General features: G+C 61.0%; 6 protein-coding genes across 14 annotated transcripts; 4 read left to right on the top strand and 2 right to left on the bottom strand.

The window, feature by feature from the left end:
• The first annotated feature begins 8,481 nt into the window (after window positions 1-8,481).
• SLC38A10 (solute carrier family 38 member 10) lies at window positions 8,482-39,125 on the top strand. 2 transcript variants are annotated; one of them, XM_021534169.3, is made up of 16 exons: window positions 8,482-8,697; window positions 9,527-9,644; window positions 12,688-12,733; window positions 13,790-13,883; window positions 14,960-15,103; window positions 16,025-16,149; window positions 18,797-18,899; window positions 19,568-19,750; window positions 21,397-21,508; window positions 21,687-21,793; window positions 27,230-27,383; window positions 33,727-33,894; window positions 34,185-34,646; window positions 35,175-35,258; window positions 35,860-36,039; window positions 36,292-39,125. In XM_021534169.3, the coding sequence occupies exons 1-16, from the start codon at window positions 8,596-8,598 to the stop codon at window positions 37,437-37,439; spliced, it is 3,330 nt and encodes a 1,109-aa protein (XP_021389844.2). In that variant the 5' UTR covers window positions 8,482-8,595; the 3' UTR covers window positions 37,440-39,125. The 2 variants fall into 2 exon arrangements, with proteins under 2 accessions (XP_021389844.2, XP_077643530.1); XM_077787404.1 differs by having other exon boundaries at window positions 8,482-8,661.
• NDUFAF8 (NADH:ubiquinone oxidoreductase complex assembly factor 8) lies at window positions 39,126-39,714 on the bottom strand. The gene is made up of 3 exons (XM_021534171.2): window positions 39,615-39,714; window positions 39,414-39,524; window positions 39,126-39,321 (listed from the first exon to the last, which is right to left on the bottom strand). Exons 1-3 carry the CDS (start codon window positions 39,693-39,695, stop codon window positions 39,301-39,303), a joined length of 213 nt encoding a protein of 70 aa, XP_021389846.2. The 5' UTR covers window positions 39,696-39,714; the 3' UTR covers window positions 39,126-39,300.
• Window positions 39,715-40,014: 300 nt separating this feature from the next.
• On the top strand, window positions 40,015-43,998 carry TEPSIN (TEPSIN adaptor related protein complex 4 accessory protein). The gene is made up of 13 exons (XM_021534194.3): window positions 40,015-40,080; window positions 40,320-40,392; window positions 40,656-40,747; window positions 40,841-40,934; window positions 41,072-41,139; window positions 41,247-41,325; window positions 41,435-41,506; window positions 41,685-41,885; window positions 41,979-42,141; window positions 42,384-42,500; window positions 42,636-42,714; window positions 42,790-42,924; window positions 43,185-43,998. The coding sequence occupies exons 1-13, from the start codon at window positions 40,039-40,041 to the stop codon at window positions 43,626-43,628; spliced, it is 1,659 nt and encodes a 552-aa protein (XP_021389869.2). The 5' UTR covers window positions 40,015-40,038; the 3' UTR covers window positions 43,629-43,998.
• A 673-nt stretch (window positions 43,999-44,671) lies between these two features.
• CEP131 (centrosomal protein 131) lies at window positions 44,672-57,083 on the top strand. The gene is given in 26 exon segments (XM_031506383.2): window positions 44,672-44,685; window positions 46,134-46,326; window positions 47,022-47,107; window positions 47,871-47,982; window positions 48,080-48,198; window positions 48,300-48,413; window positions 48,508-48,669; window positions 48,849-48,966; window positions 49,728-49,844; window positions 50,472-50,640; window positions 50,749-50,849; window positions 50,970-51,152; window positions 51,493-51,684; window positions 51,799-51,936; window positions 52,211-52,336; window positions 52,416-52,532; window positions 53,861-53,963; window positions 54,189-54,390; window positions 54,627-54,734; window positions 54,853-54,970; window positions 55,102-55,176; window positions 55,254-55,396; window positions 55,681-55,864; window positions 55,867-56,078; window positions 56,709-56,769; window positions 56,849-57,083. Coding segments are annotated over 25 exon segments (3,300 nt in total). The 5' UTR covers window positions 44,672-44,685; window positions 46,134-46,155; the 3' UTR covers window positions 56,918-57,083.
• Window positions 57,084-61,112: 4,029 nt separating this feature from the next.
• AATK (apoptosis associated tyrosine kinase) lies at window positions 61,113-81,494 on the top strand. Its single transcript, XM_021534193.2, has 14 exons — window positions 61,113-61,236; window positions 70,631-70,764; window positions 71,671-71,812; window positions 72,616-72,695; window positions 72,809-72,927; window positions 73,405-73,492; window positions 73,570-73,703; window positions 74,321-74,405; window positions 75,020-75,141; window positions 75,267-75,416; window positions 75,497-78,575; window positions 78,694-78,862; window positions 79,014-79,241; window positions 79,392-81,494. Exons 1-14 carry the CDS (start codon window positions 61,152-61,154, stop codon window positions 79,418-79,420), a joined length of 4,644 nt encoding a protein of 1,547 aa, XP_021389868.2. The 5' UTR covers window positions 61,113-61,151; the 3' UTR covers window positions 79,421-81,494.
• On the bottom strand, window positions 81,336-120,171 carry BAIAP2 (BAR/IMD domain containing adaptor protein 2). Of its 8 annotated transcripts, none has more exons than XM_021534104.2 (15): window positions 120,057-120,171; window positions 113,278-113,353; window positions 111,403-111,489; window positions 103,491-103,552; window positions 103,160-103,231; window positions 102,744-102,881; window positions 93,397-93,549; window positions 91,709-91,936; window positions 90,855-90,936; window positions 90,229-90,430; window positions 90,069-90,137; window positions 89,717-89,879; window positions 89,406-89,504; window positions 88,020-88,054; window positions 81,336-83,322 (listed from the first exon to the last, which is right to left on the bottom strand). In XM_021534104.2, exons 1-15 carry the CDS (start codon window positions 120,126-120,128, stop codon window positions 83,253-83,255), a joined length of 1,608 nt encoding a protein of 535 aa, XP_021389779.1. In that variant the 5' UTR covers window positions 120,129-120,171; the 3' UTR covers window positions 81,336-83,252. The 8 variants fall into 8 exon arrangements, with proteins under 8 accessions (XP_021389779.1, XP_021389776.1, XP_021389778.1 ...); XM_021534101.2 differs by having other exon boundaries at window positions 90,855-91,056; XM_077787407.1 differs by lacking the exon at window positions 81,336-83,322 and adding an exon at window positions 85,727-85,769 and having other exon boundaries at window positions 90,855-91,056.
• Window positions 120,172-126,802: the final 6,631 nt, after the last annotated feature.

Here is a 126,802-nt window from a genome sequence, read left to right on the forward strand (position 1 = left end):
AACAAAAAACCAACAAAAACAATAACCCCGGAGCGCCAGAAATTAAAATAACCCCCAAACAACAACAACAACAACAACAACAAAAAAAACCCACCCGCGGATCGCAGTTACTTACCGGAGGGGCGTTCCGCGCGCGGGGCGAGTGCGGTCCCGTGGCGGGGGTGCGCAGCGTGCTCCTGCCGGTGCCCGTGCACTGCCCATGCACCGGCTGCTCCTGCAGCAAAGGGAACCGGGGGTGTGTGGTTGGGGGGGGTGGGGGGGGAGGGAAGGGGGGGTGGGAAAAGGCGGGGGGGGGTGGGGGGACCCCGCCGCGCCTCCCGCTCACGCCGCGCGTTCTCCGCCGGGGCGGGCGCGCCCCGCATGCTAATGAGCGCGTGCCCCGCGCGCGCGCCCCCTCGCTGATTGGCCGCCGCGCGGCGCTCGCGCCCCGCCGGCCATTGATCCCCCACCCCCGCCCTCCCCCCGGCTCCATTCTTCCTCCGGCGCGCGCGCCGCGCGTCAAGAGAGCGCCGCTCCCGATTGGCCGGCGGGCCGCCGGCGCTCCCGCCAATCGGCGCGCGGCGAGCGGCGCGGAACGGCGGCGCCTAATTCAAGCCCGGCGGATGAATGGGGAGGAGGGAGCGGCGCGCAGGCGCAGTGCGCGCTCGGGGCGGAGGGGTGGGGGGGGAATTGCATCGCTGCGCGCCCCCCGCCGCAGCGCGCGGGCCCCCCCCGCGCCGCGATTGGCTGGCGGTGCGCCAGCGCGCTGTCAATCACGCAGTGTAAACAAGGCGCTGATTGGCCGGAGCCGCGGGCGGTTTCAAGGCGCCCCCTCGAAGGGGGGCGGGGGGGGACACGCGCGGCGGGGGCGGTTTCCAGGCCCCCCCGCGCACACCCCGGAGCGGCCCGGGCCGAGCGAGCGGGATCAAAGAGCGGCGGGCGGGGAGCGGGGAGCGCCGCCGCTCCGGCCGCCGGGCCCGGGCACGGGCAGCGCCGCCGCTCCGGCCGCCGGGGCCGGGCACGGGCACGGGCAGCGCCGCCGCTCCGACCGCCGGGCCCGGGCACGGGCAGCGCCGCCGCTCCGACCGCCGGGCACGGGCAGCGCCGCCGCTCCGGCCGCCGGGCCCGGGCACGGGCAGCGCCGCCGCTCCGGCCGCCGGGCCCGGGCACGGGCAGCGCCGCCGCTCCGGCCGCCGGGCACGGGCAGCGCCGCCGCTCCGACCGCCGGGCACGGGCACGGGCACGGGCAGCGCCGCCGCTCCGACCGCCGGGCCCGGGCACGGGCAGCGCCGCCGCTCCGACCGCCGGGCCGCGGGCAGCGCCGCCGCTCCGGGACTGCCGGGGCACGCCGGGCACGGAGAGAAGTGCTGGGGGGCGTGCGGCCGAAGGGAGTGGGCAACAAGGGGGTAACTGCGGGCTGCGGAGTGTGGGAGGGACAATAATGGGCTCTGTGCGATGCTGCGGGACGTGTGATGTGGGGGGGCTGTGCGGTGTGAGCGGGACAACATGGGGGGCCATGTAGGGAGGAAGGGGGGGTGTGCAGTGTTGGGGAGTGCAGTGGGGCGCTTGGAGTGGTTGGGGGCCCGGTGAGGTGGGGATGTAATGTTGGGGGATGTGCAGTGAAATGCTGGGGGGTTGTGCAATGTTGGGGGGCTGTGCAGTGGAGGGAGTCATACAGAGCAATGTGTGGGGCTGCGCGATGTGGGGGGGTATGCAGAGCAATGTGTGGGGCTCTGCAGTGTTGAGGGGCCATGTAGAGCAGTGTGTGGGGTTCTGCATTTTTGGGGGCCTGTGCAATGTTCGGGGGGCCATGCAGAGCAATGTTTGCAGTGTTGGGGGGCCATGCAGAGCAGTGTGCGGGGTTCTGCAGTGTTGGGGGGCCATGCAGAGCAGTGTGCGGGGTTCTGCAGTGTTGGGGGGCCATGCAGAGCAGTGTGCGGGGTTCTGCAGTGTTGGGGGGCCATGCAGAGCAATGTGTGGGGCTCTGCAGTGTTGGGGGGCCATGCAGAGCAATGTGTGGAGTTGTGCAGTGTTGGGGGGCTGTGCTCAATGCAGGGAGGGGCCAGAGCCAGCTGAGGGGCTGTGTGATGTGGGGGGGCTGCTCAGGCCGAGGGGAGCCTGAACGATACCAGGGACCACACAGTAGGAACGGGAGCGGGAGCAGCACCGGGGGCTACCGGCAGCAGAGGCCTGGCAGCGGCTGCCGCCGGGATTCCTGTCGGGGCACTGCAGTGTTTGGGATTGTTGTTTTGTTTTTTTTTTTTTTCCTTTTCTACAATAAAAGGGTGTAATTGATTGAAAATGCTGAAATAAATCCCGATGGCTCGTAACCGCGATTAGATTACGGCGGGCGATTCATTACGCGGGACAATCGAGTTAGCGGGGAGCGGCCGGGGGCCGCAGGGACCCTCCGGCACCGCGTGGACACAGCTGCACACGCCGGGACGCACGGACACGGCACGGGGACAGACGGACAAGGACAGCCGGGAACAGGCGGCCGCACCGCGGGGCACAGCCTGGCACGGGCGCTGGTGCGGCTGCGGCACGGAGCCGTGCCCGGGGAGACACGCCAAGGGACACGGAAGGACACGGGATGGCACCGGCAGCGCGGAGGCACCGCACACCCAGCCTCCACATCCTCCCCCACGGCTGCCCTTGGGTCCCTGTCCGCGTGGGGAAGGCCGGGAAAGGGCCCCGTTATGGATTATCCCAGCGTGTGGAATTGGTGCCAAACGGGAGCGCGGTGCAGCCCCCGGTGTCCGGGTACGGTGTGCAGCCACCGGTTGGTCTGGGAGTGCTGGGCAAGAGCTTCCTGACTGAAAAAGAGAACCAAAAAAACCTCACAAAAAGTGGGTCTCAGGCTCTTCCTTCCCGCAGTGGCGCCGGCGGGAGTGGGAAGGGGCCAGGGGAAGCCCTGGTGCCACGTGGGAAGGGGTTGAGTCCAGGGGTTGTGGAGCACCAGGGTTGTGTCCCTGGGCACAGTTGGCAGATCCCCAATGGGTAAACATCAAACCTGGGCAAGCCCCTGCTGTGGGCAACCCCCCTCCCTGGGCAGGCTGCTCCTCGTCAGTTGGCATCCCTGTGGGCAGACCCCCCCACCGTGGGCAGAGCCCCTCCTGTGGGTACATTCCCTCTGGGCAGCCCCCGACCCCCGCTGTGGGTGTCTGAACCCTGTGGGCAGCCCCCCACCCTGGGGGGATAACTGCTGTGTGAGGCTGATCAACGAAGTGAGGCCAAATGAGCACAATTAAAGTCAATTTAATGAGGATCCCCCCACATCCACCCCCCAGCCCTGCAGCTGCCTTTGTCCACTGCTGCTGCTGCTGCTCTCACGGTGCCTGTCCCCCCCTCAGCTGGGGCTGGGCCACCACAGAGCCCCCTGAGCACTGTGTCCCCCTTGGAGGGCAAGAGGGGACCCCGAGGGCAGGGTGTGGTGGCAGAGGGCACGGCCTGTCCCTGCACAGGGGACATGTTTGGGGGTGCAGCGAAGGGGCTGCAACCCTGGCAATTTTTCCCCTTCTCAGCTGTTTTCCTGTGCTTTATCCTCCCTGGAGCGGCTGAGCCCCCTCGGAAGGGAAAGGAGGCTGGAGGATCCCCTGACACTCCCGGCCCGGGAGCTGGGAACCCCTGGCTCTCCCTGGATCCCCAGCGCCGCTGTGGTGCGACCCTCGGGCTTGTCCCTGTCCCCTCTGCTGTCCTCCGCGGCTCATCCCAGGGCTCCCCGTGGCTCGGAACGGAACGGCGCAGCACGGCTCCGGGCACAGGCGCTTTTCCAGCTGGCCACGGCATTCCCGGCGCGTCTCAAGGCCGTCTGCGTCCAAGGGTCGTGTTTGCGGGCGCGGAGGGACGCGGCGGCTCCGCAGCGCTGTCCCCTCCGCCCGCAGCTCGGGGACCGCGTGCCCTGCCCGCGCCCCCCGCGGCTGGGGACAGTGCGGGGCGCGGAGCCGCGGCCGCTCGGGGGTCCGAGGAAAAAGGCAGGAACTTAACTCCCATTAACCACCCCATTGTACCGGCCGTGGGAATAATCGGGTTTGCTAATGCAATTGCTGCCGCGATGCGAAAATCCGACTGGAAAATGTATTAGAGCAATTATCCGCCTCCCTCCGCAGCCGGCGGAGCATTAATATTCAATTTTGATGTGGAAGCCCTATTATGTTAATGACTTTGGTGACAAAAGTCGTTAATGTAAGTCGGTTCCTTTATGGCGCGGCATTAGCCGGGGTGAGCGCGGCCGCGGGGCGGGATGGAACGGGGGGCACGGCGCGCGGAGCCCGGGATGGGGCGGCGTGGGGAGCCGGGATGAGCCCCCTCCCCACCCCGCACGGCCCTCACGCCTCGGGCCGAGCGGCCGCTCCCCGGCCGGGGCTGCCGGTGCTCCGGGGGCCGTGCCGGGGCGGATTAGCCGCGCTGCAGCGCATCCGGCAGCGCCGCTCCCTCCGCTGCAGCTGCCCTCCTTTGTTCTCTCCCCGGGCCCCGGGAGATGCACCGGTGCTTCCCCGCCCGCCGGCGAGCGCGGCGGGGCCCGGCCGGGCTGGCCGCTGTCCCGGCCATCGGGCGACACCGGGGCTGTGCCCGTGCCCGGTGCTCGGTGCGCTGCCGTGGTTTGGCAGCGCCGCAGGCAGGCCTGGCCGGCTGGGGGATGGAGCCAGGGCCGTGCGCTGGGGATGGGAGAGGCGGGGAGGGGGATGAGGAGCGGTCGGGGGTGTCAGCCCATGGGCGGTGTGACACTGAGCTGCGCCGTGCTGGTGTCCTGGAGCACTGGAGGGACGGGACGGACAAACATGGAGCTGGGAGCTGCCTGTGACGGAGGAAACGACCGTGACCTTCACCTTTCCAGCAGAGCTCGTCCTCCTGCCGCTGGGCTGGCAGCGCCCGGCTTTGCCATGGCACGGGCATGGGGCTGGCCTGGCGCTGGGGCCGGTTGGGAATTTCTGACAGCCAAGGAGGGAACAGCAGATCCCAGGCACAACCCAAGCACAGGATGGGATTTCCCGGTGGTCCTTTCCGGGACCCCGTGGGAGGCTCCTGCCCGGTGCAGTGCCCTCTGTGCTGGGCACAGCCCCGTCCCAGTGCACAGATGTACACGTGGCTCTCTCCCAGCCTTGGGTTTCCTGTGTGCTGCAGCTCCGTCTGCATGGGGGCTGCAGCAGCTGGGATTTGCTGCCCAGAGCCCCCAGGACGATGACCGCCACCTCAGTCCCGGCAATAACGGGCGAGTGGGGCCACAGGCAGCCAACTCCGAAATAACCCTGCTGCCACCTCTGGCTGTCAGGGCCCGCCCCGACCCACCACACACCCCGAACAGCTCTCGAGGTTAGCAGCCGGCGCTGGGGCCGCTCCACCGTGATCCCCTGGGGTCTACCGGAGCACGAAGATGCCGAGCCGTCGGTGGCATCGGGATCCGGCACTGATAGCGTACGGACAGGCACGCGTCCTTGGCACTGCGGGGACGGGGCGCCCGCTGGGGACACAGCCCGGTGGCACGGGGCCCCGCTCGGCCGTGCTGGGGTCCCCCCGGTCCCCTCGCGGTCCCCGCTCCCCGCGGAGCCGGCTCCGCGCGCACGTGGCCGGGCCGGGCCGTGCCCCGCGCTCCGCCCCGTGCCCCCCCCGCGCGCCCATTGGCCCAGCGCCCCCCATCCCGCGCTCCCATTGGCCCAGCGCCCCCCGTCCCGCGCTCCCATTGGCCCCGGAGCCCTTCACAAACAAAGGCCGGAGCCCGGTGGGGGGCCCGGCGCGCCGCTCTGATTGGCGGGGCGAAGGGGCGGGGCGAACCAGGCAAACCCCGCCTGCAGAGCGGCGCCGGATGCCCCAATATGGAGCTGGGCGGGGCCCGCCCATTCATGCGCGCAGGGAGGGGCGGGGCCAGCGGGGCTGCGCTTCCCGCCCGCGGCGCGCGCGGCTCGTTCCCACGGCGCGGGTGGGGGAATGAATGGGCGCGCGCGGGGCACCGCACCGGAGCCGCGCGGCCCGGTAAGGCCCGGTGAGGCTCCGTACGGCCCGGTAAGGCCCGGTAAGGCACCCTGTGGCTCGGAACGGCTCGGTACAGCTCGGTGCCTGTGCTGGGCGGGGGTACGTACAGGTGGGGAGCGCGAGTGTGACGGTGCCGGGGCTGGCGTGGGGCGGGCGCGATCGTGTCCTGAGTGTGCGTGGCTGCGCGTGCATCCCCCGTGCTTGTACCCCCGGTGCTGTGTCCACCTGCACGCCCCTCTGTGCCTTGCACACACCCACGCGTGCTTTGTTCTGGGGAGCGAAGGGGGCTTCCCGGCGCTCCCCACGCCCTTGGCTCTGCATCGCTCCTGCCCAGCCCCTGGGGCAGCACCAGCGTCCCAAATGCTTGGGGACCCCCATCCCAAAATCTGTCCCATGGTGAGTACCCACTGCGGTGCCCCACGGCTGGCACTGGGTGACACCATGGCGGGGACACCACGGGCTCTCACCTCCCTCCAGCACGGGCTGTGCTGTTTGTCCTACGCTGCTTTAACCCCCCAAGATGGGTTTGGCCCCTTGCCTCCATCCTCCTCATCGTGCCCATAAATTCATTCCCGATCCCGTTCCCAACCTGCCAGGCCCTCGCGGGACATGTGGCAGCTCCCAGCCCGTGCTGGTGATATGGACTGAACTTTGGTCCCTGAGCAATTAAGGTGCCTGAAACTGCACTTCATTAATGGTTGTTCCGCAATAAACTGCCATCAAACTGCCCTTATTTGCAATATAAAACTGCAATTTGTTTTAATTTATGTTTTTCAATCCCTGACGGGTGGTTCCGGGGATCTGCCAGGCATCTGTCACTGGAACCAGACATGAGGAGCAGGGTGGCCCTGGGTGCGGGGTGGGGTGTGGGTGGGCTTGCCCCAGGTCTGGAGAGGGGGTTCCCATTCCTCCCCATTCCCCGTGGACCCTGCGCCGTGTCCCCCAAGAAGGGAGGGTAGGGATGCTCCCATGGCTCCAGGGAAGAGCATCCCCATGCCATGGGAGGTTCATGAGAGCCCCCTGGCCACGGAGCTGCCACTGAGGTGAATTCCTGAACACGAGTGGGGTGGGTGGGAGCAGAGATGGACCCAGCTGTTTTCCTGGGACAGCGTCACCCGTGGGAGCTGGGAATCTGGCTCAGCTCAGCGTGTGCCAGCACACGTGTGCACATCCCTGCGGAGCAGCATCGGACCCAGCAGCGGCCCCTGGACATCCCGAGCGATTTGTACTTCCCTGCAGCAGCACAGAATCCCCGCGGGCTCAGCCAGCCCCGAGCCCCCATTTCTAATTACAGTCACTGTGGCTCTGCCATCCTCCGAGGCTGGTTGTTCTCCGTGGCTCCAGATCCGGCGGGAGGAATCTGGGCCACGGGGCAGGACTGGGGAGGGCTCTGAGCCACCGGGGATTCCCGGTGGATCCTGCCGTGGGAACGCTGCCGCTGGCTCCCAAACCGCTCAGGGCCCTCGGCCGGCTCCCGGTGTCCCCTGCCGGCGGAGCAGGGTCGGGGGCCCTGGTGCTGCCCGGCTGTTCGGAGTGGTTGGAGATTTCCAGAGAATTCTCCTTGCTCTCGGCAGGTGCTGAGGTGATGGGAAACCGCCCTGGCGCTGCTGGGACGAGTGCGGCTCCTGCCGGAGGCAGAATTTGGGATGTTCAGAGCTGCTGAGCAGCTGATGGAACCTGAGGAGCTGCAGGCAAACCCTGGAGATGGGCACGGACGAGCCCCGGGGCTGTGGCACAGGAGGGTGGCAGAGCAGGGGCAGCTCCCTTGGTGTCCTCATCCCGTGCCGCGACGACTCCTGGCTGGCTCTGCACATTTCCCAAGCCCCTGGCTCCCACTCGGACACCGAGAAGCCACCAGAGCCCTTTTCCTGACCACATTCCTGAGGGGATCCTTCATCCCAGCCCGAGGACACACACGGACACAGCCACCGCCCCGGCACAGGAGCCAGGAAAAGCAGCCGGAGCTACCGATGCCACGGCGCACCTGGAGGGAATTAGGCCGCCTGTTCACCTCCCTGCAAACCTTTTGTAGAGCGAATTCCTGCGGTTTCCCATCGCAATTGCTGCAAATTATACGAGCGCCGCGTTCCGTTCCGTGCCCTTGGCGAGTGCCGCTCGGAGCTGCCGCCACGCCTGCCCTCGGGGGACCCATCCAGAGCCCCCCCACGTCTTTCCTTCTTTTTCCCTTATCCCGCGGGATGCGGGGGGCACGGAGCTGGGGATGGCTCCGGGGTGGATGGGGATGCCGGGGGGAATGGGCTCCCTCGAGTCATGTGCACACACGCGTGAAGAGGCAGCGGCACGAGCATCTCCGTGCCGTTCCGCACACGGCTCCGCTGGATGCGTGTCCCGGTGCGCTCCCGCCGCCCCCCGGCCCTGCTCAGCCCCCCGGGGGCGCCCCCCGCCACGGGACCCCTTTGTCCTCCGGCACCATCGAGTCCGGGCCGGAGCGGTGGCCGGAGCGGCCCCGCGCGCACGCGTCACTTCCTGCGGCGGCGGCGGAAGCCGGAAGTGCCGCTGTGGCCGGTGCCGGGTCGGGGCGTGCCCGGTGGGGCCATGGCGGGCACGGCCGGCTGAGGGAGACCGGGGGCACCGGGCGCTCCGAGCCGGCCGTGGGGCCACAAACCGGGTCCTCCGCCGCGGGCCATGGCGGCGGCGGCGGCGGGTTCCAACTGGGGCCTGATCATGAACGTGGTGAACAGCATCGTGGGGGTGAGCGTGCTCACCGTGCCCTTCTGCTTCCGACAGGTGAGGGCCGCCCGCCGGGTCCCAGCGGGGTGCTGCCGGCGTCCCCCGGGCTGGGGCGTGCCCTTTGCAGCCTGAAGCCCCTGCGAGCTCCACCGCGGCCGGGCCGAATTCCGGCCCGAATCTGGGGGTGGGTCCCTGGTCGGAGAGGAAACTCAGCAAAGGAATCGCTTCAGACCCAGACCGGGCATCTCGTGTTCCAAACCCTGCTTTTTTTCCCAGCCGTGGAGTCCCCAACTCAAAACTCGTGCTCCAAACTCGGGGTTTTTCCCTGCCCTGTGGTCTCTCTGACGACTTCTGCCTGTCTTGTAAGGAGAAGGGATAAATTAAATTATCATTAAATATGATAAACAGAACTCAGAAGCTTTTCCAAACTCAGCTGTGCCCCTGCACCTCTCCCTGGCATCTGGGGCTGTGCCAAGGCACCTGCTGGGTGCCCGTGGTTGCCAGCCCTGCACACGGGGAAGGCAGCGGGGCAGGGTCTGGCTGAGGAGTGCGTGATGCCATCTGGCTGTTGGTAAATAAGTTTGCAGCAGAGGTGGCACCTCGGGGTCTGTCTGTGCTCCCTGCAGGGATGAGCCAGGATGGGAATCCTGCTCCCAGTTGGCTGCTCAGGGATTGGACTGGTGCAGCTGGGAGCTGTGAGAAGCAGGTGTGTGTTCCACGTGTCCTTGAGCCGTGGAGAGAGTGATGTGGAGCTGCTGGAAGGGGACAGAACTTCCTGAAAGAGGGAAAAGCGTGGCTGGAACACGGGAAGGAGCTGAGGGTGCTGGGGGAGGGTGGCTGGGCTGTGGTGGGGGGCTGACCCCCCGTCTCCTGCTGTGCTCTGCAGTGTGGGATCCTCCTGGGAGCCGTGCTGCTGATCTTCTGCTCGTGGATGACTCACCAGTCCTGCATGTTCCTGGTGAAGTCGGCCAACCTCAGCAAGCGCAGGACCTACCCCGGCCTCGGTGAGACCCAGCTCCGGGGCTGCTCCCCGGCCCTCCTGCTCTTCTGACAGCGCCCTGGCCTTCCTTGGCCTCCCCATTTGCATTTCCTCCGAGGTGTTGTTGGAACAACAAATGTTTCCTTGCTGCAGTGCCCAGTTTGCCTCTGGCCCGGGGCGGTGCTGGGGTGGATCCTGCTCCCACAGCCCTGTTAATGGGCGCTGAGTTGTTTTGACTCCGCGGGGCAGGGGAGGAGATGATCCAAACCCCAGCTCCCGGGAGCCATCTGGGATCAATTGTGGGGCTGGGATGAATTAATTATGGGTCTGGGCACGAGTTCCCCACCCAGCGCTGCCGGGACAGCAGGTCCTGCCAGCCTGGCACGGAGCTGGGCTGCCTGGATCTGAGCTGGGAGCTCCTGTATGGCTCAGCTGAGAGGAAACAGAGCGAGGTTCCAGTGGGCTGAGAAAATAAAAACATCTGGAGATCCCTGGGTGGGTTTTGGCAGAGCCAAAAACCTCAGAGCTCAATGCTGGCGCCGGGATTCGCCTCTGCTCAAGGCTTCTCTTGGGATTCTGACTGCCCTGGGGAGCAGGAGGTGTTTGGGTTCCAGTCCTTGCCATTGGCATATGGAGCAGTGGGAAAAGCCTCCTTTTCCTCCCTCTGCCTTACTTTTCTGTGGCAGGAGGGAGCTGCTTGGCACTGCCCTGGCACAAGGGCTCCCGCCAGCTGCTGACGGATGGGTTTGCTCCTCCCTCAGAGCGTCCAAGGTGCTGCTCCCAGGAAGCACATCCTGGCTCCTGCTGCCTTGTCTCTGCTAGGAACAGAAAGGATGGACAAGCTCTGTGGTCTGGGAGGTTGTTTTGGTGCCAGGGGGAAGGGGGAGCCCCCAGCCCAGCTGCCGGTGCCACTGCTCCCTGCCCCTCACAAAACTCCTTTGTGTGCTGCTTCCCGGAGGACAGAGAGTCCCCTCCACCTTGGAGCGTGTCCCGGGAAGGAGGGATCCTCTGCCCTCCCGGGAGCTGAGGGGCTGGAGTACAGAGAGGGCCAGTGATGCTTCCCAGCTTCCTCCTGGCAGGGGGCTGGCAGCAGCGCCGTGCCCGCTCCCGGTGCCCTGGGAGAGGTGCCACACGCTCCCGCGCCGCATCCCAATGCTGCGAGGCCGGGCAGCTCCACACAGCCGCCTTTGTCCCCACAGCCTGGGCCCGGGGACAACTGCGGGCGCTCCTGGGAGGCTTTGGCAGGAGGAAAGCTGTGCGCATTCCCTGCAGGCGGGCAGAGCCTTCCGGAGGAACTCGGGCAGCCGCGGCTCCGGCACAAAGCCTGGCCCGGGCCGGGGCTGGCGCTGCCTCCGCAGCACGGCGGGAAGGGCAGCGGCTGCAGGGAGATGTGTGGCTGAGGAGGGAAGCAGGAGGCAGTTCCCTGATGGGTTTTAACCAGGAGAGGAGCTAATCCCTCCCCTTCCAGCAGCACTCGGGATGTGCTGGGGCTGTGCTGGGCGGTTCCTCAGGGGCAGCTCAGCCCTGCAGGACAAGGGGCTGAAGCGCTGTCCCAGGAACCACACTGGGTTTGAAAGGCTTCTCCAGGTACTGAGCAAGCTCTGCCCAGTTGATCCCATTCCAAGGATTTGATTATACCATTTATTTTACAGTCATTACCTTCTGGAGAAGATAAAGAATCCCATTTTTCCGTTGTCCCCAGGTGGGGACACCTGCCCACAATGTTTTGAGGCTTTTTCTCATTCAGCATCAATTCCAAACAGCCGGGGAGATGGGCTGGTTCCAGCATCACCCAGGGCTGTGTCGGTATCCAGAGGCTGGAATGTGCTCTGGGAGGAAAGGCAGCACCATTCCTCCATTCCCCCCCACCCTGAGCTCAGCCTGTTACTGACCCATCTCCAGGAGGATGTTTTCCTCTTTCTGGCTCCTCTTTCTCCTCCCAGACCCTTCGTCTGTGGGCCTGACCCCCTCAGAGCTGTTGCCTTTTCCCTCATGGTTGTGAATTCCCAGAGGAGGCCGGAGTGGAGCGGCCGCTCCCCGTGCCTGGGCACAGTGCCTGGTGGCGGCTGTCCCAGTGCCCTGTCACTGATCCAGCAGCTATTTTGGGTGCTCCCCCACATCCCTGCTCCGGGCTGTGGGTCCCTGCCATGCCTTTTGCTCATTCTGTGGGAGAACATCTCGTTTCCTGAATTTTTAGCTCGAGTAAGAGTCCAAGGAAATCAAGAGTTGAAGCTAATGTTTAAAATAGCAGAAGAAGCTTCCAGAAAGGATTTGAGTTTGTTTTCTGGTGGCCGCTGGGAGTGTTGGGCTGTGCCTTGAGGGAAGGCAGAGGGGACTCCAGGGTGGTGGGGTCATGCTGGACCTCACTGGCAGATTTGAGCACTGTGGTCTGGGTTTGGCACCAGAGCTCCCCATTCCTGTTCTGCCCAGTAAGAGCTAAAAATAGAAGTAAAGTTTTCTTGGCATTGTCTTTTTAAGAGAAAACCCAGTGATTTGAGGACTATTGAGCATTTTCTGCTCCAACCCCAGGATGGAAAGGGGGAAAGCAAAGCCTTGGCAGCAGCCCTTTGGTGTGGGTTGGGAGGACTGGGTATTCTGGGAATGGGATTGAACGTTCTGGGCACCAGCTCAGCTCTCCCAGCCAGCCGTGTCGGGCAGCCCAGTTCGAGGGGGAAGATAAAAATAAAAAGGGGACTTGGATTGGAATTCTGCACCACTTTAACTTTCGCCACACACAATCTTGTACAGGAATATTTTCTCTCCCATTGCCTTTAATGGCTGCCATGTGTGGCTGCTGCTTCACACCACTTCTGGTTTTAAACAGAAAAAAAAGAACCTGCTTGCTGGCTTTCCCTCATCCCTGCTCCCGTCTTATGTGGTTTTCAGTTTCCAAAGGGAAAGGCTGAAAAAGAAAGTGGGAGGGTGAGGAAAATGGCCCCAAAATACCAGTGGTGGGTTCCTTCTGCACTGCCCTGTGTCACTGTTGGTGTCTAATTGTGAACTAATATCTTGCCCTGTTCTGGACCTTTCTTTGACTGACTTCCACTCTTTTTTCCCTTTTTTGCCAGCATTTCATGCCTATGGAAAAGCAGGAAAAATGTTGGTGGAAACAAGGTAAATCTGCTGCTGATTCAAAGTGTGAACAGTTTGGGTGTCTGTGGCGAGAACCTTTCTGAGCCTTGCTGTGCTCTCCTTCCTTCCTGTGCTGCCTCCTGGAATTCCACAGGAGGCTGGGTAAGATGCCCTGAGCACAGCTCCCAGGTGTCACCTCCATCCCTCCCAGGCACTGGGAGCACAGAAGGTGGGGATGAGCTCCCCTGCTGCTCTGCTGTGAAATCACAGCCGTGTCACTCGTGGCAGCTTTCCAGGGGTGACATCCCTGCTGTTGAGTTAGTGGGAGGGAGTGTTTGCTTCCTTGCATCCTGGGATCTGCTCTGCTCCTGCCCTCTGTGCTCCCTTCCCTGCGAGATGCCTTGAGGGGGAATCCTGCCTCCATCTCTGCTTCCTCCCATGACCCCAGTGCAGATGTCAGGTGATGGCACAGTCCTCACAGCCCTGCTTTTTCCAGCAGGGATTCTTTTCCAGGCACGTTGAGCCCAGGGCCGGCAGTGGTGCCAGCTCCTTTGCTCCTCCCAGCTGCAAACTTATGCTCAGCACTAAAAATACACAGAATATTCCTCAGATGTTACTTGTCCATGCAAGCAGAGGCTGTAATTGCCACAGGGATGTTCTATAATTGGAACTGGGAAGGAAAGTGGTCCAGGAGTGGGAGGAGAAGCAGTTCATGGACAATCTTTTCATTAAAGTGTGGTCCATTATGTGGAGAGACATTGGAGAGCCCACTGGATATTGAGACTCTCATGGCAGCGTCCTGCTGTGGGTGTGGGGCTCTGAGAGCCTCGTGCTGATTTCTTTTGAATTTTTCCAGGAGTTCAAGGAGTTCTTGTCATCTCCAAGATTAGTTTTCCTTGGTTTTTTCCCCGTGGCTCCCAACAGGAGTTAAACTCCTTCATGGGTTGTGGGCAGAGCTGCGTCTCCGGGTGTTTGGTGTGGATGGAGGTTCTTTGGTGGCTGTTTTATTGGCATGAGGTGCAGAAGGGCTGCCCTGCTCTTCCCAGCACTGAGGATGGGAGTGTGGCCCTCCTAACCCGTCCCTGTTTGTGTTTGCAGCATGATTGGGCTGATGCTGGGCACTTGCATCGCTTTCTACGTCGTCATCGGCGATTTGGGCTCCAACTTCTTTGCCCAGATGCTCGGATTCCAGGTGAATAAATCACTCCTGCAGTGCTCCCAGACCTTGCCCTGAGCCCTGTGTCCCCTGGCTACAGCAGAGCTCCTGCCCTGGGGTGTGCTCAGCACTCCCTGGGGTCCCAGGGGGGCTTTGTGGGGTCCCCTCACGGGGAGATCCTCGTGCACGGAGCCTCGGCTCTGGGAAGTCTGGGAAGCTCAGACATATGGCAAACAATCAGCTGTGTAAAACTCCAATAAGGCATTTCCATCAAAGGAATTCTTTTTAACTTGTTCCCTTATTAATTCTGGAGCAAATTCCCGGGAGAGATAATGCTTCCTGCCTTAATTCTGCCCCAGTGGGTAGTGACAGGCAGTTCCTCTGCCTGAGCTCTCCTCCCTGTAGTTCAGGAGGGATTTTTGTCCTGTCCCTGGCCGGTTTTGTGGGCAAAGTCTCAGTGTTCCTGCCTCCTCAGCCGTGTGATGAGCCTGCTGCTGGCTCAGGATGCTCCGAGGCAAGAGGTGCTCTGAGGAGCCGGCACGAGGGCCGTGCAGGGAAGCAAAAGGATTTTTGGTAGAGTGTTATCTGTGCTGCCTGATGCTCCTAAGCTCAGATTAAGGGACTGTGAAGTTAAAAAAGATGCGTTGAGGCTGCAGCCAAATTAGGTATTAAATATTTCCAAGCATTCCAGAGTGTTCTGCTATAATAAATACCAGTATGAGGCTTTGATTAATTTTCTGGATTGGAGTTTTCAACACTTTCAATTTCTCATCTTCCCAAGTAAATTTAGGTTTTATTTAATTGCATGAAAATACCTAAATAGCTTGTGCTGGATTAGCATTTAACCCCCCCAGCCACCCCCCAAATTCTTCCAGCTCGGACCTGTCATACACTGCAGAGCAACAGTGGCACCCAGTGACTGTCTGAGCTCAGCACAGACAGAGCCCGCAGAGCGCCGAGCTTGCAGCCTCTTCAAGCACCTCCAGACACAGAATTGCCCTGTTTAAAGTTGCCTTTCACTCTGGAAAGATGAGCCATGCCCGGGTTGGCTGCCTGGGGGGGTGTGTTGGTATCCTCCCTGCTCCAGGTGTTGATGCAGGTCTCTTCTGCAGGTGTCGGGCCCGTTCCGCATTGTCCTGCTCTTCGCAGTCTCCCTGTGCATTGTCCTTCCCCTGAGCCTCCAGAGGAACATGATGGCCTCCATCCAGTCCTTCAGTGCCATGGCTCTCATCTTCTACAGCGTCTTCATGTTTGTGGTGGGTATGGGCACCAGGCATCCCGCTTTCCTACTTCCTCTTGGTTTTTTGTTGATGAGTTTCACCTCCCAGGTGCTCTTGTGATTCCCTCCTAGAGCCCCAGCCCTGTCTCACCCAAATTTCAGGACTGGAAGGAAAGGGAGGTGTGGGAATTCTTTCCATGTAACTTTTCTAGTAGGCTGTGCAGGGTCACACCTCGGAGCTGCCTCCTCAGGGAGGTGTGCAGCCTCCTAGGAGCTGTGCCTTTAAGAAACCACAACATTCACAAGAGCTGGCTGCACTGAAACGTCTCTGGGGATTAGAAACCCCATCCAAGGATATTATAAACAGACATTCAGACATATTTACCTTCTGCTTCCTGTGCAACCCAACTCCTGCCAGTTCTTGTGTCCATGGCAAGGGAGCTCCCTGGCCTCGGCTCCTCCCTCTTTCCATAAAGTTTTTCCTTCTCTTTGGTGAGCTGGTGGTGTTAAATGGCCCTGGAGCAGCAGGTGGGATCCTGTTTTAGGACCCTTTGTCTCTCTCTGCTGAACAGGATTCTCTAAGGCCAGCAGTGCTTCCTGTTTGGATTGAAAAACACGTCTTAAAAAACACATTTTAAAAAGTGCAAAAGGGTTTGCTTTGAACAATAATTCGCACAGTTAATGTGTCGGTGGAAACTGTGTGTGCTGTGATGTCTGATGGCATCAAACAAGGGGGGAATGTCATAGATCCCTTGAAATACTCTCTGGGATCCTTGGTGGCCCTGGGAGCTGTGTGGGTGGGACATGGAGCAGGGGGATTGGGATGGGGCTGTGGTGGCAGCTCAGCCTACTCCCTGCACAGCTGTCACACGCTGCCTGTTATCCCAGCCTGGCATTGCTGCTGCCCTGGAGCTGTTTGGGGCTGGCTGCTCACCCAGGCTGTCTCTCCTGGCTGCAGGTTGTGGTGTCCTCCTTCAATCACGGGCTCTTCAGCGGGCAGTGGCTGCAGCGAGTGAGTTACATGCGCTGGGAGGGCATTTTCCGCTGCATCCCCATCTTCGGAATGTCTTTTGCCTGTCAGTCGTAAGTACCTGCCATTCCCAGCCCTGGCAGCTGTTCCTGCAGTGAGTTTGTGTGAGGGCACAGGGTCAGGAGGATCTGCAAGGGATAGATACCATCTGCTTTGGTAGCTTGTTTTCATCAGAGTACTTTACAGCTCGATGAAGTTCAGGCTCTTATTCAGTCGTGACCCTTTTGTTACCCAGACCCTTTTGTTATTCCATTTCACCTGGGAACTCTTGTAATGGAGCAACATGAGACCACTGGAGCCAAACAGCTCCTCGGGAGCTTCTGGTGCAGCTGCAGGAGGGATGAAATTCCCCTGGTTCTTGAAGGGAATGCTGGAGCACCAGGAAGGCTGTGCCACCCCACTGTGTGACCCCCTGAGTGCTGAATGCTGGGGGCTGCTCTGCTTCCCCAGATTTCCTGGAGAACACTGCAAAGATCACACAGTTGTTAGCTTTGGAGGGGTGTTCCTGCATTTCCAGTTCCCTGGGTGTAGTGGCACACGGAAAGAGGTGAGAGCAGACCAGGCTATTTCCACCTGTCCAGTTCCCTGGTTTTGCACACAGGTGGGAGAAGGTGAGGGCAGGCCAGGCTGTCCAGGTTTCCAGCAGCATTCCCTGCTGCACAAGGACAGCACGTGAGTGCTACGTGCCTGGCCAGAGCCATGACAGCTCTAACCAGTGTAAATCCAGCCCTGGACAGGGAAGGCTGGCCTGCTCTGGAAGGACCATCCTCCTCTGGAAGCCTGGCAGAGCTGGGCTTCCCCCGTGTAGTTCCAGCAAACAGGTCTCGTGCCAGCAGTAAATGAATGTGACAGATAAAATTTGCTCAGACTGCTGTGTTTACACCCACTCCAAGATCCAAATCATCATTTCCCACTTACTGGCTCTCTTGGCAGCTCAGATCCTACCCCGGCACACTCCAGGCTTGCTGTTTAATGCCTCCATTATAACTGGCAAAGGGAATTGTGTTCTCTTGCAGCTTTACCTTGTTAACAAATCCCTTTTATTGGTTTGCCTTATAGAAGCCATGAAGTACCCAGAACAATTTTCCTGGGAGTTGGGAAATGGTTTGGTCTGGACCTGTGTGTGTGCCTAAATATAGGCTCCATGGCAGTGCTTTTGTGGCAAACCCAATCTTAAACTGTGTGTTTTTTCCAAACATCAGGAAAATACACTGTCCCTAGCCCAGGCAATATTTATGTTTTTTAAAATTTCTTTTCATCTGTGTATTCTCTCTTTCTCTCTTTACCCACCCTCTATATATTCTGTTCTCTTTATGCATAGTTTATCTATATAGTCTCAGCTGGGTAGATTGAATTTTGGTAACCTTTGAATCACCTTTTTAACCATCCCACACACTGTAGAGCCTCCCTGTTTCCCTCTTTTTTCCTTCCCAAGCCTGAATGTTAGCCTGGACCCTTCCCTCGGAGGCTGAAGGCCAGAATGGAGCTGGAGGTGGCTGTGGAGAAGACAGGGAGGAATCCCAAATGGAGAGATTCCCAGAGAAGCCAATCTCCTTTCTCCAGGGAGGAATCCTAAATGGGGGGACTTTGGGAAACCAGTCTCCTGACTCCCAGGGAGAAATCCCCAAGGGAGAGATATCTAGGGAAGCCAGTCTCCCAGGAAAGCCAGCTTCCTTTTTTCAGGGAGGAATCCCAAGTGGAGGGACTTTGGGAAGCCAGTCTCCTTCTCCCAGGGAGAAATTGCAAATGGAGAGATTCCTAGGGAAGCCAGTCTCCTTTCTCCCAGGGAGAAATCCCAAATGGAGAGATTCCTAGGGAAGCCAATCTCCTCACTCCCAGGGAGAAATCCCAAATGGAGACTCCCAGGGAAGCCCTTGCTCCCTGCTGGTACCTCCAGCCCCAGAGGCAACGTGCTCGGCCTGCTTTGATGTTCAGGGATTAAGGGTTAAGGATATTTCTGCTGGGCCTCAGCCTGACACACTTCCTGGGAATGGCTTGGTGCCCACTGGAGCTGGGGATACCCCTTCCCATCTCCCTCCAGGCCCCCTCCCTTCTCCCGAGAGTTCCAGGATGTAGCTGCTAGAATTAAAGTCACAAGAGGTTAATGAGTTGCTAAAATATGCACCTGATGTCAAAAAGAACATTCCCCACGCTTTCCAAGGCTGTAAATACCCCAAATCCCAGGGAATTGGCACTTCTGGCTTTCTGTGAAGCGAGCTGAAGTAGGACAGGCTCTGCGCTGGGGTTTGTTTGTTTAATTTTCCTTCAGACAGTGGGATGCTCCAACCTTCTTCCCGCTTTTCCTCTGTAAACACTGTGTTGCTTTAATTATCAGCACGGAGAGCTCCAAGAACAATAATCTCTGGCGCTGGGGCTGGCCCGGAGCCACCCGTGGCCCCGGGAACAAACGGTCATTCATTTTGCAACCCTTTCTGAACCCGAGTGTTTACATCACACGTTTCGCTCCACGTGGTGGGGTGGGGAGAGCAGGAATATTTTTGCAACACTTAAAAGTTATGAGTGTTCTGAAATCTCTTGGCATTAGCAGTATAAATTGTGGAATAGCAGCAGGTGTTTATGCTCCAGAGGGGGAAGGTGTCAGGGATTCGTTGCTGCTGGGCTGAGGCAGAGAATGGGCTGGGATTGGGGGTTTTCTCCTGTTTCCTGCAGGTTTCCTTAAATATTTTACCCTTTTTACAGTCAGGTCTTGCCTACTTACGACAGCTTGGATGAGCCGTCTGTCAAAATCATGAGCTCCATATTTGCTTCTTCCCTAAACGTGGTCACCACCTTTTACATCATGGTAGGAACTTCCCCCTTCTCTTCCCTTGCCAGAAATCTGGAGGGGCCACAGGGATGAGGCTTTATCTACAGCTGGGGCTGCTTTCTGCTTATCTGTATTTATTCTGACAGATAAGTCGTCGTGCTGAAAGCAGAGTTAGGTGGGAGGTGATGAGCCCAAGAGCACAGGGGGCATTGGGAGAATCCAGGTTTTCAGAGTGGCATGTTTCCTTGGATGGAGGCAGAGTGAGGCCCAGCTCTTGCTGGGCCCAGCCTCGAGCAGGGGCTGCTGCCCAGAGTTTGGGAGAGCTTTTTCCAGCCTATTTTGAAGGAAGTTATGCCTCATAAGGCAGCAGTTAAATAAAACTGGGTTAATAATTCCTAAGGAGAGCCTTGGTCCGTGAGCCAGGCTGCCACAAGGAATTGTGACAGCCCCTCTGTTGGAGAGGGACAGTCCATGGGCCTGGCAGCAAGCAAAGTGTGTCCTCTAGGAAAACCCCTTGGATTTGATGAGAATCTTGCTTTTAGGCAGTTCCCACTCTTGATTAACGACCTGTCCCAAGTTTTGGGGTGCCCATGGAAGTGACCTCACGTTCTCACTTGGCTGCTCCAACGGGAGGTCACCATCCTGCCCCCTCTGTGAGGAGCAGATGTGAAGTGCTGGGAGTCCAACCCCGCTCCCCTCCCCAGGTGGGCTTCTTTGGCTACGTGAGTTACACCGAGGCCATTGCTGGGAACGTCCTGATGAACTTCCCTTCCAACGTGGTGACGGAGATGATCCGAGTGGGATTCATGATGTCGGTGGCAGTGGGGTTCCCCATGATGATCCTGCCCTGCAGACAGGCACTGAACACCCTGCTCTTTGAGCAGCAGGTAAGATCCCAGGGCTACCTCCGTGTGAAGCTTGATTTTTGAAGGGTTTTTGTGACTCTGGTTTCTGACTGGGCCCCAAACCTGCCTTGGCACCCTGAGACTCTGGTGTTAGTGGCATGTGTCAGGTACTCGCTATCCCAAGGGACAAAGCCTCAGCTCCCATAAAATCCTCAGTGCCCAGGGTGTGGTGACAGTGCAGCAGGGACCTGTGGCCATCTGTAAATCCTGCTCTGCTCAGTGGTTAATTCCTGGCACTTGGAGGTTCATGGCCGCTCTGCAGAGGAATTCCATGGGCCAAAGGACTGGAGTTCCCAGTGTAAAGCTCATGTCCTGTGGCTGCTGCTGCCTGATCCGCTCGGGATTCCAGCTCTGGCACGGACATGTTACACAGCTCAAAGCCGAGGTGGTTTCTTCCTCTCAGAAAAAAGGGAGAAATGTGCTTTGGAAGCAGCAGATCCTCCTCATTTCCTGCTGCTCCAGCTGCTGTCCTTTTGCTGGCCAACTCATTGAGCTCAAGCTCCTGTTCCCAGCCTCGGAGCCCAGCCCAGCCCCATTTCTTCTTGCTTCCTCGTGTGCCTACTCATTCCTGCTCCATTATTCTCACCCAGCACTTTTGTCAGCAGCCCTGGAGCAGCCCTTTCCTCTCTGGGTTTGGATGTCCCCTTCCTCCAGCACCTCCCGGGCTGCGGTGCCGGCCCACTGCGGGGGCAGGCAGTGGGATGTGGGATCCAGCCCTCTCCCACACGTTCCACCTTTCCCAGGGCCAGCTCCTCAGCCAGCCTTTGTGACTGAAGCTGGTCTGTCTGCTGGAGACTGTGAGTCCCTTGTGGCAGTGGCGTGTTCTCCTCTGTGCATTGTGCGCACGAAGCGCGCCGATGGGATTCAGCAAATAACAGTGAGAGATTGTGGGAATGTTCTGAGGCCTTTGTGTATCCGCATAAATAGAAACCTCTTAGGCAGGAAATAAAACTTGAGCAATTTATAGCTCTAAATCCTGCCACTTCTGCCTGTGAGAAGCCCCCTGCTCTTTTCTCACGTTGGGAGGGCCTGAGGATGGGGGCAGGCGGTCGGTGAGAGGCAGCGGGTGCAGAGGAGGAAGCGCTGGAAACACTTGGGAGCACTTTGGATCTCGCCTGGGCTCAGCTTGTGGCTGGCTGGGCTCTGAAGGTGTCGCTTTGCCTTCCTCCCCAGTGTGTGCAGCTGGGACCTGCCGGGTCTGCAGGGCACTCTGGGGCCTCTGCCTTCCACACCTCCCACTCGGGAGGTGGGATGGGAAGCAGAGGGCCTCTGGAATTCCTCCAGCAGCACCCATCCTCCCCTGCAGTTTCCCTGGGGTGTTTCCCAGTCAGAGGGGCTGCTCCTGTGGTGGAAAGCAGTGGGAATGGCCCTGCTTCCAGAGCTGTTGGGGAACACCTCTCCCTAGCACAGTCCCCTGTGACCTCTCACTCCTCCTGCACCCTGAGCTCCTTCCTCTTGCCCTTGGCCTTGGGCTGTTCTCCGAGTCCGTGCCTGGGACTGGGGCACAGCTGAGGGGATTGCAGTTGGGATGGGCTGGAGCTGCAGGGAGAATTGCTGAGGGAATCAAGGGGGGTCTGGGCACTGTGATACTGGAGCTAAACTCTCCCCCTCCATTCCTGCCCTCCCAGCAGAAGGACGGCACCTTCGCTGCCGGGGGCTACATGCCCCCGCTCCGGTTCAAAGCCCTGACGCTGGCTGTTGTGTTTGGAACCATGGTCGGAGGCATCATGATCCCGAATGGTGAGTGAGGAGCTGGGAACGAGGACTGGCTGCTTTCTCTGGTCTCTGTTATTTGTTTTCCTGGCTGGGGTGACCAGACTCACACCCCATCCTGCCCAGGGGCTCTGGCAGCTGTCCCGTGCTGCTGCTCTGGCACTCCTGGAAAAGACCTTTGCTGACTTTTCCTCTTCTTCCCCAGTGGAAACAGTCCTGGGCCTGACAGGTGCAACCATGGGAAGCCTCATTTGTTTCATCTGCCCAGCTCTTATTTACAAGAAGATCCACAAGAATGCGCTTTGTTCACAGGTCAGTGCTGATGCTGCTTGACATCCCCCTAAGCCCTCTGCAGAGCCTGGGAACGTGCTTCATTTGTTTGCAGCACAGAAACTGCTCAGCACCTCCTCCAGCCTCCCCCTCCAGTCTGCCCAGTACAGGTGGGAGCTGTTCTGGGTGGGTGTCCACCACTTAGGGATGCACAGACAGTGGTAGAGGTGCTGGCCCAAGCTGGAACACCAGCTCTTTTGTCCCTCCAGCAGCAAGTGAAGCAGTCATTTTGTGCATAAAATGCTGCTTCCAGTCCTTCTGCGGGTGGGATTCAGGTTTTGGATCCTCAGAACAGGAAATCCAGGCAGCCTGTAAAACCTTAAAGCCTCACATCCCAGCCTGCCCAGGCTGGGTAAAACAAACAGGGCTCCACGATGTGGTTTGTGCTGCCGACCCTCAGCTTTCTGCTTTCAACCAAAATAATAGTAAAAAGGAACACACACATAGAGGTGTTGCTTCAGGAATTGATTTTCTGAGGGATTGGGGTCGTTCAGAGGCTGTTAGAAGTTTAACTTTTCCTTTTGCTCCAGTTTGAATTGGCCTCCTCAGGGACCGAAACAAAGTGGCTCTTTGCTGGGCTTGATCTCTCTGCTCCTGCAAATACCGTGGGCTGAAATTAACAGCTTTTGGTGTTTTTTTCCTAACAATGATTTAATCCACTGCCTTTTTCATGGGCCTCTGTCCCAACATTCCCAGTCAGGACAGTGCTGGGCTGGGAATAAGGTTTTGGGCACAGTATGGAGTCAGCAAGGGAGAGCAGCACATTTTTGTGGGGCTCACAGAACTGGTGGCTTGTTGTCTGCTTAATGACTTGTGGCTTTGCAAACCTATGTGAATTTTTTAAGCAGGGTGTGCTTTTTTTCTTCCCTGTGCTTTCCCTGACACAAGGAAGTAGTCCAACTTTCCAGCTTTCACTCTGAATTCTGACACTTAGCTCCGAACTTCTTTGAGTGAAACCCTGAGCAGGAGTCTGAATGCCAGCCTGGGTTTTTCAGGGAAACAAAGAGCACTTTCAAGAATTGCTTTCTATTCCGGCTGAGCCAGAGTGTTTCCCTGCAGTGCCTCGAGGCTGCACTCAGGACAGGCTGAGCTCTCAGCCCGGCTGCTCGGGGTGGGACATTGGGGCCCTCACAATGCCCGACCCCAAACCCGGTCACGAGGCTGAGGGAGATGTTTGTCCTGCAGAAATCCCCACAAAGGAGGAAGGGCTTATCTAAAGCATCAGGCCCCGGGTTACTTCTCGAGGGGCTGGCAGCAAGCTGTCCAGCCTTCCCTGAGTGATCCATTGCCTGTCAGGTCTGCATTCCTGCTTGGAGCGAGAGCACACCTGCCCGCCCTGCTCAGCACCTCCCTGCCTCCACAGCCCAGCTCGGAGCCCACCCTCTCCTCCCTCCAGGTCTTTGCAAAGTCATTTATTCTTTCCCTGGAGCTCTGTCTTTGGTCTCCTCCTTCATTCCTGCACTCCTTTGATCAGGTGCTCCACTCCATCAAAGTCAGCTCCTGAAGAAGGTGGGGGGCGGGGGGAGCATGCCATCCCTGGGCTCAGCTGTCCTTCCCTTCTTGTCCCTGTCCAAACAGGGTACACGGACCTTCTCCCTCCTTCTCTGCATCAGCTTTAGCCTCCTTCAGAGCAGCAAACCTCAGCGCCAGCTTTCACACTTTTCGGGGTTATCTTGGCTCTTGTGTTGCTGAGAACTGGCTGCTTTTATCGGGCCACTTCTGGTACCCAGCAGTGTCCAGTGCGGGGCAGGTGGTGACGTGAAAGGCCAGGTTTTTACAGGAGATGGTGCAAACTGAGGCTACGAAAGAGGGATTTTGCACTGAAAGCAGTGGAGACGATTTCAGGTGGAAGAGGGAAATGGGCAGATGTTTGCTGACCGGTGTGGTATTGATGATTCGAGATTGTAGAAAGTCTCTGTCAGCCCCGCTGCCAAAGCAGAAGCCAGAATTGGTCTATACTGGTTTCCAGGTTGTTTATTCTGTTCATCTCTCACATGTTCTGCTGCCCTGCCCAGCTCTGTCCTGCAGGGCAGCGTGTGGGGCTCTGCCCTCAGTGGGATGTGACAAACATTAAATACCAGAAACTCCCTGGGCTGCATTTACAAGAACGTGCCAATATCTGTCACCTACGTTGGACAGTGTGTCCCCAGCCTGAACCAACAGAAAAATGCCAACACCACAGTGAGACATGGAGGACATGGAGAAGGAGAAAAAGGACAAGGCACACCCAATTTCCTCCATCTTGTTCCCTTTGGACCCCTCATCTATAATCCTAAAATTTTACTTTTGCACCCGTGCCACACCTAATTATTACTTATATCAAACACTCAGAGCTTGTAATTAATCCTGTAAGGTTGAAAACTCTTTTCCATGGACAGAGATCACAGACAGTGTCTCTGGGGGCTCTGTCCAGGGGGTTCCTGACCCCTGCCAGGGTCCCAGACCTGCCAGGGCAGCCAGAGGGAAGCCCCTGGATTCCCACAGACCAGCAAAGGGCTTCTGCTGAGGAGCTGGGAAGGATTGGAGCTGCTGCTCAGCTGGGCTGGGCTGGGAGTGCCCTGGTTGGAAGGGTTAGGTTGGAAAGGCAGGTCCCAGAGCAGTGAAAAAGCCCAGAGTCAGGCACACAGTGCTGTGAGTGAAGCCAGGAGAGCGTTCCCTTTCTTGTGGTTAAGCATCTGTTCCTGTGAAGGTCCGTGTCCCGCTGCTCCCCGGGAGCCCCGCTTTGGCAGAGCTGCCGCGGGGCGTGTGGGGGTCTGGGAGCAGAGTGTGCAGCTGCCAACAGGAAGGTGTTGCCTTCCCGGTGTTGACACAAGCTTGTCCGAGAGGCCCCTCCTAGGGAGGCTGGAGTTGCTGTTGTCCCAGTTGGGAAAGAAGAGCTGCTGGAGGTCAGGAAGTAACCCCTGGGCTCGCTCCTGTGTGGGTGGAAAAGAGGTTCCCTCTGCCCTTCCCTGGCAGCGCAGGGGCCAGCACGCTTTCCCCAGCAGCACGTCCAGGGGTAGAGCCCCCCAAATCCAGCACCTCTGAGGAGAGAGCCAGGAGTGACCGGGGCTCTGCATTCCTGCGCCATGACTCCGGTCCCTCGGAACGCTCGGTGTCCAGGAGGGCGGGGATGGCGTCACGCCACACAAATGCAGCGTGTTTGCTTCCCGTGGAGGGCTGAGCTAACGGCTCTGCTGTGCAGAGCTGGATCATCTTCTGGGAGGAAGGAGGGCGAAGGGAGCGCGACCGCCCGAGGAAACGGCCGCGTAAACTTCCCCTGCTGAATCCGCGTCCCAGGAGAGGGGCCCTGGCCATGCTGAGCTGCCCCAGGGCTTTCCACAGCCTCTCACTGTGTCCATGATGAGAGGGGCTTCTGCACAAAGGGCTCTGCTCTCGGTGGGATCGCTGGGTCTGGGGCAGATCGTTCCTGTGGGACCAGAGGCAGAGCTTGGCTCAGACGTGCCTTGCAGTGCTGAGCCTCCCCTTGCTGCAGGATCTCTGCATGCTCTGGGGATTGGTGGCTCCTCCACCTGGATTGGTTCTTTGAGCCCAAGTCCTTGCAGCTCTCACTCCCATTCCTTCAGTTGCTTTGGTGGTCCCCTCAGCACAAACCGCCTGCTTCTCCATGGCATAAGCATCTCTATGGAATTAAGCCAAATCATGGTCCTCTTTATTCTGGTCTTCAGCTGGGGAGGGGTCGGTGAGGAGGGGGGAGCTGGGTGAGGGCGGCTCAGGGACAGCCCAGCCTGTCTCCGACTGCCACGTGTGCCCATACCCGCTGCTCCGGGAGCTCGCAGCTGAACTCCAAATGTGCAACAATCAAAGGGGTTTCAAGCCGAGGCATTTGAGCCCCTGGTTCCCCACTAAGATAAGAAACAACAAAAATCCTTTTAAAGCATTTAATGTTTTCAGCCGTTTCCTACAGCTCCCTCCTCTCCCACGTTGCTCCTGGTTCCTGTGGCACCAGAATAGATCCTCTTTGTGGAAATGCTCTTCCTCTCCGCTGTTGTTTCTGGAAGGTGCCAGAACAACCTCCCAGGCACAAAATGCATTTGTGCCGGGGCTGTGGATTGTGGGAGGGGAGGAAGTGAGGCAGCTCGAGCCCAGGGCAGCAGTGCAGGACCTGCTGACTCGGCGTTTGCCCGGCTGGGGGTGGATGGCAGGATGTCTGCTCTTTGTGCACCCCGGGCAAGGCAGGCAGCACATTCTGCTCCTGTTTCCTCTGCAGCAGCTCTAAGGTCTGGCCTCTGCTCCCTGGACACGCTGCCCCTGATCCAGAGTTGCTCCACGTCCCGCCAGCCTTTTCCTTCCGAAGGCGTCGGGCTGTCTGCGGGGTGTGCTGGGAACGGGCCCTCCAGGGTCTCCTGGGCCCAGCTCTGACCATGCTGCTCCCTCTTTCTGGGTGTGTGAGGAAAGCGTCGGCCCCTCCTCCCTCTCTGGAAGTGCCAATGTTTTAATTCCTCCTTCCAATTTCACCTCTCCCCTTGATTTGCAGTTTTCTGGCAGCTTCCAGTGGTAAAGTGCTCCCTGTGGCCGTTCCTGGTTTTCCCCACACTGAGAAGCATCTTTTTGTTGTGCTTTTTGTGAATTGGGATGTAAATCTGCACAGTGAGGGTTGGGAGTCATGGAATCATGCAATGGTTTGGGTTGGGAGGCTTAAAGCTTATCCAGTTCCACCTCCTGCCATGGGCAGGGACACCTTCCACTAGACCAGGTTGTCCAAGTGCCACCCAACACTTCCTATGACTCACGTGGAATTAGATCCTTTTAGACCAATTTGTCATCACATAACAAGCTGTAAAAATTCCTTTGCTGCTCATCACTTTCTCCTTTTTGAGGTAGAGAAATTCCAAGAGCCCTTCCCTCCACAGGATCCAGATTCCACCCTTCTATTTTTATCCTGTTTGATCCTAGCTTTCTGGGAATCAGGGAGTCGTTTCTCAGCAGTTTCTTGAGCCCTGGGACCAGGACCCGTGTGTGGACATGTTACCCTTGCTTTCAAAACCAAGGATTTCTAAGCAGCTCCCTGGAATGGTTGGGGGCTATAACCAGGCCAGGCTCCTCTGTGCTCAGCCAGACCTGATTTCATGGAGTTCTCATGCTGGGAATACCAGGAAATGAGTCTTTGCAGTAGGACTTGTCTGCCACATGCATTTTCCTATCCCTGGGTCCTGCCCACTCACTTCACTCACTTCTGAGCTTTTCCAAAGCCTTTCCAACAGCTTCCGGCCTCCAAAACAGCTTCCATTCCCATGGCTCTGCACCCAAATATGAACCTCAGCCAGGAGCAACTGGTTTTCCTTTTTCTCTCCGACATTTCTCTCCCTAACACATGTCACTATGCTGAGCTCGGAATTCTGTGGAGGCACCGTGGGAATGCCGTGGGGAGCAGCCCCCTTGGATGTCCTGTGCTCACTGTCTCTCTGGCACTCTGTGCAGATTATCCTGTGGATTGGGCTGGGAATGCTGGTGATCAGCACCTACACCACCCTGTCTGCCACCGAGGACACCCCTGTGAGGACAGAAGCAGTGGGCTTGGAGCACCTGGACAGAGAGGAGAACAGAATTGACCAGGATTCGGTCAAACTTCCAGGTATGTGCTTGCTGGAGTTGGGTTTCCCAGCCCTGTTCCCGGGTCACCTCTTAAAAAGAAGTTTGTTTTTTTTCAAAGTGTGGCGGAAACAGGGTAATTTCCAGGCAGCTCCATGCATCTTCCCAGCTTCCTGAGGCACTTTCCCAAGAAAAGCTGCATTTTTGTCTGCTGGAAAAGCCGCTGTGACCTCCAGTAGTGCATTGAAGGAGTTGTTCTTTTGGGAAGGGAAAGGTGTGGTGCAGGCCTGGGATCCCCTGGAGGGACAGAGCAGGGATCCCCATTTGGGATGAGCACAGTGCCCACCTGGCCCATGGGCCTGTTCTCCCCCGGTGCCCGCCCAAGGACCAGCCATCCATCACCCTCGAAGGTCGGGAGATTTATGGGGACTGCCTCTTTTTTGGTGCCGAGGGTATAAATTTGGCCTCGGCTTTCGCTCTGACAAAGCCTGTGATTATGCCTCAGCTTTGTTTACTGGTTCTTGTTATTTATTATTTGTTTGCTGGGGCTGCTGATGGAATTACGGCCGCTCCTCCCTTTCCCAGCTGCTCCGGAGCAAGGCCGTGGCGCGCAGGTGCCGCCTGACCCCGCGCTGCCCCTCGGCCCTGCCGCGTCCTGTTCCTTCGCTTCAGTTTTGTTTCCTTCTGCTCCTGTGGGGTTTTTTTTGTTCTTTGGAGGCCTTGAAATATCCTCACAGAGATTGAGAGCGGAAGGGAGAAAGGGGCTGGCTCTTCTGGAGATTATCCTCCCTCCTGGCTCTTGGCTGGGTTCCTGCCCGGCAGCTTGGAGCGACTCCCACACCGGTGCTGCTGCTGATAACATTCACTCTGGGGTTGCTCCGTGGTGAAGTTTACTTGTGGTTTACTCAAGGCTGTGTGTGCTTTGCCGGGCGTGTGGATGCCGGTGAGCTCCAAGCAAAAGATGCTCCCCATCCCTTAACGGAGCCCTCAGCAGGGCCTGGAGGAGGGATATGATTGAATTCTTCCATCTTGGTTAATTTTGGAGCAGTAATGGCCAAAGAACAGCTGCTCCTTTCAGGAGGAATCGCTAATGACACGTGTTCTGACTGGGAAAATAAAAAATCCCATAAAACACGGTGTCTGCAGGAGTTTGCTGAATCTTCTCCCCTTCTCGGCGTGAGCTGGGGCGGTGGAGCGGGATGCCAGGCTCTGATCATCCGAGCGATCCCGGGGCCTGCCGACAGCAGCTCCGAGTGCTGCTGGATTAAATAATCCCACCCGGGAGGAAGGCGGGTTTAGTGCTCCCGGGTCATAAACTTTCCCGGGAGGAGCCCTGCAGTTCCAAGGGAAAGCTGTCCCCTGAGGTCCCTTTGCCAGTGGGGGCTCCCTCCCCGGGGAGGAGGAAGAGGGGGGAGATGGAGCCGAGCAGAGAAGGGGGACAAGGACCTGCAGGGTGGACGTGGGGCTGCCCCGGGAGAGCCGCCTCTGCGATTCCTTGGATCCGTGCCTCCCTGTGCCTCTGCAGGATGTCGGCTTGACTAGCAATGAGAGGCGTTAAATGGTGCCCTTCATCCCCCGCCGCGGCTCCCCCTCGCCCTCACCCGCCTTGTTTTGCAGAGCGGGAGCTGCCGCCTGGAACGCGCCGCAGCAGCTGCATCCTGTCGTTCCAGGGGCGCAGGATGCGGGCTGGGCCGCCCCCGGCACCTGGGTGCCCTCCGGATGGGCCGGATTCCGCACCCGGGGCTGCTGCAGGATCCCACGGCTTCTCCCTGGGCAGCATCACTGGGTGCTCAGCCCCTTCCCCAGGGCACAGGGTGCCTTGTGCCCCTTCCCTGGCTGCAGGGTGCTGCTCCAGGCTCCTTTCCTGGCTGGAGGGTGCTGCTCCCAGCCCTTTTCTTGCATGGAGGGTTCTTCCAGACCCCTTCTTCCAGGTAGAATGTGCTTCTGTGCCTCTGGGTCAGAGGGTGCTCAGCCCCTTCCCTGGGCACAGGCTTACTCCGTGCCCTTTCCCATGCTGCCCCGTCCAAGGCAAACCACAGGGCCTTTCCCCAGCGCTGCCTTCCCCGTCTGCCTCCCGCCTGTCAGCGTGTGAGAGGAGTTTTATTGGCCTCTTTGATGTTGTGGAGCCCAGAACTGGAGAGACTTTCATTAAAGCCCTGCCCCGTGGGCCCGGGGATTATGAATATTAGAACATTGGCCTTTTATGTGAACACGTATTGACCAGCGGCCTCGGAATCGTGTTTTTCCTAACGACACCCAAGTGCCCATTACAGCCCCAGCCTGTGGTGCTGGAGGTTTTACTGTCAGCAGCTCTTCGGGAAAGGGATAAAACCCCTTCCAGCCCCGTCCTGCCGCTCTGCGCCGCGGCTGCGCCTCTGTTAAAAGGTTGCTAAGCTGCCTCTGAAAGCTCAGGAAGGCAATTATCCATTAAAAAAAAAAAAAAAAAAAGCTAATTAGGCAATTTCTCTCCGTATTTAAAGCACCCTCAAGGGTCTCGGGGGGGATTAAGATTTTGTAATATTTTTCAGCTCCTTACTTGCTCGTTGCTGCTTCATCTTCTCCCTGCAGTTTTGCAACGCTGGGTAACAAAGCCTTGATTCAGGCTCCTTGTGCAAGAGCCCTTTTCCCGGTGCACCGGGCACCGTGCTCCGGCCATCCCAGTGTCCTGGGGCATGGGGTGGGCTCTGGTTCTTGAAATGGGGCAAAATTTGGCGTTGTGTTTGGCGCACGACATCCCTGCACCCTCCATCCCTGCATCCGTGTGTGCTTTGCCCCCCAGAAGCAACGTGCCCGAGGCAGGCTGGGTCGCTGCCGGCATTCCCAGCCCCGGAGATGTGTGGAACGTGGCTCCTGCATCCTGCGGAGCTGCAGGAACAGCTTGGCTCCACGGAGGCTCTCCCTGGTGCTTTGTGCGAGCGAGCTTTTAATAGTGCCTGTGACACAGAAAAGGAACCAGCAGCCTCTGGTAATTTGGGTTGGTTTTTACTGCTGGTGCGTCAGGAGACAACTGTGAACTAATTTCAGGGATGCCATTCCATAACCTTGTGAAATCTGGACCCGTTTCGGGGGGAGGGAGGGCTCCTGGAGGCGCAGCTGGGCTGGGGGCTCCCCGGGGAGGGCCCGGCCCTGCCCTGCTCCCGGCGCGGGGCTACTCGGCACGTCCGAGGGCAGCGTTTGCCCCCAGCCCTCTGCCCCACTTGTTGGGCTCCGTTTTCCTTGGCACGGGCTCCTGGATCTTGCTCCATATCATGCGATGAAGGAATTTCAGCAGATCTGGAGCTGCACTGGCACAAGCAGATCCTGAACCCTGTGTCCCTGGTCAGCCCTGGGGTGATACCCTGGAGTGGGGGGGTGTGTCCTGGTGTTCCTTGTGCTGTCCCTAAGGCTTCCTCTGGACAGGGGGCGAGCACAGCAGGGTCCATCCCACTGCCTCTGCCCAGGGCAGGGGCTGTGGAAGCACATTTCGGCTCCAAGAGGCTGGAAGAACGTGTGAGGAGGGATTTAGTGCCTGCCTGGGACCATTGCAGCGATCTGAACCAGGAGCAGGGGGAGAAGGGAAGCTTTTAGGTTGCTAATCATGAAATTTTATGGCAGCCTGGAGAGGCTGTTGCCAAACCACAACACACCCAGGCACGCACACACACAAATCAGCTGCAGGACGCCCTGGCTTCCCCTCATGTGAGCAGAGCTGCTGGAAAGCCAGGGGGTCAGAGCGAAGCCTCTCGGTGCTGCCTCACACCCCGGCCTCTCCTTGGGAGCCAAAAAGCTTTTACAGCCTCTCAGACCTTGCCTGTAATGTCCAAGGCCACTCATAAAACACGACGAGGCACGGCGTTGCTGGAGGACGCTTCAAAGGGACCTGGAGGGCAAGAAGACAGGCAGAGCCCCAGCAAAACTCTTCCCTGCAAATATCCCGGAGCCCTGGATGGATTTCCAGGCAGCCTGAGAGGTTGTTAATTCACGCCCTGATGATGAACTTAATTTTGTCTCCTGCTGAGCAAATGATGGCTTCGAGGCAGCTTGGCCTTATTGCGGCGTGGAGACTTTTGGGTTTGTGTTTTGTTTGTGTTTTGGGCTTTTCCTGCATTGTTTGCAGAGCAGGGAACGTGCCTCTGCCTGATTTATGATGGAAGCTGCCAGGGACACTCCCGGAGCAGAGCGGGGCCTCCCCCGGCCCCTCGGGCTGCCCTGGGCCCGCGGGGGGTTCACCTGCTGCTCTGGGCAGGGAACTGCTGCGTTTAACTCCTCCGCTTCCTGCTGGCAAGGAAAGCTTCCCCCCATCTTCCTTCTTATTTCCTCCTCTCCTCCTTTTTATTTCCCCCTCCTTCCTTTTTATTTCCCCCTGAACATCATCTCACTGCTCAGCTCATCGCTCCCATCTGCTGTGGGAACAGCCCTGCCTGTGTTGGGGTTCTCTGGATCCTCCAGTCCTCTCTGACCGGAGCCATCTCCCGCCTCCATGAACCAATTAACAAGAAACTTTCCTCCAGTAGAGTAAATAATTTCTTGCACTGGGGCCAGGATTGAGCTGGGAACATCCGCAGCCGTGCCGAGCGCTCCCCTCCCCGGCCTCGGCCTCCCGCTTCCCAGGGCCCCTGGCCAGGGCTGGGCACTGGTTCCTGCAGCCCAGTTCTTCCTGAAAAGGAGGAGTGTCCTGCCCTGACTTGCTGAACCCTGGGAAGTCCCTCAATGGAGAGGGGGACCCTTGGGTACTAGACTGGAATTTCTCAGAAAATCCAAGTCCTTTTCCCCTCCCACCATCACTGCCGAAGCGCAGGAACGTGGAAAGCTGGCCAACCCCACACACGTCCCTCCTCTGGGTGTGGAGCTCCGGGCTGGAGTCCGGGTTTCTGGAGAGGCTCAAGGTCCTGCTGGCACAGATCCCTCTGGGCCAGGAGTTTGTACTTAATTTTTTGTGAATTTTTGTTGTTCCCCCCCTTCCCCAGCTCAGGCAAGGCCCACGCAGCTGAAGTTGTGGCAATCCCTTCTTTCCCATGAGTTCATCTCGTAATAAATCGCACCAGCCCTGCGGAGGGGGAGGAGAAAATGGAAAGATGTTTATAGAATTAATTCCCCAAAGGAAATCACACGGGGGAGGGCAAAGGGGGAAAGAGTTGGGAATTTTTTTTTTGTTACAGAAGATAGATTTTTTTTTTTTTAAGAGTTTGTTGGATGGAAAAAAATCTGCAGAACAACTTCACTGCTGGGAAACAATTCTGTTTCCTTCTCTGCTTCTCTCCAAAGGAAGAGTTCACTCCCTGTGTGGGTTTTCTGCCATGCTGGGATTGGAAGGGACCCTTCCCATCCCATGGAATGTGCAAAAGATTCCATGTGGAATATGCTGGTCATAGCAGTGCTGAACACAGTGACTGGTTTGACTGGGATGTGTCTTCCAAAAACATTCAATGTCTTTGAGGGCGAGGTGGGGCAAAACTCCCCCTTCTCCCTCAGGAGTGTTTAATTAATACTTGTTTAATCCCCCTCCTCAAAACTTCTGTGGGAAAAGGAATCCTCCCTACCCCTCCTCCGAGAGGCATCTGAAGGTCTGTGGGAACACTCGGTCACTAAAAAACAGGGAAAAAAATCAAAATAAAGGAGGTTTTAAGACGTTTCACAGCAAACAGCAGTGGCGGGGTGGGAGCTGGACTGGAGCCCAGCTCGGTTCTGCTGTTGGGGGTTCGGGGCTGGGTCGCAGCTCTGTCTCTTCCAGTGCCGGGGCATCGGCTCTGGATTCCTGCTCGATCTCTCCCGGAGCCGGGGGTCTGGGACAGCGAGCCGGGGGGATGCTACCATCTGGTGGTGCTGGCTCGCAGCAGCAGCCGGCTCCATCCCTGCTCCATCTCCGCTCCATTTGTGCTCCATCCCTGCTCCATCCCTGCTCCATCCTGGCTGCAACCCTGCTCCATCCCTGCTCCATCCCATCTCCATCCCTGCCCCATCCCAGCTCCATCCCTGCTCCATCTCCGCTCCATTTGTGCTCCATCTCTGCTCCATCCCAGCTCCATCCCTGCTCCATCCCTGCCCCATCCCAGCTCCATCCCTGCTCCATCTCCGCTCCATTTGTGCTCCATCTCTGCTCCATCCCTGTTCCATCTGCTCCATCCCCACTCCATCACAGCTCCATCTCAGCTCCATCCCGACTCTATCCATGCTCCATTCCTGCTCCATCCATGCTCCATCCCAGCCACACTTCCCTGCTGGCAGCTCTGTAAAAGCCCACAACACAGAAAACAAGCAAGTGACCCCAGAACAAAATCTCCCCCAGCCCCACCATGCTAAGTCTGGAGGGAAATCAGCGTCTGGGTTGGGTGGGTGAAGAGGATTGGGACAGGCACAGCAATTCCCAGATCCCACACCTCATCCCTGTCCCCATCCTGTGTTTGCAGAGCAGAACCCGGTGGTGGAGGAGCCCGAGGATGACCGTGACAAACCCAAAGTGCCCGAGAAGGAGGAGATGGAGCAGCCACAGATCAAGGTGCCTGTGCAGGTCCCCAAGAGGGAGGAGGAGAGAGGAAAGGTGGAAGAGCAAGTGCAGCTGGACCGTCCTGATCAAGGTAAAGGTGATCCTGGGAAAAGGAGCTGGACTGGGAGCTGGGGGTATGTGTTGTGGGACTCTGAGACAGAGATCCTGAACTCCTCTTTACTCTCCCCTCACTCCATCTGTGTGGTAGTATTGGTGGATTGAAGGTGATTTAGTGTTCGATGCTCTGGAGGCTTGTTGGGAATGTGGCCTCCAGATGAGGGAGAGAAGGCAGGGCTGGACGAGGGCAGCATGGAGCTGGGTGTATTGGGTGTACTGGGTGTACTGGGAACCTGCTGCCTCTGACCCTGCCTGTCCCCCCAGGGATTGCCCTGCCCGTGGGGGAGGCTCATCGCCACGAGCCCCCAGTCCCACATGATGAGGTGGTCGTGGACATGGGGCGGGAGCGGGAGGAATCCAGCGAGAAGAAAGCGGCTCCCGGAGGAGCCAACGACCGTCTGCTGGAGGAGCCAGCCCGGCTGAAGCCCCAGAAGGAGGCACTGGACCCAAAACAAGGGAAGGAAGTGGTTGTCGAGAACCAGCAGCGGGGAGGGACTGATGGGCCCGTCCCAAATCTGGAGAAGGTCCCAGAAGCAGCGGTGCAGCAGGGGGGAAGGCCACCCTACAAGGATCTGGAGCCAGGGGAAGCCAAGCTGGAAGCCAAGGCACAGATGGCCGTGCTGGATGGTGACCCTGCCGAGGCTGCTGAGCGGGACAAGTCACAGCTCCAGCTCCCCAGGAAAGCAGAGGAGGCTGCAAAGTTCGAGGAGAAGGAAGCAGACCCTGGTAAGCTCCTTTCAGAACAGCTCAACTGAGCAAGCTCTTCTGGGCCTGTAATGCTCCTCGAGGCGGGACAATTTGGTCATTCCCATCTCCATCCTGGTGCTTCCTTTTAACTCCACGAGTGGAGCACGTGAGTGAGCACAGCCCCTCTGGCAGCTGCTGTGGGAAGGGAGGAATCTGGTGGCTTTGACAGCTACTGCAAGAGCTGTCAAACAGTTGTTCACCACCCGCCAAAATGTCAGGTGCCGTGCTGTTCCTGCACGGCTCCCAAATCACCGGGGACACGGAGCCGGGAGATCTTGACAGGGAACACATTGCCAAGTGCCCGTCTAAAAGCCAGTTAGAGCTGTTCTTGCATGTTAATTGGCCGAGGTAGTTAGTGCTGGCTCGCTGCCACCAGGCATGGGATTGTTAAATATTGGGTTTATTACTTCCCTCGCAGCCGTTGGGTTGGATACAAACGGTGCCGGGACGGCGCGGAGGCGTTTTAGGGAACATCTGCACTGACAGCAAAGCTCTCTTGTCCTGCAGGTGAAAAGCAGGAGCTGCCCCTCCCGGGGAGAGCAGAACTGCTGGAGAACCAGAACGCTGAGGAGAAACAGGAGAAGGCAGGGGGTGAGTGTGTGTCCCCGGTGCGTGCGGGGATGGGCCAGGATCTCCCAGATCCCTCACTGTGGGAGAGGCCACGGCCCCTGCATAGCATCAGGTGGTGCCTGTGCCATCTCTGGCACACCTGGCAGGGCTGCTTGGGGACCTGAGCCATGCTGGCAGCCAGGCCTGGCTGCTCCCTGGTGTCAGAGCCCTGGGAAGAGGAAGACAGGAGTGAAACTGCTCCAGCAGCACAGTAGGAGGGCGTGGGCAGGGGCACACAGGGACACCTGAACACATCACAGGGAAAAGCTCCTTCCCCTCAAGGCCCTGGCTGCTCTGTCCCTGGGGCATCAGAGCTGGAGCTGCAAAGCCCTTCCCCAGGCTGAGCTCCTCCCTCCAACCTCTGCCTGTCAAGGGAAGGTTGGAGCCTGAGCTTGGACTTGTGTGCAGGTCCCTTGCTCTCATCCCATCCTCTTCCAGCTTCCTTCTCTCTCTCCTGGCAAGGTTTGTGGAGTTGGATCTTCCTGCCAAGGAGAGTTCTTGCAGCCCATCCAGAGCTGACATGATTTCTGAGGGCTTTGGGTCACAGGGGTTTTATTTCCTCTGTCTTTTTCCCCTTTTCCAGAAGCAGGACCAGCAAAACTGCTGGACCACAACATGCTGCTGCAGGTGATCAAGGAGCAGCAGGTGCAGCACAAGCAGCTCCTGGACCAGCAGGCAAAGCTGCTGGCAGTGATCGAGGAGCAGCACAAGGAGATCCACCAGCAGCGGCAGGAGGAGGGGGCAGAGGAGAAGCCAAAGCCAGGTAAGGATGTGGCCAGGGAGCAGGACACCTCCAGAGGGTGCTCACAGCTCAGAGGGGCTCTAAAACCAAACTGGGAGAAATCTGAGCTCCTTTGGCACGTGGCAAAGTCCACTTGCACGGCCATTTCTGTAGGGATAACCCACAGCTCTGCTCTTCCTCCCATGCGGCCTCATCTCGTGTCTCACAGAATGTGGTGGCAGGAGAAGGGAATGTCCTGGTGAAAGCCTTTTCCATGTGGGTTTTGTCCTGCAGCAGAAGCACAACCGGAGCCTGCCGTGCCCCTGTCCAGGAGCAGAGAGGACGAGGGCCTCGGAGCCAAGGGAGACACGGCCGGGAAGGCTCTGAGCAAGGAGCAGCTGGCACAGCACCCGGGCCAGCAGCCCCCCGATGCCACCAAGCAGCACAGGGACATCGTGGGGAAGCTGGAAGAGGCCGGGCAGAGGCGTGACATTCCTGTGGCTGCTCCCAAGGAGTGGAAGGTGCCACTGCAAGAGGATGACAGAGCTGTTAAGAATCCTGTGGAGAACCGGGATCCCCTCCACGGGGATGCCCAGCGTGTTCCAGCAGCCAGAAACCACCTGGAGAAAAAGGCCTTGGCGGAGGATTTGGGAGGAGAACAGGAAGCCAAAGCTGGAAGAGATGTCCACCAGAAGAAGAATTTCCTGAAAGCCGGGGAAGCAGCTACAGCTCCCATCCAAAGAGAACAGCCGGGGGCTGCCAAAGTTCAGGGAGTAGCAGGAAAGAGTTTGGAAAGAGACTCAGCAACAGCCCTTAAAGCCAAAACTCTGAGTCAGGTGGAGCCCAAGGATCTGGCAGTGGTGCCGGACTCTTCCAGTAACAGGAATGTGGCAGTGAGGGAGCAGCACCCCCGGGAGAGGGAGTGGCAGAGAGGGGCGCAGGCCGAGGGAGCGGGCGGGCAGCAGCGGGACCCGCCTGGCCTCGGGCACAGGAAGGAGGAGGATCCTCGGGAGGAGCTGGGGGGCCGGCAGGGCCGTGGGGGTGGGGGTCCCTCCAACGGTGCCGACAGGAAAGCCGGCCCTCAGGATGCTCCAGCAGGGAAGGCTGAGAACGGAGCGGCCGCCCCCAGGGAGCCGCAGCAGCCGGATCGCGACGTCAAACCCAACCGGGACCTGAAGCTGCAGGGGGGCCTGGACCTGCGCCGCAGGAGACGGGACCTGCTGCCCCCCGACCAGGAGGAGGACGGGGAGGAGGATCTGGAGGAGGAGGCAGCTGTAGCAGGAGCTGGGGGGGTCCTGATCGGCCTGAACCCCCTTCCCGATGTGAAGGTGAACGACCTGCGCAGCGTGCTGGAGACACGGCTGAGCCGGGTGGCCGAGGGCGCGCAGCACCTGGTGCGCAGCCGCCACATCCAGCAGGTGACACAGGACAGGAGCCCATGACGGGGCCGTGGCCATGCTCTGCGGGGAAGGCTCGGCCTCACCAGGCGTGGAGAGATCTAAGCCACTTTGCTGGATGCAATGCTCGGGTCCACAGGATCTCCGTGCATCCCTGAGCACCACCCTGGGGGCTCCCAGCAGCACCCCCAGCGTGTGCCTGCGGGTGGCCAAGGAGATGGCGACACTGGAAGGGACATTCCTCCTGTCCCCTGCCTTCCAGAGCTGCCATCCGCCTCGGTTCCCTGCCAGGCCGCTGCTCCAAGGACCTTTTCCAGCATCTCATTCACATCAGATTGCCTTCTCCAACCATCTCCCAGCTCCTCTCAGAACCAGGAAGGGGCTCCATGGCCCCGGCTGTGCCGAGGGGACCTGGGATCCGCACCTCGGGAAGGGCTTTACCCCAGAGAAGCCGTGAGCTGAGGACCAGCAGAGCCAGTGCTCCAGTGCTGGATTGGGAGCAGAGCCTCATTTGTTTGGGACACAGTGGTGGTTTAGGAACCTCATTTAGTAGAAACGCTGCCTTAACTGGGCACAACTCCTGTTGTGCTGCCTCTCTCCCAGGGATGGGATTGCTTGGCCACACACTGGGATCACACGGAGCTCTGCCCCCGCTACCCTCCCTGGGTGCTCCTCTCCATGCCCTCCAGCTCCACTTCCCCTCTCAAAAGTGCGTTAAGAAGCTCAACTTCCCCCCAACCCTTCCCAATCCAGCTTGATTCTTCTGCCAGAGGTGAGTAGTTTGGGAGAAAGCATAGCAGAGCCGGGTGGAGCCAGGGGCTCCACCTACCTCTTCCTGTGTTCCATGTGCTCTTCCCAGCCTGCCCGAGCCCTGTTCTGCATCCAGACAGGTCCCTGCTCCACCTCTGGGAATTTATTTGGTGAGTGAGGAAGGGAAGAACTTCCCCAAGAGCTCTGTGCTGTTTCAGGCTCCCAGTGATTCATCCCCTGGGTTTTTTTTGGGTTTTGTGTTTTTACATCCAGACCTGCGAATGTACAGAATTCAATCCCAAAGTTCTCCCTACACCGGCTGAGAATTCCCAGCCTGGAGCCCTCAGACCTCATCACTGTGGTGGGTTTTATATCCTGACCTCCAAATGTCTTTGGCGACCTCGAGTCTGTGTCCAGTGGGACCCTGCAGAGCTGGGACGGGGCGGGACTGTCGCTGCCTGGTGCTCCCGGGGTGTCACAACCCAGAGCGACAGGAAAGCGACCTCGGGAGTCCTTTGGGAAGACTGCCCGGAACACTGTGGCCTTAAACCCCCTGAACCCAACGAGCTTCTCCATTAATGCTGTCGTCAAGCACAAGCACGGAGCCCCAGAGCCGCTCCGAGAGGCAGGGATGGGCTCTGGAGCACGGCTCCGGGGCTGCCCCGGGGAGAGGGATCCGGGCTGCGGCACCCAGCAGCCTTGCCGAGGTGGCAGGGAGCCGGCTCGGCTCTTCGTGCCCTGTGCTGCCGGCCCCGCGGGGCACAGCCGCCTGTTTGCTGTTCTCTGTGTGAACGGAAGGGACCAAAGATGCTCCTGACATTCCTGCTCCTGGGAATGGCCTGGGCACCCCGAGCTGGGCTGGAAGCTGCCGGGAGCCGCCTTGTCCCGCCGGGAACGGCTCCCCCGGGGCGGGTGGAACGCTGGCACGGAGAGCCCGGAGCGCGGCTGAGCCCATCAATAAAATAAGCTGAAGCATTCTGATCTGAATTCTTACTTTAATAAATAAAAATAGATCTGTGACCTTCACGGGGCTGCACCTCCTCCGGGCCGGGCAGCGGGTGGGCAGCTCCGGGACCGGGTTCCGTCATTTGAGGACAAATCGGTGGTTTGAGGGTTTTCCTGCCACGAGCATCTCCAGGCGAGGGGGGCCCCGGGGTCACTTCGGCGTCGCCTTTGCCTGCAAAGAGCCGCGCTCAGGACGGGCCGAGGCCGCCGCCCTCCGCCAGCAGCGGGAGCGGATCTGGCACGGGGCCTGGGACGGGGCCGTACCGCCCGGGCGAAGCAGTCCCGCAGCGCCTGGAACTCCGCCAGGCACGCGTCCCGCCGCAGCTCCGCCGGCCCCGCCGCCGCCGCCGCCACGCACCGCCCGTAGGCCGCGGCCTGCGGGAATCACACGGGACGGGAGCGGGGCTGCCGGACCCGCCGGCCCCGAGCCGCCTCTGAGCCGCCCCCGGTGCCCCCCGGCCCCACCTGGTCCCCGCAGGCCGCCAGCGCCGCCGGGAAGCGCCGCAGCCGCGCCCGCGCCCGCAGCCACACTCCGCGCCCCGACATCGCCTCACCGCACGGGCGCCGCCATGCCCGGCCGGCCGCGATTGGCTGCCCGCCCCGCTCGTCACGCGCCGCGCGCTCCTATTGGGCGGGACCACGCCAAACCACGCCCCTTCTGATTGGGTATTCAGCGCGGGCGGCTTTGATTGGTGGAAATGTCGGTTGTTTACTTCCCGCCTCCTTCAGGCGTCAACTTCATGGGGCGCTTCCGCCTAGAGTCCCGCCTTCTCTCTCCGATGATTGGTTGAGCAGCAGAGCTTCGCGCTCTCATTGGTGAAAAACAACTTCCGGGGGGCGGTTCCCTGACGCCGCCGAGGGACCGGGCAGGGCCGGTGCCGGCAGTGTCATGGCGGTGCCGCTGCGGGACCGGCTGAGTTTCCTGAGCCGGGTACGGACCGGGGCTTTTGGGGGGTGGGGGGGGGACTGCCGGGGCCTGACGTCACTGCTTACCGGCGACGTCATCGCTGCACACACACACACACCCCCCCCCCCCCCCCCTCCACTCGCTTCTGCAGCGGCCTCGCACAGCCCCGGCCGGGCCGGGCCTGCCCCGGAGCCTCGGTCCAGTCCCCAGCACCGGGGGCCGGGGCGGGTCCGCCCCTCTCACGGCGCCCCCTCCTCCTCCAGCTGCCGGTGTTGCTGCGGGGCACGGCCGACGACGACACCCCGTGCCCTGGGTACCTATTCGAGGAGATCGCCAGTATCCTTCAGGGAGCCGGGGGCACGGGGCAGGGGGATTCCCGGGACAGGGAGGGGATCCCGGGACAGGGAGGGGATCCCGGGACAGGGGGAGCTCCCCGGGGCTGCTCCAGGCCCTGGTGGGCTTTGGAGGCCTGCGGGGCCGGTTGGGGGCAGCCGTGGGACTGTGGGCCCTGGCTGGGACCCTGTAGAGGGGCCGAATTCCTGTCACTCGGGGGCTGCTGCTGCCCTCCGGGCCCGGCTGGATCCCTAACCCGTCCCTAGAGATCTCCCACGAGTCCCCCGGGAGCAGCCAGTGCCTGCTGGAGCATCTCCTCACACGGCTGCAGAGCAGCTCCTGCCACGTCAAGTTGAAGGTGGGTCCGTGCTGGGAGCACTGGGGGGTGATGGGATGGAGCCCCCCTGCCCCAGGGAGGTCAGCTGTGACTTGTCCTTGTCCCCCGAGCCAGGTGCTGAAGATCTTGCTGCACACCTGCTCTCAGGGCTCCCCCCAGTTTGTCCTGCAGCTGAAGAGGAACGCCAGCTTCATCCGGGAGGCTGCGGGTAATGGCTGGGGGGACACGGCAGAGCAGCAACAGCCCCAGGGGGGGCTGAAGACCCCCTGCTGCCGGGTCTGTGCCAGGAGCAGGGTCCTACCCCGCCTGGGAGTGTCCCCCACCCTCCCCTCTGTGTGTCTGCAGTGTTCTCCGGACCCCCAGACCCTCTCCACGGCAACAGCTTGAACCAGAAGGTGCGGGCGGCCGCACAGGTGGGTGCTGGGGGGACAGGGCAGCCTCCAGCCCCTTGCTCTGGGGACTCTGGGGTTCCCAGCACTGCCACCACTCCTCTCTGTCTCTGTGTCTCTCAATCCCACAGGACCTGGCCAGCATTCTGTTCTCGGATGCGCCGCTGCCGCAGCCCCTGGCACTGCCCGCCCGGCCCCCGGCCCCCGCCGGTGAGCACAGCCCCCCCGGGCCAGACCCTCGCCAGGGGGGCAGGGACACAGCAGGAAATGGGAACCCTGAGTGCCTCTGCCCCTCCTGACATTCCCTGTGCCTCCCCAGGGATGGGCTCCAGCCCCAGCCCCTGTGGCTCCATGCAGGGATTTGGCTTCAGCAGTGACAAGAGCAGCTCCGGTGAGTCCTGGCTGGACCCTCACCGGGTCTTTTCCTGCTGGGAGCTGGGGCAGGGCCATGGGGTCACTCTGTGCCTCGTGCTCTGACCTCCCAGAGTTCCCTCACCCCCCTTTCCCAGCCTGGAGCTCGGTGTTGGGGTGATCCCTTGGGGTTCTCCCAACATCCCAGCCTCTCGCAGCGTCCACAGGAGAGGCCCTGCTGAGCAGCCTCCAGCGGGCGGCCGAGGCCGTGGCCCAGGCCGTGCTCCCGGCGCCGGGGGGGCCCCGGCGTTTCCGTGGGGACCTCCCCGAGGACACCTACGAGCCCGTCCGAGCTCCGTCCCCTGCCAGCAGCCCGGCCGTGTCGCCCCCGACTCCTCCCGCGCCGCGCGCGTCCCGAGGTGGGTCCTGCCGGAGCAGCCGGGGGAGTCTGGGGGGTCCCCAGCCGTCCTGGGGGCTGTGGGGACCTCAGCTCAGCAGCGCTGTCCCTGCAGTGAGCCACCAGCCGGGGCTGGCCGGGGGAGGCTGGGAGGAGGCAGACAGCGGGCACAGCTCCCGGGAATCCTCGCAGGGCCACGAGCGGAGCCGCACCTCGGACTCGGGCAGCAAATCTGGCAGCTCCGGGGCCAGCCGAGAGCTGAGCCACAGCGCCGACAGGTGAGAGGGGCCCAGGGGCTCCCCTGCCCTGGGACTGTCCCGGGTGTGCCGCCCTCATTTGCCACACCATGGATCCAGAGTGTCCCAGCACTGCTGGCTGGGTTCCGCCCGGGGCGTTTGTCCTGCCGGCTGCAGGTGGGCAGAGCTGCTCAGGGTGGGGGTCCCTGTCTGCCAGGGGCTGTGCAGGGAGGGACCCCAGGAGCAGTAAGCAGGTGGCTCCTGTCCCCATGGGCTGTGTCCAGCAGGGTGGACGCTGACAGCCCGGGTGACTGCCGGAGGGAGCTGAGCCTGGTGTCGGGACTGATGCGTGGGGCCAGGGTCTTCCTCACCAGGGAGGAAGCTCAGCACTTCCTCAAGGAGTAAGTGTCAGAGAGGGATGCTTCCTGGGGCTCTGAGGGCTTCTGGGGCAACCTGAGCCTTTCCCTGGCTGCCTGAGCCTGGACTTTGGGGATGGGAAGGCGCTGCAGGTGACTGTGACCCCCACCCCTGTGCAGGTGTGGGCTCCTCAACTGTGAGGTGGTGCTGGAGCTGCTGGGCCGGGCTCTGGAGGATCCCAGTGACAGCGTCCGCATGGTGAGCACAGGGGCTCCCCTGGGAGGGCTGGGGGGCGTTTGGGGGCCTGCCAGGCTCAGCTCCCCTTTCCCACAGAGGTCCATGTGTGCCATCTCTGCCCTCGGCTGCTCCGACCTGCTCTCCCCAGAGCAGATCTTTGCCGTGACCCAGCAGCGCCTGCAGCACCTCAGCCAAGGCAGCCCTGGGCCTGTGGCCAACCGAGCGACAAAGGTGACTCTGGGGACATGCCTGAGCGCAGTCCCTTGGGGGACACAAGGCGCAGGTTTGCCAGCCCTTGGGAACACACAGTCCTTGGGAATGGCTCTCTGTTTGTGCCAGAGGGGTGGTTTGGCTGCCTTCCCCAGGGCGGGGTGATGCTCCCTCTGAGCCCTGGGAGGGGACCCTGGGGACGCTCCCTGTGCCTGGGCAAAGCTACCAGGGCCAAGCCCCTTTGCCGATGCCGCTCTCACTGTGCCCACCCCCTGTCCCAGATGCTGCGGCAGTTCGAGGCCCTGTGCCGGGCCCAGCCCTCCCCGAAGGCCCCACGGCCGCCCTCGGCCCCCTCGGCGGGCTCGGCCACGGACCTGCTCATGGACATCCCGGCCGTGGCCAGCGAGAGCTTCCTGACCCCCCTGAGCCCGGCCCCGGCGCCCGCAGCCCCCGCCGAGGAGCCGGGGGTGGCGTCGGAGCCCCCCGGGCAGCCCAGGGCCGCGGTGCCAGCCTGTCCCTGCGAGCAGCACGGGGGGAGCAGGCTGGCAGGGGACACGGCGGCCCCCGGCCTGTCGCTGTTCGCCGGCATGGAGCTGGTAGCCCGACCTGGCGCGGTGCTCCGGCCGCACTCGCCGCCAGCCGAGCCACGGACGCCATCCCAGGACAGAGACACGGACACGGAGGGCACCCTGCAGCCATCAGCCTTCCCCTTCCTCAACATGTAGCTGCTGTCGGGCCCCGGGGGCTGCGGGGGCTCTGCCCCCCTCCCTGCGGGGCCTGCGCTGTCCTGGTGCCTCGGGGGATACGGTCTGAAATGGCCACAAGGGCCAGGGCTTCCAGCAGGTGACAATGTCCCTCTTGCAGTCCGTGGTGTTCCAGGGCAGGCAGAGGAGCACGGCCCCTCGCTCCTCTGAGCTGGACAGGGGCGTGGGACGCGCTGGGACTGCGCTGGGGGTGCTTTGGGACCCCAGCATGGCCATGGGTGCTCTTGGGTGGCCCCCAGCTGCAGGCTGGGCTCTGTGGGGGTGGGGTGGGAGCAGACACCATCCCCATGGGGTCGGGACCCACCAATAAACCCCCACTCGGGTCTGGGAACGTGTGACTTCTTCTGCGCCGCTGACAGAGCCTGGCCCATGGCGACTGCTGGCCCATGGCACCTCCTGGCCCGCAGCCCCACATTTTCCTATAGCCCCATGGCCTCCCAACAGCCCCACAGCTTTCCCCCTGCTGCACTGCTCTCCTCCATGCTACAGCCCCTCTAGTAGCCCCATGGTTCCTCCTCTTCCTCACAGCTCGGCCCCTGCCCCAGAACCCCCTAATAGCTCCACTCTTTCCCATGGCCCCAAATAATCCCATGTGCACCCCCGCCCCATAGTACCCCCTCCTCAACCCACCCCCCCATAGAGCTATGACGCCCCCATCTTCCTCACGGCTCCCCTCACTCATGGCTCCCCAGTAGCCCCAGTCCCCTTCTCAGGTCACCAAAATCCCCATTTTCCCCCAAAATCCCCATTTTCCCCCCCAAAAACCCGTGAAGGCCCCGCCCACGTGGGTCAAGCCCCGCCTCTTTTCCCGCCCTAAAGCCGCTCCCATCTCAACACTCTCGTCCCATTGGTTGGCTCCTGCTAAGCCCCGCCCCCGCCGCGACCCACGCATTCCTTCTTCATCCCTCCTCAATCCCACCCCTTTCCTCCGCCTCGGCCAATCGCGTCTCTTGGCCCGCCCCTCCTCCGTTCCCATTGGCCGCTGGCCGGCAGCCCCGCCCAATGGCTGTGGCCGGAGGTGAGGGGATGGGGGCGTTTAATGGCGGCTGAGGGGGTCCGGGGGGCGCAGGGGGTTCCAGGGCCGCGGGGACAGGGCCCGGGCCCGGGCCCCGCTCTCGGCATCACCCCCGGGCCGCGGGGGTCTCACCCGCCTGTGGGTGCGTGGGGCCCATTACCGAGATCATGAGGGGTTGGGGTCTGGCGGGGCTTGGAGTGTTTGGGGTCTGGGCTGGGGCTCTGCGGGGATTGCGAGCTGGGGGTCCTGGAGGGGTCTGGGTCATGAGGGCCTGGGGATATGGGCTGGGGTCAGGGGGGGCTCGGGGGCCATGGAGGGCTGGGGTTGGGTGCCCTGTGGCTCTTGGTGGGGGTCTGGGACTTGGGGGACTCGGGACCTGGGGATGGGTGTCCTGGGAGGTCCTGGGGGCATCTAGGAACTGGGAGCTTGGGCTTGGAGCTGTGGCTGGGGTCCTGCGCCTCGGGAGTGCGGGAATTTGAGGGGACTGGGTTTTGGGAGCTTAGAGGAAGGTGTGGGACCTGGGTGATCCTGAGGGGCTCAGGGATTTGGGAGTTTCAGGCCAGGGCTTGCCCCTGGGTCAGAAGGATGCTGGGGGGCTTGGGGCTATGGGGGCCTGGGGCTTCAGAGCTGGGGAGTCCGAACTTCAGGTGTTTGGGGGGCTGGGGGCTCGGGGGGCTGTGCTGGCCTGGGCTCCTGAGCCTGTTTTCCTGCCGTGAGCCCAGCGGTTTCCATGAGAGCCGTTTGTTTCCTCAGGCTGGGGAGCCCGCGGCATTGCCAAGGGCTGTGGTAGAGTCCTGAGAGGGGAAGCCAGGGCTGCCAGGGGAGAGTGTTTAGGGACGGTATGGGTAATAAATTTAGAGATAAAGTAATCTGGTCTTTTCCTGGATCAGCACTGGGGCTGGGAGGATGCAGAGGGGAAAAGGTGGGAATGTGCTGCCCTGAGCTGGGAGGGGGGCCCAGCTCTTCCTGTGACCCCTGAGAGGGCACAGACCCTTCTGAAGGAACTCTTGGCAGGGGGAGCATCCCTTGGGAGCTGCTCAGGTGGTTCTTCAGCATCCCAGCTCCATGTGGGATGTGGGGTGAGCTGAACCTCCAGCCTGCACAGATGGAGCCGTTCTGGGTCTGTGTGATCCTGTGGCAGCCATGGGCTGTGTCCAGTGAAGCAGCCTGGGATAGGGAGCAGGGCTTTTCCCTCCCCTTAGTCCTCTGCTGGAATCCTGGCCCAGAAATGTGACAGCAGCACATGGACAGCCGTAGGGTTGGGTGAAAGCAGTGAGGAGCTCTCCTGGAGCCTCTCCAGGGCTGTGCTTGGGTTGTTTCCTATGTGGGAATTCGGAGGAAGGTGTTTTGTGCTGTTGGGCAGCAGTTCCAGCTCTGAGAGACAGTGTTTGCGGAGCGCCTGGTTCCAGGCTGGCTGCTCCATGCCTTCCCTCTCCCTACTGTGCTTTCAGGGCTCCTTCCTGCTGCTCCAGCATGAAGAGCACGCGGAGCTGCTGCTCTGTCCAGAGCCCCGACGCGGCAGACCTGATCCTGACGGGGCTCCCGGCGCCGGTGTCGCGGCGCCCCGGCAGCGCCTCTCCTGCCAAGCTCATGGCGCGCTCCGTGTCCGTGGCTGCCGACGGCAAAGCCAAGCGGAACGCCCCGGTGAGCCCCTGTCCTTCCCTGTCCTGTGCCTGCCGTGTGGGATGGCTCCAGGCACAGCCCTGTCCCTCTTGCCTCGGTGAGCCCCTGTGCTATGCCTGCTATGTGGGATGGCTCCAGGCACGGCCCCGTCCCTCTCGCCGTGGTTCCCCCAGCACCAGCCCAGCTTTGTTCTGGCAGCGCCCTTGGTGATCGCTGCTCGTGGCTCTGCTGGGTGCAGAAGAGCAGGCATCAGGATTCCCTCTTTTCCCTTCCTCGCCCTTCACCTCCCTGCACCAGTTTCCATCTGGAAACTCCCGATTTCCTGGTGTCTCCTGCTGGGCGGTCAGGCCCAGCCTGCCCCTCATGGCACCCCCTGTTCCCACCGCACCGGGGGCTCCTGAGTGGGGGTTCCACAGAGGCAGCAAGCCCCAGGTGCTTGCTGGGCTCAGTCAGGATCCAGCAGCAGACAGCCTGTGCTGCGTGCTGAGTAATCCCTTGGCAGCATTCCCACGCCCTTGTTCCCGGGAGCTTGTGCTAAGGAACGTGTTCCTGCTGGCTCAGCAGCGCTCGAGCGAGGTGTCATTGCCCACTGCCTCAAGGAGAACTTGGCAGCCCTGGCGTAGTGGGAACTCCGTGTCCCACTGGCTGAGAGGGTGGGGGAGCCTGCCTGTGCTCCTCCTGAACGGGGCTGCTGGATTTATCCCTGCTCTCCACAGGAAGATGCGGGATCCCGGGCCATGAACAACCTGCGCAGGTCCAACAGCACCACCCAGGTGAACCAGCGGGTGAACAGCTCACACAGGTACAGCTCCGTGTGTCCATCTGTCCTGTGGGTGCACTGGGGGACACCCCACCCGTGTGTCCAGCCTCCCTGGTCCCGGGGGGAACAGGAGCCTTTCCAAAATACCCTGAGCTCTGTCATGCACTTCAGGAGTTAAACCTGGCCCTGAAAAGCCAAGGTCTGGCACTTGGATTATTTTTTTGAAGAGGAGGTCCCTTGTTTAGGGTTCCATAGGATCACACAACAGCCCAGCCTTAAAGTCCCATGCAGGATCACTTTGCATGAGACCAGGTTGCTCCAAGCCCCATCCAGTCTGGCCTGGGACACTTCTCTGTCAGAGTATTGCCCAGATTCTGTGGGCAACCTGTGCCAAGGCCTCTTCACCATCACAGGGAAGAATTTCTATTTGGGGAAATGGAGTATATTTCTGTGGCGGTGACAAAAGACCATTGGATTCCAACAGCCCTCATGGACTCTCCAGGCCATACCTGGGCTGTGTGAGGAGACAAAGTTCTCTGTTCCCAGTGCCCTCTGAGTTGGGATTCTCCATTTTCCCATTGGTCTGTGCCTGTCCCTATCACCCCACACCACCCTGGAACCCAAAGCTCTGTGTAAAAATGAATCATTGGTGGATTTTGTGGCCATGTAACAATTCTCCAGCCTCTTTCTCCTCTGTCACACTGAAGTTTCCAAGTGCCCTATGTAGTCAGAATCTGTTCTGTGGCTGTGAGTTATTCCAGAACCTCTGTTCTCTCCTCTCTGCCTTCCCTGGGTCTGGATGAAGCTCGGAGCAGACAGACTTCCTGGCCTTCTTTGAGGGCAATCCAGTAGGAAGGAAGAAACTGGCAGCTCTGAGCAAAACCTCCCCTGAAAAGAAAACCACGTGGAATATCTTGGTGAGGATGGCAGGCTCTGGCAGTGGGCGGCTCTGTGTTCCTGGTGGAGTTTGAGGAGGTGGGTTTGGTGTCCTTATCCCTGCTGACTCCATGGCAGGATGACCAGCCCCGAGTGTTCCCAGGCCCCTCTGGCTCCCACAGCCTCGAGCCGCCCACAGGCATGAGGAGGAAGGAAGCCACAGTGCTCCTGGCTGCCAACTTCACTGCCAACAACAGGTAGGACAGAGGGTCCTGACAGGGAGAGTGGGTGCAACTGCATGGAGAAAACACCTGGAGGGGGAAAGCTGTTTCTGACACTCCTGGTCTCCCCACACAAGGAGCAACAAGGGCGCAATGGGCAACTGCGTCACCACCATGGTGCACAACAACTACTCCACTGCTGAGAAGGGCCCTGCTCCCAAGAGCTCCAACCAGGCTCCCAGTTCCCTCAAGTGAGTGTGGGGGTGTCCTGGCTCTGCAGCTGGACTGGCCCCGGGGTCGTGTGTGGTGCAGGACAGGGCTGAGTGGCTTCATCTTCTGTCCCAGCAATGTTGTCAAAGCGGCCTCAAACGAGGACGGGGAAGGCAGCAGCAGCCTTGTGAAGTCTCAGAAGAATTTCTCCAGCAACAACATCATGACCCACAACAACAACAGCAGCAGCAGCAGCGTTCCCCGGAGGACAGAGGTGACCGAGGAGGAGGCCGAGAGGTGAGGGAAGGAGCAGAAGGACAGTGCCAGGAGGTGTGAGGAGCTCCAGGGGAGGTTGTTCTTCTGTAAATCTCACACTGGGGAAAGGCCACTTTTAGTGTCCCTGCAGGTCTTGGTGCTGTGGGGAAGCCATCTGCTGCTCCTGGGGCTGTGCTGACCCTCCCTCCCTGTCCCCACAGGTTCATCCAGCAGGTGAACCAGGCCGCTGTCACCATCCAGCGCTGGTACCGGCGGCACTCGCAGCGGCACAGGACAGCGGCCGCAGCTCTGGGGCGCCTGATGGCTGCCAAGAGAGAGGTTGGTCCTGTCCCCTGCTCTGTAGCCCAGACCACCCGACACCCATGTCCCACTGGCCACCCAGCTGGGGTCCCTTTAGTCCCCAGACCTAGGTTGTGAGAGTTGAGGGGGCTCTGGCTTCACATCCAACCAGCCCCTGCATGGTCCAGAGAACTGGAGGGGGTCCAGTTCCCTGAGCTGTGCTGGCTGTGTCCAGGGATTAGCCTGGCTGGGTTCCAGCAGGAGCTGAGGCCCAAAGGCTCAGCACCACACGGCTCCAGTTCCCCCAGCCCCCTGCCCGTGCACAGTCAGACCCTGGCAGTAGCAGCACAAGTCTCCCTGAACTGCCACACTGGTGGCCAGAGAAGGGATGCCCCATGTCGGCTCATCCTAATGAATCCCTGATAAGATGGCTTGTTAGAGTGACGAGGTTTCGCAGCTATTTGTGTTTCCTTGTGTTCAATTATTTATCCCAGTAATGAAAAGCTCTGTTGCTTTTGCGTGTGAGTCTATTTTTAAGCCTTGTCTCCTTGGTGGTTGCAGACCCAGATGATGATATAATAATAATAATAATAATAGTAATAATAATAATAAAAATTGCATTGAGAATCTGAAGAAAATGAGCTGCTCCAAAGTGGAGCTGTGCTGAGAGCTCCTCACCTGCACAGAGGAGAGGATGGAAAGCCTGGATATGGGGTGCCCAGGTGTGGGTGCCCCTCACACTGTTCAGTGCTGGGTGCTGTAGAGCTCTCAGTAACATTTTTGACCCTCCTCTCTGGAAGGAAAGGCAGCAGCGGATGGAGGAGGGGAATATCCTGGATTTGCAGGAGAGGAAGGACGAGGAGCGACGGAAGATCCGAGAGGAGAAGGCGCGCCTGGCCCGGCACGCTGCCATCCAGGTAGGGCCAGGGCCAGGCCTGTGTGACACCATTTGTTGGCAGCATCCTGCAAGGCAGCGAGAGGCCTCTCTGCATCTCCAGAGTCTTGGCATGGGGCAGGGTCAGAGCCAGCCTTGGAAATTGAGTGCTCCCTCTGGAGATGGAGGTGCCATGGAGCAGTTTCCTGCTGTGCTCCTGCCAAGCCTTGGCAGCTCATTCTGAGCTTGTGAAGACAGTGCTGGTTTCTTTGTAGTTCTCAGGAAAATGGTGACCACGTTGAGATAGGGAGACTCCAAGCTCTGTGGAATGGCCAAGGATGTGTGTGCTCTGGGAATGGAACCCTCTTCAGGAGCAGGGTCCTACTGGAGTGGGCCGAGTACCACTCCATGTCCCTTGGCAGGAAGCAACACGTCATTGTCACCCTGCTCTTGCAGCTGGTGGTGCAGATGGGGTTGGCAGAGGCTGCAGGAATTGGCAGTAAAGCTGGGGATGTTTTAAACCCCAAATTTTCTTTGCCCTAATTGGAAACATTGGACGAGACACATCAGTGAGCAGCTGGAGGATGCAAAAACACTGCCACAGCCTTGCAAACACAGGCTTGTGCCTTTCCAAAGCTTCAGGACATCGATGGCTCCTCTGTCCCTGCAGGAGCTGCAGCAGAAAAGGGCCCAAAAGGCCTTGGAGACGAAGCGCTCGGCAGAAGAGCAGGTGCTGGTGAAGGAGAGCAGGAGGGTGCCCAAGAAGAAGCCTGGTGCCAAACCTGCCTCAGCCAGGAATGCCAGTCCAGCCGGCAGCCTCACCAAAGCCAACAACACCGGTGAGTCCCTGTGGCGTGTCCCCAGAGCTTTGGGAGTGAGGGGTTTGCTCTGAGGAGCTGCTTCCCAGGGGCTGGGGCGAGCGCCTGAGAGCAGTCTGGTTCCTGTAGAGGCCAATTCCCCCTCGGCAGCCTCGGAGCTGGAAGGAAGCAGCCTGGGAGTTCTTGGCTCTGTCCCCTTGCAGGACCCCGGGGCAGAGGACAAACTGCAGGTGGGTCTGGCTGTGCCTCCTGGAGGCCTTGGCAGCAGCTGCTCTGCCAGGGCGACATCAGAGCCTTTCCTGGCTTCTGGGGAGACCCAGAAAACTCTCTCATTCTCTCATCTCCCTTAGGATGTGAGCTCCAGGGAGACTGGTAACGAGGACCTGGAGACAGCAGTGGCTGCTGGCAGCAGGGCTCCATCCAAGGTCACGCTCAACGAGCTGCTGGACACGCTCCGGCTGCTGGAGGAGGAGCCGGAGCTGCTGCCCCCGCCCAAGCTCCTCAAGAAGGACAGATATGCCTGGATGGACAGGGTGAGATGGGGAATGAGACTGCTGTGTCCATCCTTGCACAGTGATGGCTGCCTGGTGAGAAACAGCTGGGCACTGCCAGGGAAGGTGGTGGAGGGGCTTGGAGTGCGCGATGGAGGAGTGTGGAGGAGGAGATGGAGGAGTGTGGAGGTGGTAGAGGAATTGTTTGGTGCATTGAGGGCTTGGATGTTTGCAAGGAGCAGCAGCCCATGCAAAGGCTGGTGGACAGGGTTTAGCCCAGAGGATCAGGCTGGTTACTGGGCTGCAGTGATGGAGACAAGCCAGCACCTCTTCTCCTGAGCCTTTCCCTGGGTGCTTATTCACCATGGTGAATTCCCAGCAGGAGCCCAGCTCCAACTCCCTGACTGCTGATAACTTGGAGAGGTTTGGGAAGCTGAACCACTCTCCAGGGGTCCCAGAGGACGGGGCTCTGCTCTCGGAGGCCAAGCTCCAAAGCATCATCAGTTTCCTGGATGAGATGGAGAAGTCGGAGCAGGAGAGGCCCAGGTCAGCTGCCTCAGCCACGCAGCGGGAGGTGAGTCCATCTGTGGTGTGGGAATCCATTCCAGGTGGGAATCGTCCCCCATCTCCCTGCCCTCATTCCAGGTAGTTCCATCTCCTTTTCATCATGTTTTTTCTGCTGTGGCAGAGCTTCCTTTTGGAAGAGGAGCTGGCTCACGTGGAGCAGGTGTCAGCGGTTGCTACAGAGGTGACAAACTCCATGATGAGGCTGAAGCTGGAAGTGGAGGAGAAGAAGAGAGCCATCAGCCTGCTGCAGACTGCTCTGGTGTGTCAGCCTTACACGTGGTACTTGGGACTATGAAGCACATGATCAGGACTATCCCTTGATTTTACAGAATCGTGGAATTGTGTGGGTTGGAGGGGACCTTAAAGATCATCTAGCTGGGACCTGGGCTGAGCTCCCTTCTCCTCTGTCCTGGGGGCTGGGTGTTCCTGCTGACAGGGGTGGGAGATGTGAGCACCAGGACTTTGCTTTAGCTCTGTCCCTCGTTTTCCTGGCCTGATGGTGATTTCCATGTCGTGGCTGTTTGACCCCACAGACTCAGCAGCGGGAACTGACTGACCGACACATCAAACAGACTGAGCAGGAGCTTGGCCAGCAGCTCAGGCTGCAGAGGGAGCAGTATGAGGCAGCTATCCAGAGGCACCTGGCCTTCATTGACCAGGTAATCCCTCATCCCAACTCCTGAAGGGAGAGGCTGAAGTGCCTCCACCTGCCTGATCCCAGCTCCTTGCTCTGCCCAGCTCCTCGATGACAAGAAGGTGCTGAGTGAGAAGTGTGAGGCCGTGGTGGCAGAGCTGAAGCAAGTGGACCACAAGTATGGCCAGAAGATCACCCAGATGCAGGAGCAGCACGAGCTGGTGAGGGGACAGGGAAGATGGGGTGGGGCACGTGCTTGCTGATTTTGCTCAAATGGGGCCTCTGCCTGGAGCAGTGCAGTCTCTGCCACCTTGGTGGGACCTGGACACTCCCAGGAGCCCTTCCCTGTGCACAGAAAGTCCCTGTCACCACAGAGCTTTGTCCTGGCTCCTCAAAAGGCTCCTGTCCTTTGCTGCCCAGGGCCAGGAGCATGGCACTGACCAAGGGACAGTGTAAGCTCCCAGGCTCTGCTTGGAGAGACCCTTCCCACACACCTGGCACAGGTTGCCCAGGGAAGCTGTGGCTGCCCCATCCTTGGAAGTGTCCAAGGCCAGGTTGGATGGGGCTTGGAGCAACCTGGGATAGTGGAAGGTGTCCCTGCCCATGGCAGGGGGTGGAACTGGATGAACTTTAAGGTCCCTTCCAACCCAAACCATTCTGTGATTCCATGGTGCTACTGAAGGCAGAGCTCTCCCAGGCTGAGGGTGCCCAGGGTGCAGTGCTGGCACAAACCAAATACCATGGAGGAATTTGCTTGTCCTGCCGATGGGGACAGCTCAGCTTGCCCTGTGCCAGGCCTGGCAGGAGGGCAGCACCACTGGGCTCATCCAAGCTCTGCTGTCCCAGTCCCTGCTTGTCCTTGGCCTTGGAGCTGAGCTCATGCCTGGCCAGACCATGGGGGTCTCTTGGTCTCTGGAGCAGGGTCCAAGCACACAGGTTCCTGACCAGTCCTCCAGCTTGTCCCTGTCCTCATCCCTTGTACTGTCTCCCTTTGCCCCCATGGACTCCTGCCCTGCCTGTGGCTTCCACAGACACACCTGTGTGGATTTTCCTCTTGCCCACCATTCCCCTTCTCTCTCCATCCCCTCCTTTCTCTCTCCCCAGGTCTGGCGCACTTTGGGCCCCTTTTGTGAGGTAAATGTGGTCTTTGCTCTTTTGTGCCTTGCCCTCTGCTCTCGTGCCCTGACCTGCTCTGGCCCTGCTCCACCCCCTGCCAGAGGGTTTACCATGGCAGGGAGAGAGAAGGCTGGAGAGGAAAGCACCATCACACAGGGACAGATGGGCTGCCCTGCATGCAGAGACCCTTGGCAGCCCCCAGTTCCCCTTCCCTCTCCATCGGTGCTCTCATGTCTTGGCAGTGAGCACTTTCCCAAGGGGATGGAGAAGGCACTGGGAGAGTGTGTGGCCACTTCTCTGGGCTGGAAGAACACACCTAGCCAGGGCTGTGCATGTATCCATGTGCAGCTACACAGCTTCCTTCCCAACAGCCTGGCTCCCAGGGCTTTTCTCTCCCAGCTTTTCTGAGGTTTTCCCATTTGCTTCCAAACAGGAGATTAAGAAACTGAAGGAACTCATGAGCGCAACTGAGAAAATCCGTCGGGAGAAGTGGATTGAGGAGAAAACCAAAAAGATCAAAGAAATCACGGTGAAAGGTACGGGCAGGTTTCTCAGCAGCAGCTGGAGCCAGGGCAATGCCAAGGTGGTCCAGGAGAGATTAGGAAGAGCTCCTTGCTGTGGGCAGTGTTTGCTCCCTGTTTCTGGTGGAGCAGATGCCAAAGGGCAAAAGAAACCCCTCTGTGCTCATCCCCCCTTTGAGCCGGCCGAGGGCACCGGGTGGGTTCCAGGCCGAGCCGTGCCCGTCCTTCCCGCTGTCCCAGGGCTGGAGCCGGAGATCCAGAAGCTCATGGCCAAGCACCGCGAGGACATCCGGCAGCTGAAGCTGCTGCACGAGGCCGAGCTGCTGCGGTCGGACGAGCGGGCGGCGCTGCACTACGGGCGGCAGGCGCAGGAGCTGCGGGGGCTGCTGGAGCGGGAGAAGGAGGAGCAGAGCCAGCGGGAGCGGGAGCGGGCCCGGCAGAGGTGCGTCACCCCGGGCTCGGCGCTGCCTTGGGGCTCCAGATCTGGGGTGCTGTCCAGCACCAGTCTGCTGCTGGGATCCCGGTATTTGCAGCTCCATGGGGAGCAGCCCCTATCTCTCCACCGGCCTCAGGTGGGCGATGCTGCTGAGCTGGGAGCATCCTCTGGCATGGCAAAGGGCAGTGTGGAGAAGAGCCGAGTGCTTGAAGGCACATCCCTGGAGTGTCTGTACCCCACAGGTGTGAGCAGCAGCTGGAGCAGGAGGAGCAGGCGCTGGAGCTGCAGCGGCGCCGGCTCTATGCCGAGGTGGCCGAGGAGAAGGAGCGGCTGAGCCAGCAAGCAGCCAGGTGGGCAGGCTGGGGGCCTGGGGCTGGGGGCAGCCCGGAGCTGTGGGGCTGGGCTCCCTGGGCCAGATTTCTGTGGGAAGAGAGGCTGGTGTGGATGCTGGGAGCTGTGTCTGTGCAGGCAGCGAGCAGAGGCAGAGGAGCTGCGGCGGCAGCTGGAGGCCAACAGCTCAGCCCTCACCCAGGCACTGCGGGACGAGTATGCCAAGGAGAAGGAGGAGCAAGAGAGGCGGCACCAGGTCTGATTTCCCCTCACCTCCAGCCCTTTGGGTGCTGGCACCACCAAGCCTTGGACCCCACAGGGGCAGCTGCCCCCAGCCAGCACAGGAGGGTCCCAGAACTGAGCTGTTGTTTTCCCTTCTCCTCACAGGCAGAACTGAAGGTGCTGAAGGATCAGCTGGAGCTGGAGAAGCAGGCCTGGGAGGCCAACTACGTGAAGAAGGAGGTAATAGCTGTCTTCCAAAGGTGCCACCCATGGGCTCTAAGAGGAATTTGAGGCCATGTTTGCTGTCTCCATTCCAGGAAGCCTGGCTGCTCTCTCGGGAGCGGGAGCTGCGGGAGGAGATGAGGAAGGAGAGGGACAAAGAGATCGAGCTGGTGATCCAGCGCCTGGAGGCCGACACATCCTTGGCCAAGGAGGAGTGTGAGAGGGCAGCAGAGAACAGGTGAGGAGGAAAGGGAGGAGGGAGGTCTTCCAGAGCTCCAGAGGCTGGCCTGTTTTCCCTGTCCCCTGGACATCTCTCCAGTGAGCACTGGAGCAGTGTTAGTGCAGGAAGGAGCAGCTCACAGGGACAAAGTTCACCTCTCACCCGAGGAAACAGCCCCGGATCTCTTGTGGGGCAGCGCTGCCCTTGCTGCTGTGCCCTGACCCCTCCTGCAGCAGGAGTGGGGCTGGGGTGAGCCAGACTGCAGTGGGATGAGCCAGGCAGCCTGTCCTTCCTGCCCACAGGATCAAGAGGATCCGAGACAAGTACGAGGTGGAGCTGCAGGAGCTGGAGCGGTCGGAGCGGAAGCTGCAGGAGCGCTGCAATGAGCTGAAGGGGCGGCTGGCCGAGCTGGAGGGGGACAGCATCCGGCTGCAGGGCCTGCTGAAGCACAAGGAGCAGGAGCTGGAGGAGATCCGGAAGGTGAGCCTGGCCCATGCCTGGGTGTGTGGGACCGGCTGTCCCAGGGGCACGGAGACCTGACTGAGGTGATGTGGCAGGAGTTTGCAGACAGGCTGGTGGGGATGGAGGAGGAGAACGCGCGGCTGAAGGCAGAGATGACGGAGCTGAGGGCCCGGCAGCACCTGGAGCTGGACAGGCTGGTGCGGGAGAAGGACCAGGAGCTGGAGGAGGTTCACAGGAGGTGAGGAGCCTAGGCAGGGTGCAGGAGCTCAGCGCTGCATCCTTGGGAATGGCTTCCAGCCCTGTCCAGGCAAACCAGGCAGAGGAGTCTTGTCTGAACTGACTGCTGCTCAGCCACCCTGAATCCTCTGTCCCTTGTCACTGCTGGCCTGCTCTGTGCCATCGTATCCCCAGGGCTGCTCCTCTGCCTGCATGGATGACATGAGTGCCAGGAGAGGCCAGTGGAGCACAGCTCTGTCTGCGTTCCTCCCTGGCAGGAGCCCTGGCCAGGATCACTGTCACCTCCTGGGGGCTCTCTGTGGCTCACACATGATACCTGTGACTGCAGCCATGTGATCTTCTCCAGAGGGGCAGGGCCCAGGGTCAGGGCACAGCCACAGAAGCTGAGGGCAGCTGGGACATCCCCAGAATGCTATGATAATTAAACCTTAGGAAGCTAATGTACCTTTCTTCCTGTAGACAAATCAGTTGACACTACACAGCACCCCCCATTGGAATAAAGCTGCTGCCAGTGTGTGATGGCACCTGGAGCCCAGCTGTGGCTGGGGAGAAGGGCTGAGCTCCCCCCCTGGGGCAGGGCCCAGCCCCGTGTTTGATTCTGGGGTGCTCAGCCCCTCATGTCCATGTCCAGGGTGAAGGCGGCGGTGCTGAGGAAGGAGGAGAGCATGAGCAGCCTGCGGAGGCAGTACGAGGTGAGTGAGGGCTCCTGGCCCTGCCCTGGCTGCGGCTGGGCGGGCACTGCGAGCTCGCTGTGCCCTGTGCTCCGTGCAGGCGGCCGTGCAGAGAGCCAGCCTGCTGGAATCGCTGCTGCAGCGGCAGCGGCAGCTGGCCGCCGAGTGAGCGTCCTGCGGGCAGGGAGCGGGGCTGGCGCCGGCCTCGGGCCCTCCCCTCCCTCCTCCCTTCTTCTCACAGCCTGGGCCCGATGCCCTGGCCGTGCTGGGACACTTGGTGGCCTTTAGATGGTTGGGAGTCTTGTTCTGATAATAAATCTCTGCTGGTTTCTACAGCTGTTTCTATACTTGTGCATGTCAGTGTCAGGGCACGAGTGGCTCTTCCACGAGATCTGTGTCCACTCCCACCTTCCCAACCCCATTCCTGCATCCCAAGACCCTCCCTTTGCTCTGAGGGTCCCCAGCACCCCAATCTATGCCTTGCTTCCCGTTCTAAGCTGAAACATCCTGTAGGATGCAGGGAAGTAGAGCCATGGCAGGATGTGATCCCACAGCCTCTGCTACCTGCAGATTCCTCAACACCCACTAGCAGGGCCGGGAAATGCCTGGGCTGGGCTGGTGGCATGTTTCCTCTCGGCCGGGGTGTGCAGCCGCTCTGGTCCCTCCCCCGGGCCGGGGCTCGGAGCAGGGGCCGGCAGATGTTTTCTCAGCAGAGTCCCTGGTGGTTCCCATCCGTCCTGCTGGTCCCTGTGCCGGGGCGGGGACACAGAGGGTGGCTGGGCCCTGCACAGCGGAGCCGCGGCTGTGCGGGTCTCTGTTCCCCTCTCCGCGCTGTGCCAGGCAGGAGAGCTCATCCCAGTGTGCGGGAAAGGCCGGGCACGGCGCTTGTTCCGCTGTTGTTTTTGACCGAGGAGTTTCCTGAGCGCCGCTTCCCACCGTGGGCCACCCCGAGCCCGCGGCTCCGGGAATCTGCCGTGGGAGAAGGGGGCTCGGCCCTCCCGCTGCCCGGCCAGGGCGTCCTGTGCCTGTGCCCGGCCCTGTGGCTCCGCTGTGGGACCCCGAGCCCCGAGCATCGCCGCTGTGGGGTGGGCACGGGCACCCACCCGCGGTCCGCGGGGTGTGCCCGGCCCTGATCCCGCCGCTCCCCGGGGCTCCCGGCATCTTCCCGGCCCCTCCCCGGTATCGCCCGGGCTAATTTCTAGGCCAGTGCCCGGTTCAGGCATGAATAAATCAGCGCCGTTGCATAACGGGGATGCGGATTTTCACCGGCTGGCTGCCCGCGCCGGCGCCCCCCGCCCGCAGCCCGGGGGTCCCGCGGGACCGGCGGCCGCGTGGCACGAGCGAGTCCCTGCCCCAGCCCCAGTCCCTGTCCAGTCCCTGTCCCAGCCCCTGCCCTTGTCCCTGCCCTGCCCCTGCCCCTGCCCCAGCCCCAGCCCCTGTCCCAGCCCCTGCCCTGCCCCAGCCCCTGACCCAGCCCCAGCCCCTGCCCTGCCCCAGCCCCTGCCCCTGCCCCAGCCCCAGTCCCAGTCCCTGTCCCTGTCCCTGCCCCTGTCCCGTCCCTGTCCCCGCCGAGCCGCGGCACGGCGGCGCTGCGGGCTGTGCCCGAGATCCCCGGGGCAGGAGCCCCGTTCCCCCGGCTGCCCCGGGATTAGGCGGGCGAGCGGAGCCGCTGCCGCCGCGGGGCCGGGAAGGAGGTCAGGAGCACAGGGGGCTTTTGGCAGGCGCCGCGAGGGAATCGCGGCTCAATCTGGTGTCTGCCCGGGAGGGGATTAGCTGCAGCCCCAGACAAATCAGCCGAGAAGCCGGACCAAGTGGCAGGATCCGAGCAGGGTAATCTCCCCTTGGGAAAGGTCTGTAATCTCCCCTGCTAATTGGGGCGGCGGCAGCGGCGCCGCCCCGATCGGGAGGGGATGTCAGGGGACCGGTGCCACCCTGCTCCTCTGCCGGGCTTGGACCAGCGCTGCCACAGCCCCGAGCTCAGGGCTGCTCCCTGGGGCTTTGGGTCTCTATTCGCCTTTGGGTTTTTCCCTTTTACAGCCACGTTGGAAATCTGTGGGAAGCGGGACAAGCGGCAGGAGGCACAGGGCAGGTGGTGGGTTTGGGTGACCATGACAGAGCTCAGCCCTCCTCCCGGATGTGCCCAGTGGGGCTGCTGGGGGTGTCGCCTGGGCACGGAGGGTGCTGGGACATGGGACTGCTGTGCTTGGTGTCCCAGCTGAGCTGGGGATTCCGGGTCTTCCCAAGGTTGGCACAGCAGGGCTGGGCAGGCACACACTCCTTTCTCATGCCCCTAACCCATCCCTATCCCAATGTCATCCCCAGTCCATCACTGTCCTTGTCTTCTTTCCTATCTCATTCTCAGTTCCATCCCATCCCATCCCATCCCATCCCATCCCATCCCATCCCATCCCATCCCATCCCATCCCATCCCATCCCATCCCATCCCAATCCTCGTTTTTCTCCCTGTTCCACCCTCTCCCAGACACAGGAGGGAAGGGACACTGGGTACTGGGGCTGCCACCCCCAACACAACATCGGGTGATTTTTTCCCCTCCCACTCACCAAAGCCCCTCTGCCTCTTCCCAGTGCCAGGAAGGCCTCAGCTCGTCCTTGTCCCACCCACTCTGGGACCAGCTGAGTGTGCTCGGGATGCTGGGGGCGGCTGGGCCCGGTGGGTGCCCGGTGTGGGTGGGTGGGTGCCCGGTGTGGGCTCGGCACAGCCGCCCACCCCATCCCACCTGGCCGTGACTCAGCCAGTGCCAGGGAGTGAGGCTGGCCCTGAAAACCACCCCAATGGCAAGTGGCCACCCACTCCCACAGGACTATGGCTGGTCCAGAGGGCACCAATGGCACCAAAGTTCCGAGAGACTCCAAATGCTTCTGCACCAGGTGAATGTGACTGTACCAGGTCAGTGCCACCTTTGTTCAGCTGCTCTGAGGCCCAGGAAGGCTCACGGAGGAGCTCAGGGTGTCCCACATGTGGGGTCAAGGCAATTTGCACATCCAGAAAGGACCAGGGACCCAGTGTTGGGGGAAACAATGGGAGCAATGGGGTGCCCATGAGCTGCACCCCAGCCAGCAGTCTCCAAAATTAATGATGGGGCATCAGCAATCACCTGTTACCCCTGGCAGAAGGATTGGGGGGTCCTGTGGGACAGAGCTGCTCCAGAGCAGAGAAATGCAGAGGCAAGGGAGAAGGGAGAAACTGGCTCCAACGTGTTTATTCTCCCAGCAGCCGGTAATTTTTCCAGGCCTGTATCTATTTGTGGCAACGTGACATGTGCAGCGTGGTGCTGTTCTGTGCAGGCTTGAAGGCTTGTAAAAAATTAATCGTGTACGCAAAATTTGGCTTTAAATATTCAAACTGGCGGTGGGGATGTGTGAGCCCCGTGCTCAGAGCTGAGCCCAGCAAGGGCCGGGACAAGGGGGTTCCCAGGAATGGGATGGGACAGGACTGTCCCGCCATGACCCTGAAGGAAGGTCCAACATGGTTCCCAGGTGGGCTCGGTGACCAGTGGCACCCAGAGCTTTGCCAGGGTCTGCCCGGGAGGTGCCAGGGGGTGTGGGTGAAGCTGTGGGACGTTCCCTGCCAAGCAATTGGGACTGTTAGGTTTTGGAGCATCCCGTGTTTGGAGGACACTCTCCCATGTGCCGGGGCTGTAGCGTCGAGCAGACGAGGCCGAGCCATGGCCCCACATGGGGCAGCCCCCAGCCCAAGGGGAACCCCGGCTGGGGCTGCTGGGGGGCTCCGCTCCCCCTCGGGACGGGACTGGGGGGCTGCAGGGTGAGAGGGTGAGGCTGTGCTGGGCCACAGGGGCAGAGCTGGGGTGTATGTGTGAAGGGGGCTGGCAGGGGGCAGAGGGGCTGGCTGGGGGCAGAGCTGCCCATCCCGTCCCTATTTCCCATCCCTGGTCGCGGGAAGCCGGCGGTGCCCGGGACGGGCCAGCGCCGGGGCGGTTCCGTACCTGGGGGATGCCAGCCCCGCTCCCGGGGGATCCCGTCCCCGCTCTGGGGGGTGGCAGCCCCTGCGTGGCCCCGGCCCTGCTCCGGGGGTCCCGGTCCCGCCCAAGGGTGGCAGCTGCCCCTCGGGGGTCCCGTCCTCGTCCGGGGGTCCCCCACGGCCCCCATCCATCCCGGCGGGACCGCGCGGGGGCGGCGGCGGCACATCCCGGGGGGGAGCACGCGGATCCCGGTGCGGTCCCGGGGCTGCGGCTCCGCCACCTGCCGCCCCCGCCCGCCCGGTCCCGCTGCTCGGCGGCGGCGCGGCCCCTCCCCGGGGCACGGGGCGCGGGGCCGCGGGGCCGCCATGGAGGAGGAGCCGCCGCCGCCGCCGCCGCCGCCGCCGTGCCCAGCGCGGGGCCAGCGGCAGCCGGCGGCCGTGGGGCTCCCGCCGCCGCCGCGCCATGGGCCGCTTCCCCGCCGCCGCCGCTGCCATGGCGGCCGCCTTCCTCAGCCCCAGCCTCGCCTTCAGCTCCCACTTCGACCCCGGTAAGTGCCGCAGCCCCGGGGCTGACAGACCCGCACCCCCTCCCGCGCTCCGAGCCTCCCCCGCTGCTCCGCCGTGCGCCCCGCTCAGCCCCGCACCGGCTGCCGCGCTGCCCTCCCGGTGCACCGGGAACGAGCATCCCCGCATCGCGCTGCACCGCGAGCAGAGCATCCCCTCACCCTCGTCACCGGGAATGTCACTGTACGGGCTGCCGGCTCTGACAGCGGGACCCGACCCGCTGTGGCGGTGTGGCACCCTGCGTGGTGCTGGGACACCCCGGTGTGGCGACGGGACACCCCGGTGTGGCGGGGGGACACCCCGGTGTGGCCGTGGGACATCCCGGTGTGGCGGTGGGACATCCCGGTGTGGCCGTGGGACATCCCGGTATGGCGGGGGGACATCCCGGTGTGGTGCTGGGACACCCCGGTGTGGCGGCGGGACACCCCGGTGTGACGGGGGGACACCCCGGTGTGGCGGCGGGACACCCCGGTGTGGCGGCGGGACACCCTGGTATGGCGGGGGGACATCCCGGTGTGGTGCTGGGACACCCCGGTGTGGCGGCGGGACACCCCGGTGTGGCGGTGCGGTGTGCTCGCTGCCGCAGCCGGGCGGCATTTTGTTCGGCGGGATGGAGCGCGGAGGAATCCCGGGGCTGCGCTGCCTCTGAAGGCATCTCCGGGATTGGAACGGAATAATAACAACAGGGAGGATGGTGATGGTGAGAGGGAGGAAGACGGAGCCGGGGCTGAGCCCCCGCCGCCTGAGACACGGGCCGGCCGCGGAGCCGGGGGCTGAGGGTCCCCGCTCGGGCTGGGGGAGCCGGCGGGGCTCGGTGCCGGGGCACGGCGGCGGCGTTTTGGGGCGCAGCCGTTATGTAAGCGCCGTGTTCCGGCCGCGGCGCAGCTGCAGGAAGATGCTGCAGCCGCGGAGCAGCGCGGGGCTGGCGACTGCGGTGCGCGTTTGGGGCTGCGGCCGCCGCAGCCGCCCCTCACCGCCGCCCCTCGTGTCCCTCCCGGTGCGGGGCGGGCACCGCGCGGGCACCGGGACCCCTCGTGGGAGCGTCCGGCGGGCCCGGCGGGCGCTCGGCTCCGGCCCTTTGTTTACCAGCCCGGGATAACGCGTGTCGGCTCCGGCAGCCGAGCGGCGGTGCCGCGGCTCCCGCCGCTCCCGGCGCCTCCTCCGGCACCGCGAAGGCGGCGGAACGCTGCCCGTGCCGGGCGCGGTGGTGCCGGAGGCTCCGGCTGTCGGTGCCGGGCTCCCGCATCCTTCTCCGCCACCTTCCCGGTCCCTCCTTCCTCCGCCGCTCCCGCTCCCCCGGCTGCGCACGGTCGGAATCCGTGGGGGGATTTGGAAATGAGCCGCACCAGGACTCGCCGAACGGGGACTTTGTCCCCAGCCGCTCGTTATTTGCTTCTGAAATCTCATTATTTACACCCAAAATGCGGCAGTGCCGGGACGGAGCCGTTTGCCCGGCTCAGCCCTTGAGGAGATTTTGCTTTGGCTTTTGGTGTGGCCCCGCTCCACGCGAATGCTGCCGGCCTGAGGCTTCTCAAGGCAGGTTTGGTTTCAAAACCCTTCATTTCTGTTTCCATCCCTGCTTGTGCTGCCAGGCCCAGGGCTCGGCGCTGCTGTGCAGCTGCCACCCACCAGCACCGGGAGAGGAATTAAAGGGGGGAACAAACCACATTCTGGATTTCATGGCTTTGTGGATTTGGTCCATGTGGCAGCAGCTCCTGCCTGTGTGGCAGCGTGGCTGCCTGTGCCAGCCTGGCTCCCTGGGGTGGCTTGTGCCAGTGAGGAGCTGGGGAAAGCAGTTTGCAGGGCATGTTGGCACCTCAGCTGGGACAGGACAGGAGAGGCCCAGGGGCTCTGGTGCTGCTGAGGGGAGCCTCTCCTCCTGGTTCTGCATCCCCTGGAAATGCACGGTTGGAAGTTGGGCCGTAGGTGGCCTGGTGGCATGGAACAGTGACAGCAGTGTCACCTGGGGTGGAGGTGGCACAGGGATGTGCCAGTGCAGCTGCCCGTGTTCCCGCCTCACCTGCTGGTTTGGGCTTGTCCCAACGTCTGTGTCAGGCTGTGCCAGGGATTCATTCCCTTGCAGGTGCCAGGGATTCATTCCCTTGCAGGTGCTGGGGGCTCTGGGGGCTCTGGGGGAGGGTCCCAGCCCCGCAGCCTCGTGGTTCCCTTCTCTCTTCACCCATTCCCAGGCCAGGCCTGGAGATGCTCCAGCACAGAGCACTGGAGCCACTAACGGGGCATGACCCAGTGCTGTGTGCCCCAACATGCACCCCACATCTCCTGGGCTTCCAGGGGGAAATGGGTGCCCACTCCCCGCTCTGGGAAGCCAAGGGCAGGGCAGGGCATCCCCCCAGCCCTGTGTTTTTGGGTCCACCTGGTACCTGCTGCCATCCAGTGCCCCAGTGACACTCAGTGACAACAGCGTGGCGAGTGTTGGTGCTCTGTGTCCAGTGCCTCCGCCTGCTCCTGGCACAAGGATGGAAAGGACTCGGGGCACCGTGGTGGCAAAGGGGCCATAGCAGGCAGAAGGACCCTGGCAACCCAAACCAGGGCCAGGCACACTCTGGCACTTACCAGGCCATACAGGGGGGAAGGTGCTGTTGGGACTGAACACACCTAGGGGATTTGGGGCAGGGCAGCGGGAGCTCCTCAGCTGGGAGGTGACAGTGGTGGCAGCACCATGCCTGGTGTCCTGTCTTGCCACGTGTTTCCCACTGGAGGATGGCACTCTGGACTGGAGGGCACCAGGAGCTGGGCACACTGGCAGGAGGTGACTCCCAGTGCCCACAGGGATGCCGGGGGCAGGCAGTGTGGGGTGGCATGTGGCAAACCCCCTGTCCTGGCACAGGGAATGACATTGGCACAGCACAACAGGGCAGCCAGGCCCCACCTGGCTCAGTGAGGGGACAGAGCCAGGATCCTCTTCCCTGAGGGTGCCACTTTGCTTCCCCCTCCTCCTCTCCCTCCCTCCTGCCCCACGCACACGGGCGGGTGTGTTCTGGAATGTTGACACCGATTCCTGTCAAAGCCAATTAGCAGAAATTAATATGGCGGGGTTGAAAGGGCCCCGCGCTGCCGGGGGCAGCGGGGCTGTGGCTCACGGGCTCCCTGCCCGGCACTCCCGACCCTGCTGGGACACCCTGTGCCAGGGCAGCCCGTGGCTCTGCCCTCCCTGGCACCGCGTCCTCCCAGCCGGAGCAGGGCTCCCGTGCCCCCCTTGCCGTGCGCCTCGAGCCGAGCCTTGGCACCCTGGTGACGTCAGGCAGCGATGGCACTGCCAGCGTGGTGCCGGGGGGGTTCAGCCAGGGGGTCCACACCCAGCAGGGATCTGTGTTTTGTGCTGAGTGTCTGTAGCCAGGCAGCATCCCGGGTTTTGCCTTGGTGTGACGTCACCTCCTCACCATCCCACTGCTGGGCTGGAAAATCCCAGGATTTGGGTCAGAGGGGCAGTTGGGCTGCTCTGGTGCCATGGCTGAGCCTGTTCCCACCCTGTGCTGCTGCACTGATCCGGCAAGTGAAGAGGTGCTGGGGCCCATGCCTGGCATGGTGGCATGGTGGCATGCAGGGGTGGTGGCATGGTGGCATGCAGGGGTGGTGGGATGCAGGGATTATGGTCCTGGCCATGCACTGCTGCCACTCCAGGGCTGGGCTTGGCTCCAGACTCTCCTGCCCCAGCAGGAGACCCCTCACACCCCCAGTGGGAATTTGCTCCCGGGGTGGGCTGAGACAGAGGGTCCCCACGGGGCCCAGCAGGGCCGGAGGGTGACAGGGACAGCTCCCAGGGAGGAGCTGCTTGTGCTGACTCAGCAGGCCCACGGGCATGAAAATCAATCTCCTGGGGGCATTAATCCCCCTGACAGCCCGGGAAGTGCCATCGGAGCACGGTGCAGCCGTCTCAGCGCCGCCACTGCCGTCGTTGCCATCGGCCAAGCTCTGAGAGCCGGCCCAGCCCTGATGACCGGGGACACTGAGGGGACACGGAGCATCCTGGCATGCTCCAGAGCTGGCACTGGGCTCGTGGTGGAGCCCAGGACTGGCCAAGGGACGGTGAGTATGTGGGGATCGTGGGTTTGGGAGGGCTGAGCACTGGAGGAATGGGAATTTCCCAGGATTTCCTGCAGAGCTGCTGTCCCACGGCCCAGACTGTTGGGGGGATCCCGATTCGCTCTCCTGCCCCTCTGCCAGCCGTGCCCATGTCCTCCCTGCAGCCTGGTGCCAGCAGCGGGGTTAATGCCGTTTGTTTTAATTACTGGAGTGAAGGAAAATTCCAGTGTGGGCAAACGCAGTAAGTGGAACAGCTCTGCCCTGGCTGGGCAGGGCATCCACCAGCTGCCAGGCTCCCGTCCCAGCTGTGCCAGGGTGTCCTCTGCCAGGCCACCATGTCAGCCACCACGGCTCTTCACCTTTGCAAAATACCTCCGTGGCTGTGTGCTGCTCACCCGTGCCCTGTGCCCACCCTCAGCCATCCCTGTGGCAAAGGAGGGATTTTCCAGTCGCCCTGGTCTCTGTGTTCCCGTGCCTGCAGGTGACTTGGGCACCAAGGGCTGACCCGAGGGTGGGCATGGGGCAGGGAGGTGCCAGGCACGCCACAGCTCCATGTCCTGAGCATCCTCGCTGCCGAGCCCCGCTCGAGGGCTGGGGCAGAGCCAGACCCCGAGCCCTGTGCCACGGGGCACCCCCAGCTGCTCGCCCCATGGCCTCGCCGTGCTCTGGAGCCAGAGCTGTCGTTTCGTAACGGCGCGGAGCATTTTGGATATAAATAGGCCGCGCTGCCACTCCCGCTGTTATGTAAACGCCGCTGGGCTCTGCCGGAGCCTCGGCGAGGCCGGTGCCATAGTGCCATGTGCCATGGTGCCATAGTGCCATGGTGCCATGTGCCATGGTGCCATAGTGCCATGGTGCCATGTGCCCGGCACTGCCCCCGGTGTGGCACAGCTGCCGGCGTGGTGCTGCCCTGGCACTGCCCCAGCACGGCCCCGGCACTGCCCCGGCACTGGGCACGGCCCCGGCACTGCCCGGCACTGGGCACGGCCCCGGCACGGCCCCAGCGCTGCCCTGGCACTGGGCACGGCCCTGGCACGGCGCTCCCGGGCTCCAGGAGGGATCCCTGCTGGATGCCCCCCGGAGCCCTCCCAGCCCCTCAGGACAGCGGGTTTGCCTGGGCACTGTGGGATTGGCTTCACAGCCCCCACTCAGCGCTCACTTGGAACACCTCGCACGAGAGTTCAGTTTAAATGATCAATCTGAGCTTGCTTTGAATGCCCTTTATAGTATTTTTTTAAAAATTATTGCAATATATTGTTAGAATCCTGATAATTTTATAATCTGGATAGACTATGTAATTATATAAAAAAATACAGTGTATGTAATTCCATGTATCATTCCATATATAATTCCATACACAATTCTAATATCCTATATATAATAATAATAATAATAATATATTATTACTATATATTATTATAATATAGAGTATTATTAGGATTACATTATAATAATTATATTATCATAATAACATTACTATTATTTTCTGTGGAAACAGAGGGAATTGTTGGCTCTTGGCTCTGCATCAGGGCGGGCTTTGATGGAGGAACTTGATTTTTTGTCCCTAATCAGGCTGACACGCGTGGTGTGTGCGCAGCAACGCCAGAGCCCGGCCTGTCCCTAGCACAGTCCTTGTTTTTATTTCATTGCTTCAGAAAATGATGGATGATTTTCTGTTATTTTCCACCTATTTATTTTTTTTGCTGCCGTTTCAGCCCGAGATGGCAAAACCAGAATTAAAGGGCAGAATCAATCCTTTTGGTGAAATACGCCACGTTAAAAGATACAGAAGGAGAAGGGATTAGCCAGGCGTGCCTGGAATTCACAATTCACTGATCTGTTAATCACCAGCGAGCTGCTCCAGTGGCTCTGGCTCTTCCTGGTGGGAAAAGGGCTCCAGCAATGGGGATCAAGGGTGCTGCTCCCTGCTCCTGCTTTTGCTGAGGGGATGCCTGGGTGCTGGAGCAGGCTCTGCCTACCACTGCCAGGGATGCCAGGATCCTGAGGGGAGGATGCTGTGGGTGCCAGCTCCGTGCCAGGCTCCTGGCTGGCACCGTGGCTGCTGCCAGCCCCGACCCCGCTCCTTGGCTGCTCCCGTGGCCCAGCTCGGGGCGGCCATCCGGTTCCTGCTGGTGCCTCAGTTTCCCCCGGAGCTGCACAGTCCCCAGGCCCGGCCCGTGCTCGCACCCCAGACGGCAGCGGGGGTTTGTGTGGGGGTGAGCAGAGCGTGTCCTGCGGGCTGTGAAACTGCTTCCCTGGAAGCTGCCCGTGGGCACAGGGATTAACGTGATGCCAGGGAGAGTGGATGGGGCTGGGAGCGAGCAGCCCGTGGCCAGAGGGGCTGAGGGATATGAGCGCTGGATCCTGCCCAAATCCCGTCCCAATCCCGCCCCAGTCCTGCCCTGCTCCCCGTCCAAATCGTGCCCAAATCCTGCCCCAATCCTGCCCCATTTCCTGCCCCAGTCTTGCATTGCTTCCTACCCGTATCTTGCCTTTTTCCCTGCCCAAATCCAACCTTTCCCAGCAGGATCTGGCATGTTTCCAGGCTGGAACCCGCGGTGGGCGGCGAGAGGGAAGGGGGGATGTATGGACCATGCTCCCAAGGCGCCAGAGCATCCATCCCCTCCCGAATGACCCTGCGAGCCCTCCCAGGGCAGCTGGGAATCACCAGTGGGGAAACTGAGGCACAGGCTGTCTTGCGGTAGGTCCTGCAGCTCGGGGCCCGGTGGGAGCGGGGCTCGGGGCGTGCCGTGCCCCGGGCCGGGAGCCCCGAGCTGCCGCCGGCTCTGCGGGAGCCCCGGCTCGGCCCTTCCGCACACGTCAGCCGCCGCCGGCCGGGCGGGCTCCGCCGGGATCGCCGGGCGGCCGCGGCATCGCCCCGCCGGCGGCGGAGGCAGCGGGGCCACGGCCGGCCCGGCGGCCCCGGGGACGTGAGTCAGCACCGGCGGCGGGAGGGACGGCCACGCTCCGGGCGGAGCGGCACGGGCACCGGCACCGCACCGGGACCGGCACCGGCACCGCACCGGGACACACCGGGACACGCCGGCCAGTGGCCGGGCTGGGGCCGCGACCTGCGCGGGGTGGGCGACGCAACAGGCGGGGACAGCGCGGCGGGGCTGCGCCTACCCGGCGGCTTCCGCGGGGTGGGAGGGCGACTGGTGCACCCCACTGCACCCCACTGCACCCAAATACATCCCACTGCACCCCATTGCACCCTGCTGCACCCCACTGCACCCAATACATCCCTCTGCACCCAAATACATCCCACTGCACCCCATTGCACCCTGCTGCACCCCACTGCACCCAAATACATCCCATTGCACCCTGCTGCACCCCACTGCACCCCACTGCACCCAAATACATCCCATTGCACCCCACTGCACCCTGCTGCACCCCACTGCACCCAAATACATCCCTCTGCACCCAAATACATCCCACTGCACCCCATTGCACCCTGCTGCACCCCACTGCACCCAAATACATCCCACTGCACCCCGCTGCACCCCACTGCACCCAAATACATCCCACTGCACCCCATTACACCCCGCTGAACCATCCGGCAAATCCCCTCTTCCCCCGTGTCCCGTCTGCTCCCGTTTGCCAGGGCTGGGTGCGAGGCAGGGGCAGGTGTCCCTGGAGCTGTGACCTGCCTGCGGCCACCAGCCCCACGGCCACAGCCCCCAGCAGCCCCCGCCGCGGGGCCGGCCGGGTGAGGATGGGCGGTCCCTGGCTCCGGGGCCGCTGGGTGGAGGAGATCCGAGCGACCCCGCGGTTCTGGGGGATGCACGGAGCGCCCGTTCTCAGCCTGACGCTGTGGAGAGGAAGGCCAGGGGAGGGCAAGGCTTCGGTGCTAGGGGAACCTCACTCCTGCTGGCAGAGTGGGAGGCAGAGCCTGGGAGTGCAGGGCAGGATGTGCTGGGGGCCCTGGTTTCTCTTGAGGGTCCTGGAGTACTTCAGAAGTGCCTTCAGGTACTTCAGGCTGCACTCAGCCAGCCCTGTGCCCCAGTGTCCCTTGTGTTCTGGTGCCTCCCATGTCCTGGTGCTCCCTGCACTCCAGCAGCTGCTGCTGCTGGTGTATCTGACCTGGTTTTGGGGTTATTTGGCATCTGAGATGATGCCACACTTCCCATCACTGTTGCTCTGGGTACAGGGAGAGAAGGTGCCAGTGGGTCATGGCAGCGGTGGTGCCCCTGCCCAGTCAGGGCTGGTCATGGCTCCCAGGTCTCTGGTTGTGCAGGTGGGGAAACTGAGGCAGGACCAGCTGGATCTCACTGGCCTGTTGTCTTCTTTGGGAACCTCCAGTTCCCGAGCTGAGGGGCAGCTCAGCTGACGGTCCCCTCGGACGGCTCCTGTCCCCGTGCTCTGCTCCCCGTTGCCATTCAAAGGCTCTTTTCAGTGAGTCATTTTCTCTTTTGCTGTCCCACTATCCAGGGAAAATGGTGACGTTGGCGGTACAAAGTGTGTTCACCATGGAAACCAGCTGGAAGGGGGGGCACGCCGCCCCCCGCTCCTCCCAGGTTCGGCTTTGCATCCCGAGCCTCAGAAGATGGCTCTGGAGCTCCCTCCGTGCTCCCTGGCACGGCTGGGCTGTGCCAAGGCCCACGGGGCTGCTCACCGCCGTGCCGTGAGCCAGGGCGCCCTGTGCCCACCCTGCGTGGTGCCGGGCAGCGCCCGGGGGCAGCGGGTGCTGCTGGTACCCACAGAGCAGCAGAACCTTCCCCATCTCTTGTGCCCTTCAGGTGCCAGTCTCAAGGACACAGAGGAGCCTGTGCTGGAGCTCCAGAGCAGGGCAGTGTGGCCAGGGCACAGGGACAAGGATGGTCTGTGGGCCACGTGCTGGAGACACGTGTGTGCCATGAGCATCCCTGGCACCGGTTTGGTGACCCAGGGAGGAACCACGGCACCGGCGGGGGTCTGTGCCAGGCTCATGGTTGAGCACGGGGCACCGGTCCCAGCCAGGCACCGCGGGGCTGTGGGGGTCTCCAGTGACCGGCTCCGCTGGCAGTGCCACGACCTTCCGGCTGCTCCCACCACAACAGCGCCGGTTGTTTGGGCAGGCTCCGGGCAGAATAGTAATGTGGCAGCTGCAGCTGGCAGCGGGGCCTGCTGGGGATGGGCAGCTGCGATGCGGCCACCTCCACTGCCACCGTGGCCACCGTGTGCCCTGCCACCCCACGGGATACTGCACAGCTGGAGTGGGGTGGCAGGTGCCGGGATTTGGGGTGTGCTGGTGCCCAGAGGATGCGGTGCCCAGCCAGTGCAGCCATGTTCCTTCCCCATGCCCTGTGACCCCTCCCTGGTGCCCCCAGCCCTGACCTCCTCGTGTCCCCACAGACGGCACCCCCCTTAGTGAGCTCTCCTGGTCCTCCTCGCTGGCTGTCGTGGCCGTTTCCTTCTCGGGGCTCTTCACCTTCATCTTCCTCATGTTGGCCTGTCTGTGCTGCAAGAAGGGGGACATTGGCTTCAAGGTGAGCAGAGGGGCTGGGGGTGTTCCCAGGCCATGGTGGGGGGTTCTTGCCAGGGACCCAGCTAGGGACCGAGGTGTCTGGAGGTTCCTGTGCAGAGTTCTCCGCCCCAGCGCCAGGGCTGGATGTGTCCTGGCTCAGGACAGCAGTGCTTGGAGGGAGGGGTTCAGCCCCCCGCTGCCTGCTGGGGCTGCGGGACTCAGCACACTGGGGGCTGGATGCTGGATCCCAGCTCCACAGAGCGTGGATCTGCGGGATTCAGGATCCTTGGGGTCGTATCCTGACCCATCCGTGCTCTGCGGGGCCAGGCCACGCCACGGTTAAGGGCCCGGTCCCACCCGCACGCCCCCGAGGGTGGGAGGCACCCTGACCTCACAGGCACAGAATGTGCCGAGAAAACGCTTTTTCCCTAATTGCTGAGATTTTTGTGGAGGCTTGTGGCGCCCGCGGCGGGAGGGGGTCAGGCTGGGGGGACACGCCGGGTGTTGTGCACCGTCCCACACCGCCGGAGCACCTCGCCGTGCCGGGGGGGACAGTGGCCCCCTGGTCCCCCGCGCTCGTATTTATGGGCGAGCGGGCGGGCCGGTGTCCGCGCAGGGCCCGCGGCGGCGCATGGCTCACGGTGCGGCGCTGGGGGTGTCGGCAGCGCCATGAGGCACAGCCTGGCACGGCGAGATGCTCACCGTTGCCTACCTGCTCGCCCGGGCGGCTTTTGGGAGCCGGGGGCTGCCGGGGTGGCACAGACAGGTAAGGGGTTGGCTGGTGGGGAGGGCGTGCCTTCCCCGTGTGCGGGCAGGGGGATTTCTGGACCCCCGTGAGCCTGTTGGGGCAGAGGGGTGTGTGGGGCACTACAGCCCATGGGGTCAGCTGTGTGTGCTCGGTGTGTCACCCTCCTGCACCCTGAACCAGGAGTTTGAGAACGCCGAGGGGGACGACTACGTGACAGAGCTGTCAGCCCAGGGCTCGCCTGCCCCCCAGCATGGCCCCGAGGTCTACGTCCTGCCCCTCACCAAGGTGTCCCTGCCCATGGCCAAGCAGCCGGGGCGCTCAGGTAAGCCAGGGTGGGGCAGGACCCCTGTGTGCTGAGGCTGGGGGTCTCATCACTTGGGCATGGGGTGATGTGGGGGTGCTGGGTCTCCCCTGCGGTGGAGGGACAGTTCCAGCAGAGCCCTGGCAAGGGACAGGCAGCCAAGGTCCCTGGGAAACACTGCAGGGTCCCCTGGTGTGAGGGTCTCCTGGCACTTGCGTGTGCCAGCCCAGGGGAGCAGCACCAGGGTGGGACAGGACACAGCCACCCTGAACGGTGACATCCACGAGTCCTGGTCCCATGTAAACAAGCCCCTGAGTGGGAGAGGAATGTGGGGGGTGCCTGGCTGTGCCCCCTCCTGCCCCGTGTCACTCCCTGCCCAAAGAATGGCCACAGTGGAGGGGGGAGAAAGGACCAACAATGGTCCCATTGCTGCCTGCCCTTGGCACGGGCTCCCGAGGGGCTGGACTGTGCCGGGGGGGCCGGGAAGGGGCTAAATGCCAGCGCTGTGCCGGGCTCAGCTCTGCACACCCTGCGGAGGAGAAGGGGCAGGGAGCCAGCTCTGCTGCCATCCCGCTTGGGGACACCGATACCCCACGTCCCCTGATCGTGGGAGGATGCCTGGAGATGAGGATGCCTGGCATGCAGGACTCCTGGGGATGGATGCTCCGGAGCATCCTGGGGTGGCAGAAGCCCTGGCACCAGGTGGCACGGTGAGGAGAGCAGGGCTTGGCTGGGACTGGTGGGGAACACAGGCAGATGGGCAGAGGGATGTGTGGGCAGAGGGACAGGGGGACATGCGGGCAGCTGGATGGGCTCTGTTACAGTGCAGCTCCTCAAGTCGGCAGACCTGGGGCGGCAGAGCCTGCTGTACCTGAAGGAGATCGGGCACGGCTGGTTCGGCAAGGTGAGTCCAGGGCCAGGAGCCCCTGGACCCCCCAGCCCGGTGGGATGCGGGGCCCCGGCTGTGCCAGGGGTTTTGGGGTGTGGATGGAGGGATGAGCCTGTCCCTCGCCCCAGGTGTTCCTGGGGGAGGTGAACTCGGGCATCAGCAGCACCCAGGTGGTGGTGAAGGAGCTGAAGGCAAGTGCCAGTGTGCAGGACCAGATGCAATTCCTGGAAGAAGCACAGCCCTACAGGTACCTCTGGGGTCACTCCACAGAGCTGGGAGCGGGGATGCTGTGGCATGGGGGCAGATTCACTCGGTGCCACCTTCAGCTGCCGGGCAGAGCCGTGGCTGCCCCTTGCTCTGGGGCAGCACAGTTCCATCCCTTCATCGTGGCAGGACCGGGGCTGTGAAGGGCCACTGGCCATGGGGCAGCAGTGAGGTCATGGGCAGAGCTGGACCAGGCAGGGGGGGCACGGGGCTGCTCCTGCCCCAGCACAGCTGAACAAATGTCCCTTTGTGACACATCCTGGGCGCTGGGACATGCTGGTACCCGCTCCTGGCAGCCCCTGTGGCAGCCCCGGTGCTGGCAGGACGATGGCTTCTGGGGGACTGCTGCCATCCCCCCAGCAGGAAGGGTCCCCAGGGGTCTGCCACTGCCCCTCCCGTGCCAGTCCCAGCACGGGCAGGGCCGTGGTGCACAAACGCCGCTGTTGCTGTGCCCACGCAGAGCCCTCCAGCACACCAACCTGCTGCAGTGCCTGGCCCAGTGCGCCGAGGTCACCCCGTACCTGCTGGTGATGGAGTTCTGCCCGCTGGTGAGTCCCTGTGCCCCGCTCCCCGCGGTGCCCCCGTGGGTGCTGGGCACGGAGGGTGACAGTGGCACTGCCCGCAGGGTGACCTGAAGGGGTACCTGCGGAGCTGCCGGGGGGCCGAGGCCATGACCCCGGACCTGCTGACCCTGCAGAGGATGGCGTGCGAGGTGGCCTGCGGCGTCCTGCACCTGCACAGGAACAACTACATCCACAGGTAGGCTGTCCTGCGTTCTGGGGGCAGCTGGGGAGCGATGCGGGGTCTGGATGGGGGCTTCCCAAGGTACCAGTGCTCCTGCCCCACCACTGCTCCTCCTGCCCAACAATATCCTGGTGCTGAGTGAGTTGCAGACAGAGACTCCAGCATCAGTGATTTTGTTGAGGAGGGGGCGCGCTGCCATCGGGGGCCACTGGAGTGTCCCCACCCGAGCCTGGCTCTGCAGGTGGGTCCCCACGAGGGTGCTCGAGCTGTGGGAGGGGGGCATGGGGCCATTAGGGCAGCTCAGCCTCGGTGGCCCCTGCTGCAGCAGCGGTCTTGCCTGTGCCCCGGCTGTATGACCCGCCCAGTGCCCGAGCAGCCACCCGGGAGCCCGGCCCCATGCCAGGGCTCACGTTGCCCGGGAACAGCCGCCTTCTGCTTGGCTCGGCGTGTGACGGATGGACGGACGGACAGGGCGCAGCTGGGGCATTCCTGCTGTGCAGAGAGCCGCGCTTTGGGCACGCCCGGAGCCGGGCGGGGAGCGGCCTCGCCGCCGCACAGCTGCCCCAGCCGGGTCCCCGGTGGGTGCCCCCCGAGCTCTCAGTGCCGGTGACAGCTCCGGGTTTGCTTGGCAGCGACCTGGCCCTGCGGAACTGCCTCCTCACCGCCGACCTCACCGTGAAGATTGGGGACTACGGGCTCTCACACTGCAAGTACAAAGTAAGGCTGGTTGGAGGGAGGAGGGGGCTGGGGCTGCGCGCTGCGATCCCGTGGTACCCCCACGTACACCCGCCCTGGCACGGACCCGGCTGACCCTACCCCCACCCTCACGCACACATCCCTCCTCACCAGCGGTGTCGGGGCACCCCTGCGTTTGCTGGGGTGCAGGGGGTTCGGACCACCCTGTGAGGGACCCTTAGGGCCACCTGGTGCACTCCGGCACCCACCCACCCAGTGGGGTGACACTGCCTGGGCTGGTCCAGATGTGCCCCTCTGCCAGTCACAGGACCCTGCAGGCAGCCTGGGGTTGCCCACCCGTCCATTTGTCTCTGTTGTGCTTCAGCTTGCCCACAACTCCTGCAGAGCTGGGATTGCTGAACTGGGGGTCAGAGGGGCTCGGGTGGGGGAGCAGAGGGGCAGAGAGGGGAAGGAGGGGAGGCAGCAAGGGACAGTAGGTGCCAGGAGCAGAGTAGGACAGGCCGGGGGCAGATATGGGGGAACAAGGGGCATGGGGGGCAGCGGTGGAGGGAGGGGGTGGCGGTGCCGCGGCGTGGCCGGTCCCTGACGCCATGGATTGACGTTCTCTTCTCGTACTGACCCTGCACACTTGGCAGGACGACTACTTCGTGACGGCCGACCAGCTGTGGGTGCCGCTGCGCTGGATCGCACCCGAACTCATCGATGAGGTGCACGGCAACCTGCTCGTGGTGGACCAGACCAAGGCCAGCAACGTCTGGTGAGCGGCTCTGGGGGGCACAGGGGGGTGCAGCCCCACGCGATGCATCGGGGTGGTTTTGGGGCCGACGGTCGGGGGCGGGGTGGGGGTCTCCCTGCACCCCCAGCATGGCACCATGCCCGCAGGTCGCTGGGCGTCACCATCTGGGAGCTGTTTGAGCTGGGCAGCCAGCCCTACGACCACTACTCTGACCGCCAAGTGCTGGCCTACGCCATCAAGGAGCAGCAGCTGAAGCTGCCCAAGCCCCAGCTGAAGCTGTCGCTGGCGGAGCGCTGGTGAGGAGCCCGAGCCTCCCCCTCCCCTGCCCCGCGGCACGGGCGGGGGCCGGGCTGACGCTGGCCGCTCCCCACGGCAGGTACGAGGTGATGCAGTTCTGCTGGCTGCAGCCCGAGCAGCGCCCCACGGCCGAGGAGGTGCACCTGCTGCTGTCCTACCTGTGCGCCAAGGGGGCCACGGAGGCCGAGGAGGACTTCGAGAAGCGCTGGAATTCCATGAAGCCCAACGGCAGCGCCAGCGGCAGCCACCACGGCCCCGAGCTCTCATCCTTCCCGCTGCTGGAGCAGTTCTCGGCCGACGGGTTCCCCTCAGACGGGGACGACATCCTCACCGTCATGGAGACCAGCCACGGCCTCAACTTTGAGTACAAGTGGGAGCACACAAAGACCGAGCACTTCCAGGCCCCCCTGGGGTCCCTGAGCCCCAGCAGCGCCGCCCGCTACCACGACCTCTACTACCCGGCCACGACGGCGGGGCTCAGCCTGGGGGTGTCCCCATCCTGCTACGAGTGCAAGGCATCTGGCTGCCCCGGGGTGCCGGCGCCCGGCGTGGTGCCCATCCTGGGCGCCCACAGCCCCTCGCTGGGCAGCGAGTACTACATCCGCATCGAGGGCCCCGGCGAGGGCAGCGCCGAGCTGGACTACGCCATGTGCGCCTACAGCCCGGCGGGCGAGCAGGGGGCCCTGCGGCCCCCGGCCTGCTGGAGAGCCCAGGGCGGCCGCAGCGGCGGCACCTACGACTCGGACTCGGGCAGCCCCACCGTGTCCCTGAGCATGGAGCCGCTGCTGGGCCACGCGCCCGCGGCCGAGGGCTCCTGGGAGTGCGCCGAGTACTACCCCTACCCCTGCCCCGGGCAGGAGCCGCGGGGCTACGAGCCGTCCCCCGGCCCCGGGGCCGAGGGGTACCTGCTGGAGGAGGAGGAGCCCCCCCAGCCGGGCGGCCAGGACTGGCCCGGCCCCGCCGCCTTCCAGCCCGGCGTCTTTGCCGACCCGCTGGGCGTCTCGCCGTCGGGGAACTGCGCCTACAGCCCGCCGGGGTACGGGGGGCCAGCGGGCCCGAGCGGGACCCCGCCGGACTGCGTGGCGCTGGAGCTGGGCGAGGACAGCCCCCCCAGCTCCCCCCACCCGGCCGGTGCCAGCCCCCCGCCTCAGCGCCACCCGTGGGCCTCCAACAGCTCCTCCAACAACAACATCGGCGGCGGCAGCCCCCGCGAGCCCCCGGCCGGCGACAGCTGGTGCTACCGCCGCATGATCACCTTCCGCGGGCTCATGGCCAAGCCGCTGGGCACGGTACCCCGCGGCCAGCCCCAGCTCGGGGGGTCCCCGCCGGGACACGACTTCCTCCGCCCGCGGCAGGATCAGCCCCCCGCCACGGCCGGCGGCTCCTCCTCCCCGTGCCGCTCGCCCTCCCCGCGGCGGCAGGCCTGGCACGGCCGTGACTCATCACCCTGCGGCCCCGCGCAGCCCGGCACGCTGGCGGAGAGCCCCGCCGCGCCCTGGGGCCCCGCCGCGGCCCCGCCACCTGCGCCGGGGGCCCCGCGCGATGCCCACCCCGAGGAGAGCTCGGCCGGGGCAAGCCCTGCCCGCAGCCCGCCGCCGCCCGCCGCCGCGGGGCCGGGGGAGGCCGCCCCCGCCATGGCTGGCACGGCCGCCCCGAGCCCCGGCCCCCCCGGCGAGCCCGGCGCGGACGGCGCCCAGCCCGCGGCGGAGCCCGCCGAGGCGCCCGCGGGGGCCGTGGCCGAGAGCGGCGCCTGTGCCGCCAGCGACGCCGACCGGACGCCGGACAAGACCTTCTCCAGCAGCAGCTTCCCCAGCGCGGACGAGGGCAGCGACGAGGACACGGCCGAGCTGACCTCCGGCGTCTTCACCGACTTCTCCGGGGAATACACGGAGCGGGCGGAGGCGGCCCCGGCGCTCAGGTCCCTGCAGAAGCAGGTGGGGACGCCGGACTCGCTGGAGTCGCTGGACATCCCCTCCACGGCCAGCTCCTGCGAGGTGCTCAGCCCCGGCGCCTTCGCGCCTGCCGGCCAGGCCCGGGCCCTCGACAGCGGCTACGACACGGAGAACAACGAGTCCCCCGAGTTCGTGCTGAAGGAGCCCCACGAGCCCCGGGAGCCCGAGGCCTTCGGCCAGCTGGGGAAGCCGCCCCCGGGGCTGCCGGGGGCCGAGGGCGAGGCGGCGGCCCCCGAAACGCGGCTGCCCAGCGCCGCGGGGCCCGAGCCGCCCGGCCTGGCCGAGAAGAGCCCCTACCGCGACTCGGCCTATTTCTCCGACTGCGACGCCGAGGCCGAGCGCGGCCACAAGGACGAGGGGGACAGCGATGGGTCCCGCACCCCGGAGGCAGAGGAGGGTCCCCGCTCCCCTTTGCAGGACACAGGGCGAGGAGAGGACCCGCTGCACCCGCCGGGGGCACCTGGCAGCCCGCCGGCAGCACCCGGCGTCGCGGTGGCGGTGCCCACGCCGGCGGAGGTGGCTTTGGAGGGGGACTGGGTGGGGATGGAGGCCGGGAGCGCACCGGAGCAGGCGCCCGGCACCGAGCAGAGCCCCGCTGGCACGGGGCTGGTGCCGGGCAGCCCCCCGCGCTCTGACACAGACACCTGTCCCCCGGGCTCTGTGACCCCCAAGACTTTCCTCTTGACCCCAGTGCCGGTGAGCCCTGGGGAGCCATCAGCTGTTGGAGGGACCTGCGTGCCCGACGGTGTCCCTGGACTTGGGGGGGCCACAGCGGGGGACAAGCAGACTGTGACCCCCGTTCTGGGGCTTGGGGAGCAGGGGCTGCTCCTGGAGGGGGCCGGGGCAGGCGATGCGCCGGGCGGGCCCAGCACGCTGCTCCCCGGGGGCGAATCGCCACCGGGGCTCTCCTCGGCCCCGGCTGCCCCCGAACGCCGTGAGGAGCCAGAGGAGGAGGAGGAGGACACGGAAGACAGCGACGAGTCAGATGAGGAGCTGCGCTGCTACAACATCCAGGAGCAGAGCGAGGAGAGTGAGGAGGAGCCGGCGGCTGTGCCCATCGTGGTGGCTGAGAGCCAGAGCGGCCGGAACCTGCGCAGCCTCCTCAAGATGCCCAGCCTGCTGTCCGAGTCCTTCTGCGAGGACCTGGAGCGCAAGAAAAAGGCCGTCTCCTTCTACGACGATGTGACCATCTACCTCTTCGACCAGGTGGGTGCCCTGGGGGACAGAGACAGGTACTGGGCACAGCTAAATGCCATTTTAGTGGTGGGAGCAATCTCCAGCCGACCCCCAGAGAGGTTCCTTCCTGCTGTTTCCCCATCCCCAGGAAAGCCCCACGCGGGAGCTGGCTGAGCAGAGCTTCCCAGAGCCCACCCTGCCTTCGGGGCAGCCTCCCTCGCCTTCGGGGCAGCCCCCTGCCAGTGGCAGTCCCCCCAGCCCCACGGACCGGCTTGGAGCCTCCGATGACTCTTCGGATGGCAACGCCTCAGAAGAGAGTAAGAGACCAGGAGCTCCTGGCACTGGTGATTGTGGGGTGGTGGGAGGGCGGCGGTTATGGGATGATGGGGAGGCAGTTATAGGGTGATGGGGTTAGAGGTTATGGTGGAACCCTCACAGTGGGCTCAGCCCTCTCCCTTTGTGTGCCAGGTGGTGGCTTCGAGTGGGACGACGACTTCCCACTGATGCCAGCGAAGCCGTCCCTGGCGGCCTCGCTGCCGGGGACGCCGGCGGAGCCCCCCGCGGCCGTGCCTGCCCTGGTGCCGGCACAGAAACAGGTGCTGCCCATCCAGTTCTCCCGGTTCACGGTGTCACCTGCCCCGGTGTCCCGGTTCTCCATCACCCACGTCTCCGACTCGGACATGGACTCCATAGGAGGTGAGTCCCTCTCGGGATGCTGTCCCTCCTGGGAATGGCCGTGTCCCAGTGCCATCCACACCGTGAGCCGTGGGACTCGCTGTCCCTGCGAAGGGCCGGGTGTCCCGCGGGGGTCTGGGACCCTCTCACGGCTCTCTCTGCTCGTTGCAGGCAGCAGCGAAGACGGTGACCGGGAGTGATCCCGCCGGGACACAGCCGGCATTGCCCTGGCACCGGGGCGGCGCAGGCCGGCGGGGCCGGCGCGGGGGCCGCCCGTGGGCTCCCAGCCCCCGCTCGGCAGTTTTTTAGGCAGATTTTATCGCAAGGAACTCGTTTGCTGCTTCGAGTGGGAGCGGGGCCGGCGTGGCCCCCGCGGGGCCAGGCGGTGGGTGACGGTGACACCGTGCGCGTGTGCGGGTGGCTGTGAGCGTGCGTGTAAAATAGACACTTATATATATATATATACATATATATATATAAATTATAGCGTTTCAAGGGTAGTGCCCTGACCTTGCTAACATTTGCAGAGTGTCCTCCCCAGTGAAGTTCCCCATTGGCTTCTTGCCCACATGTGCTTCCCGAGGCGGTTTGTCCCCACACCCCTTCTCCCCAGGCTGTCCCCGCCCTGTGCCCTGTGCTCAGTCTTGCACCTTGTGGCAGCTTGGCTGTCCCACAGTGGCCCCACAGCTGCCCCACGGCTGCCCCAGAGGCACTCCATGACATTCCTGACCGAGGGGCCACTGGCTGCTGCCACTCTGGATGTCACTCCCTGTGCCAGAGGTGCCACTGGCTACCCAGAGTGGTCCCCATGGCTTTGGAGCTCCCCTCCCTTGGTTTGCAGGGATCAGCCCCAGCTGGGGACCCTGAGGACTGCTGGGACCCTTGCCCATTGTAGCGGGGAGCAACACGTGGAGGGTTGGTTGTGGAGGGAGTATCCCCCACTGGGACCCACCAACCTGACTATTTTTGTATTTAAACAAAATTATTAAAAATCCCCAGCCCCAAACCCACCCCAAATCCAAAACTTGCTGTTGACTGAACCCACATTGATGCGATTTTAAGTTATTGCTGCCAAAGAGACTTATTGGGGAGGGGGGGGAGGGGGGGCGCGCTCGTGGTTCTTTGTTCTGTTTTGGTTTTGTTTGTTTGTTTGTTTGTTTGTTCCTTTGGTTTTTTGTTTTTGTTTTTTTAAAATTCATTCGAGGCTTAGGATAATTGTGCAATTCCAGCTTCCGGAAGGAAATAGAAGTAAGCGGAGCTGAGCGAAACCTTGAATTCAGGGCTGGTTCCTTTTGGGGTCTATAGACCAAACCCCGAGGTGAGAAATGTCCCCCCTGAGCCCCCCTGCCCCATCCTGGGGGAATGAGGGCACATGGGTGTGCCCGTGCAGGGACACTGCACAGACAGCACCCATGTGGGATGGGGCTGGTGCCAGGGGCTCTGCTCCATGCCACAGGATGGTCCCACCCTGGGCTGGACTCAGCTCTGGCACCAGAACTTGTGGGATGAGCCCGTCCCCATCCCAGCCTGGCACTGCCATGGGTCCCAGTGCCAGCAGAGGTGTCCCCATAGTCACCCACCCTTCTCCCACCCCTCCCGTGGCCAGCCCAGCCTGGAGCTGTATCCCAACTGGAGTGCCCTTGGTGCTCAGGAAGCTGTTGTGGGGGCCAGGGGCTGTTCTCCAGGTCACAGCCAGGACCCTGGTGGACCTCAACATCAGCCCCAGGGTGGCCATGCCACCCCATACCCCCACTGCTGGTTCCTCCCCCCTACTAAGCAATTAGTGCTTATTTAAGTGTTTTATTTAAGCCCCCACCTGGCCTGTAACCCCCCCACCCCAATTCTCCAAGCTTTTTGCTCTATCCTTTGTAACAGGGGCCCACCCCCTGCCTTGACCAGGGGTACAGCACCCAGGGTTTGCTCCCGGGATTCCCTTCCTGCAGCGCCCACCCTCCTACCCCCTGATCCCCTCTTCCCTGCACCCCCCAACACCACAGTGGGGGATTGCTCAGCCCCTGGCACCCAGGGGTGCTGGCCCAGCCCCCAGCGCACACCCTGGGTTTGGTCTATGGCGCCGCAGGTCCCGGCCCCGGAGGGCAGATGAGGACAGAGCTGTGGCTTGGGTAACTTTTTTAATAGAAAGGCTCTTCTTACATGGTCTATTTTCTCAATACGGGTCATAATTGCTGTATTTTTTATCAGTGCTGATTTCCATACATCTCCCAGCATGTGTGTCAAATCTCATCGGGCCAATAATAAAGTTTTTAAAATATCTTAAGCTGTTTGCTGCCCCGATCATTGCCCAGGACCCAGGATGGAGCCAGCTCGGGAGGGCCCCTGCCACGCTCCAGGGCCAGGCAGGAGCCTCTGGCCAGGGAAAACGCTGCAGGAGGGAGGGCTGGGGGAGGTTGAATTGCTCATAAATTACGTTTTCTCATGAAAAATTATTTCAGGTTACGTCTTACAGGTGCCACCGAGCCAGGAGGTGCAGCGAAGCCCCCGGGGGCTGGCTGGAGCCAGGGTGGCAGCTTGGGGGGCCCAGGGGACAGCTCCTGGCACGGGGATGGAAGAGGACACCGCAGTGGCTGAGGGGACCCCAGGCCTGTCCCCACCCCGGGCTGTGACCACCAGCCCTCTCCCACCCACTGCCCCACCCCCCTGCAGAGCCCTTTCCCTCACCCCTGCCCCGACTGGCCCCACACATCTGCTCCAGCCCTGGGAGAGGAAGAGGAGGCACAGGAGAGGAAGAGGAGGCACATCACGGAGCTGGGAACCCACATGCAGAGCTGGAGCCTGGGTGTCACAGAAGAAGCTGTTTTCCTGCAGTGGAGCTGGAAACCCAGCGGAGGGGACACAGGAGAGATGAGCCACAGTGTCCGACAGGGACCGAGCCCCCTGGGCTGGGGACACTCTGTGCCCTGCCCAGTCCCCAGCCAAGCAGCCGCTGCCCAGGCTGTGGGGTCCAGGACATGCTGCACCAGCGATCAGAAAGTGCAAAAGGAGAAACACAACGGGAAAAGCAAAAACTCTCGTTTCAAGCCCTCATCCATGGGAGACACAGTTCCTGCCTGGAAACCATCTTCTCCCTGGTTTTGGAGCAAGGATGTGACCCTGGTCACTCAGGAGCTGCGGGAAGGGCTGCGGGAGCCACCTTACTCGTGGGCACCCCCAGCAGTAAGCTTAGCAAGTGTGTATATATATATATATATATTTATATATATTTATCTATCTCTCTCTCTCATGCAGCCCTAGGAATAGAGGAAGAGCAAACAGCCAAGCAAGAGGTCCGGATGGGAGCTCCTGTCTGCAGGGAGCAGGGGCACCCCAAGGCTCACTCACACACTGCCCTCGCTTCCACCAGTGGTTTTTTCCTAGCTTATATTTTACAGCAGTACCGTAATTCCCTACAGTATCCCGAGCCCTGGCGCAGCAGGAGCTGTGGGACCGGAGCTGACCCCGTCCCAGCAGGGGCTGCAGTGCTGGCACCCACTGCCATGGCCCAGCCTGGAGCACGGGGTGGGCAGCTGGGGTCTGGTGGGACCTGGGAGCTGCCTGTGCCACCCACCATGGCTTGCCCGGGGTGTCCCGGTGTCCTGCCTGGCCTGGGGGTCCCTCCTGTCTGGGCAGGGAGAGCAGGGGGACTGTCCTCTCTGCCTTGCTGCCCCCCTGGAGCACTGTGAGCCCATGCAGAGCTGTTCTCCAGCTGAGCCCATTTCCCCACGCACAGCAAGCTGCTGCTGGGCCTGGGAGCCACCCCAGCTCTGGGACGTGCCGCTCTGACTCGGGGAAGTGCCACCACGCTCCTTAGCACAGGCAGAGGACAGGTGACATGGCAGAGCTGTGACCCCCTGCCACCGAGGGAGTCTAGAGAAGAGAGAACTAGGGCACTAGCTTGAGCCTTTGGCTTTCAAAGCAGCAGGATTAATAAATTCCGCCTAAAAATGGAGTCCTGGGAAGCTGGACATGCAGCAGCGAGGAGGATGAGGAGGAGGAGGAGGTGGCGAGTGCCACGCGGGCGCCAGCGCTCCTGGATCAGCTGATGAGAGGAGCCGAGCGGTCGTTTGTCACCGTTGGCTTCAGCTGGACGTTGGCAAAGGGGTTCCTGTGGAGGAAGAGGAAGGAAGAGTTAACGGTGTGGAGGCCCGGAGAGGACAGGGCACCGGCACAGCGAGCGGCGACTGGCGAGACCCGGGACGGCAGTGTTTGGGAAGGGCTTAAACTGGAAAAGCTCTGCCTTGCGGAGCCCCTGGCCCAGCTGCCCCACTCCTGGAGCTGCCCCACTCCTGGAGCTCTGTCCCACTCCTGGAGTTCTGTCCCACTCCTGGAGCTCTGTCCCACTCCTGGAGCTGCCCCACTCCTGGAGCTCTGTCCCACTCCTGGAGCTCTGTCCCACTCCTGGAGCTCTGCCCCACTCCTGGAGCTCTGTCCCACTCCTGGAGCTGCCCCACTCCTGGAGCTCTGCCCCCACTCCTGGAACTGCCCCACTCCTGGAGCTCTGCCCCCACTCCTGGAGCTCTGCCCCACTCCTGGAGCTCTGCCCCACTCCTGAAGCTCTGTCCCACTCCTGGAACTGCCCCACTCCTGGAGCTGCCCCACTCCTGGAGCTCTGCCCCACTCCTGGAGCTGCCCCACTCCTGGAGCTCTGCCCTCACTCCTGGAGCTGCCCCACTCCTGGAGCTCTGCCCCCACTCCTGGAACTGCCCCACTCCTGGAACTGCCCCACTCCTGGAACTGCCCCACTCCTGGAGCTCTGCCCCACTCCTGGAGCTCTGCCCCCACTCCTGGAGCTCTGCCTCCACTCCTGGAGCTCTGTCCCCACTCCTGGAGCTCTGCCCCCACTCCTGGAACTGCCCCACTCCTCAGCTGCTCTCCCAGCTACACCGTGGTGGGTCAGAGATGAGCCGAGCACAGCTGCAGGGGGATGTTCTCCTACCTCGCTCCCCTTCATCCTAAAGCTGGGGATGCCACTGGGGGCCAGGGCAGATGAAGCTGCTCCTGCCTCCTCCAAGGCTGGACTCCAGCAGTTCCCACAGATGGGAGCCCTGGAGCAGAGGTTTATGGCTTTGCCTCCTGGCCAAGGGCAGAGCTGGCAGCTCCCCGCAGAGCCCTTGTGCTGCCTTTGGGGAAGTTAATATCCAAGAGGAGGAGTGTGGGAGACTAAGGACATCTGGATGAGCTTGTCAGAGTCCAGAGCCCAGACAGGCTGACTTCGGGTTTCACCTACCTGGGGTGTCCCCAGCACCCTCCTGCTGCCATCATCACCTGGCCAGGACAGGGTGCAAGGACTGCCTAGGCACTGGGAGCATCCTTACCCCTTCTCCAGCAGGTCCCCTCTTGTCCTCTCCCAGCAGAGTTAATTCTTGGGAGGTTTGGGCAGCTCTGGGAGTCCCCCTGGCTGCCTGGGGAGCCATCAAACACCCCCTGTCCTCCCTGCAGCCTCCGTCTTGTCTGCCCACTGCTCCCAGCCCCCCAGGAGCCACACAATCCTTCTGTCCCCAGTGGGAGCAATGGCCACAGCCCCCCACACCAGGCCCCACAGCTGGGCCTCTGGCTGGTCACCCACCGTGGGGGCACAGCCCTGCTAGCCCCTGACGTGGGTTCAGGTAAAGTGCTGTGGTTACCATGTGCACCTGCACCGAGCACCTTTGGGATGTCCCCAGAAGCTCTGGGATGTCCCCAGCCATCTCCCAGAGCACAAAGGAAGATGCTGAGTCCTGCACCCCTCTGGGACAGGGTCTCACTGCCAGCCTCAGGCCCCCTCTCTGCCATCCCTCACCTCTCCACATTCGCTTTTTCTTTCCTTAAAAGATAAATTACTTTTGCTTAAAAATAGGGTAATTAATTTCACACCTAATTAATGCAGCTGCTTAGATCCCTTTCCCTCCCAAGATGCCAAAATAGATTCTCAGGACTGGAGGGAGAGGAAAAGTTGCTTTGATGAGTCACCCGGGGCTCATTTAACTCTTTCTGTACTGACAGAGAAGAGCCACTGGGATGGAGCCTGCAGCTCCAGGGAAAGCAGCTCATGGATCAAAGAGAAATGGGGAAGGGGCTCTCCAGGCTCTGCAGTGCCAGCGAGGAGGGTCTTGACTCCTGGGGAGGCTCCTGCATCCCGTCCCTGGGGCCAGGACCAGGAGGCTCCTGGGACGAGTCTACAACAAAAAAAAGCTGCTCAAAAAACTTGCCGTTAGTGCGGAGGCGCCCCGCGCCGCTGGACAGGGCTGGGGCCAGCGGCCACCTACAACCAAAGGGCCGGTTAGGGGCAGCGGGCAGCAGCAGCTCAGCATCCCAGCAAGCGCAGCCGCGGCGGGGCGAGCAGCAGAGGCAGCCGGGGAGCCCCGCAGCTCCCGCCAGCGGGACGGGGACGAGCGGTGACGGAGGGAGGGGACGCGCTCGGCGGTGCAGCGGGAAGCAGAGCGGTGGCACCGTCCCCGCGCAGCCCCGCGGCCTCACCCGCTGCCCAGCGCACCCAGGGCTCGGCCCCGCGACACCGTCACTTACTAACTACGGGCAGGGGCACCTCAAAACCTGGCCACTTCAACATCGGGGCTGCAAGGGAAACAGAAGGCAGGTTGGAGGACGCCGGGACGCTCGATGGGAACAGAAGGTCGTGGTTAAGGAGAGACTTAAAGCCAAGAGCCGGCCGGTGGCCACCTGGCCCAGGAGCTCGCTGGCCACCCCGCACGCAGTGCCGGCGGGCAGAGGAAACAGGAGGAAAAAGAAGAAAAAGGAGGAAAAGTCATGTTTATCGAGTTGCTGGTGCTGTGAGGAGGGGAAGGAAGGGCACGGCCAGCCGGGAGCTGTGGGAGTGCAGCGTGGCCGGGCACGGCGGGGGCTGCGGAAGGGAGGGGGCGGCTTCCTTCCCCCCATGCCGGCCATCGCCGCTTTCCCACCGCCGGGAAAGCGCAGCCGGAGCCTTGGCATGCGGGAGCAGGAGCAGCATCACCCCCTCAGATGCTCATGGAGGGGGACCCAGCCCTAAAGCAGCTGTCGCTGCTCCCACTCAGCGAAGCTGTTTAGTGCTGCGCACAGGCAGCGTCCCCAGGGATGGAGCGGGGAACAAAAACACGGCCTGGGAATGCGCGGTGGGCGATGCAGGCGGTGAGGGCAGCACGCAGGCACGGCAGCCGAAAAAGACACCGAGGCCCAGCTCAATGCAATAAATAAAACTTTTATTCAAACAATAACTCAGTACAGGGCACAATTCTCTCTGGCTTTTAAAAAAAGGTTTTTCAGCACTTTACAATCTCCACACAGGCTTTGCTAGGCTGGGTTTGTGGTTTGTTTTTTTTTTTTCCCCCTCTACATTCAGCCATTCATCGTGAAATATCCTGGGTTAAAAATCCTTAGCAAAATTCGGACATCGATGCAGGAGGGGCTCAGAACAGTGTGCCCGTAGGCGAGGAGATAACCCAAAAACTGGTCGGGGGTGGGGGTCTATTGCCAGCAATGTCCCAGTAAACAGGCAATGTCAGAGGTCTTAAAAATCACATCAGAAAAAAGCGTGAACAGCTTTGCAGTGGAGACGGCCACGGGCACTGGGAGGGCTATGGCCAGGCTAGTGTGGGAGCGGGACCCCCAATGCGGGGTGGGAGCCCCCTGGGCGCTGCCTCGCTCAAGCCTGGTTTGGGCATGCGAGCAGTCCTCCGAGCCCCAGCCCTAACGTGAGGTAACAATACCTTGCTACAAAAAATATATATATATATTTATAAAACAACCAGGAGTAACCCTTCTGGAGGGGTTCCCACGGCCGGTGGGACCCCAGGCCAGAAGCAGCCCTTTCCCCGGGGCGGGAGCTCTGTGCCATCCGCTTCTCCCAAAGCCACCGCGGCGGGATGGAAGCGGATCGGGCCGAGGGGGAGGCGCGGGGACGCTGCCCTCCCTCCAGGAATGGCATCCCGGGCGCGGGCATCCCGGATGCTCAGTAACAGTACGGACACCAGAGGCCATGCATATGTGATCCAGTCTGGGAGTTTGGTCCAGGCTCGTGCGGGGCGGCCGGCGCGGCCCCTGGGGGGGACAGGGCACTGCTAACATCACACGGGAGGACAAACACCGGGTCCCACTAAGTGACAACTGCACCTGGGCTGCGAGCACAGACCTGGCAGCAGTTTCTGCTCCAAAAAGGCTTCAGAAACAAGGGCACTGTGAACACCAGGGAGGGGTGAGAAGCACCATGGTTTCCTTGAAGATCACAAGAGTTTCAAATCCAAAAGAAGTAGAGAAAAGAGAAACGAAAGGGAAGGAAAAAAAAGGGGGGGGAAAGAAGCAGAAAGCTCTTCCAAGCAGCAAGGGGCCGCTGCGAGCCCAGGTGTCCTCACACCGTTGATACCAAACTGCCACTGCCGCTGCGGAACAAAGCACAGAGATGCCAGAGTGGCCGCGGGGCAGCACCGAGCCGGGAGCGAGCCCGGCTCCCCCCGCGGCACCACCACGGACGGGCGGCGAGCTCCACCCAGCCACAGGCTCGGCTCAGCCCCAGGCGCAATACGGGGCAGCTCCGAGGCGGAGGGCATGGAGGAAAACCCCGGAGCGTGGGCTCTCCATGGCTTCCCTATCCAGGTGTGAGCCTGGAGGAGGTCAGGAGACGCGATTCTCTGGAGGAGCACGAGCTTGGGGACACCACGCAGAACCTGGGACCTGCCCTCCCTGGGTCCCCTCCCTCGCAGAGATGTGACCTGGCCCCACCCCAGCCGGTGCCAGTCCCCGAGGAGCCCACTCAGGGCCACAGCCCCACGGCTTCACCCACAGCCAACACCACCAGTTCGCAGGGAATGCGACGGGAAGGTGACATCTTACCTGTTGACGGACCTCGTCCCGTAGTCATCGAGACCCTGTGGAGAACAGGGAAGGAAGCACAGTGAGGGACGTGTGGGCTGTGCCTGCTCAGGTGCCATCGCAGGGTCACATGAACAAACCAAAGTGCATCAGGACCCAGGGCCAAGAGCTGATGCATTTGGAGAGGAAAGGAAGATATGGAGATGATTGGAGTGGGATTCAGACAGCAGGGACTGAAGTTCCACCACTCCCTGTAGGATTTATCTGGCCAGACATGGAAAAGCAACTGGTGGGAGAGCCCTGCTCTGCTCTGCCCAGCCCCTCTGAGGAACAAAACTCTGGCTGCTGCTGAGATGCTGAGACTGTTGGAAAAGGGCTGCACGACGGAGAGACACCAGTGAAATGTTCTGTGGAAAGAGGGGTTGCCTATATTCACTCCCACCAGAAACCCACAGGGTTTTGGACCATTTTCTCCTTTAGCCGGTGCTGAGCAGGCTTTGCAGGGAGGGACTGAGGGGGCAGGCGGGGACCAAGCCCGAAGAACATCCCTCAGGGACATCCCTCCTTGAGCAAGGGCCTGCCTGCCCTAGGATACAACTGGAGCAACTCTACTCTCCATGACAAACACGGAGAAAACTCCATGAAAGTGGGGGAGTCTCTGGCCTTTGAGGTGGCCATGCACCAGCCACCAAAGACCCACATTCCCACCTTCCCAGGAATGCTCCCAGTCTCAAAATACCAACCCCAGCAGCAAATCCTGCTGGGAAACCCCAGCAAAACAGCAAGAAGTGGGGCTGTGCTTCCACCTCACTCCCTGCAGAGAGGACCAGATCCCAGCTGACGTGCCCTGTGGAAGGGTCGGTGCTGATTGCCCTTCCTTCTCCCTCCTCGTCCTCTCCCCATCTGCCACAGCACATGATGCCAGCATAGTTCATCCCACTGTGCTCACTGTGGTGGGAGAGCTCCCCTACACCAACAGATCCTGGGTTAGGCTGATCCCATCTGCTGTGCATCCTCCCTGGCTTGCTATCCAAGAAGCCTTGGGCTTGCTTTGGACACTCTGGAATCCTGTCCAGGATCTGTCCCAGTGTCCCCATGGGACTATCACCGGCTTGAAGTGGCACATGCCAGAGAAAACACTTCCAGCTGCCTGTGAGCAGCCTGTTTCTGGTGGGAGACTCCCATGGAGTCGGCAAATGTTGTCCTTTGGGGGTTTACGGGGCCATTTTGTGCCACTGCTCCCCACGCCTTGCCCGTTCCTCCCCATCCATGGGCTCCCTGCATCCCTTCACCCCAGGCAGAGGTGCTCAGCAGGAGCAGGCTCCAGGCAAGGCACGTGGATCACCAGGCACAAAACAGCCAAATTTCCATAAATCCCAAAGGAAACATTGCAAGCGTCGGACTTACAGCTGTCGACCTAGTGTAAGGCTTGTAGTGAGCGGAGGGTGCTTGGCAGAGGCCACTGGAATAGTCTTTAATTGCACACCCATAGGGCATTAGGTAGTCCTAAAACAACGAACAGAGGTTGGAGAGCTGCCCTTGGCACCCCCACGCATCCGCAGCATGCCGGGAACGCTCCTGCTCATCCCATCCCAGTGGGACAGGGAGCTGCAGAGCCCCGGCCAGCGCAGCAGGGACTGTGCCCAGGGATCTGCTCCAGCATCCCCCAGTGCTCGAACACCCCCCTGGAGTGGGAGAAGCTGGCGGGAGAAGCTCACCTGGGAGAAGGCAGGCACGGCCACGCTGTACGGCCGCTGCTTGAAGGTGTTGCCGCCCTGTGCTGGGAAGGCCTGGGAGGCCATGCCATAGTCTGGCGGCGGGATGGAGATGTCGTCCTTGTCCAGCAGGTTGCCAGTGCTGCTGCTCTTCCCTTGCTGCAGGCTGGGGGGCCCAGAGCAGAGGCGTCAGCTCCCTGCGGAGACCCCCAGGCCACCCATCCACTCACGGCAAAAGCCACCCAGAGCCAGCAACCACCCCGCTGGGCTGTTATTCCTAACGAGAATTCCAAAGGAATTCCTAATTCCCACCCCAAGGACACAGACTCCCGGACACCCCACACAGTGCTCCTACCTGGTGTGGACCCGCTCGCTGCCATCATTGTCAAGGACCCGTGTGTAGGAGAAAGGAAACCAGCCCCTCCTGAAAGGCAAAGGTGGGGATGAAGCCAAACCCAGGTTTGTCCACGGAGGGTCCAGACGAGGCTGCTCCCAAGGACACGCAGCACACTCACATTTTGGTTTTCTCGCTCTCTCCGTAGTGCCAGCCATCCCGGGCCTCAGGCACCAGCAGTGTGATAAGGTCCCCCTCCTTGAAGCTCAGGAGGGTGCTGTTATCCCCGGCAGCGTGCGAGAAAATCGCCTGCACCCTCGTCCGGCCGTTCCTCTCTAGCCCGGCGGCCATGGAGCTGGAGCGTGGCAGTGTCTTGTTTTCAGCTGGGGGAACAGACACCAGTGGGTGCCCCAAATCCTTCACCCCAAGGCACAGGACAGATCCCCACCCCTCCTTATTTCAGCCCAGGTTGTACTACAACCTTCAGTGTGACTCACACCTTCCCCCGCAACAAGCAGCATCAGGCTCTCGGCATCACCCACCAGCCACGGCAAAGGTAGCAGGTTCCCTGTGCCTGATTCCACAAGATTTTCCTCCTGAAAATCCTGTGAAACCCCAGGGCAGAGCCCAGCTCCAGCATTTCCTAACGCCCAGGTCAGGAGGCACAAGCAGCACTTGGCACTGAAGAGATGCTGTGGTCATTGTCCCCTCACCACCAGCACCCCAACACCCATCCCCACCCGGTTCCCTGGACATCTGCAGGCAGAGCCGGCCCCAGGGCCCCCGGCAGCAGGGCCGGGGCCTCACCTGAGGCGTAGCTGTTTTTCGCTGGCACGTTTTTGCGAACTGGGAGTGTATTGGAGTAAGAATCACTCAGCTGCTTCTGAGGCTGGGGAGGAGATAAAGATTTGGGCTGTGCTGGCTTCATCTCAGACCAGTGGTTGTACCCGTCGCTGTCAGAGCCTGAGACTCCGTTCATCACTGGCATGGCCTCCTGCGCCGACATGCGCTACGAGAGAGGAGGGGAGGGGGACACCGAGTGGCTTCATTAGGGCATCCCCTGCAGCTCCAGGACCATCCCACTGCAGCTCCCCAGTGGGAAACAGCTCCAGGGAGAGAGGTAAATTGGAGCTCCGTCCTGCTGGGTTTAGTTCCCAGCAAACCAAACTGCTCTGGGCAGAGCAGTGGGGTCACCTCTATGGTATCTTACTGCTCTGAGCTCTCCTGAACCTGACAATTCCCTGCTGAGCTCTGTGCTCAGCTCATGTCCCCACATCAGTGGGACACTCTCTTCTGAAGGGTCCTTCATCCCACAGGTCACTCCAGGCCTTTCTCCTGCCATTACTGGGATACCTGAGTTCAGTCCCACAGTTCAGGGACCAGCCTGGACAGTCCAGCCCGTGCGTTCCCCAAACAGCACCTGAGAGCCCCTGCTCTGCCAGAGCTCAGTGACTCTGGTGGGATGGGGTGGGACAGGCTGCCTGTCCCCGGGTCAGGCTCCTCCCCACATCCCAGGACGGCCCAGCACAGAGCTGCCCATCCCTGCCATCGGTGGCAGTCCATCCAAGGGCAACTTGCCGAGGACAGCGGTGGCACCGGCCTGGCCTCGTCCCTCCGGCTTTGCTCAGAAGGGCAGGACAGTTTCCACCAGAGATACTTACTCCTACAAAAGGTGCCAGCTCCGGGGGGACAGGGAGAGGTTTGGCACCAGGGATGGGATCAGAGATGATGAGGTTGGACTTGGATGTGGACAGAGGGCTGGGCATAATGGTGCCATTGCTGCTGGCAGCCATCTGCTGCATCAGCTGTATGGCGCGCTCCGGGATCTTGTTGGGGTCCGAGCAGGATTGCTGCCACAGCGGCAGCTTCTGCGTCAGCATCTCCTTCCCCTGCAAGAGCAAAACGAGGTGTGAGGGCACAGGGGTGCAGGTGGTCTGCCCCCCTTCTGTGGGCAGCACCACACGGATCCAGGGCTGAGCTGGTCTGGGATTGATCAATGGCTCTGTGTATGGCACAGGCAAGGTAACACACAGGGACACCCCGCTTCCAGGCTCTGATGGCAGCAGAGCCAGGCAGGTATCACGAAAAATGGGAATGAGGGATGGAAAAGGTAATCCATCTCCCCAGTTTATTCCCAGATATCCTGTGTGCAGGGTCTCCAGGCTGTAGGGAGCTGGCAGGGAGCTGGGCCCCACGTGGAGCAGAAAAATAAAATCGGCCCAAAACCTTGACAGGGCGTAGCCTGTGCTCCAGGCTGTCCCACATCCTGAGGGATGAGCTGCTTCCTTTGGGAAGCAGCCCCAATGACCTCCAGGGCCCTGTGCTGCATGCAAGCCCCACTGCTCCCTGCCTGCAGGACTGGTATTCACCTGTATTCACCTGCTACCATGCTCCAAGGGGGAAACAGATGGAGGCAAACTTATCCTAATTCACCCAGAATATATGAGCATCCCCTTGTGTGACTCACAGAGGGAAGATGTCCCAACCCCCTCGAGGTCACTCCCCAGTACAGCCAAGGGTGACCCTACGTTTCTGCTCTGCCTCATCTGGAGACAAAATGTGGTTCTACATATCAAAATCCCCCTTTAAATCCAGTTTCAAAGTCCCTGCATATTTCCCCAACACCAGCCAGCAGGTCCAGTCTCATGATCCTGTGGAGCATCCTGCAGGAGCCATGGGCAGCAGCAGGAAGGAGTATTTTAGCAGGATACACACCATGCTTTGGACAAGCTGCCAGCAAAGCCCCTCCTGCAAAATCTGCATGCTGCTACAGCAAGGTTTTGGTTTGTTCCTGCTGACCGCCAGCCCTGGGGGGTGTTTTTTCCCTCCTGCACTCCACTCACCAAGCCAAGTGTGGATCCATGCTGTGGATGTGCCAGGACAGAGCTGACTAATCCCAACTCCCTCTCCTGCTCCAGTGCCAAGCGTGGCAGTGACAGATGGCTGCTGTGAGCCACGGAGGTGGTGGGGAACAACCAGAACGGGAGCATGATGCTGCAGGAGCAGCACCAGCCTTCGTCTGGATGGATTCTGCTCCAGACTCATGCAGCTGCTGCAGCTTCCCAGGCAGGCAGGGGGCAGCTCCAGCCTTGGTCCAGGACATGGGGGCAGCCATGGGCGGAAGGGATGTGGAGTGCCATGGCCAAGAGGGATGTGGAGCAGCTGCTCCTACAGGGGCAGTTTCCCTGGAGTCACCTGCTGGTCCATCACCCCCTCGGTCCCTGAGCTGCAGGGCCTGCACCAGCTGTGGCTTTTGGGATATCAAGCTGTTCTACGGGATGCAGCTTGAGCTGGGAGCATCCACCCAGTGCCAGGGCAGCCAGGACTGGCTCTGGCAGGTCCCGCTCACCTTGGCGTGGTAGGTGATGGCGCTCTTGGCCACCGCGCACTGTTTCTCTACCAGGAAGCAGAAGCGTCTCCTCTCTTCCGTCAGAGCTGTCTTGTAGCCGTCGGAGACGTAGTTTTCCAGCTCCCCTTGCTTGTTGCTGATGGCTTCGATGTACTGGAACAGGGAGAGGAGCAGGGAGGGGGCTGCCGGCAGCGCTGCGGGGCAGGCGGTGCCGCGGCAGCCGCGGAGAGGGGCGGGCGGCGCGGGCGGGACCCCGGCACGGGACACACGCAGGGACACACACGTGTGCCTGCACAGCCCCCCAGCCCACCCTTACTCATCGGAGCCCCCCACGCAGAGGCGCTGACTCAGCCCGTGGGCTGCACGGGACGAGCTGTACCCAGCGGCCGCCCGCTCACCGCCCGGGCTCGGAGGCGCTGCCGGGGGCTGCCCCGCCAGCCCGGGACTGGCAGCGGCCCCCGCAGCTCCCGGCCCGCTCTGGCACTGCCCGGGCTGTGCCAAGTCCCTGCCTGCTGCCAAGGGATGGCACAGGGACCTTGTCACACACAGGGCCAGCAGCGCCTCTGAAGCTCCCGGCTTCAGTCTGTGTTTACCACAGGGGACACAGAGGTGGTGCCAGGGCAGTGCCACACACCGGTTCAGGATGCCCTGGCTGTTCCCTGGTGCCACACCCCGGACTGGCAGACACTGGCCCTGCCAGTGCCAGCAGCTGGAGGCTCCTCTTCTCCCGACGTGATGGGGGCCAGCACGGCTGTGCCAGGCTGGGCTCTGCCAGCACCACACAGGCTGGGCTGGGGGAACCTGGCTGCTTTGCCCTGTGTGATGGAAAGGTGGCACAGGGGACTCCAGGGACCAGAGGGACCACCAGCCTCCCTGAATACAGAACACATGAGGTGCCCCCAGCTCCCTGACTTGGCCACTTCCTCTTCCCTTCATCCCTTTGGATGCTCCCAGCTTCCATCTGCCATGTGGCACCAGGGGAGCAGCCACCGAGGCTCTGAGAGCAGCACCTCTTGCCCATCATTGTCCCACACTGTGACACCTCCTTGCCACCACCTCTTCCCTAGCACAGCAAGACCACAACACTGGAAAGGCACAACACCCCCAGCCCAGGCAGGGCTGGACCTGCTTCACGCAGCCCAAGCTTCTCTGAGATGGGAATTAAACTGGAAATTCACGGCCCAAAGCAGCTTTGCTGCTTCTTCATGGTTATCAGTTATTTTTAGCATGCTACAATATTTATTAAGAGATACATAAAATGGAGCAAACCAACAAAAGCAGCAAGATTCAGTGACATTCCAGACTTCAAAGAGGAATTATTTTGGGGTTGGACCTGCTCCTGGCTCCTACCCTGCTCCGAGCACCCCCTGAGAGGAAAACCCAGTGCAGGGCTCGTGCTGTAGGCAGCAGGTTTTGGGTTTCCCCACACTGCACCAACCTGAGTGAAGGAAAGCGTGTCATTGAGAAATGGATTAAAAACCCAGTTTGCAACCAACAACCCTATTTCAAAGAGAATTTTTTCCTCCAATATGAGAAAATCCAGGGCAAGCAACTATGGCCATAAGGAGAAATAAGCAAAGGGAGCTGAGCTGATGCTACTGGGCACACAAGTGGAAGTGATGGCATCACCCCGAGGCAGAGACACGGGGCACGGCACTTGGGACACCGGGCAGCAGCCGGGCTGTGCCAGCACAGAGGCGCTGGGGCAGCATGGCACAGGAAGAGGCAGCAGCAGCCCTGGGCACACAGAGCCCCCAGAGGAGTGATGCAGGTGCCGAAGGAGGAGGAGGAGGAGGACGAGGAGGGGGAGGATGCCCTGGGGAAGGCAGCGCTCCCACCGTGGGCTCGGGACTCGGGACGGCAGCACGCCGCCTCCTCCCAGGTATTATTAGCCTGGGAACAGCGCAGGGACAGAGCCCAAGGCAGCAGCCTGGCCGCAGTGATTGGAGCTGGGGAATGGATGCCCCAGTGCCAGCCTGGAGTGCCCCTGGCTCCTCCAGCACAGCTACTCCTGGGATGGACCGAGCCCTGCTGCCCACACCCATCTGAACCATGGGCAGCTCCACAAGAAGCTTCTAACCCCAGGGGAAGGGGCAGGACAACGCTCCCCCTCCATCAGAGCCCCATTTCTGGAAGGAAAGCGCAACCCTGACGGCACCTGAAATAGCAGGAGCACACACAGACCCCGATGCCCATTAATTTAATTAATTTCATTTTCCCCCATCATCCTGCTTAATTTACTAACTGGGCCATCAAGAATGAGAAGGCGAGGAGTGAAAAGAGCTCAGCTCTGGCTAATTTGGCTCAGTAGCACGAGGCCCATCCCGCCACGATTCCCTGCAGGATCCCCATCCCTGGGTCAGGCACGGCGGGCGGGCAAGGCTCCAGCCCAGACACACCACAACACAGGGAGAAACCCTGATCTTAGCAGCGTGAGAGCTCCAGCTTTCAGCAGGATTTAGATACGCAGGTACAAGCCTTATTTACACCCCTGCTCTCAGGCTGGTTTTGCAAGGCTCCTGCTAATTCCTGTGCTGAGGAAAGGCTTGTCTCAGCCAGTCGGAACACGCCGCTCCGCGAGCGCAGAGCCCACGCTCTAAACTTAGTACTCAGAGCTTTATATACTTTATGTAAATATGCTCTGTGTGCCATTGATTTATCCAGAGCCTTGATTTTACACGTTATTCCATCACAAAATGGCGAGCGACACTCCTTGTTCACGAGGTGGTTTTCAGTTTGGGTTTGCTCAGAGTGACAGTGGGCTTTCAGATAACGCCCAGAAAGGCAAATTTAAATAAAAAGCCTGTTATATGCCAGATGCACAGGGGAAAAGTAACACACAAAGCAGAGTGTAAGATCTCGGCACAGCATTCCAAGGAGAAGCTCTGCCTTACCCAGGAGTGAGGCTTCACCTGCAGCCAGGTGCCCACCAGGACCTCAGGGCTGCTTCTCTCATCTCCATTCCTCAGAAATGGGGGAAATCTCAGCCACCCCACACTCTGAACCACAACCAAACACCTTTCTCAGCTTGGTATGACCGGATCCCCTGTAAGGGCTGGGGCAAGGTGCTTCCCTGCCAAGTTCAGCAGTTGTCCCCAGGACAAGCATGAACCACTCAAGCACTGCACTGTAAACTGAGATCTTGATTAATTGAGGTTGTCACCTTCAAATGCACAGGTTAAGAATCATCTAAATAAAATTCCTGGTTTGAAGGAGGAGAAAGAAACCCCATCTGTGATCCAAGCAGGCAGGGAGGGCGGTGGTCGTGCCCAAAGCCAGGGCACTCACCAGAGCCACCCAACAGCTCCAGAAAATCTTTTCTGGGTTTCTAGGTTGGAGAGGCCTCAAATAACTCCCCCGTGCCGCGCCCCCCCGCCTCCCGCATCCACTTCCAATTCACCAGGAGCTGCTGACCTAATTAGCAGTGTCAGCACGTGGCGGCGCCGGGCAGGGGCTTTGCCTGCTGGGATTCTTCCAGGATGCTGCCGGGGCTCCTGCCCGCTCCTGGGGCACCCCCGGCTGTGGGGGCTCAGCCAGGGACCCCCAGAGTGGGCACACGAGCGGGGCTGGAGCCACGGCGGGCAGTGCCCATGCCAAAGCCAAAGCCAGTCACCCCGCGGGTCAGACAGAGAATTGGGAGCACGAGCAGATGAAAAGGGAACGAGCTGCTGCCAAGTCCCAGCTCGAGCAGCCACTGTCGTCCCGCACAGAAAGCCAGGGCACGCAGCCCTGCCACCTCCCCAAGGCCACAGTGACAGCTCCTCGGGGAGGTGGAGATCAAAGAGCAGCTGAGAAATGTCAAGCCCCGAGCTGCGAGGAGCACACGCTGCTGTCAGCGCAGGTGGAGCAGCAGCGAGCTCCAGCCGAGCCTTTGATAACCACAGCCTCGCTGGGAAATGAGTTCAGACCTCCCATCCCAGCCTGGAACGTGCAAACACAGGGAACACGAGCCAAGGAGAGTGCTGATCTCCACCACAGGAATCATCACTCCAGATCCTTCTTTGTGTGTTTGACACCGACCAGGCTGAGCCAAGGGCTGGCCCCAGGGACAAGAGGGGACCCCCAGCAGGCTGGAGCTGCCCTGGGGTCACCAGCACAGCACAGCCATGAATTTTGGGGCCAGAAAGCCCAGAGGAGCACATGGCAGGCACGCTTCCACTCAACACCAGGAGGGATGCAGAGCAGGGAGGGGCTGTGCCAACTCCAGCTCTCATCCCAAGGAGGAATTGGTCAGGACCAGTGGTACAGAGCAGTGGGAAAAGAGAAAGGAAAGGTCAGGGAAGAGAGAGGACTGTGCTGGATCGATGCAGCAGGCTGAAATACCTGGAAGGAGTAAACACGGAGAGAAGGGAGGATTTGCTTAGGCACTCACGAGGGAGAATAGCTAGAAATGGAATAGGATAAAAAAGAAGGTTGATTAGCAGGGGAAGAGCATCTGAGCTGGGGAACAGACTCAAGGCAAACCTGCTAAAACCCCACCACAACACAGGCAAAATGAGCAGAGCAAGCAGCCAGGGATCCTCAGCCTGGACAACTTCTCTTCATTCCCAGAAACTGCTGCTTGTGAGGCAGCTGGCAGACCCTGGAGCAGCCCGGGGGAGGCACTGTCCCCTCCTGACTCCTGCAGCCCCCACCCAGCCCCGTGTGTCACCGAGGGAGGCTGGTTGCTGTGCCCAGCCAGGCACGGCCCCGCTGGATCCCAGCCCGGGGGTATCCCAGGCTCTTCCACAGCCAGGAAGGAGAGCAGAGCTCAGGATGAGCCCTGACCCAACCTCTCCTGTAATATGGCAAATAAAACAACAGCCCCATGGCGAGGAATGGCCACCACTGGTCACCACAGGAGCCCCCCAGAACCACAGCAGAGCCCTGCAGGTTTCCCAGGGAGGGGACAACCTCCCCCTGCCCCGCACAGCACCAGCACCCCCAGCCAGGAGAAGGGAAGGCTGATGTGCTGCCCACCAGCCTCCCCAGCTCAGCTGCAACCAAAGCTCTGTGGGGATCAAAGCCAGGCCAGGGCTGCTGATGGTTATCCAAGGCGATGGGAAAGGCAGAGCAGATCCCGGGGAGCCAGCCCCCAGAGCCGGGGACGCCGGGCTGCCCTCCTCCCCTGGGAAGGGCTGTCTCCTCTCGTTTTGTCACATCTGCAGCAGCCCCAGCCCTGCCCTGCTGCTGCCCGGCCACGCACACATTGGTGTTACATAAAATCCAGAGAGCAGTGCAGCAGGGGAATGCTGGCTTCACCTTCTCCTGCCTAAAACGTTCAGAAGAAACATTCCTCAGTGCAGGAACAGCCTGGGTCAGCAGCTCACTGCACAGATTTGGTACCCAAGTGCTCATGACACAGCCCTGAGCTGCACAGGCACTTCCAGGAACATGCTCAGGGATGGGGCAGCCACAGCTTCTCTGAGCACTTTCTGACAGGGCCTCACCTCCTCACAGGGAAGAATTTCTCCCCAGTATCCCATCTAACCTGGCCCTCTGGCAGTGGGAAGCCATTCCCCCTTGTCCTGGCACTCCAGGCCTTGTTCCAAGTCCCTCTCTTGGAGCCTGTTTAGAGACTGGAAGGGGCTTCTCTTCTCTTGCTGGGTTTGGGCAAATCCCAGAGAAACCTGGAGAGAGTCGGAGAGAGCTCTGAGTCCTTCCCTGTTTGACTTTCACATAAACCTCATAACCTGGTTTGTGCAAGCTCTGTGTCATTTGGAGCTTCCTGACCTACACCTAAAATTATTTCTCCTGATGGGAATATCCAAATGAGGTTTCAATGACAAAAGCTGATAAAACCCCACACCTCACGGGTTATTTGGCACAGTGGTATTTAATGTTTAAAATATTCCCAGGGGAGCAGGGGTGGGTGAAGGCAGAGGCTGAGCTTGGCCCCCACTGCCCACCCAGGGTCACCCACTGTCATCTGGGTCAGGCACAGCCTTTCAGGACAAACACCCAGCCCCAGCATTGCTATTTAGGCTGAATTACAGCCAATTTTGTCTCAGGCCAATGCAGAAATCCAATTGCTCACAGCACTAATATGATTTGATAAATACTTTGAACCAACATAACTTCATTGCTGAGCCGCTGATTCAATCCAGGTCCCAAACCCATCATGACCTTGATTTCATGGCCTGATCACAACCAGCCTTTAATGAAATTACAGCACTTGAGGTTCCTTGGCGATTGTTTAATCTTAATATTGTTTTCATTCTTCTTCATCAGGGATGTGAAGTGAATGGAATTGGTTTGCTCTCCCGGTTTTCAACACAGGTCAAGCCCCATCTCAATCACTCCACGAGGAAGATGAGGCAAATGAGGCTCTCAGCCCTCACTCCTTGTGTGGAACAGCAGCTCGGGACTGATTCACAAGGAATAAAAGCCTGGCTTAATGTGACACTCGGCAGCAACAACCCCCAGCCACAGCATTGCTCCTGACCAGGACAGGGCTTGGGGGCTGGGAAACCACTCCTGCAGCCTGGTGCCACTTGGAGCTGGTTTAGAGCCACGTGAGTCTGGGCTGCAGAACACGAGGTGTTTTAACTCCTCAGCCACTTCATGCTCCAACACTCATCTTCATCTGGAAAACTCCACAAAGCCAGCAGGAGACAGGGGCCAGGTGATGTGGGACTTGCAGACCAGGCTGGACCAGCTGGTGCAAAGAGGGGCTGGTGCAGCTCAGGAGAAAACTCCTGAGTCTGTGAGCATCACATGCCCTGAACCCCCTGCTCCAAAGCTCCTGCTCCCCAGCCTTTGCTGTGAGCAGTCCCTGCTGAGCTCCAGTATTTATTTCTGCTTTATAAAGTGGAACAGCTGAATGGAACAGGTGAGATGTCTGGGCTGTTGCACTGGGCTCTCTGATTGATTTAGCCAAGGGCTGTCCTCTGCCAAAAGCAGGGCCTGGGTGGCCCCAAACCTGCTCTCAACTCTGACAAATGTTACATAAACCCTGAGGTCCCTGCAGGACAGTCCTGCCGCCGCCACCACGTGTCTCAGCCACCCGTCTCACTGGCAGGTGATGACAAGATGTGGTCACTCCACAAGTGGTGAAGAGGCAGAAAGGAGCAGTTCTGCTTCCTGGAGCATTAAATATGAAGGAAGATGATGACAGAGCATCAGACTCCTGGCTGGCGGCTGCTCCAGCAGCTTCACGAGCACCAGCCTTCAGAAGAGCAAGATGTTATTGCTGCCTCCAAGGAGGTGACACTTCCAGGAGCTTCTCCCACGAGGAGAGAAGGAACCAGCCACAGCCCATTAGGAGACTCCAGCCAGCCCTGGCTGATGGGTCTGTGGTCCCCAAGCACCAGCCTGGCGCAGCTGTCAGCATCCCAAAACCATCCCCAGGTGCTTGAGCAGCTCTGAGGAGACCACCAGAGGTTTGGCAAGTGGCCACAGGGGTGGCTTTGGGCCAGCTCAACAAACCAGGCTGCCTGTGGCTCTGCTTTAACCAGGCAGAGGAAAGCAAAGCCCCACACAGCTCTGCAGATGCTCCTGATCTACTCAAATCTGGTTTCACCTCCTCAAAGCCCATTTTCACCTCCTCAAAGCCCATTTTCAGCTCCCCCAAGCCCCAAACAAGGCACTCTCCCCAGGCCAGCACCAACATCCACACAGTTCCAGGCTGGACACCACTTACTGCAGTTCCCCCCTCTCTCCAATACCCAGGCAGAGCTAAGACAGTGTCGAGGGTTTTAACCCAAAACATTTTTCTGCTGAGGAAACACCAGCTCTGCAGTCAGAAGAGAAGAGAGGGGAAGTGCCCTCTTGGCTGCACTCAGCAATTTTAACTTTGTGGTTAGATCTAAGGCAAAGCAAACCCCTGCCGAGTGCAGCAGAGCAGCCACGGAATCACAGAAAACTCTGAGCTGGAAGGGTCTCATAGCTCTGTAAGCTCAAAAGCCATCATAAAGCTTTTTTGGAGATAAGCACTTCCTAAATACTTACTGCTGAAAGATTAAAGGCAATGAGCTCTGATCCTGTTTCCCTGCCCTGAGAGCTGTGCTAACAGGAGTGCCCCATCCCTGAATATCACAGCAGGAGGCTCAGCCCACCCTCCATCCCAGCTGGGATGGCTTCCCTCCTCCTCCTCCTGCTCCTGTGGGATGGGGATCCCTGCCCCAGGCTCTGGCAGGATAGGGCTGCCTCTGGCAGCAGCTCTCACAGGTGGGAGTGACAGAGGTTTGATCCCTATGTCCCCCCACGCTGGGCTCGGGGCCTGACAGGGCTTTTCTTGCTCAGCAGGAATTGCAAAGCTGGGACTTGTGGAGACACCACGCTCAGAAGTGGTTTCAGCTGCTCTGGAGAACAGCAGAGGCTCCACCACAGCAGGCTGGACACGGAGGAGTGTGCTGGTACCTCCCTGAGCTCTGGCTCCACACGGGACCCACAGGCTGAGCCACAGCAGATGATGGTGGCTGCATTCTTCTCCTTCAGTGCTTGCTCTGATTCACACCAGCATTTCCAAATTTCAGTGCAATTAAGGGTGTCACTTCCCCAGCACAAACCCCACTGTAACGCTCTGCTGGAGACTAAATGCCACTAAATGCCATCAAATTAACCCCCACGAGCAAAGTGGCATTACCAGTGTCCAGGTCTCCTTCAGCAGACACAGATCTCCGACATGTGAAAAAACAGACCCTGGTCCCAACACAACACACACGCTCCTGCCTTGGAGAGAGGACTAAACAATTCCTGCCCTCAGGAATTCATCTTCCCCTTGTGCCTCCATGGTTCTGTGGCTGCAGCTCCTGCAGCAGCACTCGCTGCCAGCCAGGGCACGTTGGTGCATCAGCAATCCCTGAACACCCCTGCAGGGGCCAAGCCCAGGGAAGCCTGCAGGGCGAAGGGGGCACCAACTCCTCTGTGCATCCATCGGAGACCGAGCGAGACCCAGGAGTGCCACAGCCCCTCGGCGCTGCCAGGACGTGCCCTGGGTGCCCCTCAGCCTGGCTCCCCCTCGGTGGGGAGCTCTGACTCCCCCCGTGCCCACCCCCGGGCGGGACCACACGCATCACACACATCACACCGCTCTGATTCACCGCGGCCGCCCCCGGCGTCGCCCCCGCGGGCGGGGGAAGGGGCACAGGCACAGAAAATACACAAGAAAACCCCCTCCCGGCACGATGGAGCAGGCACGGCAGGAATTCATGCTCGTGGGGGCCATTCCTGAAGGCAAAGGGTAACAGCAGTGGGAGCAGGGGCGGGCAGGCAGCTCCAGCCCCGCTCTGCACTGTGGCTATGGGCACAGCCCGTGCCAGCGCTGGCTGCCACCCCTTCCCAGCAAATCCTTACCCAGGGCTTTGCCACAGCCCCACCACCCCACGGGCAGCACTGAATGCCCCCTCGTGTCCCCCCAGCCCTACCTGCAGCTCCTTGTCTGAATATTTCTGCGGGTTCTTGCTGCCCTGGCTCTTCTTGCGAAGTTTCTTCAGCTCTGCCTGGCACTTGTCCAGGGAGTCCCCCTTGCTCCTCTGCTCTGTCTGGTATTTCTTCAGCGCAGCCTGGATGCCACAGGAGAAAGTTGTGAGCCTTGACCACGGCTCCTGCCGCCAAGGGGTGACAGAAACGGGCAGAGCTCCTGGGACAGCGAGACTCCCAAGGCCCAGAGAGCAAACAAGGGACAACGCTGGCCTGTGCATGGTGACATGAGTGACACCAGGGACCCATCTGCAAACCAGGGGCAGGAGCTGTGGCACGGCGTGACGTCCCCCAGCAGGGAGCAGGGGATGGGGAGCCCCGGGGACCCCGGGCTGTGCAGACTCACACACACATAACTCACACTCAGGTACCGGGAGTCCAGCTCCACCTTCTGCTCCAGCTGCGTCAGGAGCTCGTTGTGGAAGGACTTGAGCTGCAGGGAGAGAGGAAACACACAGTGCTTGGGGAGGCTGGCAGAGCCCGCCTGGGGAGCAGTGGATGGCACCAGAGCGGGGCTGCATGGGCTGAGAACAGCAAGGGACAGACTCAGAGAGGCCCAGTGGGGTTAAAGAGGATGCCCAAGCAATGCAGACTCTTTGGAGCTTAGCAAATCCATGGCAGAGGGGCTGGACAAAGCATGGAAAAGCATTTTCCACTGCCAGGGACCCCAGCACGCCAGGCTGGGCACTCACCATCTCCTCCAGCTGGTTCTGGATCTGCCTGTGCACCTCTGCCATCTGGAAGAGCACGTCCCCTGCAGAGACAGGACAGGGAGGGTTTGAGGCACCGAGCTCCGGGGACGCCCCAGGGCTGGGGCAGGCAGTGCCCTGCTGGCAAGGAGAGGTCCCCAGCCAGACCCAAGGGGACTCGTGGAGTACCCCCGTGCCCACCTTTGGGGAGCTGCAGTGAGCCAATGCTCACCTGAGACATGGGACAAACAGGTCAACCCTGTGAGGTGGGGGGGGGAACAAGGAGGAGCAGCAGGACCCCAACCCCAGGGACAGCCCTTGCTCCCCTGGGCCAGCAGGGGTGCTCAGAGCAGGGCACAGGACACAGGGCTTAGCCAAGGAATCCCAGCTCTGTTCTGCCACTTCCTTTAATTTTTCTTTTCCAGCGCAGGGCTGCAGCCCCACACCCAGTGCTGTTCCTGTTGGAAGGGCAGTGTTCTGGCTCAGCAGGAGCCTCAGCGTGCCTGGAGCCAGACACACACACGGGAGCATCTTCTAGGAACAGAGCCAGCACTAAGAGCCCTGGTTTTGGATCAGAGTGAGCTTGGGGACAGCCCAGCTCTTTCAGCTCTTCTCAGGGCTGACTTTGGAAGCTTTTCCTTCCAGCATGGCATGCTGTAGCTTCCCAAGAAGCTCCCAACCTCTGTGGAGCTGTTTGTACATGAAAGCCAGCATCTCACTGGGGCAAGGGGACGAGTGGGAGCCTCCCGCAGCGCAGCTGGCGCACGCTGGGCCAACCCCAGCCCGTCCCTGGGCACACGGGGGTCACCACCCACAGCTGACCAGGAACGACCCGCCTCAACACCGCCGTGCTCTCCTGGCTGGAGCAATTCGCACTTTGCACCACACGCCGTGTCCCAAACCCTCCTGCAGACATTCAAAGCCGTCCCTCGGCAGGCGCTGGCACTCTGCTGCCGTGCCAGAGCGGGCTGTGGCACCGGCTGCGGCAGGGCCCCGTGCCCCTGAGCGAGCCCAGGCTGTCCCACAGCGCAGAGGTGCCCGAGGCAGGGCTGCAGCCCCGCTCCCTGCCCAGGTTTCCAGCCCGCCGTGACTCTCCAGCTGGCTCTGCAGGTGCTGGGCCGAGCAGGGCCCTCAGGCCCGGCCACCATGCACACACACACACACACTCACACACACATCTGCAGCGAGGGCCGGGGGGCTCAGCCCCACCAGGAAACCGCTCCTGCTCAATGGAGGGAAGTGCTGAATTCCCACTGCAAGCAGCCCTGTCGTCACGCCGAGGTGGCTTTGTCAGGGGTATCAGTGCAAGGGTGGCTCTCATTATTCCCAAAGCTTGCACCACCCCCTGTCCCTCTCCCTTCCTGTCTGGCTGCGGTGGAAATCCCGGGAGCGCTGGCGTGGGGCTCTGGCCGCCATCACAGAGCTCCTGACCCACCTGAGAGCGGGACTGGGGCAGAAATGTCCCAGTCCCACGGGACATCCATGTCCCCAAATGCAGCCCTGGGCACCCCTGCTTTGGGACTAGAGGGCTCTGCCCCACTCCCACATTCCTCCCCAGGGAACTGGCCTGTTCCCAGCAGCCGGGGTGGCTTCTGGAGCTCTCTCAGCACCGATATCCATCTTTGGGTTCAGCTTTCCCCTGCACCACCACCACCCCCTCGGCTCCTACTGGGGCCTTCCAGCCCCACATCAAAGCCAGCAGCACACGGAGCCTTTCCCACAGCACAGCCTCGCCGAGGGGACTCTGCTGTCCCCCTGTTACAGTGAGCTCATGGGCATTCTGTTCCCCATTCCCCAGGAGTGACTCTGATCAAGATAACCCTGGACCCCTCCTTCCTGCCCTGACAGGGTTGGTAGAGAGCCAGAGAAGCCCTCCCTGTCCAAAGTCTAGATAAACTCCTGACATTTCCTGTTTGTCCTCTTTTTTGCCCCCGCTCTCCCCATGGGCACAGAATAAAGAGCTGCACCAACACATTTCGGGGTAAGAGCCTCTTTTGGAAATCTTTGCCATCTCCTGATATTCCTCCCCTCAAAGCCTCGGATCTCTGGGCTAGCCTGATAATTTAGGGGGCTGAGATCGGGGGGAAACATCACCCCTCAGCCAGCACCACGAGGTGGCAGGAAGGCAGCTGGACGCCTGCCCAGAGCCTCCTGAGTTCCCCCAGAGCCTGTCCCCAGCTGCCTCTGAAGGAACCAGCTCCAGGCCTCCCACCACCACTGGAGCCTAACTGGCCAGCAGGATTTGAACTGAATCCCCCAAAAGCAGCAGCAGCAGGGTGTGAATTCCCACAGGGCACCTCTGCCACCCCGACACCTGCGCTCTGAGCTACTCCACAAAACCCTACAGACCGTGGGACACCCACAGACATCTCACCCCAAACCCAGCCCAGAGCTGCCGGGATGAGGTTATTTAAACTGCAACTAAGGGATACCACGGCAGCTGCCAAGCCTAAACAGTCCAAGATCTGACTTAGAAAAGAAGCTGTGGCACTGTGCCAGGGGTAGCACGGTAGAACTGTGGGGGGACCACCCCACGGGGCCGGGTGGCAGGGCTGGGAGGGTGGCACAGGGCACACGCCCTGGCAGCAGCAGAGCCACCCACGCCAGCGGCGTTTTGCATCAGCTGCCAGAGGGATTTGCGGATGAAACACCTGAACTCCCACCGGGCAGCAGGGCAGGAGCTCAGGTCACCCTGTGAGGCACAGCGAGCTGCCAAAACACATCCTCCAGGTAGAGAACCCCGGGTGCAGCATCTCAGCTGCACCCAGGGGTACAAACAGAGCCGGGCAAGGGCAGGAGGCAGCCGGGGCTGCTGAGCACGGGGAGGGAGGAGGAGCTGCTGTTCACGGCTGACTCACAGTATCGTTCTGGGAGAAGAACTATAGGAGCTATTGTGGGCCCTTCCCTTCCACACCCAGCCCACAACAGGCAAACAGGTTGTTCCACATCCCTCCCGTCCCTGCTGGCACCACGGCAGCCAGCTGCCCCTCCAGAAGGTGAAGCAGTGGGAGCCCAGCTCTCAAGGATTTGCTCTGGAGCTGTCAGAGACTCAAGGTTATTTTTTGACTCCCCCTCTAAAAGAGGATGTGGACCATTTCTAATAAAAACACCAACGATGCTTTAATCAAGGAGCAGAACTGCTCAGAGACAGAACACGGGCAGGGCTGCAGCAACCAGGCTGTCCTGCAAGGATGGCAGGAGATGGTGGCCCGTGGCCAGGGGACAATCTCCCACCAGCAGCGTGTGGCTGCCCCAGCTCCTGGGGTCAGGACTTGGGCACGTCCCCTAAAAACCAGCCAGCAGTAACCCTGCTCACACAACACCTCGGTGCTGAGGACCTGAGGCAGCCAAATGCAAGGTGCAGGCAGAGGTGGCACCTGGGGGCACGGTTTAATGGTGGGTTCAGTGATCCTGAGGGCTTTTCCAACCTGAGCAATCCCACTGAAAACTTCTGCAGTGTATTTTTCTCTTCCCTCGGAGCAGCAGAGTCTGCCCCAGGCTCACAGACCCGGCACAGAGCAGCTCCCCAGGGCCAAGGAGCTCTTCCAGCCCAGCCCAGGCTCTGACTCTGAGCTGCCTGTGGCAGCTGCAGGAGCCGTGTGCAGGGGGAAGGAGACGAGTGTGGGCAAACAATCAGCTTGGGGAAACAATCGGCTTCTCCACGCTGACTCATCCCTTTCCTCTCCACAACGGTTTCACTTCTGCCAGCCCCAGAGGACTGGGCGATGTGCTGATAATTCTAATTCATCAGCGCTGCTCCAGCCCCGCCTGGCACTGCTCGAGGCACTTCTCGTTTGTTTTTAAAGAGACCAGGTAAAAGGAACGGCAGAAGCTTCCCAAGGCACCCTGGCTTGGGTTCCCTGGCCCCCTCAGGCTGGGCAGTAGCCACCGACTCTTTCAGCAGGGATGCATCACAGCCTGGGATGTCCTGTGCTCCCCACAGCCCCCTGGCTGGGGCCAGTCCTGGCTCTGTACCAGGATGCCCAGCCCAGGAGTCCCCAGTGCGGTGCCAGGAGCTGTACTGGTGGCACTGGTTAATTAAACACCCTCACATTGCCCAGCCTGCCCCGTGAGATCCGATCCCTCGGGCATGCTGGCAGCTCCAGAGTGGGAGCAAACACCTCCAGGAGCTGGAGCTGACCACACACCCGGCCAAAATCCCTCCTCGGGCCTGCCAGGCTGCCCCCGCTGCTGAGGGGTGGCAGACACTGCACCCCCAAAAGGAGGAGCACCCCTGCAGCATCCTCCCCAGCACAGAGCCGGGCACACGGCGGGTGGGAAGCCTGGAAGGTGTCACCGTCACCGGGGAAGGTGAAACCCAGACGTGACACACGCTGGGAGCCCCAGCCAGGCCACAGGATCCACACAGATCCTCATTTTCAGCCCTCCACCACCTCGTACCAAACGCAGGCTGGTGAGAATGGGCCTTGGCCGTCTGCTCCTCATGGCAGGGATGGAGGCAGTGGAAAAGCCCCATCCTGAGACAGCAGAAGGCTTTCAGAGCTGTCTTCTGTCTCTGCACCCTCAGCAAGCCTGATCTGCAGCTTCCTTTCCTCCACCAGCACAAAGCTGTCTCCCACAAGGTGCTAGGTGCATTGTTAAGCCCAAATTTAAAGGATCACCGAAAAGGTCTCTGCTCCCAGCCAGGAACTCACCTCCACAGCAAGGACACTGCCACAAATCACAGGAAAAGACTTCCTGGAGCTCTGTGTCCCCCTGGGCACTGCTCTGACTGGTTCCCACTGGACACCAAACCACACCCAGCCACCGGCAGTGCCCGATCCCCCTCGGGGCTGCACGGTGACCTTGGGCACCTATGGGATCCGTATCCACAGCTCTGCTGGGCAGGCAGCACCTACCCAAAACAACCTCAAATCCAATTAACAGATTAATCCCCACTCCCAGAGGATCTGGAGCAGCACAAAGCCTCCAAAGCACCAGAACAGACCCTGGAGCTGCAGGGGAGAGAGAGCCTGAGCCCAGGGGTGCCCCTGGAAGTGCCCAAGGCCAGGCAGAACAGGGCTTGGAGCAAGCTGGGATAGTGGAAGGTATCCCTGCCCATGGCAGGGGTGGAACTGGATGAGCTGTAAAATCTCATCCAAGCCATTAAGGTGCCACATCCTGATTTCACTGTGGAAATAAAAAGCCATTATGTGCCAGGGGCTCCTTTCAGCTCAACAATGCTTGAGTAATTACTGCCTGTGCTGCCCTTTCACAGCCTGGTGTGTCACACCTTCACTCATCCAAGGGACCTTCCAGAAACAAGTACTGAGCAAAATGCACCTCCAGCCCTGGAGGTGCTTCCTGCAGGCACTGCTCAGCCCCAGCATCCCGGGGGAAATGTCTCCAGCTCCGCTCAGCAGGAGAAGAAAACCCCTTTCCATGATTTTGCCACGGCCTAGTTTTCAAGAAGGACAAAAGAAATGACATTTTGAGCAGCATCCAAGGGACCGAGGCAGGAGCTGGACAAGGGCCAAAGTCACCTGAGGACTCATGCATGAGGCTGGAGCTTTTGGAAGGGGCTGCAAACCTTCCCTAGCCAGACACAGGCTCCTCACTGCAGCTCATCTTCCCTAGAGCCACTGCCACAACCACCACGGGGGTGAAGAACAGCCCGGGGAGCCTCTCACGGGCACCCAGGGGCACAGACCCAATCCCAAATGGCACTGATAGGAACACCCCAAACCTCAGCAGTGGGGCTCAGACAGGCCCCAGCAGACACTGCACCCGAGAACTGAGCCCCCGAGCCGATTACAGCTCAAGGGCATTATTGTTGTCATTACTGCCAACTTTTCCTTTCCCACGTGGGATTATCCTGTCTGCACACAGGTCCTAAAATCCCATGGGGAATTCAGGAGAAATGCAGCTGGTAAGCAGCCCCAGGAGCTGAGCCCAGAGCTGTGCTCCAGAGGGCTTCCTGTTCCAGCAGACAAACCTGCAGCACCCCTGCCTCACAGGGCTGGGGCACCAGGAAAAAATACCCAGGTGAGGAAAAAGAGGGGTTTGGAGAAAAAATAATCATCTCAGATTTTTGTCCATGGTGGCTGGGAACATGAGCTGCAATCCTGACCATGGCTGACATCTTGAAGCACTTTTCCCCATAAACTCACGGAAGAAAATCCCACTCAGGGCAGGAGCTAAAGACTCAACATTAATGGAAGCAGCAATTAAGAGAATTCCCGTTTAGTTTACTGTTCTAAAATGAATTCCCTGTCCCTGGCAGTGCCCAAAGCCAGGCTGGACCAGCCTTGGAGCAGCCTGGGACAGTGGAAGGTGTCCCTGCCATGGCAGGGGTGGCACTGGATGGGCTTTAAGGTCCCTTCCAGCCCAGACCAGACTGGGATGCTGTGAAATAACCCAGAGCTCCTTTCTGGCACTATCAGCACTGCCAGCCCAGGGAGTGACAAGGCAAAGGTGTTCCCAGGAAAGCTGCAGCTCTGGCCAGCACAGCCCTGGCCCAGAACAGCTCTCAGCCCCTGTTTACACATCTGCTGGGAGGGGGCTGTGTCCCAGCTGTTATCAGCTCCACTGAGCTGCAGCCAGAAATTTTATCTCCACTTTCTCCTGCCCGGAGCAGCTGCCACAGCAAATATCAGCAGGATCAGCAGAGCACGAGGCTGAGGAGCAGCCAGGAGCCTCCCTGGGATGTGTCCACACCAGGAGGGGAAGGAGCAGTGATTTGGAAACACTTTACACCCCAAAATACTCAAGCCACGCATGGGGAGACAGAATCAAGGACATCAAACCCTTGTCCTCTGGTGAGGAACCAGGGCCAGAAGTCCCCAAATCCAGCTTTGAAGCGTGAGCAACCCTGGGGCTGCTCTGCCCAGGCTCCTGCCCTCTGCTCAGGCTGCCCCCAGTCCCCTTGCAGGAGGGCAGAGCTGGGTGTCCCCAGCCCCAGAGAGGCAGTGGCAGCTCCTCCAGGCTCTGCAGCACACAGGGCTCTTTGTTTTATTTATTAAACAGAAGCAGATTGCTCCAGGCAGCTTTAATCCACGACTCGGTTTCCATAGACACTTGCTGCTTTCCCAGCACAATTCCCAGGCAGCAGCAGGGCTGGGGGAGCGGGGTCTGACACCAAATCCAGAGCCCAGGGGCTGCTCCCCGACTCCTTCAGCCCTTAGAGTCTTTCAGCTCAACCTCTCCGTTAATTGCCTGCCCCGGAGAGATGCTTTAATGAGCACTCTGCTGCGGAGGGATGGAGGGGGGGAAGGAGGAGAAAAAGGAGGAGGAGGAGGGGTTCACCTGGGACTGCACACCAGACCAAAGCCCACCTCACCCCATGAGAGCCTTAACAAGGTGCAGCCTCCTGGGGGGAGCTGGGAGAGTCACCTCAAACCAGGGCTGTGAGAAGGATGTCTGGGCAATAGGAGGCTGGAAAAGCAGCTCCCCTTTAAAGGATTTGCTGGGCAATAAGTGTGAGAAAGGGGAAGCAGGCAGCAGGCGTCACAGCTCGTGATGTTTGCCATCGATTGGGCAAACACCAGTCCCTGGCAGTGGGCACAGGGAGGCTCCAGCAGGGCAGAGCTGCTGCAGCCAGGGCACAATCCCAGCCCCACCAGCACACGGTGACCTCCACCAGCACAGCCCACCTACTCCTCTCTCTCCAGAGGCCCCTGATGGGCAGCTAGCCCCAGCTCCCCAGCCAAAATCTGCTGCTTCTCCTTCTCCAAGTGAGAGCAAACCACCACAAAGCTGCTCTCCAAAAACACCACGAGCCAAAGCCCTGACACTCAGAGTATCAGGGGGCTTTCCAAACTGCATTAGCAGTAACTACAGAGACACTGCAACCACTGAGACACGGCAGGATCAGCTCCACACTGAGCTTGTCATCCCCAGCAGCACCAAAGATCTGCTTCATTCCTGGGCTGGGAATCTCCAGAAATCTCCATTTAGCAGCAAACTGGGGACTTACCCAATTCTTTTGATCCTTGGCTTTCACTGGCCAACTCTCCCATCTTCACCAAAGCATCAAAGTACCCTTTTGCTGCATATGTCATGCCTGAAAAGCACCCAAAAATGGAGGTTAGGTTCTCCTTAATGGCTGTTGGAACTTCTGGGGCACTGAGGAGACTCTGGACTCTAAAATAGGCATTACCTCAAAGGGCTTAACCCCACAGGGAGGGACCACACAGCAAACAGAGGAAAAGCAGCACAGAAAGCTGGAGCAGCAAGATTAGAGGGTAATTTAGGATTAAAAAAGGTACGTGCAGGACTGTGGTGGTTTTCATTGCAGTGCAAGCATCAGGCTGCTAATGCTGCTCTGAGAAATCACTGTGGAATAATTGAATATCACAGACTTTCATTATAGTTCAGCCTTGTTTGTTGACATTCCAGCTCCACACTTGACTCTAATCAGATAAGCAGGGGGTTTCCTCTAATCACAGAACACGCTGTACAGCCCCAGCTCCAGCCTTCCAACGCTGCCTCTGCTCTGCCTCCTGGGCTCTGCACTTCCTCCACTGCCCCCCAGCTCGGGGATCTGAGGGGAAGGATGAGCCAAGCCAAGTTAAAAATTCCAGGAAGATTCCTTGGCTCCACAGCGGGGATGTGGGAGAAGCACAAAGGCACAGATCACCCTGCTTATCCCAAAGTGCCACGGCTGCTGGGATAGGACAGCACGGGACAAACAGATCCACCTCCCAGGCAGTTAAACGGAGCTATCAGGGGAATATTTCAGAAGAATAAATAAAAAACACAATGCCAAGGGTCAGCAGCTCTTTCCCTTGTCAGACCCTGTCTCTGCTGGCTGGAGGGGACCAGCAGGGGAAAGCAGCCCCAAATCACAAACCCCACTCTGCTGGCATCCCCAGAAATTCTTGTGAGGAGGATGCCCTGTGCCCTTCCCTGGGATCAGAGGCCACAGCCCCTGTGCAGTGGACCAGGCTGGACCGTCACGGCTGGGTGAGCCATTAAATCCCAGTTTAAACCAGTGCCCGGTGCTGGCAGGACATCGGAGGCACCTGGGAACAGGGGGAGGGTTCAGAAATCCTCATGGGAACAGCCCGGGGCCTCACCTATTTGTGGGGAAGAAAAGGTGCTGCAGGGAGCAGGATCCTCCCCAAAGGTCGGTCCCAAACCCCGGCACTTCAGAACGTGGGACACCAAAGGGATTTTCACCCCCCCGGCTGAAGGTGGTGACAAACTCTGCCCCACGGGTGTTTTCACTGGGATTATTCCAAAATAAAATCCAGGAGACACGTGCAGCTCTGAAGGGAGCAAGCAGAGCTCTCCCTGGAAAAACACAGCTCTGGGTTGAGCAAAGCTTAAACCTCCTTAAAACCCAGCTGAGGAGGACCCAGGCAGTGCACAAAGCCAGTTTAAGTCAAAATAGTCCATTTTGTGGTTTAATCAATTCCTAGCTTCCTTCTGATCACTGAAATGTACACCTCCCTAATGGCTCCCAATAGGATCCTGCACTCCCAATCAAGAGCTGCCATCAAGACTTTTGGGCTTTTCCCTTCTCTTCATTCTTCTGGGCAATTTAAACATTTCAATAGCACCTCTTTAAGCAGAGCTTAAAATCTCAGTTCTCAATACTTTAAACAAACATTTAAAGATGAACTCTCTGCAGATGTGTTTTGTTATCCTGCTGCCTCTCAGCATTTTCTCCCTGGAATCCCTCCTGCATCCATGGCCTTGCACATCCCAACGGGGTCCAGGAACCCCCTCCCAGCTCCTTCCCCAGGGGAACAAGGAACTTTTCAACAAAAACCCCAAGATTTTCAACAAAAACCAAAGGTTTTGCAGCTTTCCCCCTCCCCAGCCCAGCAGCCCCAATGTCACTTACTTGCTAAGGCTTTTTCATAGGTCTTCCCCATAGAAATGAAATTCCTGAGGCTGGGATTGAACTGCTCCATGATCGTCTGAAGGGAAGAGAACATGGCTGGGATTAGCAGGGATGATGGGAAGGGGAGTGAACAGCTCCGTGCTCAGCTCTGTCCTGAGAAACACAAAAGGAGAGCAAAAAAATCCTCCCAGCTCCCTGGAAGAGGCCCCAGGATCCTCCCTCATCCTGCAGCTTCATTGAGGAAGACCACGCTGAGTTTGAGCACACGAGGGACAACAACGAGGGGGCTCTGCAGTGCCCCAGCACCAGATGCTTCCCAGGAGAGGAAAGTGAATGCCCCAACCAGAAAGTTATCAGATATAGGAAGAATAACTATAATAGCAACTGTAAGTGGCTGTTTGGGGCAGCACCAGCCCTCAGACCCACCAGGGAGGTGCCCCAAGACCTGGGGATGGTGGCAGGTGATGTCCCACTCCCGGGATGGCCACGGAGAGCAGCACCAGCCCAGCCCATCACGGACAGGCCGGAAGGGCTGAAGAGCAGAATCCCAAATGTGCAGCCAGGATGAGGCAGAGCAGAGCCCCCTGCACCCCCGGAGCTGTGCCAGCCAGGGCCAGGAATGACACCGGGGTCCCCACCTGCCCAGGGGTGGGGTGAGCATGGGCAGCACTGCCTGAGCTTTTGCTGCCTCACCCCAAGGCCCTCAGCTCAGATGGGGAAGGAATAATCGGATCAGGGAGAAGAAGAAGGGCTCTTTGTGTGCTTGGCCCCCAGGCACAGCCCTCCCTGCCAGGGCCCTCACCCCAACACCAACCCCAGAGGCACAGCCCCATTCCCCCCGGGGATCCTCTGGATCAAGCTCAGAGCTGCTCCTGAGCCCCTGCCCCACCCTGGGGACACCCTCCCTCCAAGGTGCCACCAGAAAATGGAGCTCAGAGCCTGGATGCCCCTGAGGGGGGATGCACCAGGGGCATTCCTGCTGGGAGCAGGGGCTCCGCACCCCCAGGCTGCTGGCAGAGCCCCAGCCCGGGCAGGGAGGGAAGGCAGGCAGACACTTACAGGAATAAGCTGATTAAGCATCTGTCACCTCATCTGAGGCTGCCTGAACACTATAAAGCTCATTTTCTGCCTGAGGCATTTTTATCCCAGTTCCTGCTGCCCGGCCCTTGAGTCTGACAGCTGAATTTTCTCCCCACGTGTGCAGGGCTCAGCCAGGGCCCTCCTGGCTCCTGACAGCCCTTTCAGGGTTCCTCTGGGCAGGACTCCGTGTGGGGCACCCGTCAGAGGGGTGGCATCACCCCAGTGCTGGTATTTCAGGAGAAATCTGTTCATCCTTCCAGGCTGAGGACAGCTGCAATGTCCCCAGAGCCTGTCCCCAGCAGCTCCCGGCTCCACACAGCACCAGCCACAACTGCAAAGGGCAGAAGATGATTGACGAGGCTAATGAGGAGCTGCCCCGCTAATTAAGGCTGCAGGCCAACAACAGGGCCCCTGGAAGCTGTTTTGGGGCAGCTCAGAGCAGTTTGGTGGATGTGCTCAGCGTGAAAGGAGAAAATGAACCTGTAGCAGCAAGCCAGGTGTTCTCCAACGTGTAGGAGACAATTGCACAGCAGTTAATTACCACTGGTGAGGATTGCTCCATCCTGCCCACATCACGTTTAACTCCACTCCAAAATCCACCTGGGCTATCCCACAGGGCAGCCAGATGTTGGGATCACTGCCCGTGGCAGGGACAGGGACACAGCCCCAGCCCCGACCACGCTCAAGCTCAGCCTGAGCACTCTGAGGCTGAGCAATAGTTAAGCAGCAGAATTGTTGGCAGAATTTCTGCAGGGAGGAGATTTTCTGGCGGTTTGCAGGTTCAGAGCAGTGTTTGTGTACGGGGACGTGCACGGGGATATGTAAATAGTGTGATTTTCTCAGCAGTGCCCGTGTAAACACATCGTCCTGATGATGGAACAGGATCCCCAGATAAAGCACCATCCAAAATTCAGCACATCTGCCCAAAGCACAGGGAATCAAAGCACAACCCAGGCCTGGCACTGCTCAAGGCAGGTCCTGCTCCCCACTGATCCACAAGAGACATTTTAAAGCAACAAATAAAGAGATAAAAGACCCCAAAGGGTCTCATGGAGCGGCTGAAGGAGCGGGAAGGTGACTCTGTGCTGGCCAAATAAAATTCACCAACCCCCAGGAGGAAGTTTGCTGAAAGTGAATGTTTTTAAAACATTGTCTGGAGCCTCCAACAAAAACAGCCTGGCAGGATGAGAGCTCCTCACTCCAGAGATAAAAATAGCCTTTTCCAAGCCTTCCTCTCACTCCCAGGGTGGGAAGGAAAGGTGACTCCAGAGCCTTCACACCCCCGTCCAGGTGAGAGCCCGAGACCTGCCAAGGAGAAGTTGTGAGAGATGAACAGATTTGTGCCATGGAATGGCTCAACAGCATCACCCCTCACCGCCAGGGATGTGCTGGAGCTGCTCCCCTGGCAACACAGGGCTCATCCCCTCCATGGGGGAACCAGCAGCTCTGGCAGGGCTGTCCCCCACAGAAGAGGTGAATCCAGGTTTGCGGGACGCCAACAGCAAAGCAAATATTCAGTAACACTGTGGCAGGGAAAGCAAATCTCATTCTCCCCAGATTTTCTGCCCCCTCAGCAGCACCCACAAGTTGGTTGCCTTCCATGGGCCGCCTGGGCAGAGTTCAGAAAAACACAGACACAAAACCTGGCAGCCAAGGGTTGAAAGGGCTTTGCTTTGTTCCACTGTGCTGAATTCCCTGGGTAATACCACTCAGCTCTCCGGGATTGGCACGGCTTTATTCAGCTGCCAAAAATGAAACTAATGCAAAGCACAAGGTCTCCAGGACACGGCCCTGCTCTGTTTGGTGGGGGAAAAGGCAACAGAAATAAGGTCCCTTTTCTCCCCTCTGAGCACACTCCAGCTACAGCCAGGATGCTCCAAGCCCATAAGGAAAAGTTTAGAATCATAGGAAAGAATAAAACATCCTGAGCTGGAAGGAGCCCACAAGGATCATGGAATTCCAGCTCCTAAATCCTAAGTTTAAGTCCTGCTCAAGCTGGAAGTGGATGTGGCTCAGGCTTCTCCTGCTCAACAGCTGAAGGGCAACGTTCCCAGCACATCCCTGGAAGGGCTCAAAACCCTCATGGATGTGGCACCTGGGACGTGGCTCGGCAGCGCTGAGGGAATGGTTGGATATGATGGACTCAAGGGGCTTTTCCAGCCTTCCTCAGGACTTTGTGGCTCCCTGCAGGACCGACCCTGCACAGGGCCCTGGGGCCAGCCACGGATTCCCTGGGTGACCACGACGAGCAGGCTGGAGGGGCAGCACCAGGGGACTGTCACTGTCACACTGCAGCAGCAGCTCAGCCCTAAGGAAGTTTTGTGCCTAAATGGGTCAGCCCTGCTCCAGGAGCACTTTCATCATTTTGCTATCAATATTTAATGCCCAGCAAAGCCCAGTGCTGCCTCCTCCATCACAGCTTGTCCTGCCTGGCACCATCAGGAGCGGCCCTGGGGGTTTCAAGAGATACGTTTCTGTCAAGAAGGAGCCCAGGGAAAATCAAGGGAAAAAGTCAGGAAAAAAAACAGCCCCCATCCAACAGCATTTAGTTTCTCCTGGCTGTCATGCCAGAGGACAAGGGGACCCAAGTCTCAGGGCAAGAGCTCTGAACATCTTTGTGTCAGGGTCTGGGTTTGAGGAGAGCTGGGCCGAGGATCCACAGGGGCACAGAGCACCCAGCACTCTGGGAACACCCCTCAGCACCCACCAGTGGCCAGCCTCAAGTCCTGGGGGTTGGGATCTCCCCTGAGGAGCCAGCAGGGTCCCCACAGAGATGGCACCGAGGGGCTGAGCCCCAGGCTGTGGCCAGAGGAGCTGTCTGCCCTGTGCCCTGCCCTGCAACACGAGCAGCAGCACTGAAACCTTAACCACGGGCAGGCAGAGCAGCACCCGGCTCCAGCAGCTGTGGGACACCCCCGGCAAGGCAGGAGCTGCTGCTCCCCAGCACCTCGGTGCCCACGTGCCTGCAGGTGTCCCATTCCAGGGAGGCCAGGAGGGATCTCCCAGCCTGGGATGGATGGAGCAGCATTGCCCTGGCAGTGCCAGAGCCCAGCCCACCACGGAGCCTTGGTGCCACCAACCCCTGGGGTGCTCAGAGCCTGCAGGAAGCCTCAAGGCAGGGAGCAGGGACAGCAGGGAGCACAGGGCGTGGAATTTGGGGCCACAGGCTGGCTCCTACCTTCTCTGCCACGCTCATCATCCCTCCACTCCAAACACACCAAACCAGCCAGTTTCCCTCCTGAACCACTTGAGGAAGAATTGCTCCCATCCCTCTGGACATGAGAGGCTGTGATACCACAGTAACATCGACTACAGCTGATGGGGAGCTAAGGACCCTCAGGAATTCTGGCCGCCTTTCTGCAGACAATTCAGCTTCGAATTCAGGGTGTTGTTAGGCAAACACCTCTTCAAAGGCAGAGCTACTCGCACACCATTGCAAACCCATCTTCCGCATGAAAAAATGGCTTTAAAGCGAAATGGAGGTTGGGCTGTAAACGGCAATAATCTCATCTGGCAGGAGGAGACAGATCTGTCTTCGGGGGAAGGAAGATTTGCCAGTCCCCGCTTTCTGCAAAAAGACAATCGGGAGCAGGGGATGAGCGGGGAGGGAGCTGCCCATCGTCGGGCTGGGGCAGAGCCCAGCCCGGCAGCTGTGCCGCTCCGCCGGGGTCCTGGCGGTGAATCAGCAGCAGGAAAGGTGGGATCACGTTGGCGGAAGGTGCCAGCAGCCTCCGTCTCCCTCTGTAATTACTCCCCGCGTGTAGGCAGCTGCCTGTAGTGGCAGCATCGGCTCGGGGGCGGCTGACAGCTCCTCCACCAGCTCATTAGCACAGTCACTCCGAGGGTGAGCGCTGCTTCTGGAAAGCCATGACAATGGGCTTCCCGAGCCCAGCGCCTCGGGAAAGCCTGCGCGGGAGCCCGGCCCGAGGAGCTGCTGCAGCCCTGCCAGACCCGCACAGCGAGGCTCGGCCACCCAGCCCGGACCCCTGGGCTGGGGCTCGCTGGCATCGTCCCCCTCCTGGGGGTTGCTCCTCCTGCCCATGGCAACGTTCTGGCTCCTGCGCAGGCCAAAAAAAAACCCACCTGGGTCACGGGGATTGAAGCACCAGGACTGGATTGGAGTCAGAGACTCCAAAGCTTAAGGAGGTCCGGCAGACCCCAGTCCCCACACCCCAGCTGGCCCGCTGGGCTCAGGGGTGGCTGAAGTCCTCAATGGAACAGGGACATGCCAGGTTCTCGCAGGCACCACATGGCACACATCTCCAGAGGCCAAGAGAAGCATTGCTGGCTTCAGAGCAGCCTCTGCTCAGCACAGGAACGCAACTAGAGCCAGGACCACCCTCCTCCAGCTTCCAGCACCGAGGCACTGATTTTGGGTGAACCCACGAGATCTTCAGCAGCTCCATCTCCTCATTCCCTGCATCTGGCTGCTCCCGCCGGCATCCCAAGGAACTGATGGGGACCTGCGGGCTCTCCCCAAGCCTGGCAGCTGGCACCCCGTGCACCCTCTGCCCCGGGCTCAGCCGGGCAGATGGGCCGAGGGCTCTGCTCTGACTGCGGCCAGGACAGCCCGGCCAGCACTCGCCCCTCCGCCCGGCTCCCTGCGGGACGGGCTCCACGCGTGTCGGGACAGCGCGAACTGCCCTGCGCGCTCCCCAAGGGCCGGGCCCGGGGAGACGGTGACCTGCTTCCCAAAGCTGTCATTAGCCCGTGCTTCGAGGGCTACACACCTCAAACAACAACTGAGTCACGGCTGGGGCTGCTCCCGGCCTCTGGCCCCAGCAGCTCCGGCAGTGCCAATGCACAAACGCTGGGAACACCCTGGGTGCCAGCTCTGCCCCAAACCAAGGACAGCCTGCACGGGGGCAAGTCCGGACACACGAACTGCCTGGCAGGGTGGGAGGGAGCCCCAGGGACCACAGCAAAATGTCACCAAGATTCAGCGCGACCAAGATTTCCTGTGCCACAGCTCTGCCCGAACAGCAGTTACACCCTAGAATCTCTAAGACCAAGACTTCACAACTTCACTGCCTCGGTACTTTTTGTACTACATTCTTCTATCTTTTTTTTTTTTCCCTGCTCTGTGCTCCCAGGTAACTCAATCCAAGGCCTTAAATCACAGGAAATCGTGCAAGCTTCCCAGTTTAACAAACGACATCCTGCGTTACACGTTAGGCTACAGCAGTTTTATTAGTCTTGGTCTCAAGACCCAGCGGAGCAGAAACCGCTTCCTTCGGGGGGAAACCAAACCACATAAATTGTTGCATTTTTTCAGGACACCAGGAGCACAGCAGAAAGGGAAGACGGAGAGATTCCCGAACTCCAGGGGATGGGGAAGGCTCGGAGGGCTCAGGCTTGCGGCACAGCAGCGAGTGCCGGCGGCGCGGGGCCGCCCCGCTCCGGGGTGATGCGGGGACAGCGCTGCCCGCCGCGGGACCGGGCATCCCCACGCGGCTCCCCCGCAAGGCTGGGGGTGCCCGGGGAAGGCTCGGGGCGCCCCTCGCCCTCGCCCCGTGCCGGCGGGGTCCCGGCGGCCGCTGCCGGCCCGGCCGAGCGGCCCCGGGCACATCCCCGGGGCGGCCCCGGCAGCGCCTCCGCCCGCGCCCCGCGCGTCCCGGGGAGGGGAAAGGCGATCGTTCGGAGAACTCAAACACCGCGAGCCGGCCAGGCGCGGCGCCGGGCACCTGTTGCGGACCCACCTTGTAGACATTCTCGGTGAGGCGGTGCACCTCCTCGGAGCGGGCCATGCCGGGCGGGCCGGGCAGCACCATGGGCGGCGGCGCGGGGTGCGGGGCGAGCGGGCGGAGCTGGGCGCGGGCGCGGGGAGAGCGCGGAGCGGCGGCCGCCGTGCCTTTTATCAGCTCCCGGAGGCCGTGCCCGCCCCGAACCGCCCCGGCCAGCCCCGCACCGCCCCGCGGGGAGGAGCCGGGCCGGGCTGTGCCCCGGCCGTGCGGAGCTGGGAGTAACGAGAGGAGTACGAGCATCGCGGGGGAGGGAGGGATGCACCGCGCTGTGCCCCCCGTGCGGGATCCCATGCCCATTCCCCATCCCCATTCCCCATCCCCATTCCCCACGCCGCACCCCATTCCACGGCCCGTTCACATTCCATACCCCTCCTCCACCCCATTCCCCATCCCACACCCCATAACCTCCCCTACACTCCTGCCGTACCTCACCCCATGGCCCACCACCCCACACTATCCCTCACCTTTACCCCACCCCGTAGCTCTCGCTGTGCCCCGCATCCCTGAGCTGTGCCACCCCCAGCCCCTGCTGTACCCCCACCCGTGCATACCCCCCACTCTGGGGCTGTGCTCCATCTCCAGCTGTGCCCCGGGGCGTGGATGGGTGAGGAGCAGCCCGTGGTTTTTGGGGTGTTGGGAAAGAGGGTGCGCATTGTCCAGGGAGGCCGGGAGAGCAGAGGTGGGATGAGCCATCACCACAACTGCGGCTCGGGATGTTCAGCCCAAGGGAGACCAGCCCCTGCCTGCCACCTCGCTGTCCCCAGGCTGTCCTGCCACCTGGCCAGCCAGGAGAGCCAGGATTCCCGTGGAGGCTCCTGCCAGAGCTCCTGGCTGTCTGGTCCCTGTGGGACACCCAATCCCCGTCCTTCCCATTCCTCGGGCCAACAGCAGCAGATTTTGCCCAGGTGCTGAGGGACACCGTGCCCTAGAGCCAGTGTCCCCATCCCTGTGCCCTGCCTGTTGTCCCCGCGGGGATGGCCGCTCTCCGCAGGGTGAGCCGCGGGTAAACGGAGCCCCATGGCCAGGCCGTGCCCATGGGCCGAGCCTTCCTCTCCCTCCTCTCTGCTGTGAGAAGCAGTGAAGCAGTTAAGCAGCTGAGCATGTTATTTTCCATCACATCCATCAATTGTGAGAACCAGGAGCCCAGGTGGATACCTTGGTCCCAAAGCTCCCGTTGGTGTTCCCCTTCCTGCTCTCCCTCCCAGCCCTGGCAAGGACCAGGAGGGTCCTGACAGCAGCTGCTCCCTCCAGCTGTGTTTGGGTCCCATTTTGGCTTCTGCCTCAGAGGTTCCACACTCTGAGCACAGTGAAGAATTTACAGCCTCTGAGAAGGATTTTTCTCATGTTTCTGGAGTGACCAGTTAACCCTTTCCCAGTGGGGCTGAGGAAAGGGAGCAGCTGTGGGACCAGGGCTGCCCTGGGAGATGTTTCTGGCTGCCTGCGTGGCTGCTGGGACACCACAGTGCCCCTTTCCCTCTCCATCCCACGTGGCTCCCTCAGCCAGACACCAGCACCTCGCTGGCTTTCCAGCGTTGGTGAAGGATTCAGGATCAAGCACCCAGGAGTAGAGTGCCTCTCTCTGCGTCTCCATCACCTTATTTTTAGTTACGTTATGTAAGTTCTTCGCTACGTCATGGATGTGGGGGGTTCTTGCATCTAATTCCAGTGTGACAGCCCAGCAATTCAAACAAGCTGTTCCTCTGGTGAGGAAGATAAAAGGATTTGTAATTTCTGATAATAAAAGAGGCCTTCTGGGATGGCCCTCAGAGAATCTCTTCCATCTAGGCCTGCTCGCAGACAGCGCTCCACTTTCTTCCCATGCTCTGCTTCTCCTTATCCCCTGAAATTTGAGTGCTGAAAACCTTTGTCCCTCATATCTCCCTGCTCCCGGCGCAGCTCCACGGCTGGAAGCAGCTTGGGAGTTCATTTCCCCACAGTCAGAGCCACATGGAGCAAATTATCCTTCTCGCTGGCTCTTTCCACGTCCCCAGCTCCGGCTGGCAGCGGCGGCCGGGGCTGCCCGTGCCGCCCACGGCCCGGGAGCGGTGCCCGAGCCCGAGGCGGCGCTGCCGCCCCGCAGCCTCCCGCAGCACCCTGGGAATTCTCAGCAGGAAAAACCTGCCGCTGCCTCGTGCCGTAGCGCTTGCTTTGATTGCCTTTTATTTATTTATTTATTTTTTTTTTTCCTGGTTGCTGCTCACTGCCTTTTTGTCAGGGTGATTCACTCCCCGGGGCTCGGCGGCAGCTGGAGCGTGCCCAGGGTAACCATGGTGCCGGAGTCCCGTGGGTTACCTGCATCCCCGCGGCGCCTTCTCCGTGTGCCCGTGTGAAGGCGGGACCATCCACGGCAGGGCTGTGGGTGCAGCGTGGGGAACCACCACGCCAGACTGGGAACAGCAGTGGGATGAGCCGGCAGCGGCCCCATCCCCAGCCGCCCCTCCCCGGGTGACGGCACCGCGGCACACGCGGCACCGGCCACCTCCAGCCCCGGGTGGAGCGAAGTTGCTGTGGCAACAATAATTTATGTAATCCACCCCGCTCGGCTGCAGGTGTGGGGAGGAAATTGTGCTATTTTCGAAGTTTCATTAGGTTCCTTCTTAATTACCAGCGGGGCATCGCGCCCGCGCTCCCGGCCGGGTCACACGCCCCGCGCAGGGACAGAGGTGGGGACGGGACAGCGATGGCCGCGACAGTGGCTGTGACAGTGACAGTCGAGGGCAGTGACAGCCCGGGCAGTGACAACCTGAGCAGCGACAGCCCGGGCAGCGATGGCCGGGCAGCAGTGGCTGGAGCAGTGATGTCCCACAGCAGTGACAGCAGCTGCACCAAGGGACAATTCCGGCCCGCAGCCCCTCCGTGTTCCCAGCCTGGGGACACTCTCCCTGCTCCCGAAATGCCACCCCGGTGGCTGCCAGGGAGGGACACGGGAGGGAGGTGCTGCAGGGCAGCATAACTGCCCAGGGAGGGGAACGTGGCACTGTGGGGTCACGGAGAGCTGCCACATCCTCAGCGACTCAGGAAGCCTGAGGTGACATGGAGAGAGGAGAAATAAAGGTGGGTTGGAATCCCTGGGGCATTTGAGTGGGATGTGGCACTGGCCACAGAGAGGAGGAAGCAGAGGGACTGTCATGGCACCAGTGCTGGTTTTTGTCACAGGCCCTGAGAAAATGCTTGGAGTTTCCCAAGGAAGATCGAGCCCCAGCTGCTCCAGGTGGTCACTGGGTTCTCCTGGCACTGCCAGAGCAGGAGAGACCAGGCAGGGAACTGGACCAGGCCAAGAAGCTGCCTCCGTCTCCATCTCCCCTGTTTGCCCACTCAGGCCCGCTGGCTCTGTGGCAGCCCCTGGCTCTCTGTTCCTCCTGTTCAGTGTGTGCTGAAGGGGAAGGCTGAGCCCAGCCAGCCCTCGGTGCCCTGCACAGCCCGGGGCAGGTGTGTGCCCAAGTGTCACCGTGCTAATGAGATTCCCAGGAACTGCCTGTCCCGTGGTCCTGGGCAGATGGCTTCTCCATCGGAGCCCTGACATCACTGTGAGCCCTCCCTGTGCTGTGTCAGGAAGTTTTTATTTCTAAAATAATCTAAACATGATTTTTCTGACATCTGGGTGCACTGGGGAATCAGCCAGGTGGGTTTGAGCCAAACCAACACCCTGTGAGTAGAGAACGTGTTTTCCCTGAACACCTCACTTGGTCCTGTCCCCTGCCCTCCTCGGGGGCCCCTCCTCAACCCCAGGCCATCCCCCCACTTCCTTTTGAGCACCTCATCAAGGAGCTGGGCCAGCAAACCCCACACCAGTACCCAGGTGTTGGAGCATCCTCCCAATCTCAGCCTCAGCCTCCCCTCTGCAGGGCAGCCTTTGCTCACCAGGATTCCAGCAGGTGCCTCGAACTGACAGTGGGTAGGTTTAGGTTAAATATTGTGAATAAATCCCTCCCTGCGACGGTGGGCAGGCCCTGGCACAGGTTTCCCAGAGAAGCTGTGGCTGCCCCATCCCTGGAAGTGTTCCAGGCCAAGTTGGACAGGGCTTGGAGCAACCTGGTCTAGCAGAATGTCCCACGAGCTTTAAGGACCCTCCCACCTGTCTGGGTTTGAAAAGCCAGGTGTCTGTTAAGGAAGGCAGGAGCCTCATGTGAAATGGAGAATGTAAGCCCCCTCCCTCCGAATTATTATAATTTTGAAATTAGGGGGCTCTCAGGCAAAGATATGGGAATAGGAATAACAGTTCTTTACTAGGAAACTAAAAATACAAATGTAATAGTAAAAACAAACAAACAAAAAAAACCACTGACAGAGTCAGAACATGCCCTGGCACCCTGTGGATGTTGGCAGCAGTCCCATCCCAGGGTGGCTCAGCCCTCCTGCAGTGCCAGCTGTGCTTCTGCTGGAGCAGGATCTGCACAAGGGGGGAGTTTTCCTCTGGAGCTCCAGGGCTGGGGGAGATGGGCCTGGGCTCCTCTGGGAATGCAGTGGGAAAAGGCTTTCTCTGTTGTTCTAAATCTCAGATTCTATCCAGGTAGGAATGCCTGGCTCCTCCCCTGGGCAGAGCATCTCCCCATGGGATGATGGAATTTTCTCAGCCATGCAGTGAGAGTCACTGGCCCATGAACAGAAGATAACTAATAATTAATGGCCTATTAACAGAAGAGATCTCCTGGAGGGAGGATTGGTTTGGGGAGAGATAAAGAAAGCTGCCCAAAGAACAGCAGAGACCTGCCCCACCTTTAACAGATGGGAATTGAACACACACCCAGCTACACCTGAGACACAGCCCAGCCCATTTCATGATTCTGTCCCTGTTGGTGTTGGTGGGAGCTGGTCCCTGAACCATCAAGGGGTCAGGACTCAGAAGCTGGGCTGGAGATGTGCCAGCAGCTCCCAGCAGTTAAATCCTGCCGAGCAAACCCAGCAAAGCCATTTACTGGGGATTAGCCAAGCATGAGCAATCCAGGCCCTTATTCTGCAGGCTGGAAGCTGCAGTGCTGGACCCAGCCATTCCAGCCTCACGCTTGGGTGAGTGGGACTCACAAAGTGGGGTGGGCTGATTTCACCATGGGGAAACTGAGGCACGACAAAGTACCTGGCCTCTCATCATCCCATGGTTTCCCTAAATCCCGCTGGAAGCAGCAGCTGAGCAAGACTCCCAGCAGTGCAAGCTGCTGTGCCCAGGGATTCGGGGGCAGTTCTGCTCCCTGGTGTGACACACACGTCACTCTCTGCCTCAGAGCGCCTGGCCCTGCCCATGGCGAGGGCCGCAGAGCCTGGGGCCGGGTGCCATCCCTGGGGGCACCGACGGCAACCCCCAGAGGGACCCCAGCACCAGGGCCCCGTGGCCGGGGGCTGCGGGCGGCCGGGAGGGGCTGGGACACTCCTGGTGCCAGCAGCATCCCCCTGGCTGCCCGGCCCTGCCGTGGGACAGCCCTGCCGCCTGTCCCCTGCGTGTCCCCGTGTCCTGCCGTGGGACAGCCCTGCCGCCTGTCCCCTGCGTGTCCCCGTGTCCTGCGGGGGAACAGCCCTGCCACCTGTCCCCTGCGTGTCCCCAGTGCCCTGCCGGGGAACAGCCCTGCCACCTGTCCCCTGCGTGTCCCCCGTGTCCTGCCGTGGGACAGCCCTGCCGCCTGTCCCCTGTGTGTCCCCAGTGCCGTACAGGGGGACAGCCCTGCCACCTGTCCCCTGTGTGTCCCCAGTGCCGTACAGGGGGACAGCCCTGCCGCCTGTCCCCTGCGTGTCCCCGTGTCCTGCGGGGGGACAGCCCTGCCGCCTGTCCCCTGCGTGTCCCCGTGTCCCGCGGGGGAACAGCCCTGCCACCTGTCCCCTGCGTGTCCCCAGTGCCCTGCCGTGGGACAGCCCTGCCGCCTGTCCCCTGCGTGTCCCCTGTGCCGTACAGGGGGACAGCCCTGCCGCCTGTCCCCTGCGTGTCCCCCGTGTCCTGTGGGGGGACAGCCCTGCCGCCTGTCCCCTGCGTGTCCCCTGTGTCCTGCCGTGGGACAGCCCTGCCGCCTGTCCCCTGCGTGTCCCCGTGTCCTGTTGTGGGGACAGCCCTGCCGCCTGTCCCCTGCGTGTCCCCCGTGTCCTGTGGGGGGACAGCCCTGCCACCTGTCCCTTGCGTGTCCCCAGTGCCGTACGGGGGGACAGCCCTGCCACCTGTCCCCTGCGTGTCCCCGTGTCCTGCCGTGGGACAGCCCTGCCACCTGTCCCCTGCGTGTCCCCAGTGCCCTGTGGGGGGACAGCCCTGCCGCCTGTCCCCTGCGTGTCCCCAGTGCCCTGCCGTGGGACAGCCCTGCCGCCTGTCCCCTGCGTGTCCCCGTGTCCTGCGGGGGGACAGCCCTGCCGCCTGTCCCCTGCGTGTCCCCAGTGCCGTACGGGGGGACAGCCCTGCCGCCTGTCCCCTGCGTGTCCCCCGTGTCCTGCTGTGGGACAGCCCTGCCGCCTGTCCCCTGCGTGTCCCCAGTGCCCTGTGGGGGGACAGCCCTGCCGCCTGTCCCCTGCGTGTCCCCGTGTCCTGCCGTGGGACAGCCCTGCCGCCTGTCCCCTGCGTGTCCCCGTGTCCTGCGGGGGGACAGCCCTGCCGCCTGTCCCCTGCGTGTCCCCAGTGCCGTACGGGGGGACAGCCCTGCCGCCTGTCCCCTGCGTGTCCCCGTGTCCTGCGGGGGAACAGCCCTGCCGCCTGTCCCCTGCGTGTCCCCCGTGTCCTGCTGTGGGACAGC

Source organism: Lonchura striata, chromosome 19, assembly GCF_046129695.1.
Source record: "Lonchura striata isolate bLonStr1 chromosome 19, bLonStr1.mat, whole genome shotgun sequence".
In the NCBI taxonomy this organism is placed as follows: Eukaryota; Metazoa; Chordata; class Aves; order Passeriformes; family Estrildidae; genus Lonchura; species Lonchura striata.

Coding starts and splice junctions, on each gene's coding strand:
- SLC38A10 (XM_021534169.3), top strand. CDS start 8,596: ATGGCGGCGGCGGCGGCGGGTTCCAACTGGGGCCTGATCATGAACGTG. Junction 8,698..9,526: donor TGCCCTTCTGCTTCCGACAG/GTGAGGGCCGCC, acceptor TGTGCTCTGCAG/TGTGGGATCCTCCTGGGAGC. Junction 27,384..33,726: donor GGATTCGGTCAAACTTCCAG/GTATGTGCTTGC, acceptor CTGTGTTTGCAG/AGCAGAACCCGGTGGTGGAG.
- NDUFAF8 (XM_021534171.2), bottom strand. CDS start 39,695: ATGTCGGGGCGCGGAGTGTGGCTGCGGGCGCGGGCGCGGCTGCGGCGC. Junction 39,525..39,614: donor TGGCGGCCTGCGGGGACCAG/GTGGGGCCGGGG, acceptor TGATTCCCGCAG/GCCGCGGCCTACGGGCGGTG. Junction 39,322..39,413: donor GGGACTGCTTCGCCCGGGCG/GTACGGCCCCGT, acceptor GGCTCTTTGCAG/GCAAAGGCGACGCCGAAGTG.
- TEPSIN (XM_021534194.3), top strand. CDS start 40,039: ATGGCGGTGCCGCTGCGGGACCGGCTGAGTTTCCTGAGCCGG. Junction 40,081..40,319: donor GGCTGAGTTTCCTGAGCCGG/GTACGGACCGGG, acceptor CTCCTCCTCCAG/CTGCCGGTGTTGCTGCGGGG. Junction 42,925..43,184: donor TGGCCAACCGAGCGACAAAG/GTGACTCTGGGG, acceptor CCCCTGTCCCAG/ATGCTGCGGCAGTTCGAGGC.
- AATK (XM_021534193.2), top strand. CDS start 61,152: ATGGGCCGCTTCCCCGCCGCCGCCGCTGCCATGGCGGCCGCCTTCCTC. Junction 61,237..70,630: donor CAGCTCCCACTTCGACCCCG/GTAAGTGCCGCA, acceptor GTGTCCCCACAG/ACGGCACCCCCCTTAGTGAG. Junction 74,406..75,019: donor TCTCACACTGCAAGTACAAA/GTAAGGCTGGTT, acceptor CACACTTGGCAG/GACGACTACTTCGTGACGGC.
- BAIAP2 (XM_021534101.2), bottom strand. CDS start 120,128: ATGGTGCTGCCCGGCCCGCCCGGCATGGCCCGCTCCGAGGAGGTGCAC. Junction 111,490..113,277: donor CTATGAAAAAGCCTTAGCAA/GTAAGTGACATT, acceptor GGTGCTTTTCAG/GCATGACATATGCAGCAAAA. Junction 90,138..90,228: donor GAGAGCGAGAAAACCAAAAT/GTGAGTGTGCTG, acceptor TTTGCCTTTCAG/GAGGGGCTGGTTTCCTTTCT.